General features: G+C 41.9%; 1 protein-coding gene across 1 annotated transcript; it reads left to right on the top strand.

Moving 5' to 3' along the window:
* Window positions 1-27,734: 27,734 nt before the first annotated feature.
* On the top strand, window positions 27,735-79,950 carry RNF144B (ring finger protein 144B). The gene is made up of 8 exons (XM_058832213.1): window positions 27,735-28,197; window positions 44,193-44,381; window positions 57,218-57,322; window positions 65,084-65,144; window positions 69,750-69,954; window positions 71,089-71,233; window positions 72,970-73,059; window positions 73,274-79,950. The coding sequence occupies exons 2-8, from the start codon at window positions 44,217-44,219 to the stop codon at window positions 73,412-73,414; spliced, it is 912 nt and encodes a 303-aa protein (XP_058688196.1). The 5' UTR covers window positions 27,735-28,197; window positions 44,193-44,216; the 3' UTR covers window positions 73,415-79,950.
* The last annotated feature ends 64,229 nt before the right edge of the window (window positions 79,951-144,179 follow it).

Here is a 144,179-nt window from a genome sequence, read left to right as displayed (position 1 = left end):
TTTCAGTTGAGGGTATGTTTCTTTCTGTCCTCACAGTTCTAATGACTTGCCTTTGAATCAAAAAAGTTGGTCTTTTGTCATCAAGGGAAAATTTAGTAGGAATTATAACTACTTTGTCGTTACCAAAACAAACCACTGTTTCAATTATTTTGAATGCTTCTGGGGTTTTTTTTGTGTGTGTTAATAAAGTCAGCCTTAATCATCAGATTTTGTAGTATCCACAGAGATTAGCTGACTTGGGTCTTAAAACCAAATGTAAAGTAATATGAATAATAGTTCACTGAATAATTTTATTTATTGAATAAAACATTAGATTTTGTTACATAGTATACATGGACATATTTTTATTGGCAAAACAAAATAAATTACAATTCTAGTATCTCCTAAAATCTGAAACTTATACTTGCTTGTTTTTAACTTTTGAATACATTGATTTTTTTTTTGTTACAGATGACTCAGATTCCCATCAGCTTACTAAGTGTGTTAATTTACAGGAGCTGTAAAAGGCAGGCATTAAAGTCACAGAGTGTGCAGTGTGCCCTTCAGTGCTGATTACATGCTCATTACCTGTGACTCCCCTTGTGTGTTTGGTTTATACTCTGGTTCTTTATTCTCAGAAGACACATGCATGTGCTACTTTTTCCTGAGTTGCTACCTGGGAATTAAGGGAGCTGTGATAGTCCTGTTGCCATCAGCTGAGGAGATCCCGCTAGTGAATGAAAGGGCGCAGGGATGACTTAAATCACAGACAGAAGCTGGACTGGCACAATGTGTAGAGGGAATGAGGGCATGCATATGGTGATATCCTTGGGGTGTCAGGAGGGAATTTAGAGCCCCTGAGAACTTCCCTCATCCCAAATATCTGTGTGTGTGGATTTACTGAGCTCCTGCCTCTCTATATCCATCTTCTGGATGAAACACTCATTTGACATTTGCCTGTTCATTATCTGTTCTCTTCCCTTGTCCCTCTGACAGAAGAGGTTGGGATATAAAGCTGTTAGTTCAAGCTCAACTCAGACAACCTGATGACATTAACAACAAGGAAAAGGGGGATGTGTTCTGAGAAAACACTGAGTTTTTTGTTCACTAATATTATTTTAGGTTTAGGACCACTGCTTGTACTTGAGTAGTGCAAGCAGCACCAACTCAGCAAGTTTGTTGATGACACCAAGCTGTGTGGTGAGGTCGGCAGGCTGGAGGGAAGGGATGCCATCCAGAGGGACCTGGACAGGCCTGAGAGGTGGGACTGTGCAAACCTCATGAAGTTCAACAAGGCCAAGTGCAAGGTCCTGCACCTGGGTTGGGGCAAACCCAAACGTGGGTACAGGTGGGGAGACGAGTGGACTGAGAACAACCCTGTGGAGAAAGCCCAGGGCGAATTGGTGGGTGAAAGACTGAATGATAGCCTGTTGTGTTCTGGGCTGCATCAAAGGAAGAGTGATGCATGTTGAGGCAGGGGATTCTGCCCCTCTGCTCCACTCTTGTGAGACCCCACCTGGAGTGCTGTGTCCAGCTTTGGGGGCCCCCAAGCATAAGAAAGATCTGGATCTGTTGGAGCAAGTCCAGTGGAAGGCCTGATAGTCTGATGAAGACCATCAGAGGTCTGGAGCACCTTCCTTATGAGGCCAGGCTGAGAGAGTTGGGGTAGTTCAGCCTGAAAAAGGCTCTGGATAAACCTAAGAGCAGTCTCCCAGTAACTAAAGAGAGCTCAACTGTGCCATGTGAACCACAGATATTAAAGTACACAGTGAAGCTTTGTGAAGCTGGACAACTTCCCAGAGCAGTTGGTTTTTTCCCTCCCTACTTCTTCATTAAACTTTAAACAAATAATTAAATGTATAGAAAGACTTTTACAAAGAACACTTTTAAAAGTTCACAAATCCTGTTGCCTTCCCAATTATCTTTATTTCAGAAGAGGAAACTTGCTGGTTCTAATGTATGGAGCTGAGTTCTATTACATTCTTTTCTTTTTTATTATGTCAGTGTTGGTAAATTTGAGCTTTGAAGTCATGACCATAAAGGTTTGAGTGTATTTTTGTAGGAAGGACAATTACAGACACAATAATTGATTAATCACTAATTAAAATCAGGTTTCATAATGTTTTTTAAATAGTGGAGATTTATGTTGCAAATTTGCTTATCATGTGATACGTTACCATGAAGAACAATGCTGTAAATGCAGGGAATCAAAACTGCACTTGTCTAAAGTCTGTGAATAGCTGCCGGCAGCCCCAGAACACATGCTTGGAACATCACTGCTGGACCAGGAGAGCAGCCACTGCTGAGAGGTGAGCACTCCAGCTGCCTCTGGAAGGTCCAGGAGTTTGTCTGCTTTTCTGATTGTTTACTATTATGATCTGCTCTGAAGTGCTGAATTTTAATGTCACACCATTCTTAACTCTGTATAGTTCAACTAGTTTCCAATGTGAGGCCTATGAGCTTTCATAGATAGAAGTGAACATTGAGTAGAGGCCTACAAACTGATTTTGCCAGGCAGGATGGCAAAAACCTTTTTGCAAGGTGGCTGTAGCATGTACTGCCATTGTGCAGCAGCTCCCTGCTTTGTTCTGGGTTCAACAGAATTTGAAATAGCTTCAGTTTCAACTAGGAGCTCAGTTCATACTTGACTTTACATGAAACAGTTGTAAAATTTTTAATGTCTGACTTTTATTTCACTTGAAATGGGTTGAAAGCATCTTGGGAAAATAGATAAATCTCCTCATCTTTCACATGTAATGTTAAAAGGCATTTGAAGAGATCAATGTAAAGTCTTATGAGATCCATAAACCTTTTTGATTGCAGAAGGAAAATGCGTTCACTTCTGAAATCTCTCTGAGAAGTGGAAAAGAAAAATAGGTCATTAATCAAACATGGAACAGAAAGTGTGAAGTTACAGCTTGCAAATTATTTTTGTTCAATGTACTTTTAAAAGATGAAGACAGAAGCACTTGTAACCTTTGTAGCTACAGAATTACAGTTCTCTTTAAAGCATTTGCAGAAGATGTATATTTGTGCTATGGTTTTCAGTTTTCAGATGAAGAAAATATGCTTGCTTACTTGAGTTGACCTTTGCAGAGCCATCTCTCAATAGGGATCTGTAGCGCATGTTTTTTTCCTTACCCTGATTTTTTTTCAAGGAGAAGAAAAAATGTTGAATAAATTTGGTATACTGTGTCTTTCTCAGGGGATAGATTAGTTGATAGTTTTGGATATGTCAGGGTGAAAATGAAACCTTGTGTTTGTGACAGTTGACCTGAGAGCAGCTGTCAAACCTGTTTTTGAGTCGTGGAAGTATTTGAAAATGTTCCTGTCAAATAATAGCATGTGAAGTTCTTTCCTGACCTTGGAAAACATTGCTTGTTTTAACAAAATAGTCTTGTGGCATCTCCAGTTTCTGTGAATTAGGACCAGTAGGGTTCTTCAAAATTAATCTGTATTATCGTTAATATAATAAAACAATCCAATCCCCCATGTCAGAGCATCATAATTAATTTGTTCTAGTGTCAGTCTGCTTTCTTTCATGCTGTATTTCATTTTCTAATGGAGGTTACAGGAAGAGGGAAATCATAACAGGACACTGAGAACTGAACTCTAATTTACATGGGAAAATATAATAATAGTAAAGTAGCAGTAAATTTCCTTTGGGAAAACAAGGTTTTCTTTGGGACGGTTGTTCTTGGTGAAGTTGTATGTGCTTTGACCTTGTCGTTAATGACCTCAGTAGAATAATTCCATTAACTTAAATTCACTACAGGATTTAATGTATTTTCCTTTTTCTTATATCCCCTAGATAATTTTACTGATTTCAAAGGAAACATAATTTTCATTTACTTTTAGATAGCTAGCTTGTGGTAGTTCTGGGATATTATGAACATTTCTAAAGCTTTTGCATAAATGTTCTGTAACTGAGATAGGTGAATTGACATTTTCATTCCATGTTTAAAATAATTTACACTTCTTGTTCTTACAGTGACTGCAACACAGAAGTATCCTTTCAAGTCCCTGAAGAAATCCCTGAAGAAAGAATCCTGTAAGTAAACATATGGGAGTTAAGACTGTGTTACATACTCTATATTCTTCCTAATGGAAGAGTAAACAAGAAGTCACTATGTGGCTTTTCATATGTCCAGCTTGCCTAACAGAGCTCAGACAAAGGCTGATGTTATGCTTCCTAATCCTGTTGATTTAGCAGTGATTTTGGTTGCACATAATATTATAGTAAAGCAAATCTAAAGGTGGACTTTGAAATGACATCTTGAGGTTGAATATCAGTTTCATCAGAGGGCATGTCTCTGCTATCAAACTTCATTCTCAAAACTTTTGCACAGTCTTTCTAAAAATGAAGAAGTTACAGAAATTGATATATTTTTGTATGACTATTTTATATATTAGCTTTTATCTTACTGCAGCATTACATTTCTGGCCCTTTTTCAGTTGCAATCGTGCAGTGGATATGGAAAAACCTACTATAAATCATGAAAGAAACAGGAATAAAGTAGCATAATACTTTGATATTTATTGTATTATCTCCCTAAAGAAAATGCTTCAGTGTAGATGAAGAATTGTCTCTCTTGCTGACAATGAGGATCCTTTAGGTTGAGAAACTTTTTAAAATTCACTTGCAAGAGCTGTATCGAGGCTGGTTAAAGTGCTGTAGAAGTACCGGTGTAACCACTCCGTCCATACAAGTTACACTTTTATAGCTTAAAGAAGACAGTGGTTTTATCTTTGCCATCTCATTATCCTCTAGACACATATATTCCCTACTGCTGGCATAGGTAGTAGGGGTACCTGGACAATTTTGGGTGCATACTGGCATCTAGGAGAATTGTGAGAGCTGAAGTAACCTCATAATCTCCTGTGCAAGTTTCGTGTCTCTAACAGTGGCAGTATTATGTCCAATGCTTTGCTGTTGCCAATACCAAAGGCTCTGTCTGTGCCTTTGTAAATACAAGATAGATAGGTCTTCAGCTAAACTAGAGGGGAGGTTTGGTGCTTTGGGGGGCTTTGCAGGGTTTTTTGTTTGTTTTGTTGTTTTTGCAGGTTTTTTTTCTTTTCTTTTTTTTTTTTTTTTTTTTGAAAGCTTCTTTGCGGAATCTGGGTAGGGAATTTTTTATGATACTGGTTGCACAGTGAAAGAATAATTCTTTGGCATGTGTCTGTAAATATACAAGTAATTTTTTAAATTTGAAGTACAGAGAATGTACTTTTCTTTCACATCTGGATTGTGACTTCGGTTGACAAAACAGTGTTTCTAAGGTGTAAGTGAGAGTAACTTGTTGGTATTAGGATAAGCAAAGGAAATTAGCTACAATTTTATGCTAACTTCATTCTAATATTATGGCTGCTTGGATAAGAATCAGTTTCCCCTTAAAAATGGGAATAGCATTCATTCTGGGATAGCTGGCAAGCACCCTTCAATGGTAAATCCATTGTGGGATTATTACTGGTGGGAGTTGGAAGATTCAATAACACGTACTATACTACTAAACTAAACTTTTTTAGGAACAGGAGCTCAGGATATTGGACATTACAGAGTGGATCAAATTAGTCTACCAGTAGACTTCCTCTGGACAAAATGTAAAAGTATTCTGTCCAATTTTATGGGTTGCCACATCTGTTTTGCAGCTCTTTTCAGCGGAGGAATGGGTTAAAATCCTTTCTCAGATGGTGGGTAGGGAACTTGAAGTCATATTCTCTATATATTTTTTCTACAGCCTGTGGTAGCACTAAGGAATGTCTTGGTGTGGTTCACAGCTTATCTCCACAGGCAGTTTTGTTGACCCAGATGAGGGAGTGGGGCATGTGAATGAGTAAGAAATCTTGAGCTAATAACATCTTTTTTCCACAACGTGATCTGAAGGTTTTTGTTTAAAGTGAATTAATTGTCCAAAGTGGATTGGGGTGGTCTTTCATGAACTTACCTGAATAGAAACTCTATGGAAAAAAATACCTCTCTGGAGATAACTGCAGCATGACTCATTAGTCACTGACTTTCATCAGTGGTGACTGAGAGAGCTGAATAATTTTGAAAACTGAAGGCTCTTCTTCTATATATAAATAAACTTGTATCAATGGATATTATTAGTGGATGACTGAAAAGTTGTTTAAACCCACGAGTACTTTAAAGTTATACAGAAAGCAACGTAATAATATTTTCCAGATAGCAGTCTTAACTATGGAATTTAAGGTACTTTCTTCATGTAGATGTATCACCCAGTGCTTCAAATTAATTTTCTTTCCCATAGCTGGAGGTGTTTGGTAGACCTTATAGGCAGAGATTTGCAAGAAAGTTCTTTACTTATTTGAAATAATATATTATGGCTACTGTTAGTGAGCACTAGAGGGCTCTTTAGACTAAAGCAAAAGAATACAATGTCATGTTTATCATCAAGGATATGTCTGAGGCATTTTGGAATCTTGAATTAAATAATCAAAACCACTGTTTTCATTAGAATAGTGTAAGGCTTCCCTTTTCAAGCAAAAATAAATCAATGTCTTTGAAAGGAGAGGCATATAGCCTGTTGTTATGTAGCAAGTGTTTGAATATTTGAGAAGCGTGGTCTTTATATGTAGGCATCCCACTGGTTTAAATTTTTATAAATTTTTTTGATTAGCAGTCAAGATTTTTTTCATGTTCTCTTTCCAAGTGGTTTATTTTAAGATATGTGCATGGCATATATTTATTTCAGCTTGTCTGTCCATCTTTAAATGTCTTTCCCTAGGTGGTGGTTAGTTTAGCCCCTGTATTATGAAGCCCAAGTCTGCCTTGCAATCTAATAAATGTGATTGTTGTACACAGAGGCAAATTTAAAATGTAGCTATGCTTCTTTGGAAGTGTTTTTTATTCACTTTGAACTTGCTTTTCTTAAAAGGGCCAAACATTATACGTTTCATTAACATAAAAAATGATTCTTAGCTGGTCTGAATTTCTAGTGCAGCCTGAAAAGGCTTTGCCATTTTACACTGGCTGATATGTGGACTGAGTGTGTTTATTCCAGTGTTAATTGATGCCATTTGCGGGGAGAGGAGGAACTGTAAAACCTATTCTATGCAGATGGGAAAAAAAACCATAAAAGAGGACCACTCTATAAGCTTGAGGGGAACAGTGGTCTTGTCTTGGTTTACACAGCCTTTGTAGTCGGATATATTTTTTCATACGTCCTCTTGATTTTTCCTTATATAGGGTTCTTGTGCATAATTTGTTCGAGTGTTTTTCAAGGACACCGTAGTGTTGCAGAAGGTAGTTGATATTAGAGAAAGGGAGAGACATTAAAAATTGAAGTAGTTATTATGGTACCCAATTTACATCACTCTAGGTAGCATAATTTTTTATTGTCACAGGGAACCCTGAAATTATGAACCAAAATTAATACAACTGTGCTTTCAAATGTAGAGCTTTTACATAGACGCAAGTGTACACTTGTTTCAATATGACTTTGTAGAGAACAATGAGTAGGCTGCTTATTTAGAAAAATGAAGGGCATTTTTTCCCAATAGCAAGTCAATCATCAAAGCAGCAAATGAGATTTTAAATAAAGGCTGAGAGATAGTTTATTTGTGGAAGAAATGTATTAGAAACCAGGGGAGATTTTTTTTGTCTTAAATAATGTTGGTAGCAGCAGTGTAATTTTACTTGAGATACTGTCCTTCAAACGTTCCCCATTTTCTTGGATTTTCCTGGCCCTGATATACTGTTTCCAGTCACAGGTATATGCAACTTCTTTTTAGCCCTTGGTAGTGTTGTTTTGTACAAAACATTCTGCCTCCAAGTGGAATTTTTGGAAGTAAAGAAATGTAATGATGTAGTGGGCCCAAGAGCAGGGGATTTGAACTGTTTAAAGATCAGAGTGATCTATTTCCATCTGGAGTTTCTTTCAGGTTCCTGAGACTCAAAGTATCGATTGTTCAAAAAGGGGCTATGAATTTACAAGAAGGAATCCTTCCTAGTCAGGAACTAGGAAGGGAACTCTGTTAATTGACCAGAGCAGCTTGCAGAGAGAACAAGGAAAGAACATTGTGGTCCATTTTACAATCTTCTCTCCTCCAAGTCCCATCAAGCTTACTTTATTGTTCTTGTATGCTAGAAGGTCTCGGGGGAAGTGGGAGAAAGAGAATATATCTAAGAGTGATGGAGGTGGAATGGGGGCACTTTGCCTGCCAGGGAAAGAAGATACATTGTTGAAAAGCAATAGGCTGAGGGATCTGCGGAACTGAGGTCAGGCTGTGCGGAGGAGTGGGGAAGGCTAGGGGCACAGGAGGCAAAGAAAACCTGCTGCAGGCACAAATTGCCCCTGACTGCTCCTAAACCCTCTACCCCTCCCAGAACCATCTAACTCCTTGCTGGTACCCACTCCCTAGGGATATTTGGGAATCCCTCCAGACCTTTCACATCCTACCCATTCTCCACTGCAGTCCAACAACTTCCCCACCTGTCATAACCCCACTCCTATTACCTCTGCTCTATCTGTACCCCTGCTCTGCTGCTGTTTCCAAATATTGGTGGCACAGGAAAGAGGACAGAAGTACTTAGTTTCTTCTCATCCTTGAGGCAGTAGAATTTAGTTTTATCCATCTTGCTGAGGTGCCTTGAAGTGACTCTATGGAGGATGGCATAGCTCTCTTCCCCCAAACACTGCTAATATTAGACCTAACAATTATCAGAATCAAAGTAATTTCAGTTGTCTTTGAGGATGAATGCACTGTCTGTGTTGTTCAGATTGCCACACACAAAGTGAATTTGAGGTATGGACATTAGACTTCATTAAAATGTCTTCTGAACACTCTATGGCCAAAGACATGTCCGGCTGCTGTATTTCTATTTTTCATCACTGATGAAGCAAGATGCGTGTGGTGACTTAGATTAGAAGATGACAGGCTTGGATCTGTCTCAGCTGCTGCTTCTAACTATCATAGAACCAAAATAGCGTAAGCTACAGCACAGTTCGCAGAGTTTGCAAAACACACTTGCCTAGGGAAATTGCCAGCCAGGTATCAAATACTTTGGCAATGAGAAGGTTCCTTTGATAGAATCAGCAGTTTATTCCATGAATGCAGTCTACAATTTAAGGAGACCCTGTGTTGGCACTAAGCTGAACAGACTGAATGTTCAGTGAGAAGAACATAATGCATTTAAAAATTATTTCAATCTTCTCTGTCATGGTTAGTCTATTTGACTAGGCTTTGTTTGAATAAAAAATAGAATGTAAAATAATGTGATTCTGGGAAGCCCAAGCTCATTTCCTAGCTCTATGAAGTTTTTGCTAATGTGACTTAATATACATGTATATGTAATTCCTACTTGAAATAATGTATTGTAATATTTTTAGCTTTTTCAATTCTAGGTTCTAGGGCAGGACTCAGATAATTGCCAAGAATTGCAGCATAACAGGAGGAAACTAAATTGTGAAAAATAGAGTCAGGAAAGATTAATGTATTTCACATTATTAGAAGATAAAGGCTTACGTTTAAAAGAATCAAGTAATTCTAAAATGCTAACTTGTCCAAGGACAGGATTCTTTGAAAGAGAATAATTTTGTTCTCTATTACATAAATTCTGAAGCAAAAATTTGCTGTAGACAACATTTGACTATATTGCTGGTAAAAACATTATGAAAAATTAATGAAATGTATAATTTTGACATTTTGTAAATAACTAGTTATGCCAAGCCTAATCATCAACAAAAAATCAAGAATTAAAAGCACATTTAGAACTCTGTCTTCCCGATGAAAGAAATTCTGTTGGGAATTTTAACAAATGTGGGGATTGGGAATTTTAACAAGTGTGGGCAATCTTCTTTCATATATAATATTATTTGCCTCAATGGCTCTTTTAGTTTATAACAAGTTATATTAATATCATTCTTCAAAGCCATAGCTCTTTCTAGAGGAAAATGTAATGTGTTCCTGGACTGTAGAGAGGGAGTGAAAGCAAAGGAAGGAAAGAAAGTGAAATCTTAATGTTAGGCCCTGACTTCTGCCGATAGAAAATGGTGGTAATAGAGCCAAACCAATTCCCATTACTTTATATACCAGAAGGGGTGGAAATGCTGAAGAGGTCTGTGGCTTTGATGAAGTTTATAAAACCCACAGATATTTAGTAAGCCATAAAAGCAATATAATTAATGTTAATAGCTTTTCATATAAATGCAGCTTATTCATAATCTCAGAAGGTGGGTGTTGGCGACTATAATCACAGTTAAATACTTTCCTGTGATAGGTATGCAGATATATTTTTCTCTACCCATTATCTAAAATTGGTGTCTCCCAGTTTTCAGCTGAGAAGTTCAGCTGGAAGTGGGAAATTTTATGTGGGTGGTGGTAAAAAATAACCCTTATTTCCAGTGCAGAGCATACGGAAACACTCAGTGTATCCATGACTGTGTCCCTATCTTTCTACTCTTGCTTTTTATTTAGTTTTCATGGGACAGCCTGTCCAAAGATTCACAAAGACAGGCTGGATCCTGTGGGCTTGCCCCAACTATCCATGTTTGTTTTGCCAAGACTTCATATTTTTTCAGATTGTACATTTCCTCCACAGAGCAAATTTTGCTTTAGGCTCCATGACACAGTTTAAAAATACAAACACAAAAACTCTCTGACTGCTATTGAGATCTCTCTTATAACACAGCAGCCAAAACCTTGTTAAATCTCTTGCTGATACAGCTCTGATATCTCACAGCTAGGGGCAACTGAAAACCTTGCCACAAGTCCATCTTTTTTGAGGAATTGCATGGTGCATCCTCTCCTGTCATGCCAAGGCCTTTCTGTAGGTGGAAGATAGGGCTGCAGACTTCAGTCTTAGGCAGCAGCACTATCTTTTTAGATAGTTTCTCATCGGCTTAAATAAAATGAAACTTAATAACTTAATAAACTTAAAACATAAAACTTAATAACATAAAACTTAATAACACACTTACTGGCTATTTTCTCTCTTTTGAGTTAACTGTGCGAATAAACTCCCAGAAGCAGAAGCTGTGAATTGAAAATTATTATCTTAGGACATTTTTTGAAGGGTGAATTTTCTGGTAAGTCTGTGTTGAGGGTTAGGTGTCCTTCCTTTTGTTCCTTCTCACAGAATTTTCCCCGTTAGTTGCAGGGAAACCTGACTGCTGGTACTTACTGGTGCTTGAGAAGACAAAGAGTTTGGCTGGGCCCAGTGGGAAGAGGGGCAGATAAAAAGGAGGGTGGGGGCAGCTGGGGGCTGGCTTTCTTCTTTGGCTTCAGAGCGGCACTTTGTCTTCTTCTTCATCTTCTTCTTCTTCATCTTCTTCTTCATCTTCTTCATCTTTGTCTTCTTCATCATCGTCTTCTTCATAGTCATCACCTTCTTCTCTGTCATCATCATCATCATTGTCTTTGTCGTCTTTGTCGTCATCTTCTTCATCTTTGTCATCTTTGTCTGCTTCTTCTGCTTCCTCCTTCGTTGGTGGCCTCACACCCCTTGTCCTGCCGGTACGTGTGGCAGTGCCAGCCACCACCGCAGAGCTGCTGATACACCTCATCCATCAGCCCAGGATCTCAGCTCATCCCTACTGCTCCAGCTGGGTGTTCCTCAGAGCCCTGCAGGAGCACCAGGACTGCCCACCCAAGGGGGTTTGTGAAAACAAAGCCTCTCCTCCACCCCTTCCTGTCTCAGCCGAGAAAGCTGTCCCGGGGCCCCTGGTTCTGTGTTCTTGCTAATGCTGTAGTTATTGTTGTTCATGTGCCTCATTATACTAGTTACATGTATACTATAGTTATACTATATACTAGTAAAGAACTGTTATTCCTATCTCCATATCTTTGCCTGAGAACCCCTTGATTTCAAAATTATAGTAATTTGGAGGGATGGAGTTTATATTTTTCATTCCAAGGGAGGCTCTTGCCTTCCCTAGCAGACACCTGTCTTTCAAACTGAGACAGTCTGTCATGCTGATGTGTTTCCTGAAAAGAAGCACCAAGAAGCATCTCAGCAGCCTTTTCAAGAGACCAGATTTTCTGCTTTCAAAAAAAACACAGGGTGTGCAACCACCCTATGTATCCCTTTGTCTGTCCCTCTTCCCTCTAATGGTGTTGGACTCTCTGCCCAACTTGTAGTGGTTCCTGCTGAGTTGGAGGAGACAGAGCTCAGGTCTAGTTAGTTATGTTCAGCTGCTGCTGGTCACCCATCAGTGCAGATGTACTAGGCTGGCAGGAGCTGAGAAGGAGGAAGGTGGTGACTCCAGGAAGGGTAAGGGCATGGAGAGGAAGCAGTGGAGAAATGCTGTGGGAGGACACTCGGGCAGAGCTGTGTGGGATGGAGCAGTTCAGGTGTTGTGCAAGATTGCTGTGAGGGAGCGTAGGGAATATAGCTGTGTTGCACAGGCTCAGGCACTGCATTACACTGTGGGTATTAAATGTAGGACATGATTCTGTAGGCTTCATTAGTCCTGCTGTTCCCAGGGTGACTTACAGAACAGTAGGCATGCTCTGACATATGGCTGTATACCAGCAAAACTTTCCGTGAATGGCTGGAAGACTGAGTGCTTTCTTTTGTTCCAAAGACAAATTTTCATTTCTACAGAAAATGGAATTATTGAGGGCCTGCTGTGGATAGAAAGCCTGTAATTTATCGGGGAGCTGCACTGGTAGGCATATCTAATCTGCCTAATCCATTGCCATTAGCATTGAGCAGACAAAATGTTGAAAGCATACCTAAGCCTGCTGGTGATATAAAAGAGCCTACAGCTAAATAGATTTTTTTGTTTCTTGAGATTTATAGCTCACGTATGTTTGCTATACAAAAAACAAAATCCAACTGAATAATATTACTGTAACTTAGTTAAAGCTTTCTATTGAGAGTATAAATCATGAGGAGAAAGCTAGATTCCCTTTTATGTGCCTGTAGAATATTGATATAAAAATAGATCTTTTTGTGTTCAGATTTCTTCACAATAGTTTAAAAGAATGCAGAGGCAGTAGCTCTACTGAAATGGATCTTTAAAATTGAGACTACATCAAAAGGGAAATTCAAGCATCTCTGATGAGCCACAGTTTCGGAGGGGATGGAATCATCTTTGTATGCAACTCTTCTGCTGATTCCCACGGAATTATTTCAAAAGGATACTTTTTTCCAACATTCACAAATGTGATTGTTTAACAACATTATCCCACACATTGTAATGCAGAGCAAAATAAAAGGAAGGCAGAAAGAGGAGTGAATGAAGCCTAGTGAGCAAGCTGCAGTCAGTGTGGCAAAACAAGCAAACAAAAAAGGTAAAGTATAATTTGGTACACTGTTTGGTGCTCTGGATCTCAAAGGCATTTATCCTGCAAGTGAGCCACTGGGAACGCCAATAACTTCCTCCTCCAGTGGCATCTATCTGATTTCAGCTAACAAAGATCCTCATGAACTTGTTTGGTGTAGTCTGAGGAGATAATGTGTTAAACCCTATGATAGGTGGTCCTAATTGCACTTCTTTTCAGGCATTATTCACCTTTTACACAGTAGTGTGTTTTTCTTCAGTCTACTAATGCCAGACACTATCCAGCTATCACAGCCCTTAATTAGCATTCTCTCTTTAACGTTTTCTTTGGTTTTTTTTACTGCAGTAGCTTTGACTAAGTGGTCTTCTATTTTTATGACTATTCCCCTTTAAAGCTAGGGTAAATAATAGCTATGATCTGCATTTTGAAGTGTTCATTATTTATTTTGTTCTTGAAGAACCACTGAATATCTGGTCAGACCTGGTTTTCAGATGACCCCATAGCATTTAGCATTTGCTCAGCAGCTCAGAAGGAGAGGGTACAGAAGCAGAGGGCTTTTATCAACATTTTTTCCCTCTTGGAAACCTTACTGGAAATTCACACACAGTGCTAGTATGCATTAGTGATTTTACCTTTTGCAGAAGTTGAAAAGGTCATTAAATAAAATCAGGCTTGTTTTGTGCATGATACTAAGACAAATAATACAATTGTATGATCAAAATTCTTGACTAAAGGTTGTCCAACACTCCAGATGTTGGTAACATGCTGTGTGAACCTTTTGACTTTCAGGCCAGACCCCTCTGTCAGCTGTTTCTTGTTTTGCTGTAGTTTTACCCAAAATGGAACAGTTGTCCCGAGAGGAAGTCTACAAATGTAGCACAGCCCAGAAGAGGCAGAATAGCTGTCAAAGGGCCAATACTGTTTTCTGGGTGTCAGTATGGGGGGAAGGGACTGAAAAATATATCTATATAAAAAAGAGGAGAACTTGTTCAGTTGGGTCAGGCTGGCAAAAAAGATTAATTGTTCTCACTTAGAAGTGGAGGTAGAAATAAAGGAGCTCTGGAAACCCCTGATGTTTCTCAAAGGTAAAACTTTTTCCCAGTGTCTAAAATCATGGCAAGGCAGTGCTCAAGAGATGTCTGAGCTTCAGGGGAGCAGAGTACTGTTCTGCACACACTGGGTTTCAATTACTCTGCCAGACAGTATTGAGTAGTATTGAATCTGCCACTTGACTGGAGGCAGGCGTGATAAAGACAGCATTCATGATAATTAAAATGGCTCAAACGGACTAAGGACTGGGATAGTTGATCCCTTGCTGACTTTGTCAGCAGGGCTTAGGACTTTGTATCCGAGAAAAGGCAAAGCTTTGTGTGACACTGCAAGGGGACTGAGTCAGGGGGTCACTAACCTGTCTGCCTGACTACTGCCAACCCCAGTGACAGACAGACAAACAGAAGTTTTCTAGAGCCTGGTCTCTGCATTTTTCTATGTCAGTTTTTTAGGAAGCTGACCCACACAGAACTGTTCTTCCAGAGTGGTCTGTGGAGCGTTCCTTGATTTCATGGCATTTGAACACTGCTTTGTTTCTATCTCCTAACTAAGAGCTAATCCCTCCTAGAATAGTTTCCTTGTGTCATTTTTCAGGACAATCAGTTACTGAGGCTCCAATTACAAATGCCAGGGAAAGTTTCTCTCAGTTGTGCGTGTCAGCAAAATGTCTTCTTATATTAAGGTGACTCCTATTGTGGAGGAAGGCTACATGGCAAAACACAAACTCTGCCAGAAACACCTCCGCATTTGAGGTGTTGGCAATATTTGTGTCATGAGGAAGTAATTGGAGCACCCTAGTGATTACTAAAACAGGTTCTTCACAGGCCTGTCTGAAACAGTGAGGATTTTTGAGGGGGAGGGGGCACGTGGAGAGGGGGTTGATGGATGAACTAGGAGAAGCTGAAAAGGGGGGAAATCTCCAGGAATTATTCACCCCATGCCATGCAGAGACTGTCAGCTTTGTGATAAAATGTTTGAGATCAACTGATGCAGGAGTGCTTTGTGGGGCTCTTGAGTCTGGAAAAGTGTTCTGGCCAATGGATAAAACCGGCTTGAAAAAGTTTGTTGTTGTTTTGGGGATTTTGTTGGGTTTTTCTGAAGTGACACAGTGACCGATTCTGGAAACAGTGAAAGGAAATGTGTGGTTTTGTTGTGAGTGTTTTGCAGGCATTAGGTGTTACCATCAAACATCTTGTGGTGCTGGCTGTGGCTGTTCAGCTGTTTGTTCAGTCCCTACACTGGTCTGTAGCTCATGCTGAGAACCCTCTCTCCCACAGCCTTTCAGCAGGGAGGATTGTGGCTTCTCCTCTCTAATTTTCTGGTCCTCCACAACTCACTGCTACACCCGTGTCTTCTGACATGGATGTCATCCTTGCTTGTGTTGCTCTGAATCTTTATGTGGGCCCATCTATAAAAAAAAAAACTACCTTGCCTTATTATTCATAAGGGAAACATTTTTCAGCTTCTTTGCTTCCTCTATGACTTGTACCAGTGGCTGGCCAACAGTGATGACTAGTTAATGCTGGTCAAGAATTGCATCTATTTATTTTCTTGATGATGTGGAAAGAAGGCTGAAGAAGAAATGTCAAATGTTCTGACTGATTTCTTTGTGTACAAAGGTGTCTTGTATCTTCTTCCTGTCACATTCTTCCTGCCTTGCTTTTTGTGTTTCACAACTCTTCCTCTGTTTCCTTCTGACTGCAACTCTGACTGTGAACTCTTTCTGACTGTGTGTTTGGGTTATGCCTTGCAGGGGGGCCACAGTCTGAAGTGGAATACAGAAAATCTGTAACATAAAAAGTATTGATACCAGGCTACTCCATAATCTCACAAAGTACAGCCTCTTAACTTATTACTTTTAAAAGTGGAAATGTTAGCAGTTAGGAATTGTCAAATAGGTGTTACCTGAAGGAGTTGCCTTCTGATAATCCTATGCACACATTAATGACAAACATTAAAATGTAATGTCATGCACATTACATTGGCAGCAACACAGAAACCCAGATGTAAATACCAGAAGAAAAATTGTTTGTTCAACACATTTCACAAGAAGGCCTTTAAGGCAAAAGCAAGATCAAGCACACTGGAGCATGTTATTTCTATAGATACAAAAAATAATGAGCTAGTGCCATATTCACTGTGGGATATTTGGAATTTTGCTTCCTGATGGAGTAACTAGGAGTAATTAATTGTTCTAAAGAAAAGGCAGAGAGATTTTAGACTTTTAGAGTAGATTCAGACAGGTTTCAGACAGGTAGCACAGGAAGTTTTAGAAACTGTCTGCCAAACACTTTTGTGTGGCTGAGATAACAAAATAGAAAGGGAACGAGTCAAAGAGAAGATGGTGGGAAGGTAGGAGGAAGAATACAGGAAGAGATTCAGAAATGAGAAGTATCAGTGGCTCCTTGGGCCTCTGCAGGCATTATGTATTTATTTTGTATTAGCATCTAGTATTCAGGTAGGTAGAATGTATGTGGCATTTATCTCTTCTACCATAGTTATGGCAGGATTGATAGAAACACATGTACATGCTTTGTGTTGTTTGAATGATCATTTGTGTTACCTTCCAAACAAATATACTTCATCAGATCAGTGATGTTCACTAGAAGACTTCTTACAGGAACTAACTTTTCATCTTTTAATTCACTCCAGATTTCCCTTTGAAAATTTGTGTTTCACTGCTTTGCCCTTGAATGCAAGACACTTTACAATCTGTAACAAAGCATACAGGACAGCTGAGGCATGTGTTGTATACTTTGTATACAAGTAAGTAAGGTGGTGGAGTTTTTTGTGGTGTACAGATGATAAAATTTCTATGCTTTTCCAAGGGTATTTGTGGCAAAGCCCAGAAAAAAAAAAAAAAAAATCTAAACCTTTTATCTGTGCTGCAGGCTTTTTTTTTTTTTTTTGTTCTTGAAGAGCTTGGAACCCTATTGCAAAACTTCTGAAGTTGACTTCCAGTGGTAGAAACCAGAATGTCAAAGGAAAGTGTTTCCTCTTTACTTCCTACTGTGTCCAATAAAACTGAAAGGCTGTACATAGTCACATGTTTAAGGAGTACCCAGTTAAGTGCCCTGACTTTTGCTATGATTTTGTGAAATGATCAGTCTAATCCTTTAAGGTTTGAGCTGCTTTAAGTCCCCTACTAAACTGAATTTCTTAGGGAAATAAAGCTCATGTGGATTACACTATTTGTCTGATACACTTGAAAACTTTCTGAGCCATCGATGTAAAAAGGTAGGCAGGACTCCCCTGTTGTACATTTTCTGGTACATTCAGTCAAAATACTGGCATCACATCTAAGGCTCCCTAATCAGTGTGTGTGTGTGGCAGTGCAGTTTATGACTGCTCCAGGAGCACTTTGAAGCCATACCAGGGAACTAGGGTTATTGTTTTAGTAGTGTTAAGGCACACAGATCCTTAGAAAACAGGCTTCAAAAGTTTTGCTGCTCAACCATTTCTTCACAGACAAGTTTGGAGCATAAAATCTGCCAAATTAATAAACCTCCATTCCTGAGGAAAGTCATGGTTTACAATGCCTTCTGAATGAGGAAAATAATTTATTCATTGACTGTTTTTCAGCAACATGCTGGAAATTTTGTACAAGTGTTCATTATTTTAAATTGGTACGTTTTTTGGAATCTTTTTACAATAGAAAAATAAAGTTCTTTGGCAATGGATGGTATAGAGAGGAGAGATCTTGATTGTCAGTTTAGGGATGCTTTAATGTGAGAGAATCTTAAACCTCCATACAGTGCCAATAACAGACTTTTTGTGGTCTAGACAGAGTGATGGATGTGCCTCGTGGCCCATAATAGTATTGAAACTTGAAACATCTTGGTATGTGGAGTTGCACATTTGGGTTATCACTAAGAGATAAAAAATTTAGTGCACTTGTTGCCATTTGAAGGAGGCTGAAGCAACTTGTCTGTTTCCTGGAAAGACAATCAAAGAATGAAAGCACATTATTGGAATTTTTCCTTCACCGTAACTATCTCCATTCCCATCATACTCTTCTGTGTTTAGTGGAAATTAACTGCAGCAGAACATCCAGAGAATATCTGATTTCCTGTAAAACATTTACTTTATTTATTCTTCCTACGTGTTTTTCAGTTTTCCTCTCTTCTTCCTAATCCTGTTGACAACAAAAGAAATTAAACAAAAGATCAACTGTTGGCTTTATGTAAAATATTGCATCAAAATAATGATTCATTGGAAAAAGATTGCACACAGTAAACACACCCACAAATACACATTCAGGTCACAAACCCAAAAATGTTATCATTATCATAAGGACAAAGGAAGTTGTTATTTTAGTTTTTGAAAAGTCTTGATTCATGTTTCCTGTCATTTTGCTTGGGGAAAGAGAAACACTTATCTCTAAATAAACAGTTTAACAGAACTGCCAGAAATTCTTCAAATCCTTAAACCAGTATTATTAGGAATAAATCCATAGTTGAAATAAGCTCCATCCTCCTGCTTCTGTCCAAATTTGGTTTCCACATACAAGTTTGAGTGCTACATCTCACATCATGATCTGATTTTTAACCCAAAGGCAAGAAGCCATTATTGTAAACCCTGTTTGTGTAGCATAGTGTGATGATCACTGTATTTCAAGAGGATCTCAGGTGGAGTTTCTTGGTTCTCACCAAGTGCTGTATAATTACTCTGAGGTTTGCTCAGTAGGAAGCAGCCTATCTGTTCTAGTTTTGTCAGCCCAGAGAGGTGCTTCGTACTGCTTTCCTAGCTGAAGCCTCTGGCAGCTTGCTCCCTGGGACACCCAGAGACTGGTGAGATGTTTGTGATCACCAATGGGGATGCTACCTGTCTGGATTCTGACACTGAGTTTGTTTTTTGCAGGGCTGTTGGGAAGTGCTGTTTGTCATCTTTTTGTTTATGTTGTTCAAAAAGCCATGAAGATCTACAAAGCTAAAAGGTCTTTGTGTTTTTTCATGCAGTGTTAGAAATATTCTGTAGGTGTATATGATTCTTCTTCCCTTTCACTTGCTCTTTTTTCTGTATAGCAAATGTACTCTATTCCTGAACTAAAACCAGAAAGACTGGAGAGTGTTATGCTTAGTCTCTTCATGCTGTTAATTTCATATTCAGGAGAGTCAAATGGTTTCCCTGCCTGTGGCCTCTGTCAGAACCATGGAACATTTTGGGTTGAAGGGACCTGTCTAATGCAACTCCCCTGCAATGAGCAGGGATGCCTTCAACTGGATGAGATCTCTCAGAGCCACATCAAACCTGACCTAGAGCATTTGCAGGAACAGGGCATCCACTGCCTTGCTAGGCAATGTATTCCAGGGTGAACCCTCAGTTCCTAATATCTAATCTAAACTGATGCTCAGTTTAAAGCCGTTCCCCCTTGACCTGTCACTACTCGCCTTTGTAAAATGTTCCTCCCTAGCTCTTGTGTGGGTCCCTGGAAAGTTCTATAAGGCCTCCCTGGACCTTTCTTCAGGCTGAAAAACTCCAGTTCTCTCAGTCTGCCTTCGCAGGAAGTGTGCTCCAGCCCTCTGATCATCTTTGTGGTCTTCTACTGAACTCACTCCAGCAGGTCCATGGCCTTCTTGTGTGTGTGCCCCAAGAGGGGCAAGCATCACTCCAGGTGGAGTCTCATGAGAGCAGAGAGGGGGGGAATCCCCTTCCTCACACTGCTGGCCATGGCTCCTGTTACACAGCCCTGTGTACAATTGGCTTTCTGGGCTGCAAGTGTACATTGCTGGTCATGTCCAGCCTCTCATCCACCAGACCTTCCTTGAACTTGGTGTTAAGTTCCTCCTTAAACTTCATGTTCTCTAAAGCTTCCTTAGCAGATTTCAAGATCCTTGAAGTTTCTTCCCATCTGCCTTCTGCAGGTGGGGTCTGACCTAGCTTTGCTCATTTGGTAAGTGAGAGAGGTGTCAGGACTTCTTTCTTGCAAGTAGGCCAGTTGTTTCTCCTTTTGTCTAAAGTCTCCTTCTCTTCTTCCACAATGGAGCATTTCAATTCCCTGAGATCTGGGATATTGTTGTTGCAAGACATGAAAATTGCAAGCATGTAGAGAGTTATCCTAGGGAAAACCTAGTTTAGAAAAATTTACTCACAGTCAGAGGTCACTGAACAGATTTCTTCACCTTGTAAGATAGAACTCATGGAAACTAAAAATTCAGAGTTCACATTTCAAATCTTTGTTTATATTGTATAATGCAAAGTAATTCTCTGTGGGAATAGATTTATTGATGCATTTTGCCCTGACTGTGTTTTGTCATATCCCAGGAAATATATATACATGTACAAAATCAAAACTTTGAGAAAATACTTGACCTGTTTAGATTTCTTCCTAGTGAGTATAGGGTAGTTAAATGGAGCCAGGGGCTTTTCAAAGATGAAGTCAAGCTTAACAAAAAGATGAGTTCACACTTGTCATTTCTTTAATGACCGCAGATAGTACTGAAGCAGAAAACACTATTTGCTTGGATTTTAGCAGTGTTTGGAAAACCAAAGGTTTTGTTATGCCTCTTGCCCTTCTGCCCCTTGTCTTTACAAGATATCAGTATTGTAAAACTCAGGTTTCTTTTTCTAGAGATTCTCTCTGCCCAACTGGGTATCATTAATTTTATAAGAGTTTTAAACAAATTACTAAGTTAAAGCACCTATTTTTAATGAAGTTACCTGCCAGTTGACTGTAACCAATACAAAATAAAAAAAACATTACGTAAACCCCTCCCAAATTATTTCAGTGTAACTGAATAAATCCTTGGATCACTTGCAGCAGGCAAGCAATGTGCTTGGCCTTGAGTTCCCACTATCCTAATTTTGGGATTGTTGAATTTAACAACTGCTTGCTAGGTGGTGCATGTTAAAGGTGTCCTTTCAAGGAGATTGCTGTAATTGCTGTCTGCTCTGCTCTGAACGGAGGAGGGAAAAAAGTTTCATCACTATTCTAACAAGAAACTGGAATGTGAAGCAATCTTGGATTTTGTTACTGCAGCTGTGATATGATAAGAATGCCACCAGCAAACAGTTGCATGTGTTTTAACATGTTGCTGTTTCTCATCTCTGAAGTGGTACTATGTCCTTTTTGGATGCTGCCATTATAAAGGTGGCCAGCCTAAAGCAGCAGGGGAGAAGATAGGCTCACTCAAACAGCCCTGCTGTGGTGTGCTGAGAGGCTGAAATCCTTAGAAACTATTAGTTGTGTTATCTGACCATATGATTAAATTCCATAGAGACAAAAGTGGATCTGGACAAACTTTTTCATATCTGGTCTCATCAGAAACGAGTGAGATGTAAATTCTGGTAGGGAAAGGAGACTGCAAAAGGGGAGGGGAATAACATGGAAACCCTTCCTGGAAGTTCAGTAAGGAGAGAGATGCTGGGACACAGGGACAAGTTCTTGGTGTTCCTTACGGGTATGTTTCAGCTCCATTATTTCCTGCATAGCCAGTCCATTGGAGTAACCCCTCTGCAACCCCTCTTGGAAACTATTTCTCACCCTAAATTAACCAAAGGCTAAGTGTGTCATACTTAAATACTAAAGAAAATTTTGAATCAGAGGGATATATTAGCTCCACACCTTGGTCCTTCCTGCCAGATGTCTGTGAAAGTCCTATTGTTGGCTTTTATAGCCATAAAATTAAGTGCCTCAGCTCTGTCTCATCTCTGACCTGCCCATCCTTGACTTCAGAAGTTAGTTAAAATAACAAGGTCTGGGCTGAAACATATTATTAGGTGCCCCCTGCCACCCTCCCCTTCAAATTCTACCTGCCTTTTAAACCTGTAGATAGTCTCATAAAGCTAAGGCAAAGCCATCACCTAGGAGACTGTCTTGGGTTGGAAGGAATAAAGCTGTCTCTTAATATTTCCAAAAAAGCAGAGAGCTTGAGGCAGGACAGAAAGCACAGTAGAATCAGAGACATGAAAACAGTGCACATTTCTATCTCATGACAAGGACAGGCTGATGACCTACTCTGTTACAGAGGAAGCTTCCTGTGCTGATTGCCAGGATGGTTTTCCCTCTCTCAATTTTTAAAGGGATGGCGATTCTGATGTCTGAAATAACTGAAATTCCAGGCACATTACCAAAACACTTTGTTTAAAGTCAATGGAATGTGTCGTTTTGGGCACACAATCAAAAGGAAGAAAAATATCTGTGCATGATTGAAAGTCTGTGCCATGCTCTGAGGTTAGCTGTAAGCCCAGCTAATTGAAAATAAATTAATCTGAGCCTTAAGTTATCCCCATCCAATCTTGTTATATATATACATGTTCTCTTGTTAAAAATGTGTGCTAACTTTAAGAGAAGACAGGAGAAGAGGACAACTTCAGTGTCTCCTCTTTCATGTGTATTTAGTATGGTTCCTTCAATGCTGCTTTATAAATGACTCTTTTCACAGCTAGAGAGTTTCACCTGTTATCTGATGCCTGTAAGGAATGAGCGACTCCACTTCTGTACGTGTAACACATGAACATGAGAGCAAAGCAAACTGTTTGTTTCATTACATTTTTTGTCATCAGTTCATGAGGTGGTGCTGGTTTAGGGGGAGCTCCGTGTGCTGTCCAGCTGGGGAACTGGACCTGCTTGTGCAGTGTGGCCTCTGAGCCTGAGAGGTGTCCCGTGACCCTGGCTACAGTGATCAGTGACAGTGTCTCCAGAAGCAGTGCTGTCACCTCATTGATGATCACTGTGCAGCTGGGGAGGAACAGAACTGCCTTGCAAGACGATGGCTGACATGCCTCGTGTCACAGGAGAAGGTCAAGAGGGGAGTGTGACAGAAGCCTGCCTGCCTCTTCCCAGCGTCTGGAGTGCAAGGAGGTGGCTGAGGACATGCCCTGGGCTGAGGGTGCTGCTCTGGCTGCCCTGGGCTGGACATCTGCTGTTCAGTGGCAGCTCATCAGTGTCTTATTTATGGCAGGCTCATTGAAACTTAGCTTGTTTCCTTCTTGCAGGCTGGCTCTTCATACACTTAGTGAGCAGGAAGGAATTAGCCTAAGCAAAAATTTCTATAGAGCTGTTGCAGAGCTGTTTGGTTGCCAGTGGTAAAATGCCACTCCTGATGGTATTGCCAGTAGAGCTCTGCCAGCAGCAGGTTTTGCTATGGGGGCAAGTACACTTTTTCTCCATGCTTACAGGTCCCAAGAAGACAAGTTTGCACTGAAATTCCGGTAATACCCTGTCAAAGCTATTGGCCTGGATCTTTAAGCTGAGATTTGTAAGTACCTGAAACCCACCAACTGGGGTAGCAGGCTGACTTCTCATGGCTTTCTGCTGAGGCTCTATTTTATTTTTTTCCTCTAGCATGGTTCTGTATGGATCAAATACCAAAAGATAGGTTAAAGTATAAACACAGGAAAAAATACAGGTGGAGAAGAAATATAGAACTTATGGAAGCCATATGATTTTGTTTGGAGATGGTCCACTATGCCAACAAAGTTTAATGAATATTGCATTTTGCTTTGTTTGTAGGAGCAGGATGTGTAAGTCACCTACCACTTTTCTTTTTGTCCAAGAAAAATCCACATATTTCGAGATCATAATCATAAATGTTCAGTAGACACTGTGCCATTCCACTCCCTTTTTTACTGTAACATAAAAAGCTCTTTACACTGAACCTACTATTCTTTTTAAATAATTTAACTTGATTTATTTCACTCCAATAGAAATCTCCTTATAATAAAGTTTTATGTTTTAGCTAAAGGAATTAATGAAGATTTCAAGCCTGGTTTTTCAGTGAGTGACTTGCATACCAAGTCAGAATTGTAGAACAATAGGGTTATTTAAACAGGACAATATGTGGTCCTGATTTTCTTATAGCTATACTGATTAAATCTTATCTGCATGCAAAATGTTACACAGCTCTGTATTTTTCTGCACTGATGTCTGATTTCTAACACTGTGTGATTGTATAAATACATATATGGAACAGAGATTCCTTTTAAAAAATTTGGTTTATGACGGTACCAGAAATTCTTTTGATGGTGTAATCCCCCTTTAAAATAGTTCTCATTGAAGATAACTATTAATACTCCATGACATCAGGGGTGTCACACTTGCAACTTCAGATAATATATGTATACTCCCTGTACAAAACCCCTTCCTGTTTTATTTTCAGCATTGGTTATGTTACTCATTAGTATCTATTTTTGTTGTGAAACTGTCTCTCTTACATTGACAAATACTTTCATTTTCCATAGGGAAATGGATTATTTGCATGTTCACTAAGTAAAATGTTTAAAGACTAATTTTATTTTAGCTATGCTCTGATTTTAAAAAGCTTGTTATAAAACCTGTTTTTATATTACACCTATGAATAGATATTGCTTTTCAGGGTATTTGCTTTTCGTTAGTTGAAAACTGCACAACAGGGTAGTGAAAGTTTATTTTTTCCCCTCAGAAGTTAGTCCTATTTCTTTATGTCTAATTACAATGAAACTGTTAGTTATACACTAACTCAGTGTTTTCACTTGCTCTTAATGGTATTTTGTTTGCGGGATGTGAGCAATCTTTTCACTGGTCACGCTATTACTTACTTCTTTACCCATCTATGTCAAAAATTAATTAGTAATTTCAGTTAATGCAGAGTGGCTTAGTAATTTCTGAAGTATTTCAAGTCACTGTAAGGATGACACAGCCATGTTAGTAATTAACTATGCCAGCCTTTATTCTTATTCTGGCTAGTAACCCAACTAAAATTTTCCAGTGATACTGCATTTTGACATCTCAAAGGTTCAGCTATTCCCCCAGCCTGGAGGTATAAAAGTATCAGTTAAGAGTGTCCAAAAAATTAATTAGACCCTCTCAGTTTAGTGCTTTATATCACTGCTATCCAAGAAGCAAAAGGAGAGAACTTAGCTTGTGCCTTGTCTGGAATTGTGTGACAATGTGAACTCTTTTTTTTTTTTTTTTTTTTTTTTCTTTTTTTTTTTTTTTTTTTGTTGGCTCATAAAGGAAACCAATCAATCTGGGTTTAGAGATTCAGGGACTTGAGCTGGGTAGCAATTTTAGCATGACTCATAACACTCCACAAAATTAGCTTGCCGAGATGTGCTTCTGTGAAACTGTGAAGTACCTGGGCTCGAGGTGTAGCTGGAAGAGAAATCATTTTGACGGAAGAGCTCATAAAAGTCCACCTCACGTCTTTTAGTGATGACAATTGCAAGAATCATCAGTATTGATCATCTCAAGTCCTTATAGCCTGAGCTCCTGCACAGTGTCACATCACCTTCAGCTACCCTTTGCTGTGGACATCCTGGATAAGCAAAAAACTACGGGCAAATACTGAAGAGAAGATGGAAGCAGGGGTATAGCCAGCTGTCCAAAGAGCATCAGTAAGTGATTGGCATGTAAATCCAGGCCCCACAGTTTAGGATTTGATACCCAAGCAGTAGAGCGCTTAGAACAAGCATATATTAACATTTCCAGTTAATTAAATGTCTTGAGAAACGTGCATAATTTTTCTCACCAATTATGTGATGTCTAAGGGAAAATAATTTTGTTGTAAGCAGTTTTGCACATTCATGCACTCACATTATAACTTGCATGGAGACAATAGGAAATGGGATACAAATATGATGGGATGGTTTTTTGCTGAAGTTTCCAGATTTTTTGTGCATTTTAATGTACTAAATCTAGTTTTCATAGTTTAAAAGAACACCCCCCCTAGTTACAAGCTGGCCTTATAATTTATCTGAAGGAAAGATGACTATTCTTTGTTGTAGTTCTGTCTCTTCACTGTTGGAGGCTGCTTCAGTGAAGCTTCTTTTTGTTTTGTTGTGCCAGCAAGGAGCAAGTACCAAACAAGATGCTACTTTTGCTAGTCTGTTATTAGCAGCTGCCCTGCTCTGCTCTGCTTCTGAACTTACCACCCTACCATTTTCCCTACACCTGCATGAATGACTTGATTTCCTTCATCCTCCCTCTCTCACCACTCTCCTCCTTGAGATAATTGCCTTTTGCTGTTCAAGTGCTGTGGTGCTAAGCACGGGGGCTGAGAACAGGAGGAGTTTTCTTGCTGAGCTTCATCTGTGGCAAATCAAGTACTTGTGTGATGAAGGAAGAGTAGCAAAAGGGGCAGCTGCAGGAAGAAAATAGAGGAGCTGGAAGCAGAGGGAAGGTAGTGAAGAGAGTAGTGGTAGAGGCTCAAGCTATTTCATACTAGAACAGAACATGGAGGATAAAAATCTAAGCACAGAAGGAGAATCATTTTCTACTCATAAAGTTTTCCAAAGAATTCCATGTTTTCAGTACTGCTCTAGAGCCTAAAAACATAACTCTGAGCCCTCAGTGTTTCTTGAGTCTTGTCTAGGATTGGCCACTGCTGAGAATATAATACATCTGCTTCTGCTGGGAAATGCTCTGCTAGCTCAAGTGGCAGTATATGTGACATGGCTCTAGTTTACCTAATCTTGTTGTAACCCCGATGATGAACACCATAGGGCTCAACAAGACTCCACGTTGGAACAGCTATTTTTTTTTTTTTTTTTGTTATTATTCCCTCCCTCCCTCCCTAAATATATATAAATATATTAAAAAATTGTATATATAAAATTATATATCTATTATATAACTATATCTAAGATTATATCAAGCACCCAGTGTTAAATAGATAAATTCTAAGTTTGTCCTTATTCTGAGAGGAAAAGAGTATATGATGGTAATTCCAGCAAAGCTGTAATATAAAGAAATAATTCAGCAAGGAGGCTGAATTAAAGTTGCACAAGCTTCTTTTTTTTTTTTTTTTTTTTTTTTTCTTAAATTTATCTGATGCAGTATAATTGTCTGAAAAGAACTAAAAGCTCAGCTGTGAGCTTTTATACACCCCGGAAGAAATGCCTATATATAATTTTTCACAGGAAAGTACTGAAGGCAAAATGCCAGCAACGATTGCATGAAGTACAAAGTAAATTTATTTTGTCATAAGAAAATTGTAGATTAACATTTATACTTCTGTTTTTCTGCACCCTCTGCACTCTGATATATCTATATTTCTTATCTGTGGGTGTGGTGCATTTCCTACAGCAGGAAAAGTTCTTGAGGGTTTGGTGTCATGTGGCACAATTAGATATTCTCCTGCTACTTGGCTGCTGTGAATCACACCCTTTGGTCTGGAATACGGAACTGCAGGATTCCCAACCCCTCCTGCACGCAGGGAAAGCTTAAAGAGTGAAATTTTAGTACTGGCAGAATAAGATGGGCACCATCATCATTACACACTCAGATCTGAAATTACACGGGCACTTTACTTTTGAGTTTAGATTTTTTGCTCCCTTCCCCTCCAACGTGAATACATCACTTTGTTTTTTTCTTTTTAGATGACATTTTTTCACAAGCAGAAGCCAGCAAGGTTTCAGACATCAGCTGCTATGCAAACTGCTCTCCCCAAACAGGTTAACTTGGGAGGGCTTTGATGAGTGTCACATCTAATGCCTTGCTGCTTTCAGTTTTACCTTGGCAGGGCGCGGATGGGAGTCGTGGCTAAAAGCTGCACAGAGACCCAAATCGGAACGTAAGGGTGTGCATGGGCTGGAAGCTGACAGGGTTTAAGTAATCACCTGCAGTTGAATTGAGTCTCGGATGGGAAGTAGGAAGTGCTGTTCTCAAGCTTCCTGTACAAATAAATGCAGCTTTCCCACAGCTACTGCATACGAGCTGTGACGTGCGATTAAGGTGCAATGGCAGCGTGCACTTAATAGCAGGGAGGGGATGATTTCTCGGAGCGGCCGAGGGGCTGGGAGACGAGTCCTGCTGCTGCCCTTAGAAGTGTTGAGCTGTCAGATAGCCAGGGAAGAGGAAGGGCGTGTGGGAGCAATCTGCTGCGCTCCTCACGGCGAGCTCCGGGGCTCTGTGACATCGTGGTTCTTGGGAATGCCGGAGTCCGAGGGCAGCCGCTGAAAAGTCACACCGCTGGCGGCGAGTGCTGCTCGCCTTTCAAGGTATGTTGGAATACAGCTTTCTGGCTGGTTTTTCTCCTTAAGAGCAAAGGATACTCTAAAAGAACAGAAAGCCAGCATTTGCTTCTAATGGAAGAAAGTGGAAAAGCCTTTTTTAAATTTTTATTTATTTATTTATTTTTTTTAGGAGGTAAGGACTGGAATGATTAAATAGCTAAAATAAATGTTATTTGTGCTTTGGCTAAAATAAAACTATCTGGTACTTAGAGCTGAGGCAGTGAGGCAGAAGGAAACCTTGGTGTCCTGACTGTTAAAGGCTGAAAATAAATAGACATCAAGTACTTCCCAAAAAGGGTGAAATGACTCTTGTCAGTGTAACTTTTGGAGAAATAGCTGTGTGAAGTGTTTAAAAATGCTGCAGTATTAGGATATATCTGTGTGGAAGGCAATTGCTAAAATGGCATACAGTCAGTATGTTTTAGTTTAAATAGAAGAACTTCTTTCACACAGAAAAAATACCGGATTAAGCTGGAGAAAGCCTGAGTTTAAAATGCTGATACTTCCTCCTGATTTAAAGGCATTTCTTCTGCTACAGTCTCATGCAGCTGGTCTCGGGAAAGAAAAAATATGTTCATCTGTATTGCAAGTGTTAACTTCTAATCCGTGTTAATGTACACTTCTAATCTGCTCAGGGTTTAGGGTTATGTGGTTTATGTAAGCACATACAAAATATATCATACTTCTCTAGTTTGCATTTAAAATTTTTTTGGCACTAAGAATAGACAACTGCATTTACTGGAGTGTTTGCACTGCTTTCTCATCATAAGGCTTTCTCAGTGCAAAGCAGCTTTAGTAATGAAGATGTTTCAGTCTAGTTTATTTTAAAGATCTGTATTTTCTGTAATACAAAAGCACTCTGCTCCCTAACTGCATACAGCAATATCAAATGTCTTCCTTCAGAGAGCACTGTAAGTTGTAAAATATTTAGAATTACTATAGTAAAGGAAGCATTGCAGGGTGACTTTGAATCCTCTTGGTCAATAGACAGTGAATGCTTTAAGGAAGTAAATTTTAGCAGAGATACAGGCTGTGACTGAAATGCCCCCATGCAGCTTTCCAACTGCCTGTGAGCAGGCAGGGCAATCTGATACATTTGGCTGCCCTCAGCCTGAAGGGCAAGTGGACTCAGTTAAGGGCAGGCACTGGGTTTGGAGGGTTCCAATATTAATGGAAACAGAGGTTTCAAAATCCTGTCCTTAAATATTTTTCAAAACAAATATATTGTCCTGACTCTTGTCCTGTATAGGATTTATCTATGCCTGAATGTGAGTGGGTGTTTGGGTTGTTGCTTTAACATGAAAGTGACTGAAATCAATGAATGTAAGCTATTTTGGAGAAAGTACTGCACATTGGAAAGAGCATGGCTGCAGTTATGCTGCTGAAAGTAATGCTTCAGATTATGGATGGAGAAGTGTGTGTTTGCAGAGTGTCTAAAGCTGTAGTGAGCTGGAGGCTTTTTTTCAAAATAAACCAGAGCTACTCTAGAGCCAAGCCAATATGATGAGAATTAGACTCCTTTTCTCCCATGCATCTTACTGTCTGATGGGGGTATTTCACACAAAGTCCTGTCTGCTCACACAAGGACCCAGAAACCTCCCTAGGTTTCACGTGGAACTAGCATTTAGCAACCTGGTATAGTTTCTGTTCCCTATGTTTAAGTGTACCTCTCTTGTGATCATGGGCGTCTTTCCCACAGATGTGACATTTTGGTTCTGTGGTAGTATGCTTTGGGGAAAAAGTTAGTGTAAATAGCAAACAATATGGAGTTTTTTCTCTCTAGTTAGGTTCTTGGATTGCTCTCTATTCTCTAAATGCTTCATAAGCTTTGTAGAAATAAATAGTCTGGAAGTGGTTTTCTGGCCTTTCCCTTTTTGGTGGAGGAAAGCATGTACTTTGTCCGTATTATTATTGTGAGTTTAAAATGCAACTGTGAGAAGCAGCAAGCCACTTCATAGGGAAACAAGCAGTGCTAATGCTTAACCTGGTTCTCAGCTCATTAGTATGCCTCTGATAATATCTGTGGTGTGAGCCTGAGCCCTGTGCCTGCAGTTTGCCCTGTTCAGACCTTTCAGTGGTGAGATCCAGTGGAGTGTGTTGCTTTGATGTTCCTCAAAAGAACTCCTAAAGACATGATGTCCCTCTTCTGCAGTGGAGATTTTTCTTGAATGTGCCTGAAACTTCACAGTGCCTTTAGGTTGTACATATCAGATGCATAAATATCTCCTGGGCTAGTAGTACTGTGATATCTGAGACCATAATTACAGCTCTGGGCCCATGGATATCTCAGGCACAAGTGAACAAAATACTGTGGCAGGCTGCCAGTGTCACTGTGAACTGAGCCCATCAGACCTCCTTGCATATCCTAAAACAGACATTGCCTACAGCTTTGTGAGCCTGAAAGTGATTCTGGAGCTGTGCTTTTCCTCTGGTACTTGCCCAGAGCTGGGTACAGTTCCCTCCTCTTCCTCTGGTTTCTCCATGCCAAAGCAGAGCCCAGCATAATGCACTTCACAACTGGTCTTACATTCATTCCATTTGAAAACTAATCTTCTTCTGGTTTGCAAAGGGGAACATTAAACAAAACAAGAAAGAACAGATCCAAAGGGAAAGACAGCAATGATACTAAGCTCAGCCTCTAGCATTCTGTATTTCTGCTGAAGCATAGCTGAGCTCCAGTGCTAGACTATGAGCCTTCTCACTTGACAGAAGCACAGGTCTGAGGGCCATCGTACACTGCAAATTTACCTAGTCTTGGACAAACATTGACAGAGATGCTTGTGCCAAATAACTTTGTGCTGATCAGAGAGAAAATAGTGTTCAGTAATCACTCTGTGTCTTTTCTAAATGGCTCCTGCATGGAGTTTCTTCCTGTGTATTTCCTGAGCTTGTTGTAGACACAGCCATCATGGGTACTTGTTATACATGCCTTTTGTCGAAAGGAGAGACAAAAGAGCATAGAATCCTGGAATGGCTTGGGTTGGAAGGGACCTTGAAGACCATCTAGTTCCAACCTACCTGCTGTGGTAGACTAGACTTCCACTAGACTAGGTTGTTCACAGTCCTATCCAACCTGGCCTTCCAAGGATGAGACATCCACAGCTTTTCTAGGCAGTCTGTTCCAATGTCTCACTACCCCTCTGAGGAAAGAATTTATTCCTAGCACCTGATGTAAGTCTCCCCTCTTCTAGTTTAAAACCATTCTGCTTATTCTATGACTATCTGCCTGTGTAAAAATTACTTTTCCTTTTTTTATGGACCCCTTTTAGGTACTGGAATGCCACACTGATGTGTTCCTGGAGCCTTCCTCTTTCCAGGCAGAACAATCCCAGCTCTCTCAGCCTGTCTTTGGAGGAGAGTTGTTCCAGCCCTCTGATTATCTTTGTGGCTCTTCTCTAGATGTTCTCTAGCAGGGCCATGTGCTTCCTGTGCTCAGGACCCCAGGGCTGGATTCAGAATTCCAGGTGGGGTCTCAGCAGACTAGAGGGGCAGATTCCCCTCCCTTGATCTCCTGCCCACTTTGCTTTAGATGCAGCCCAGGATGTGATTGGCATTTTGGCCTGCAAGTGCTGATGCTGTCCACTCATGTCCAAGTTTTCATCCTCGAGAACCCCGAAGTCCTTTTTGGCAGAGCAGCTCTCAGGGAGTTCTTCTCATATTCAGTACCCATGTCTGGGATTGCCCTGAGCCAGATGCAGCACTTCGCACTTAGATTTGTTGAACCATTTAGTTCTTATGCACCCACTTCTCTAGTTTTTCCAGATGCTGGTTTGGAGACAGAATACAGAATCACTTTTTATTAGAAGGAAAAATTACCATTTTACTGTCATGCTCATGCTTCTGCCCTTTAATTGAGACTGTCAGTATTTGTGTCTGTTGCCTGCTTTTCTGCCTCTTGCTTTGTTGTAAAGATGAGCAGAGGGTGGAAAGTATAAGACATGAGTCATTGCTCAAGGAGTGGACGTTGTCTGGGTATCTGACAGAGGCTTTGATGATATTCATGTTTGGTTGCACAAACTGTTGAATTTTCAGATAGACAGGAATGAAACTTGCAGATCTGAAAACATGTGTTCTATATATTTACAAAAAAAGGAAAAAATCATTGGAACAGAAGAGTTATATCTGTTTTCAGGGACTGGAACTGGTTCCTTTGAGGCTACCTCTGCTTACACTCTCATGTACTGTATGTTGCTGTGGTGTAGGGGAGATTTCTTTGCACATGTGTATATATAGCTGCAAATAATTCAAAGTTAAACGCTCTAAATCCCTATGTACATAGAAGGAAAAACACATTTCATGATGACTAGCATCCAGGCTAATCCTTTGCATGCAAAGAAAATTCCAGAATTAAGTAGAAGCAGTGACATGCAGGCTGGCACTGGTTATGTCTGAGCAGTAGATGGGAGAGTTCGTGTGAATTTTTGAAGCATTCTGATGGAGGTGGGGAGATGATGAAGGAAAACAAGCCAGTCTTTTCCCCCTTTCAAAAAAAAACCAAAAAAAAGGAAAAAAAAAAAGAAAGATGGTTACAAAGCTGTAATCATTGGGGAAATGGAGCTGATCCTGTGGGCTGTTTACCATTGCACTCACTGGAACATTTCTCACAGCAGTGGGCAGTCTGCCAGCCACTGGTACTGGAACTCTTCCCCATGGGGTTTACCCGTTTTAGGGCTAAGATAACATCCACGGGGCCAGCAATAACTTGCTTGCTGAAATTTTGCACAATGGAGAAGATGCAACCTTGCACCCTCTTGACCTCTCCACAGTTGTGCTGATGGTTTCAGTGGTGGGGATTCTTCATCATAAGTTTCCACAGAAAATCTGTGGGAAAGGCAATTGTGCCCTTTGCCGGGAGTGAAGCAGAGGCCACATAATGTACTTAATTTAGACAATACTACTATGAGGACGTATTTGTTGGATTGCTCAATGTTTTTGTTGCAAATACCCAAGCAGCGTGCATGGCTTGGGCAATTTCAACCCCCTTGTTAACTTTGCTTATCACATTTTGGGAGGATGTACCAACAAATTTAAGGAAGCATACACGTGTGAAGAGTAGAGAAAAAGTCAAGAATTCTTATCTCTTTCCAAATTCCGCAACAGTGAGGACAAAATGCCTATTTTGCCTATGGGCATTAGTTGTCATGGTCATAATTAAAAGACCAGCTAGCAGAAAATTTCTAGAAAGGTTTCTGTAAGACTGTCATCCTATAATAGAAAAAAAGTCTATGAGTTTTCAGTTCTATGTACTCATTTTTCTAAGAGTTTGGGAGGTGGGGCAGCTTCTTTCAAAGATTAGCTCCCACTTGCTTATCTTTGCACACATAATGCACAGATCTATTGAAAAACACTCCTTTGGAAGTGCTGAGGCACTTGAGGCTGGAATCTCATATGTTTACAGGTTGCTGTTCCCCCTTGTAATTATTACTGTAATGAATGTTGAAATTCAGAATTGAAGTGAGGGGGTGATGAATGCAAACCTCTGTGTTTGATGGACGCTTCTGGTTTATTACATGTACTAACATCTGGATTTCTAAGTAGTTGCATCGAGGCCCTGAGAAACTAACTGTGTTCCCTGTGCTTGGCACAGTACAGGCAAAAATCTTTTTGTGAATGCTTGGAGCCTGAAGCACAGAGACAGAAGAGGGATGTGGAAAACAGGGTATTTTTGCTATTCCAGCGTAGTTTGCAACTTCTGTTCAGTAGCATATATGTGAGGCGTATCAGAGGTTAGAGGTGCCCCAAATTCAAAGCCTGGGCACGTGGGGCTTCTTCACACTGGAGCAGTAGGCAATATGGAAGGAATTGCCTGCAGCAGAATTCCTCCCAGGATCTCTCTCCCAGCATGCTGGGCTCTTACCTTTTCCCATGTGTGGGCTGGGAAAGAGGGAGATGAAATGTGAATACTGAGAGTACAAGCAGAGAGATGCTCAGTCAGGGGATTGTTACTGCGTTTACTTCTCCTTTTTGCCTCTGCAGATCTGTCCAGAGCTGGAACTTGTCCTTTCCTCATCTCCAGTTGCCTTTGGAAGGACTCATCAAGGAACTGGCAGAGGAGAAGTTTAGGGATACACTTGGACTAGTTTAATTACCAGTCATGAAAAGCAGTAGTAATAATTACTTCTGTAAATGTGTTTTGTTTCAAAACAGCCTCATGTCCAGGTCCAAACCTCTGCTATTGTTTCTTGCCAAATTTCAGCATAGTCAGTAGCTGCTGATGTTGTTTTCTTAATGGCAAAGGCTTATGTCAGAGATAGTGACTTCCCCAGGGTCTGATCCTCAGATTTGACTCCCAGTCTTTGATCCACTGGCTGTCCTTGTAGCTAAGACTTGAACACTGGGTAAGCTTTCTAAGTCATTGAGATACATTTGGATCAAGGGCAGTTTTCAATGTTTTAATTGTTTTATTTTGGTTACCTCAAATAACATATTTTCCATATAATAATGAGCAGTGTAGTTGACTGTAGGATTAGATAGGGGCAGGTCAAAATATTACATGTATTAGCTTTGTTTGCTGAGCAGTCACACAAAAATTGTTATAGAAGGAAAATCAACTTATTCTGTTATTTCTCTTGATGTAAATCTAAAATTGTTAAAAGTGCTTTTCAGTGCTTTCAGTGAAAAAATGGAATGACAGAGATGTTAAAGGTATCATCTTATTGCAAGGACTGAGAAAAAAATTCTCAGATCAACCCTTCTAAAAATAAACACATGGTAATTATTTTTTTTTTCAATAGATGGCTTTCAGTACATTTTGCAGAATTCAGCGGAGGATCAGTTTCGTTGTTCCTGTCAGTTGAGTTGTTCCTCAGCTTCTGGCAGACTCTGCCTGCTTCTCTTGATGCCTGGAAGTTTCTTGCTGGCCCTTTGGAGGCCTGGCTTTGTGTCACATCTCTATGTGCCTTGACCTGCTTGCCTTGCAGTCAAGACACCGCTTGCTCCAGACAGCTTTGGCAGTCTCCAGCCAGGGGACCCCGAGAGCCCAATTAGTTTCTTGTTAGAAGAGGAGAGCAAACTACAATCACATGAAGTTGGTCCCTCTGTTTTCCACTGCTTTTCCACTGTTTTTCACTGCTTTCACTTTAACAATGCATGTTTATAAATATCTCCTAAAAATCCTTGATGTTAAAAAAGGCCAATGTTGCAAATGTCTTCTGAACACACCCTATCTAAACTGTAAACATTCCAGCTAAGGGATTTAGCATATCCCAATGTTTTGTTATTCGATTAACAAAAATAAACATTTTTTTCTGTGTCAAAGGCAAATTGTTACATCTGAACTTCCAAGTCCTGTTTCCGAAGAGACAGCTAGCCAACTTATCAAGCCATTTGACCTCCCAAAAGCTCAATTCCCTTTACTCAGTAAATGCCACAGTTACCAAAAGCCTTCATGTGGTCTGAAAGAAAGATCTGTCATTTGTCATTTTGAAGAATGTGTTTTTATTTAATAGTGTTGTATTACCTCTTGTCAACAGGATGTTAAAAGTAAAGTGCACCAAACTAGTTTGGGTGGAAATTCCTTGTAGCTTAGCATTAACATATGTTGCATAGTGTCATTAAGAACAGAGGATGTTATTTAGAAAAGCTTTAGATTTTAATCTCAGACCTGGTAACCAGTAGTTGGAATTCCACTTGGTATAATTTTGTTGTTTGAATATGTTTTGGAAATATCTGGAATGTTTGATGCCATAACACTCTAGTTCTCTTGTCTGACTGTGCTTTGTTTCACTGCATTTTGTGCTGATCAACTTTGCTGAGCGCTGTGACCAGGATGAACATAAAACCTTAGGAGAATCCTGCAGCTGACCTCCTGCAGGACCAGATGTGTCACCATAAGCCTGTGCCTGGGGCCAGCACCATCCACTGCTCAGGCACAGTAAGCCTGATACCTCTGGGTGACCCCAAGATGACCCACAGGCCTGCCCAGGGCTCACATCCAGTAGATCTGGTGCAGGAAGCTGTGGCTTTCCAGCTTGCCAGTGTTGATAGAGCTGTGTTCTGAACTTTGATATGTCCTAGTTTCAAGCACAGGAATGAGTGAAAGTGGGGGCTTCTGTGATATGGTCTGACCTCATCCCATGTGGAATGGATTGCTCACATCCTCAGGGATTCAATGAGTATTGCCATTGTGTGGCTCCTGACAGTATTGGAAAGAGTGGAATACTGTTTTTATTATGCGTTTCAGTTTAGTAACAGCTGAGTTATTTCTCTTTTAGTTGACATGTTTTTGTCTTTAAGTGATCCAAAAGTGCTTTTCCTAGCTCCCTTCAGCTGTGAGTAGCAGCATTTATTTCACCATTAGGTTGTAGATTTCCTGATCTTGGACTCCTGCTTTTTAAGAGTGGAAGGGGGAAAGCCCCACTTTTTTTCCCTCTTGCCTGTTCTCAAGCAGTATTGCAAGGAAATCTATAAAGGATTCCCACAATTGCAGGGTCACATCTGTTTCAGAAAAACAAAATATATTCTTCTATATTCAGTTAATATCCATGATCTTCTTGCAAAAAACCTCACCTTCCTGAGGACAGATTGACATAGGGTCACAAGAAGTTGTTGTGAAGAACTAGTGTTCTAAATTTTCAAAGTTCTCCATACCTCACAGTATTACAGTACAGCAGAGAAGTTATCTGACAGCTGCACTCTCAAAGTCTTGTGGAGACTGATATATATGTGTCCCAGTGGTGTTTTGGTTTCTTAGAATGGTTTGGAATGATTGGGTGCATGTGATATTTGGGAAGCTGTTCAATGTGTGTTTTAAATATCCTAAAGTGCTGGTATAAAAATTGCTGGCAAAAGTCTGGATCGTATTCTGAATTACTAGAATCAGTCCCTTAACATTTGTTTTTTCGTGTGTGCAAGAGGCTTTCCACTCACTGCATTCCTTTAAAAAAGTATTTGATGTATTTTTTGGTTGCTAGCATGCTATGAAAATACTTCATATAGCTACTGCTTCTTGAACAGCAGCTCAAGGTTTTGTTGGTTTTTCTTTTTTTCCCAGGCATTCCAATGAAAACAAGTGGGAGAAATTGCCTTTGGTGTGTTCTCATGTACCAGCACATTTACTTAGGCTGCTTGTCCTTTAAACAAGTTTTCTGACAATAAAAATTTTACAATGTAGAAAGCTGTCATGAAATATTATACATCTGACTTTCCTTAAGCCTTGCTCAAAGAGAGCAGATACTGAAATGCTTTGATTCTCTCTAATGCTTCAGCTTGGTAGCATATTATGGTAATCCAGAAATGGGTTATCCTCATACATGCATGTAATCAACTGCTTGCTGTTTTAAGGCTCAGATGTAATACAGTAATTCTGAATATATTAAAAATGAATTTAAAATGAGACCTTCTATTTGTGGATCTGGTTGCTTTTTTTGAGACCATGATTTCAGAAAATCTGAGTACTTGTTTAACTTTTTAATAACCTCATTGCAATAAAGCAGAACATTCAGGCTTTGATACACAGGAGCACTTAAACATATGATTAAATGTCATTCTTGAAGATGAAGGCTTTTTTAAATTGTGGCTTTAATCATATGTTTTACAGCCTAACTGGATCACTGCCTGATAAGTAATGCTGTGTGGACTGAATAGGTAGCTCTGTGTAGGCAGTGCATATCGTACAGAGAAATTAATGCATCATGGGTTAGTGGCCTGTCTATCTCTAAGACCACAGAAGCTCTAGTGCACTTGACTCAGACTAATTCTCTGAGCATAAATGCTGAGTTTAAAAAAATCTGTCTTAATAATTAATTTTGAATGACATTGTCTTGAGAGAGTTGGGACAGCTAAGGATTTGTAACCAAAACTGGTAATGATGGCATTTCACTGCAGTTGATGGAAATGTGGGTTTCTGACAACTGTCTTCACAAGTCCTAATTTCACAGCTCAGTTTATATCTTGTAATTTGACCCCTTTATCTTAATACCACTCTGTTATATTTTTAAAATCTTTCTGTAATTGCTCTTTTTCCCCAAGGGCCTGATTTTTAGCATTGGTTTTGGGCACTCATGTTTTTCAGATAGTTTTCTTTTTCTATTTTTTTTTTTTTTAATTTATTTTTTAAGGAGGGAATCTTAGTTACAGGAAACAACAGAATCCTGAGTGAACCATGTCAAACCATGTATTGTATGGCATTGAGGTAATTTCATAATGGGTGGAGTACTTGGAAAATCTCTAGGGCATGAGAAAGGATTACTTGCAGTGCTTGCAAATGTTTCTCCAAGAGAGTTTAATAAATACCTGGTACTCTAAAAAGGAATGTAGCACACATGCTCTGATTGTGTTTTGATGCAAATTTTTTATTTTATTTTTTAAAGAGGAACATGCTGTGCTAGGCGTTAGACCCACATGTATCCTTACACCTCTTTTCAATCTCACCATGTTTGTGCAAATCCACAAGCCTGGGTGCTGGTTTTTGGGTGTACTGGGGCAGAGAGGCCTCTCAGGTTTCACCCTGCCCACAGGATGGACATGCCAGCCCACAGGGGAAAACACATTAAGGACCCTTTTTGTTCCATTAATGTTTCCTGGAGCAATGTGTCTTATACTTGTGCATTTCTTGGCTTCCTTTAAACTCTAATTGCAGGTAAAAGCATACAGCTTGACTAACTTCAGCAGAATTGTTTGTAAACACAGGACTTGAAGTAGCTTCTCCAAGAGCTCTGTTTTTGCCATTGGATGCAGCATGTGAAAAATGAAAGCATAACCTGTGGTGCTGAACATACTCCATTCATTCTCCTCCAGCTTCAGTGCGGGAGGCTCTAATGATTCTATGTGATGTTTCTAAGTGGTGAAAGTTGCATTCAGATGCATTTTTTTTTTTTTTTTAGTTAAATTCAGTGAGGTGGTTGCAGGCACAGGGGCAATGTCCTGATGTTGCAGCTCTGGAGACTGCCTGGCTTGTTTTCTCTATTGCATATACAGAGTAACTTCTGTTCTTCTGTAGTAGTCATGGTTTGAGGCAGCTGGGCAGACTCAAGTGAGCCTTTGTGTGACTGTAGCAAGGATGTTACCTTAAAATTCCTGCTTACAGGGAAAGTCTCAGCAGTAGGTTGTATGGATTTTTGATACCTCTGTGGAGTTGGGGTAGGTTGACCTTGGCTGTCTCCCAGACACCCACCCGGCTGCTCTCTCACCTCCATCACAGGGATTTAGTAGTTTTCAGTTTGGGACACTTAATGCCAGGATTGGCAGTGGGTAGCTGTCTAGAGGCAGGCATTGCAGATATGTGCTTTTAGGAAGTTAATTTCAAGGTTAGACGTCAGACACTGGTGTCAGGAGGCAGCGTTTTTTCTTCTGTTTCTCGTATCTCACTCAAAATCTCCAGCTTTCGTGTTAGTGTTTCTGCTTGTACTTACCCCTCTCAGTCCTTTCCGCTTTGAGCACACTCTAATGTTTTCTTGCTTATGGGCCGTGTTGAGATGTTCTGGTGCTACAAGAAAGCACAAAGCTTTGTCACCTCCCAGAGACAAAGCGAAAGTGTCCGCAGGCAGATGAGTGGAACGGAAACATTGACAGGTGCGAGCGCTTGGCAAGCTGTGGTCCTGGTGACTGTGCAGCTTACACCCCCACAGGGCTGACCCTCTGCAACTCGCTCACATTTGTTCAGACTTTCTGATCCTGCCTTATCCTGTGGCATCAGCACTGTCAGCGTCACAGCCAGGGAAGTATGAGTTCTTATGAGGTGAGCAGTGTACAATTTGAGGAAAGATGTCCAATTTCCTGGAAATCCTGTGCAGTATGAAAGGAGTATGATCTGTGTGTGTGTGCGTGTATGTGGCTGATAGAAGTAGACAAAAAAAGTGGATCTTCAAAGTTCCTGAGTGTTTGCACATGCTGGGGCCAGTTTGACCCTTCCTTGCCATGATTCATGCTGGTGCAGGATTCAGACCAGTATATTTCTCTGGGTTACAATGCCCACAAGAAGTGTTTATCTGTATTCCACAATGTCTGTGGAGCTCTTGCTGCTGTTCAGTGGGGCTTTTTTTTGCAGAGTTGAGGTGCCACAATACAGTTTCAGTGACACATTTCTTGCTTTGTTTGGGATGCTTTCCTAAACAGGCCATTTGTGCTTTTAAGCATGAAAGGGAAGGTTTAAATGCTTAACAATGTGTTGTATTTATATGAGTGTCCATTGTTTTTCAGAAACTTTCTATTTACTTTAATTTCTGATCACTTTTGTTCATATAACCAAATATGGAATGCACTTTTTCTTCCTAACTCATTCTTCAGTGACTCCCTCTTTCCCTGCACAACACATACACCCAAGATGCTTTATTTTCAATCTAACCTATTGGCAACTCACTTGTAATTACAATAGGAATTTTAATCCTCTGTAAAGAGGACTGATGGATGTGTAATTAAGTAATGACAGTCTGTGGGATAAGCGTAGCAAAGTGAAAGCCATAAAAATTCAGAGCAGCTGAGGTGGAACTTGATGGTATGCTGCAGCACCTGGAAAAGTCAGTTCTGCCACGCTGATAAAGTTGAGGAGATAGTTGGAGAGCTTGAGCGAGGACAATGCATTTTGAAGTGTTGGGGAAGAACAGGAGGAGTAGGAGCTGGGAACTGGAGGAAGATGTGTCTTTCTCTGTTGTTACTACCATCTGATCTGGTGATGAGAATGAACCTCCCCTGCAGACCTGATTTCAGAGCCCAGCTGCTGTTGAATGGGCCTACCCTTCTCCATAACCCTGAGCTCTTCCCCTACCATGTGTCCCTTGGCAGCAGTAGCAGAAGTCCTGATTTGTTAGGGCAGATGCAAGGACCAGTGGGCTGGGTTGCTCTGGGAGAAGGAGCAGGCCATGTGTCTGCTCTCCCTTTGACAGGCAGGTGTCCAGCGCTAACAGGATGGCTTTGCCTGTGCCAGCCTGACTCAGAGGGATGCTTGTGGACAAGCTGGCCTCTAAAGGACCATGGCAGAAGTGCTCTTCCTGGTAGCCACAGTGTTTCCTTCAAGGGCTGAGCAGGCAGGACATGGAGCTGCCTCCAAGTTCTCTGTTCGCTTTGTTTGATGAACTCCAATGGGGTTAATGAGGCAGTGTGGGCTGTCTGGGGGTGGATCCTCTGATGTGCCAGGCTCATTTCCACAGGGTGCGCTGCCTGTTTTAGGGAGAACTTCAGCTGTGCTCTGTCATCCTGGTGTGAGGGAAGGGCAAACGTGTGGAGGGACAGGGAGCAAAACTGAATTTAACCTACAGCCTTCAGGAACAAGGGTTATCATCAGTGACAGTGGGATACCATAATGAGTCCCTACAGCCATCACCGTGGCATTAGGTTGCTACTAGCACAGAGCAGTGTATCAGGAGCCTGCTCTTCACTGTCACACTGAGTGCTGGATTTAGGCCATCTAAAATTAGCCTCTAGCCCTAAACAGTCATACACCTGAATCTTCCTACAGATGCCTCAGTTCTGCCTGCATTCAGGGTCATAACCCTTTTGGTTATAAGGAGAACACTGACTTTTGAAACAGCTTTATCCATTTTATATCCATTCCCACATCCTGCAATACTCCTGCATGTTCTTTTGTGCATCCATCCTTTCAGCATTGCTACCTTTTTCTGTGTAAATGAAGAAATTTCAGACCAGTGCAGAGTGAGGGTCCATAGCTCATCTGTACAGACGCAGCTGTCATTGAAAAGCAACATGAGTAAACGTGTAACAATTCTCCTAAATACTGAGATAACGTCTAGCACGTAGGTTTAAATAACAGGTAATTCTTGATCTGCCACAGCGTTTCCAGTGACTCAGTGTTCCCCCCACCCTGCTGCAGTAATTACAGAAGATTGTTGCAGTTCCTGACTCAGAGGGAGGCTTCCTTCTAAGGCTTCTGGCCATGCTGGAGCCCCAGCTCTGCAGCTGTATGGAGCAAATTGTAAGGGGCATCATGGTAGCAGGCCCCCGGACTGGAACAAGAAAAATGTGTGAATAGCGTATGTTATGAACTAATGATAGCAAGCCATATAAAGAGAGTTTGCTTTGGATTTGTGGTCAGGAATTTGGGTGCCAGAATCTTGGCTATGATGCTCATATCTGTTAAAACTGTGTTTACAAGAAAGACATTCCAAGGTACAAATCTGATGGCTTCTCTGACAGGCTAGGCTAGGAAACTGCCAAGTGTAAAAACTAAAAAGGGATAAGTGTTCTCTGACCCAGATTTGTTGTGGTTTTGTGGCTTTTGAAGAGAAGGTGTCTTCCTGCAGACTGTGGGAGCACAGGCTCCCAAGAGGCTTTGGGGACAGGCCTCAGCATTGAGATGGGAGCCGCAGAGAAAGGTTCCATGAGCTCCATGAGCCCCCTCATTCTCTCCCTAGGGAGGTTTTCTGCAGGCACTGCAAGTCAGTACGTCACATATGCATTGACGGTCTGCAGCTGCGTTGGCCACTCTGGCAACCACAGAATGGCAGCAGGGATGTGCTGCCAAATGTGGCCTGACAGCCCTGCCCAGAGGGTGCTCAGGACTGCAGGGGAGGCCAGCAGAAGACCAAATGGCTCGAGTCTCTGGTTTGCCTCATGAGATGTCAAATCTGACAGGCACATCGATAGGTCTAGATTGGTTTCGTGTTCGTGCAGCCTTCACTTGTGATGCAGCTCCAGATTTAGTAGAGCGGCATTCTTGGTGCAAGCAGCTGTGCACAGCTGGCCATCAGGTCTCTGCTTGTAAAATATGGGTGAAGGTTGTCTTGCTATCAGCAAAGCGTATTCAGGAGGTCTATGGAAGCTGGGCCAAGTTTCTTAGAGGCAGGGATAGATTTTCCTGTGCTTTAAATACTGTAGTGGACCCCACTGTCTGTGCTGAGGTGAGTAAGATCTGCAAATAGGCTTTACATTGTTTCACTTTAAGCACAAGGGTATTCTCTTTAATTCCTTTTTCAGTGTTACTGTGTAAGAATGAGGGTCTTGAGATTTTTTATTATAACGGTGCAGAGTTTTTAAATGCTAAGGCCAGAAAGCATTACATGCAAACATGACATTTCCATTTGCTGCTCATCAAAGAAGAGAAATGTTATCCCCGAGCACTGCTGTGATGTGTAGTGAAAACCTGGCTCTGGTGAGCACCTCTCTGTTGAAATGCTGGTGCACTTGGTTCACAAGCATCAGTTGAATGTCTCAGAGGCCTATGAAATAAATAGAAGAGCCAGAAAGCAGGGTGCACAAAAGCTACTTTTTGGCATCATTAAGGCAATGCCAAAAAGAAGACTGCACATGAAATGCTCTTACTCATTTGGTTTTAAGCTCCAACCCTGTGTGATGTAGCACATGCAAGCTGAAGCCCTTTCCTGGGTTTGGATGCCTTCACCACCCCTCTTGGAGTAGAGTGCCAGCTCATTATATCTCAGTGACAACTCATGGAGAAGGTGGAGTTCATGGGACCCACCACCTACATTACAGACTAAGTATTTGAAGTACTTGCCTAGAAAGTGGGAATGTGTTCGTGTCTTGCACTGCCTAGGGGAGCTTCCAAGCCACCATCTGGAGTAGAAAGTGGAAGTGGAGACACTCATTGGAACTGTGTGGGTGCAATGAAGATTGAAGGATCCCATTTGGGCGGGAAGAGTATGAGTCTGAAACTCATTTCAAAAGGCAGAGTGATATATATACACATATATATGTGAATATACATATATATGGGTGTATATATATGTACATATACATACTTACATGCATACCTAAATATATATATATAGCTCCAACTCTCTGAGTTTTGTGTTTGTTTGGTTTTTTTTATTTTGATGTTAAGCAGCCTGACTGAGATACTTCGTACCAGCAAGGTGAATGTTCACAGAGAACCCAGCCAGTTCAGGTCTTTTGAGGAGGTGTGCTCTCTTTGTAAATCTTGAATGGCCTGAAGTAGAGACTGGCCCCAATATGTTGAGTAGTACACTGTGTGTGCAGGTACTTTTATGGATCTGAGATGTAAATTCGCAGAGCAATGGAAACGAGTGCATGGCTTACATGATGTTTCAGCTGCCAATTTCTCTTTTCAGGCTGAGTGCACCATTAATGACTGAATGGGCTCTTCTGGGAAGGCTTGTCCTCACACCATGACAGCTGACGAGTCAGAAGCTGGAGAGTTAGCTCTGGAGCCTCTCCTCACTTGCAAGCTATGTCTCTGTGAATATTCCCTGGATAAGATGACCACTCTTCAGGAATGCAGCTGCATCTTTTGTACAGCGGTAAGATCTGTCAGTGCCTTTACATTACAGAAGCAGGGTAATGGGAGATGGACAGACCTGTGAGATGGGATTGCTTGTCTTGTATAAGACGCATGTGCTACCCATGCTGACACAGGATGCTTTTCTAAAGAGCATTTGGTGTTAGCCTGTCTTGCCTTATTTAAAAGATTTCTTTTGTCATTTTGCTTTTGATAATTTGTAACTAACATATTTTCCTATCACAAGTACTAGTAAAACCCAGTAATAAAAAGGAAGAGGATGCAGTTTTAGAGTGTTGGAGAACATACACAGTCTGCATGCAATCAATCTCAGTATTTACTTTTTCCTGAAGCATACTTGAAACATCATAGGATAGCTGTGAGCTTTTGTTTCCCTGCTATCCTTTTCTGAGTTCTCAGAGACCTTTAAAGTCTTTTATGTAACTTTTAAGGGCAATCAGAAAACCTAAACAAAAATGGCCTGTTGAACCTTTGCCTCTGTGCTGCAGAGATGTTGCCCAGGTCATGCATTGCCTATAGTAGTCAGTAAGGACTTTTTGGTCTGCAAATTCAGATCAAATAAAGCTGGTGGAAATGATAGAGGGAGAGGTTGAATGAGCTGATAAAAGCCCTACAGACAGTGGTACTCTTCTGGTCTCTTTGTCAGCATGGGAAAAACGGACCTAGTTTCTCTGGTGAAAGTGACTTTGATGTACCTCACTAATGGTAACTAAAGTACCTGACCTGAAAACGGGTCAGAAGGAGGATGTTGGTGTGGTGTTTTTTTGTTGTTTCTTTTTAGTTTGTTTGCTTGTTTTGATTTTTATTTTGGGGGGGCGGGGGGGGAGGTTAACTCTAGAATAAAGGTACTTGGTTTTATTTTTTAAAAACAAATTGTGGATAAGCATCAAGAAAGTATGTTTAAGTTTTAAAACCCCTGATTGTTTGAATTCATGAAGAAATTTGGTATTTGTGAAGCCAGCTAGGGTGAGAATATCTTTACTTATACTGAATTCAGGGTTGTTTAAACAGGATGAGAATCTAGCTGTGTGTTTCAAGAAACTAGGATAAGATTGATTAATATGCACTTCAGCCTGAATTTAATGAAGTTTGTTTTCCATACCAACTTGCACAAAGCATTTCTGTATTTTAGTTTGCAATAAAAGTTTTGAGACCGCATACCTAAAAGGAAAAGACAATGCTTTAAATATGAAAAAAGAAAAGTGCAGAAGTTGATACTTTTACAGTGGTCCCACTCCTATCCAAGAACTCAGTGTCTGATTTAGTATCATTAATGGTACATGAACCTCAGTGTTAGCTGGGTAGAGTAACCCTTAGGGAAGAGTGGGCTGCTGAGGACTGTGCCAGGCAGAACTGGACTCTGCACTCCAACGGGATGCTGGCCAAAGGGAGAACTCAGGGATGGCTGGGGATGTTGCTGTGCTCACATGTCCCCTGTTGGTGCCACAGCTGCCACCACATCCATACACTCCTTCCCTGGCCAGCATCAGGAAGAGCAATCTGTTGTGAACTTGGTGCTCCAGTGCTGTGGCAGTGACGTGCAGGGTGCAGTCACAATTATTTGGCATCTGCACAAACTTCGCTGACTTTGAACCAAGAGCCAGCCACGAGTGAGCCCGAATGCAGCTGGGAGAAGCCTTTAGACACGCTCTATTTATTTCAGTGGGCATAATATGTCTCAATTGAGTTTATGCTCCAAGTCCAGCCTTTGTCTGACTGTTGTCTGTGTCCCGACGTCCTCCCGATGGATGTGTCTGGGCTGATGCATGCCCAGGCATGTAGATCTTGCATCCAGTAACAAAAGAGGGCTCTGGAAACTTTTAACCTGGCTACATGGCTTTCTGTCTTGAAGCCAGAGCAGTTTCTGAGAGGCCATATGAGTTGCACTTTTGGGCAGCCTCCAAAAAAGCAGTGTCAGGAGCAGCTTGACACGGAGTGTCAGGACTTGCATGGGGGATTGCTTGGGGCACAGCCTACAGCAGCTCTACTGGTGTGCCATGCCCTAAATTTCCTCTCACCCATGCCAGGGTGAGATACCTTCACACTACACTTAAGTAAGATTTTTAGGGTAAGAATATCCACTGTGAGCTATGGGGTTGAGCACCAATCAGTTTTGCAGTATTTCAGCTACCAGTGTTCTCAGCTTGTATAGCTTATTCTTTTGTCACTAAAGGTAATTTTATAGAACCAGGAGTAGTATTAAATGTGAAATAGAAAAGAGCTTGACATGGACATAATAGGTTCTGCTCCAATAAGCTGAAACCATTGCTTTTGTTAATTTTTTGTTCTGTTACATGCAAGGTCTTTTTTTTTTTTTTTTTTTTTTTCTTCCTAACTGTAATGGTGATGCTGCAACGATGATTATTTTTCACAGCATTTGTGGCTGTGGAATATAATTGGAAATTGTTACTATTTAGATATCTGTGGGGGTGAGGTTATATTTCCTTTCCATTTGTAGCCTGTAAAACCAAGGCATTCAAACTACTTAGAATTGTGTACAGCTTTTTTTTCAGCTTAGAAACTCTTGCAATGAACAAAATACCCCATAAAAGCTGTGTTCTAGCCAAAGTAAGTAAACTGTGCTTTAGAATGTGTATGTTTGTGTTTTGGTGGAATGTTGCTAGTAGGGTAGGAGTTTTTCAAATAACTGTAAACATTTTTACTCTCTCTGTTCTCAGCAGAAAAAGCAGATGCCTTGCAGAACATATTTACCATCTTACTTGGTAGCTCAATCAGGTCTGAAGAGGCATCAGTCTTGACTTGGCAGAAGATTCCACCGCAGTGTGAAATAAAGCACACATTTACACATCCCAAGAATTTGGAAATGGCTCTAGTGTGCCTAATGACTTGGTTTAATAGTGTTTGGGTTTATATTAGTTTTGAATGAAAGATTGATCTCTGAAGAAGGTTGGGAAGGGATGTGAGATATATTTTATCTGTAGAATTTTTAGAGGACTAAACTCTATATTATTCAGTTCATTTTCTGTATCTATAAAACCTTTGCCCAGTGCCATGCTGTGGTGCACACTTTTACATATGGATATTCAGCAATATACGTACTGCTTAAGCTGCATGATTTTATGGTCCCCTTGTCACCTTTACTTATCCCTTTCCCAAAAGGGGAGGGGATATCATCTGTTCCTGGTACTGTTCATCTTGTTCCTTGTCTTCCCACTCATCCTTGTATATTTGGGGGGATGTCCTACTTATCAGCAGTCCCTTAGATTTACCTTTTGTTGCAATTCTTTCTTCCTTGGATGTGCAACTCCTCAGGTTTTTGCCCCCATGGTGGTCATGGTGCTCACATATGTATTTGAAATAATTGTACACCGTGTCGGTTGACACTACTGTAGTGTTAAAAAAATACAGTATTTTAGTGCACTTTAGTGCATCTGGGTCCAAAGCAAATGAATATTAATTACTTCCTGATTCATTCACTTACAGAATAATACTTTGAATGTTATACTTATTTCTAATAAAGTTTCATAAATGTTTGCTCTTTTCCTTCCTTCCTTGCCCAGAGAGCTCTCGCAGTGCTTCACTCAGGAAAGACTCAGGAGTGCTCTGGTGGGGCGGTGCCAGGAATGGACAGGCCACTCTCCCCGCTTTGCCTTTGCATAACGCACTGTGTGTTGCCCAGGCTTTGGTACTCATTAGACTGTCTGGAAAGTGTGCATCTAGGAGACTCCTGCCTATTCAAAACATGGCTGAAACTGGGAAAGCGGCAGGAAGAGACAGTGAGTGGTGTGATCGTGTACATCTCGCATACCCGTGGCTAGAATTGACCTGGTGTCTGGCACTGCATACCTTTGGAAGTGCTAGGGAGGGGTGCAGGACCAACAGTAATGCTGGAAATACCAAGAGCCCTACAAAAGACTTGGTGTGAGTCTGTAGCCTGTAAGCAGTCATGGAGGTGAGGTTTTAGCAGGTGGGATAAGATTGCCCTGGTGGCAGTGGTGACAGGGGGGAACTAGTGCAGTGCTGTTGCAGAAACATGGTCTTAGGGGTCAGTAGAAAACCCAGTGTTGGCTTCTCCCTGCGCACCAGTTTTCTCCCTGCACACTGGTTTTGTCTTTCCTCTTTTCTTCACCTCCACTTAAGCATTTCAGGGCCCCAAAGAGAGCCAGGTGAGCAATAAATGGGATTGCTGCTATTAATGTTAGGCAGCAGCTTATGTCCATCTATCTTGTGTGTTCTTTACTGGCGCAGGGTTTGAGATGTCAAAGACAATGTGTAACAAACTGAAAACAGAGGATGCTTTCAAGTATGTTATTCTTGTAAACTTGTTGGCACAGGTTTATGCAGAACTAGCATGATTCACCCTTTTTTTTTTTCCCGAGCAAATTCTTTGTTGAGTCTTGTACATCTGAGAAGTTTGTGAGGCAGCTGGGTTACAAAATGTGCAAAACAAACACCATGATGATCTACCTGTTTGTTATTTTGGTGCACACAATGCAGTCCAAATGGGATTAAACTTCATGCAGCCTTAAAAGGAGAAGTCAGCATGCAAGCCCAGTTAGCTTTTGTGCTGTCTTGTGCTTCTACAAGTAGGAGGTGTTCCAAAGGCAATTGGAGAACAAGATTTTCTGCTGTGGCTATGTGTGACAAGGCTAGGTCTAGACATGGGCTCAAAAGGCTCCTTTGCTGCTGTGCACAGCATGGTACTGCGGGAAGCCACCTGCCTGGGCTTTGGGGGCTTCAGCCTTGGAAGGAGGCTGCTGCCAGCTGCTTTTACTAGAGGAGAAGAAGAAACTCTTACAGAAACAGGAGTTTCTCTGTTGGTACTTCGTCTATAGGACACTCTAAGGCACCTCTGCTTTCCTTAATCTTTCCAGGGTCGGCTGTTCATTGTCCTGCCTCCTTTGGGTGGCTGAATAGTGACATTTCACCCTTAGCACTGTGAAGTTTCAGATTGTGGAGGGGAGCACTGCAAAACTGGAAAAATTAATGTGGGGGGGTCTTCACAAAAAAACATGAGCAGAAAAGTCTGAGAGCAGAGGAGACTGAGTAGATCAAGGACAAGGAGGAGGCAGATGGCGAAAAGAATGGGATACCTGCTAAGTGAAACAACTATGTATGAATAATCCACTGAAATAATACTTAGTAAAATTTATGAGTGAGGGAATATTTGGATTTGCCATCATCTAGCCAACACTGGGCTTTAGTATAATTTCTGTTTCTTTGTGCTCATTTTCAAGAAGGGGTTTGTTCTCCCCTTTTTCTCCTCGTCCTATGAGACACCTTCTCACAACTGCACCAGAACACTCACTACCTTCTCCTCCTCCTAAATATATCTTGTGCTGCAATGCCCCACTTACTTTATGTAAAGCTCACCTCAGATTGTTTTCCATTTGAAAGTGTTGACATTTGGGATTCTTTTTTTTCCCAGCTTGGCATTTGAAATGTCTCAGAATAATTTTTTTTTCAAGTTTTAAAAACGAGAATTCCTACACCTGCTAATCTTGGCATGTGATTCACTTTAGATGGATACTACTTCAGGATAGGGACTGCATGTTTCTAAAGTCAGTAGAGGTGGCAGCCTCTGGATGGTGGCCAAGGAAAGACGGGAGGAAGAGGGAATTGATGTTTTAATGACAGCATTGCATCGATGCAGTTGGTGTTCATTTAACCAGTGAAGAAATTGATGTGAAGTAAGTTGCTAGTGCTTCAGTGTGCTACAGTAACTGAGCCAGACTGTGACATAAGCCTCATGCTCATGTCTGTTTCGTAGCTGGTGGTAAGGCCAGGTTTGGCCTGACATGGATTTTTGTCAAGCAAAATTATATTTGCAGCTGGTTGCATTTTGTGAAGGGTGAGTTTCTCTGGTCCTGTTCTGTTTGGTGGTACCACTTCATGGCAACAATTACCAGGAACCTTTCCTGCTTTTTGTGAAATGCTGCCAGGATGTGTTTGGCCATGAGTAAATTGGTTTCAGACTGTGTTTCTGAGCAGAATTTAGCATCACTGGTAGATACATTGAGACAAAGCTGGTGACAGTATATTTCTCAGGTACATTTGAAGGATCCCATAAAAAAAAGGGCTTGTGGACCAAGAGGAGGCAATTATGTTCTTGTGCACTGTCATGTTTGCTTGGTGTTTTCACTTGGTTGTGACAAAATTAAATTCTTGTTAGTGATTTTATTCCTTCCCTCATACTGAGCCATGAACTGACTGTATGTTCTTTGAAGCTACAGGGGCATTTCCCCACTTTTTTGGCTCTTATGTGGCCTGATCTTCTATCCATTTGGTCTTCTATCCATTAATTTATCACTGTATCTGGTCCTTAGCAGTTAAAATAGAGATTGGACAATATGCATATTTCATTGGAATTTTGTTTCTCACTTTAAACCGTGCCTGTCATAAATTTATCTGTAGCAAATTAAGATACGACTATTTTCATCATGTAGTTTCTAAAAACTTTAATTGGAAAAGGCTCACTTTTTTTTTTCCAAGTGAAGTGCAAATGCCTCCAAGCTAATTGCCAATACACTTGTTTCATCTAGTTTTAAGACCTTTGGAGAGATACTTGAGGAGTTTGAGTACCACACATTGAAAGTGACCGATCCATTTTGGTGATTGAACATGCAGAAGTGCAGATGTCGCAGCAATGATGAACATATTATTAAACATTATATATATCTGCCATAAGCACTATGAGTACTGTCTAGGGGGGTATATTTCTCTTAGCACACATTTGATTAGATACTGGGTAGATTGGGTGGTTAAATTTAGCTCTGATGTGAACTGTCTTACCAAAATTAGTAATGCTAGATTGTGTACGCACTGAAGAGCAGGTAACATTTCTATAGTATAAGAAATAAATGAATGTTATGTCTTACTGAGTAAAAAAAGTACATAACCATGTCTGCCCAGAACTAAAATAAAAACTGAATGCCTACCTGTTCATCTGTTCTGAATCATGAGACAATCTGGAATGTCAACTGAAAAGTTAAGTATTCTCTCCATATACAGTATTTCTGCAACCTGCCCTCAAAGCTGGAATTTGTAAAAAAGCCTTGGCTAAACAAAACCCAAACCCCAAACAAACACAGTTTTGAGGACAAATCTGAAAGAGAGATTTAACATTGTAAATCATTCCTGTGGATTTTAAGAGGGAGAGCTGTGCTTTTCTTATTATTTTTGAAATGGAAATTATCTTCAAGTTACATGTTAGGAGGAAAGACCTTTTTGTTTGGCAAGATGCCTTCAATCATTTTGTGCATTTTCACATTTAATGTAGATCCTGTAGTACTGTCTGGGAAATACTGTAGTTCTGTTCTTTACCTTTCCATAATTGAATTAAAGACAAATACCCTTACTTATCCTCTACCAACCACTACACAGTGGCTGGCAGCAGTATCGGTGGCATTTGACAGGAAAATAAGCCAGTGGTTTTTTTCTTCTTCCTTGCCCTCCCTCCATGTTTCTTAATAAAGATTTAATTTTCTTAAATTTATTGATTTTTTAAAATTTTCATAATAGAAGTTCAGTTTTGTTGTATCACATGTGGGGTTTCTTTTCTGCTTTTGTATCCAAACTCTTGAGGCTGCATTTTGGGAGCTGAAGAGCTGCAAGCAGGTTGGAGAGGAGCAAGGCAATGGAACATGTCTGGGTACTTGAAAATCAGTATGTAGGAATGATTGAGATCCATCTTTTGTCTTTGATACATAAATTATCTGAAAGCGGATTTGAATAGAAACTTCGGATTTCACAGTGAAAGGGATATAGTGCCTTTGTCACATCATTACCTAGCAACATAACACTGAAGTTACACTTTGTACTCATTTTTATGTTAAAATGCAGAACTGTTATGATCCCTTTGCAGAGTAAATACATAACCAAACAAACATAATTTTCTTGGGCAGTATATTAAAAATACCCACTTTGGAGAAAAAAAAGAAACTGAAGTTAGAGCAGCATGCAGAAGTGTTGAAATGAAAAATCCATTAATATCCTGAACAGAATTTTCTTTCTCAGGCTTGAAGCTGACCATAGAAACACTTCTGTTTATTACTGAAGAAGGAATATTTTATATTACTAGTTTGTGCATTTTTTAAATAGGCTTTTCAGTGTATTTTTAAAGATTATTCCATCACGTCTCAATGTACTCTTTCAACAAACCCTTAGCTCCAGGAGTGAAATATGTACTTGGGGCATTTGTAAGAATTTGGCTAAATCATAATCTTGCCTACCAATTCTGCAAGATTAAAAGAAAGAAAAAAAACCCAAACATATATGTTGCAGGATAATTTGATCCAGGTACTTTATAGGCCTTAACTTACTAGATACTCACGAGTAGCATTTTATGAGGTAGATAACTGGGTATTGATCTTGTTTTATTAAACAGAGGAAGGTGATGGCCTGAATGACAAAACCAGCGTAAGAGGAAAAAAATCTTGCCCCAAAACACTTAGACAGCAAATTAGTGGAAGAAAATGTCATTATACATTATGAATCTCAGGCAGAGAAAAAAATAATTGCAGTCCTCTTTTGACCAAAGTTTTCAGTTGTCCAGCAGGAGCAACACATGATTTGCAAAGCTAGATCAGCAAAAAAGCATTCTGTTAAGTGTACTGAGTTTTACTAGTGGAATTACATTATCATATTTGAATTGATCTCTCTTGCTTGAATGTCTCAGGATTTTATTATGTTTCCCAGAACACAGATATGTACATGATCTAGTTCCTCAGTGGGGAAAATCTGAATAAACTGAGTGTAACTGATTAGAGCACACTTGCATGGGAATTAAAAGTACTTGTATTGGTGTCTGCTTTTTATTTGTGGGGTGAACATAATGGAATCAAACCTCCAGTGCGTGATTTGTAGTCAGCAGGATTCTAACCTGTTCAGCAAGACCTTGGTAGATTTTTAGTTTGTTGTTTCAACCATTCTGCCTTGGTTATGTGACACATTCATGGAAACTTTGCTGGCTCTGGCCATGGAAAGTAAGAGGATGGCATTAATGTCACTGTCAGCCACAGATCTTGTGTTGTGGCTACTCCAGCCACTGATGGATCTCTGTGCTCAAAAGTCACCACATTGCAGGAAATTGGTGGGAGAGTGTTGCGATCTCCTAATTTCTTGGATGTCAAGATTAAGACCCTTTCAGGCAACGCTTTGTATCACAGAAGGCAGAGCATCTTGATTTTTCCTTACCTTTGAGGAGCAATTAAGTAGCATATGTAGTGTATGCAGTATTCCTGAGATACTACTGATTTTTGTAGACAAAATGCACAAAAAATCTTGCTATTTTATGTCTGTAATAACGTATTCTCTAAAGTGTGGGAGGACACACTGCTGAGAAGGTCAGTCGTGATTCATTTTACAGACATGGAAACATCTTTTCATCACGTTTTTGGCTTGCATCTTTTCAGATACTCTTAGTTGCCACTTCTCAAGTAAGCAGTTAAATTAGTAGCTGAGCTGTAAATAGTGGTAAAACCCCTCTGAAAAGAGTTTTGCTGCAAAGTTAGGGCATATTTTAAAATTTTAGTGATTTTCCAATGTTTCTTTGGTGCTAAGAGGTAACAGGAAATTCACATCTTCATTCATGTATTTACTTCAGTAAAAAGCTTAATCCTTCAGTGATAAATACTAAATGCTTCCAAGTTTCCCAGCAACTTTAAGCCCTTCTTGTATTGCACCCAAAGCACCTTCTCTAAGCACAGAAAGTCAAAACAAAAGATTGCATATCTATAGAAATGATTTAACAGAGAGATTTTCTGGGAAGTACTTGAAGAGCCAGGGCACTGCACGGCCCAATTACAAAATCTTTTCAAGTTGAAAAACACAGCAACCTCTAAAAGAACCACAGAAGACTTGGTTGCCCACCTCTGCTCACCTACAGCCAAGCAGAGGATTAGAAGAGAAGAATCCAGATCCATTAGCAATCCTCAGAAACCTCTGTTCTTCTGGCTTGGTACTTTGATGCTGCGTATGGAAACAGATTGCAAAATCTATACTGTGGATCGAAGCTCCTTAAGAGCTTCATGCCATCCTTGTACGGAAGTGTAATTGTCAGCGCTCCGAGCTCCTGTCCTGAGAGTCTAAATTAAGATCAAGCCTCTGGGCTGCTGCTGGGCCTGCAGTAGCTTCTCAGGCTTCGTCCTCCCTCTGTACCCACCTGACCTGAGCTGCCCCCAGAATACAAATCCACTGTACCATGCTGTCAAAACAAATTACTAAATATCAGGCGGCGCCACAGAGGAGACAGAACCCAGGATCTTAGCAAAAGTAAAAGGTTGTTCTCTCATGCTTGCTGAGGAATTTAAGGCTACCTAAATGCTTTGGTGGGAGGGAAGCATTTGCCCTTCACCAAATGCTGCTCTGAGACTTGATCCAGAAAGTAATCAGGTCTCCCATGAGGAGATGGAGTGAGATGTAAGGAGGTTCTGCCCACATATCTAAGAAGTGCACTCTACACACTGCAGCATGTGCAGGCCTTGGGGAAGGGACTCTGAGGGCAGAATTTTCTGTTTACATTATTTGTGGAGGAGGCTGGGTACAGGTGCAAACCAGGGAGGAAATCTGTGCAGGGAGTAAGCGCTTGCTGCCCCATTTTCTCCTGTGATACGTGCTGGAGCATGTGGGCAATGCTCAGTGCTTAGTGAATTTGGGGCTGCAGGACAAGGTCACCCACAGCCTCCTTCTGCATCAGTAATGGCCCTGGGAGCCACCCTGGGCTCTGGGCATGCTTTTCTTGGGCTTTCCCTATGTCACCTGCTACCACTGCCCAGACCATGGCGGCAGATGTGGGCAGCTCCAGTGTCACCAGAGTCCACTCCCAGGCACCACTGTGGCTCCGTATCTGCTTCTGTTTACTGCTCACTGCTCTGTGAGGGAGTTGCTGTGCTGGAGGTGATTTGATCCGGTGGGTAAACCGACTTTGTAAAAGCACTGTGCCTGGATGCTTTTGGGAGAAGTGGGTGAGAAGATGGGACAGGGCAGTGAGACTGCTGTTGGAATAATAAAAGAATAACTCCTGGTTAAATCTGGGTTGATAATCCCTAGGGAGCTAATACTGCCTTCACTGACTGACATGATTTCTTTCTTGCTTTTTACCTGTGAGTATCTCCCTCGCCTCCCACATACTACTCGCACCATCAGTTCCTTACAACCTGCTCTGCTGCTTTCTTATAGGGGTGCATGCTGGATCTGAATACATTAGTGCTTAATGAGATACATGTTTAAAGCTTACCAGTTAGGTTATATCCCAACGTTCTTCTAAGAGAATGCACTTCAAATATTTACAAATCAAAAGTAAGTTAATTTAAAATGCCACTAAGTTAAGATGATTCTACTTGGTTGGGCTAATATCTCTGTATAGCTCATCAGAATTAAGCAAAACGTGGATGTGGACATTTCAATAGAGAGACAGAATAATAAAGAAATATAATTTCCATTTGTAAAGGTCCTAATTATCCTGACAGTTAAGAGGGAATCAGTTTTCCAATAAAAAATACAAATGAGGAAATTTCTTTAATCAGAGCACGATATACAAGGCCTTCTCAGAATAGCCCAGACTAACACAGACTTGGATATTACATGCCTATAAATAAATAAAACAATGTTTTTTGAAGAGTCATAAGGCCTCCATACTCGGAAGGACTATGATTTCCCCATCACTCATTTATTAGCTTTTGAACTCCGTGCCTCTTCCAAAAGTTTGCAGAGAGACAGAGGTCTCGAAGCCATATGTCACTTTGACATTTCTTAAAAATTGATGGGGCAATAATGGAAGAAGTCAGCAGTACTGGGTTTGTTGCGTGGGCATGAAATGTAAAACTGTAGGGAAAAAACTACATTAGTCCTACTTTTCATAACATATGTTTATTTTCACTTACAGTAAACTATGCAAGCTGATACCAAAATCTGTCAGAAGTCCAGGCTTTGTTGTTTTGTTAATGGTGACTTGCAATTTATTGTATGCTTTGCCATTATGTTGAAGAGACTTTGCTGTTTTGTTTTATGTAGAAGTGACCTTACTTATCTATGCAATTTGGAGGAACAATTCTAGCAGTGTTCTTTGGCATGAGTTTTGCACTGTGATTTTACTGAAAACTCTATAATATGTGTTATAAAGCGAAGTTGAATATATTTGAAACTGGCATGCCAGATAAAGGGTGGGGAGAATAGAGGGCTTTATGAGCTTGAAGGGGAAGCCTGCTGTTCTTGTAATGGAACAATTTGGAAACATTCATGAAGTGGACTCTCTGCTGGAAATAGACTTTGGATAGAGTAAAGGCTGATGATAAATTGTGATAAATTATGGAAATTATTCGATCTATGGAGGAGGTTGAGGGGGAGGAAGAACTGGTAGCTCCACATCTTCTAGGGCAGATTATAACCTCCCAACCAGGTGCTAAACCCCTTTCCCCTTTTGTGCAGCTGAGAACAGTAGTGTCTTTTTTGTAGATGAGTTCTTCTACAATGGAGACTGCTGGCTGAGAGTCTCAATTAAGAACAGAAGAGGAAAAAAGAAAGGTGGAAAGCCTGTTTAATTAGGATAAAAGACACCCACCCCTGCCAAATCCTCCAATCCCAGTTTAGCAGAGCATAGGGGTTGTTACAGCTGAGAGGTCTGACTTGCTGACTTAGGTAAACGCAGTGCTCGGCAGATGAAGTCATGCATAATTAATTGTTCTTTGTTGCATTCTTTCCAATGTAATGACTTGTAGCATTCACGCTTATAATAATTGATGTTTGCTGTGTGCTGCAGCTTCAGGACAGCCAATTAAGGTGGTGAAGGTGGGAACTGCACAGCATCTCTGACATCTGGTTGTTTCCAACATGTGGGCTATAACTTTTTTTTTTTTTCTTTTCTTTACTTGTTTCTAGTGTCTAAAACAGTACATGGAGCTGGCAATTCAAGAAGGTTGTGGTTCCCCTATCACATGTCCAGACATGGTATGCTTGAACCATGGGACCCTACAAGAAGCAGAGGTATCTATACTTCTCATACTTATTTCTTTCTCTCTCTCCTTTTTTTTTTTTTTTTTTACCATATATCCCCTGAATTACTTTATCTGTATAATAATAAAGATAATTGTACACTTTTTCCTCCCTTTAATTACCTTTAATGAACTTTTGGCAAGAGGCTTGACTGACAAGAGGAGATAGAAACAAACAGATGTTTTTAAAGAGTTTTGCTCCTTTTCCCCTCCCTCTGTGCCTTGGGGGAGAAGTTCCCTTGGCATCTGGACATCCTCTGAATTACCCATGCAGGTGACTTAACCAGAATACCCTGTATCCCAGAATTGCTGAGCCTCCATTAGACTGTCAGTTCGGTCAGATTTGATTCATCTGCCAACACTGAAATTCTTGTATCTTTCTTAATAGCAAGAACTCAGACTGATGGTGTGCAAGGTCAGAATTTCCTTGTGTATGTTGATCTTGGGCTGCAACAACCAGTTGGCAGTCCAATATAATCATGCAGGGCTGTATAGTTGTATGGAAAGAAAGGTACCTGCACAACACTTGGTAGATCTTAAGAGATGTGGAATGTGTCTCTTGAGATATGCCCAAGGGATGCTTGCTTGCCTGCTTTTTGAGGCAGGAATGTCCCTGCTGGGCCTGACAATACAAGTAGGACAAAAAAAAACCAAAAAACAAAGCAACCAGGAAAAATAAGATGGCTACGGGATTTTGATTGGTTTTGTGCATTCTCTCAGCATTTGTTTGCAGGAATAAAATGAAGGAGAATTAGATCTCCATCCCTGAACTGAAGAAGAGAAGTTTGTCTTCTGGATTCTCTTGAGCCCTGTGCATACAGATGTCATAACTGTGGCAGAAGTATATAATCCTACTCAAATGCCATCAGTGACAGTGTGATTCCCGATACCAAAAGAGACTTCTTCTCCAGAAAAAATTCTCTATCTGCTCTCCAGCGTACATTTGAAATATTGTGCTTAGTTGAATCAGGGCATGGGACATTCAGCTGTGGTTATTATGGTGTACAGGCATATGGTGGAGCCTTTTTTTGGCTGAATCCAGCTATTGTGAAAAGTAGCCAGCTGTTTCCTTTCCTCCTCTTTCTGAAAAGATACAGAGGGTGTAGCAATGTTCTCCAACCCTTTGCACCAGATTGGAGGCATCTAGCCTTTACTAAAAATGTATTTTTAAGGGATAATTACCAAATGACAGGAAGAATTCTGCTCTGTTCAACCAGGGTTATAATGCTATAGGAATTAAGAAATAGTAAAGGACACTCCAGGAGCATGTATTAATGGACCACTGGCCTAATCCTTGGGTGTTTTTTGGGCTGACAGCAGAATGACTAAACAGCCCAAATGTGCATTAGTGTCCTGTGGATGACTGAATGTTCTGATACTCCCTTTTGGCGATGTGCTTGAAACACAAACCTTCTGCTTGAATAGCAAACAAATCCCCAACCTGGTTAAAAGCACTGCTTATGTATTTTACCAAATACCTATTTCTTTAAGGTAAAAAAAAAAAACCACCCAGAAAAAACAGTAATGACAGAAAGAATAGAATGACTCCATTCACAGACTAAAAGAACAGTATGTAAACTACAGATTTATATATATGAACACTCTGTATTTCTTTCTTTTTTCCTCTATAAATAAAGGCTGTCCTTTGTGAAAATGTGGCCTTTTAAAGCTATTTCTTAAAAAAGCAAAACCTTATCAGATGATACAGAATGTGCTTAACTAGGGCTATTGTTTGGCATGGAAATACTGTTTAGAGTTACAATTTATTCCTTAAACTCTCAAACTCCTGGCGTAAAAATATGAGGCTTCTCACCTCTGAGGGGTCTGGATGTTTTGTCTCTGGCTTCTGACAGGACAAGGTTCCTCACCAGGACTGTGGTATGAAGAATGACATGTTGCCTGTACTGTGAGGAAAAACAAAAATAAAAGGTCCTTTTTTTCTCCTCTAAGATAATGTCAGTGTTTTGAAAAGGTGTATTTTTCATGTCATGTTCATTTCAGACTATGCTGTGACTGCTGCTCATCAGGTACTGTTGAAGTTTGGAGAAAAAATAGCAGTTCAAACTGGATTTATCATGGACACGGTGCTAAATTGGTTCCTATACTTTGGGCTAAATGCATCTTGTTATATTAGCTAAAACAGGTTTTTGTTTGCTTTTTAAAATGCCTTTTACCATAGCCTGCAAAAGGGAGATAAAGATGAATTTAGGCATAATTTAAAGTGAAGGAAAACCTCTTAATTGACTTTCAGTGCATTTTGGATTGAGCTTTCTTCAATAAGGAAACTGAACAATTAATAACAAAGCTTATAAGCATTTATAATGTAGTATAGCTATGAACACAGTATAGCTATGAAAGTTCCTCTTCTCCCTCTCAAGGTCCTTATTCAAGGTGTGTAACATTCTTTCAGTGCTTTCCAGTGGCCTGTTTGTCTTCATTTCGACAAATCAGAATTAATTTGTCTATTTACTGTTCATTTTCTCAGTAAAATTCTGAAGAGTTTGTCTAGTTTGGTCCTAAATTACTAGAGCATTTTCAGAGCTCTTGCCTTGCTTCTGATTCATGTTCTTCTGTTGCCTTTGGGGGATGGAGGGAGGCAAAAACTCTGGTTAACAATTTCAACACAGAATAGAATTTCTTCTTGTATGTCTCATGAAGAAATGAGCAAATGTGAATAGTAGGGAATGTGTTTCTCTAAAACAGTTGAATATTTCATCGGTGCTTGGGGAGTAAACTGCTTATTCATAGACCATAGGAAATGTTGGGAATTAAGGCTTTCCTTTCTGAGGTCCCTCTGGACCTTAGAAAAAAATGTTCCAGGTTTTTTGTTGTTAAAATGCATAAAGTGAAAAGTCATTTGAACTAGAATATTGTACTTTTCAGTACTTTAAAAATGTTTTCTGAAACCCTCTGGCTTGGGTTTCTTTTTCCTTCAACAAAATCTAATTGAAACTGGTATATTCCCCAGCAGTTTTGTTTTTTTTTTTCTTTTTTTTTTGTTTTGACAAAGAATGCAATCAAACAGAAGGAGCTGTTCCACTGAAGTGCTTGAAATCAAGTGCAATCCTGGGTCATATCTTGACCTGTTACATCTAGGTAGCAGCTGCTTGTAGCATAGCTGTCTTTCAGCAGAAATAAACGAAGGGTGGTGGTGGTAAGGCAATGGTTTTGGCTACAGACTCTTTCAAATAGCTGGTTACACAAAACAAGGAAAGTTTAAAAGCTGTCTTGTTAAACAAAATGTTTGCCCTTTCAAGCTCCAATGGTACAATAAACAAAGATTATTTGGATTTCTTCTTGGAAGCAGAAGGTAGAAAGAACATCTTATGGTAATGCAGTTCTCTTTAAACACGCAGACTTCTTCTGTCTAGAATATTCCTGTCTCTCTTGGGAACTTGCTGCCCTGATTTAATTGGACCAGTTAAAATCCCTAATCTAAATAAAGGGTAATTTATCATGGTTTGAAATGGTTTTCCTTGGTGTGAATCCAGTCACCAGTGTAAGCTGTGAATCAGGGTAAATCTCCACTGCATACAGGGATTTCTACTGCAATACTCACTTGGATAATATCTAGGGCATTGTGCTTTGCTGTTTCTGATTCCCGTGTTGTTCCAAGGTTTGTAACATTGATACAGTGATCCATCTCTACATAATCTGATTTGGATTAAAACTGTGCAGCAGTCAGTAAAGGAGGTACTGATTTGGGCTCTCAAGTTTGTCAAGAATTACCTTTGCATGCAGTGCAGAATCTGCTTGTTGTCCCTCTGTCTGTGTAAATTTGTGATCCACACCAGTGCTAACCTGACAGAGGGTTGTCAGCACTTTGTAAAGCAATGCTGAAATAGGACAGTAACCCAGATCTCAGAATTCTTAATTGCATTATATTCCATACATAGCCAAACACAAAATCCCACTGGGACTCAGTTCAAAATATCAGTTTTATTTTTAATTTCAAAATTGGTTTATGGTTTGCTACAGAAGAGATTGAAATGGTAAAATGAGAAGCAATGTGAGAAAATTTTTCAGACTGACCTATCTTTTTCAGGGTCAAAATGAAAAATTTTGTTCTTCTTATTTACTTGTTTTAAGATAAAACCTAGGGGAACAAGTGAGACAGCCTTGGTTTTGTTTTTATTTGTTGCTAAATAAGAGAAGAGCTCCTTAATGAAGAACATGAATAATTTAGTATTTCATTATGACTCTAGTGAGCATGGTAGCTTGACGAAGAAAGTTGTGGGTGTAATTTCTAACAATAAAGAGACTGAGCTCTCATACCCCTTTCAAAAGCAAACCAGAGCCCCTGTTGAAACTGTTTTACACTCCTTGTAAAACAAGACAGTTCCTCTGTAGTGGGGCTTTGGCAGAGGTGGGCAGTGCCACCCTTTGCAAACTTCTGCTGCCAGGACAGGATTTCCCCTTGCTGCCTGTCTGCTAAAGTGAGAAGGAGAGAAGCTTTTGTCCTGCTGAACGTCCCTCCCTTGGCATTATCAAGGTTTGATTCATACGGGTGTGAAAGGAAGTAAGATCTATTCAATTTGCTTGATTGCCTCTTTGCATCTCTCTTGAAAGCCCGAGAATAGGTGGAGTAGTGATTTTCCCTTTCCACTGTGGTAGCCAGTGTTTAAAAACAGGGGAGTTTTTCTTCCTTGCATCCTGGTTACTGCACTGCCTGGAAAAGTTTGCCCTGGTGTACACTTAACCAAATTATTTTGAACCCTTTCAATTTCCTTTCTTTGCTCTTTGGTATCACGTGGTAGCAGGGACCCTGGTTATTGTGATACATTTGATGACACGATCTTTTTGGATGCTTGACGGGGGTCCAGCTGGGACCCTTTGTTTGTAGTAAGCCTTCAAAATTTTGCTTTTGTCCATAGATATTTTTACTTCAGATGAATGCTGCTGTTCTTAGCAATAGGTCTTGTGTGTTCTTGTGCTGTATAGCAAGAGTATTTTAACTGCAGATATTGTTTATAGGGTATGGAAAATCTGAATACTTGTTTCAACTCCTAACAACCTCGTAAGTCTCAAATCGAGACATTTTCAGGAGAGGAGAGTTCTTGCCTGGGTTGTTTTTTTTTTTGTTTTTTTTTTAAATTAAAACCCCCAGTACTTTTTTTAAAGAAAAAAAGTTCCTCAAACCTGTCCTCTAGCATTTCTTCCTACATTGAATAATTTCATAGCATAGAATAAGCAAAGCCTGCTTGCCTGCTTTCTGATATGCTCATGGTCTTTCTCTTTTGGCTCTTTGCCATCTGCTGGGTTGCTGGTTGGCTGCCTCACGAAATTTCCATGCCCTGACCAGCCCAGAGACATGAGTGCTTGTGCAGGAGAGGAGGTGTTTGGGATAGATGGACGCCCAGGTGGGGCTTGAGAAGTTGTCTGGAAATAAGCATTTAGACTGATGCCAAGTAGGAGGGGATAAACACCTAATCCCCTTATTGCACTTAGGACTGTCCTTCTTTCTTAGGTATAAATGAGATTAAAAGTTCACTGAGGAAAGGATTTGCTGGTTTTTTATGGGGACCTGATATTCCCGTTTGGTTTTTTTTTCAATTAAGTTTGCGTATACAGCTTTCATGTGGCATTGAACTCAGGCAGCGGGAATTTGTGCATTGTTTTCCTCATGCCTAAAGATACTAAATCTGTGAGGGGCTTTGGCTCAGCACCTCTCAGGCTGACCCATGTGTGGGTGCCATCAGGACCTGGTCTTTCCAAGCCTGTGGGAGTCAGTGGCACAGGTGATGGGCTGCGTGTGTTCAACGCCCAGAGCTGCACGCAGGGAGGGGAAAGCTGAGCCATGAAGAGGATACATAGGAAAAAGTGGAGCTGAGTGAAGCCAGTGGGGAAGGGAAAGCTGGCATAGTAAACTCAAGTTTTCCCCAGGAGAATGGGAAGCTTTCAGCACTGCCTCTGCTTCCTATTGAAATCTGCGTTAAGATGCATAACTCCAGTCCCACTGTAATCAAAAAGGCTGATTTTTAATACATGGGAAATTCTGGGCTCAATAGAACTGCTCTTGAAAAAACTGTTTGTTAAATGTAAAAGCAAGTACAGAAGGACCCCGGCCAACTAAACAATTCACTCAAGTGGCTCTTACAGCATTGAGACTCACGGTTTTAATTTAGTTGTAATGAAGGAAAACTTAAAGTAGTTGCCAGTGCTTACCCAGCTAGAGAAATACAGATGACTCTTTTCATTTTCCAAACTATTTATATGCTAAGCTGCCCTGGGGAGGAGTGGGCAAAACTGAAATTATGTGTCATTGCTGAAATTGCTAAACTTCACTCTTTATACTCATTTGATTTAGTTTTTTTGTGTTTTCCAAGAGTGTTTCAGATGACTTTTGACGAACAGGTGAAAAGTTTCCCAGAAAAATCTCTGTGTCTTACAGTCATATTAATTTTAAATATTAATTAATTACAGCCATATGAATCTTAAAATTATTAAATCTTGACATAATTTGGATTCCTTTTTGTACTACTCTGGCTTAGGTTAAAGAAATGATCCAGGCATCTGCTACAAAATACAGTTGTGTGCAATCAAGTCCAATTGATTTGAGATATTAATGAAGCTATTTTGTATTTTATACTACAAAGTTATTTTATTTTTTCCAACTGTGAAAGAAAATGTATTCACAGCATGATACTGAATATATATTGGATTTCTTCTCATGAGTGTTATTACCTCACAACCAAGGAGGACAGCAAGGGCCACTTCACAGAGGGCAAATTTTGCCCTTTACAATAATCTGAACAGACTGTGGTTGGATACTGGATGTGAGGTTTGAAAGTGTGTCACTTTGAAGCTGTCAGTTCTACACTGTCTCACAGTGCTTCAAATGATCAGGTCTCAGGTCTTATATTAGTCTAGTTTTGTTTTCAGTAAAGGAGAAAAATATTTCCAGTGCTGGTACAATATTACAAATGGATCAGATTAAGAGAATGATCCCACATTCTGAATCTGACCAACACGTGACTCCTGAGGTGCCTGTGAAGTTTCTTTTAAACCCCTCCATACCCGGTATGCAGGTTTGCTTATTAGTTTTAAATAGGGCCCTTGGTCTTCTTATGTAGACTGTTAATTGGAGATTAGAGCATTTAGCCTTTTAGGCTGCTAGTTTAATTACGGTAATGTGTAGAATGTATCAGCAAAGCCTGTTTGTCTATGCCAACTAAATTTGTTAACTTCAGTCTGGCTCCCAATAGGCTGCTCTGTGTCTAAGGCAAATTTCAGCAGCAATGGCATTAGCTGTCTTGGCCCAAACTTGAAATGAAATGAATAAAAAATGGAAACCAGACTGCTTTCAGTTCTGGAGAGCTAAGTGACCCCTGCCATTAACACTGGGAGACATAAATGAAGAACCATTCATTTGAGCTGTATTCTTGTGCATGAACAGCGTGCTGCAGTCTCCAGGGCTGGCAACATGTCACTCTTTGTTACACTAAACCAACATGAAATAAAACTGGCAAGCCTGAAGTAAATATGGAATCCACAGAGAAGGTTTTCTTGTGCATGGTAAGAAAGACATGGGCTGAACTTCTGGGCTGTGTGGATGAATTAGGGAAGGTTAAGAGTGACTTTTTAAGTTTTGGAGAAGAAGTCAGGGTATGGGGGAGCATGGTGCTGAAAGCAAGCGGGAACAAAGAGGTGAATTTAAGAGCCAGCTCAGGAAAACGGGTGTGTAGAACATAGTGCTTATTAACTTTTTAAAATTTCTATTTCTAATGCTTATTTTGTGTATTTCTCATTTCAGATTGCCTGTTTGGTTCCTGTTGACCAGTTTGAGTTATACAAGAGGTTGAAGTTTGAACGAGGTATGAACTTTTTTGTTTCTATTGCCTTCTTTCTTGTCAGTGGAGGCAGCACTGTTACATAAGGCCGAGACAGGGCCTGTTGAGTGAGTTAAGGGAGAGACAGAGAAGATGTCTTTTCTTTCAAATAGTTTAAGAGCAGTCACTAGGTCTGACTGCGCTCCACAGACAAATTTGAAGTTCTCTGTTTTGCAGAATCAAAAAAATTAGCAGACTTTTATTCAAGCTTGTGGGCAGCACTCTCAGACTGCGTGCCTGGGGCTCCATTGCTCTTCCGATGGCACGTTCATCTTGGATCCTTGAGGTGGTTGTACTGGTAGAACTTGTCAAGGTGCTAGAGACTGGTGCAGGCCAGGGCACACCATCCTTTTACACATCCATAGGGATCTTCAGAGCTTCTGGGGGACACATATTCTGAAATGCAATGTGGATTTTTGCAAGCATCCCTGCAAATATTTCTTTGTTTATGTAGAAACCTCATGTGTGTTCATCTAGTAGAGTTTTCTTCCCAGGGAATAGTAGGTCCCCTCATTCCTGAGGAAGGCCTACTTTGTAAAGAAGTTTGAAACTGAAGGTCTCACTTAGGCCAAGCTTTCCTACGCCCAGAGATCACCCTTCTGCATCAAGAGGTGGTTCCTTGCCAAGGCTGAAGAAGAAACTTGCTAGTCAGAAAGATGAGATCCCATTTCCTGGTTTGAAAGACTGTCACCAGCTTGAGGGTTTCATGTGAAAGGTGCAGTGTTTTTCAAAGAACTCGGTGTTTGGTAGCATGCAGAGTGGTGTGTCTGAGACACTGTCCTACTCTGCTTGTTCTCAAACTTTCCTTGAAAGGCTGTATTTATATTCTTGCTCTGCATGCCTGCTTAGATGCAGTCGATTGTGTAAGACAATGCAAAGGTCTATAAAAATTAGGCAAAGCAATGAACTTGAAAAGTTGGTTAGATATAAGAATATATATTATAGGTTTTTACAGAATCTCATCTGACATGAGTCTTTTTGAATGCCCACACAGTACAAAAACTGTAAAATATTCAAATATGCCCCAGAGTTTATGGGTAAGTGCAGATTTGTAGCTGTGATTTTATGACACTCAGGTAAAAAAAAAAGGAAAAAAAAATCCAAACCTTGCTTTCATTTTTAAAATTTCTTTCTCCTGTTTTACCACCTTCTTATTTATTCTTAATTACTTGTGAAGTCCCTCTAGTTCATAAGCTAATCAGGGGTTTGTCTACAGTCCCAGACAATGGAGATCAGAGCTTGTTAAGTCACTGTATTAAAGGGTTAAGAAAATGAGGCTTTCTTCCCTTGCATTAATCTGTTTTATGTAAAACCTTTTTTAACGGAAGACTCTGAAAGTATTGCTTTCCTGATATCTTCTCCTCTATAACTAGCCAAAGCTGAACTCATGATCTTTTGTCCGACTCACTGTTACATATATTTTTTTTTAAATAGTTCCTCCCACACAGAGAAGCCTGAAACTTGTCTATTTTTAAATCCTCCTTTCCTTTTCTCTCTTGCCTGTGTCTGACAAATCCTCTTCCACCTCTGCTATCTCTCTTCATTATGATTCTAATATCTGTTCTTGCTCCTTTACGATAAAACTGGTGTCCAAGCAGCAGACTTAGACATAGCCCTTTTGCCTTGCCTTTTGGCCCCAGCAATAAATCCAGCTTACTGATGTCTGGGAACAACAATTCCTGCTAGCTAAAGCTCTGACCTGGACACCCACCACTAATCCCAGCCCTAGCCAAGACCTTTGCCTATCCACGATGATTTAGTGCTGTTCCCCAAGGCTGACCTTTCTGCGCTCACCAGTGGGACTTGGCTTATTAGTTTCTGGTGGCCTGGAGCTCCATTCTCAGACCTGAGCCTTACCTGGCAAAGCCTGCCTGCCCTGGTCTGACACTTTTTCTGAAACTAGCAATAAGCCTCACTGATGGCATCTGCTGAGGATGAATTCTGACCCAGAATCTGCCCAGAGACTCCTTCCTGATCTTCAAGTGATTGGTAGAGCCTTTCCAGATATTTTCCATTGTGAAATGAATTTTGAGGAAAATTTGGAACACCCCAAGAAGGATTTATACATCCAACAGCTATTTCCCCCATCCCCCATCTGTGCTAGCTATGTTAATAGAATATATATTTTTTTAATGGGCCAGTAATATTGTGTGAAAACATAGTGAGAAGTAGGTGGTATAGAATGGTGTATCTATAGACAATTGTTAAATTTAATAACTGATGCACTGACAATATGCTGTTCTCTTGTAGGGTTTGTGCTCTTAGGATGCAAATGTATTTTTAAAAACAAGATTTTTTTGCATATCTTTAATTTCTCTGCATCCAGTCAGGGCCAAACCACAGAGTTTCTGTGAAGCATATTTATTAGAACAAGCAGGAATTACTTTATGTCTATTTAGGATGGGGTTGATGTAGTCAACTGAAGTAAAGAAATAGAGGAATGGTAAGTGCTTAGGGCCCATGCATTATGTTTGTTTCTGTGACAATTACTCAGTAGGCTGAGCGGTAGATGAAGAGAATCTCCATTTTATGCCTGACTCAAAAGTAGTCCATTTTAAATGGAGATTTCTGTGAAATACAATCATAGTCTTGTCTTTTCAGTGAGTACCTCTTCTGAGCCAGCAATTATTTTCTTCAGGGTGCTGCATTCCCCCTGTCTGCCGCCCACATCTCACCTGCTTGCTTGCATGTTTTATGAAAACTGGCCAGGTCCCTGCCCAAAACTGGCACAGTCTGGGAGGGCTTTTCTTCTGACTGTGGAAGGAGTTGTGGCTGAACTGGCTGCAGGGAAAAGCTCGGGAGAGAAATGGCTTTAACCAAGAGATGGAGCAACTTGCCAGAGTAGGACGATAGCCTCTTTCCTTGTTTTGGCTGTGCCTTTTTAGTTTTTTCTGCTTTTGCTTGTACTGCATGGTAAACCAAACAGTATGAGACAGCCTGGATTGCAAAACAACGTCTGTAGGTTCTTTGTAAAGTGGAGGAAGTGGGAGAGGAAGGAGTTTCATCTCATGTGTTACATCTTGCTACAACAAATTTCGTAAAAAACAGGTTTACAGCCCAACTCCCTTCCTTACAATGATGTCAAAACCAGACATTTTGTCTTTCACATAAAAACAGGATAGGGGAATTTAGGTTTCCAAAGCTGAATTTTCAACAGAAAACATGCAGAACCTATTGTGTGAAGGATTAAATTCAATAGCAACTACTAGGCCATAGTCTTACCCAATTCAGAGTTTCTTTTAAGAGACACTAAAGGAACCTAGAGAATATTTCTCAATCAGGACATTACCTTTTAAAAGTATGAAAATAGGAAAAGTTACATGATTGGCCGTGGTTCTCTTCATACAAATGAAGCTGAGAACTAATTTGGTTTTGCTTTCATTCAGTAGAAAGCAAAATGTTTGTTTGTTTTAGGAGGCCAAGCATGTTCAAGACAGAGAAAAGAATGCAACTAGATTCATGAAGTAGCTGAAGGTACAGGTGTTTTGCTATCACTGCCTAAATTATAGGTGACAGCCTTTGCTTGAATATAGAAATTCTCTACCTCTGTTGGAGCACTCTGACACAGACTCAGAGATTACCTGAAGAGCACTGTGTACCTGTGTGTCCTGCAGCCATCAGAGAAGAGGAACATCCATATGTACTTTCCGCAGCATTTGCCAGAGAACATATATATATGAGGTTCTTGTGCAGCTTTTTGTTTCAAGTGGGACAATTAATTTTGTCTGCTGCAGGTACCTTGTAATGGCTTTTCCCATCTCACAGTCAGGATTTCCACTGACTTTGGAGACATCCCCTCCATCTGTTTATTTTCAGTGGTGGTACCAGAGAGCTCCCAGGGAAGGAGGAGGGACAAGGTAGCTCCTGCAGGCATGACAGCCCTTTTCTGGAGAGGCTCTGGAGGGTGTGAGTGTTCAGCTGCATCTCATGGAACTGAGTAGCAAATGAGCAACGGTGAATGTGTCCCTGGTGGGTTTTTGTTGCAAATTCCTTGAATAAAGATTGGGAAGTGAGAGAGAGGATCAACATTTATCATTCTCTGCCGTGTGGTGATGATTGTAACTCAGTGTCTACACCCTGAATCTTGACTCCTGTAATAATCTGATACCAGACAAATAGTAATGTTATGATACAGTGAATATTAACTGCAGTTTAAAGATAGAGGAGAGTAAAACAGGCATGGAAAGTGACTTGACATTAATTTAATTACAATCCTTCTGCTGTTTATATGGAAGTTACTGCATGGCTTGCACATGTGAAAGACATGGAGTGGCCTAGTGTTACAAAAGACACATGTTTCTCAGCAAGCAGCAATTAGGTTCATATTTTGCACCTCCCTGTAAAAAGGCAAGGAACACATTCTGTGCAGTGTATTTCTGTTGTTGCAATACTTTCATTGCAACTGCTTAGCAGAGCACAAATGCAGACCTGCCTAAAGAAGAAAAGGCCCAAATGCCCATGGGTGTGGGTGCGGAGCGCTTGGCACCCACACCCTTGTGCAGAATTTGGTGTTGTATACCTAGACACATGTCACTGGATCAAGAAAGGGACTGTATAAAGAGTTTTATTTCTCTGTCTGTTGCTTTTCAGAAGTCCACTTGGACCCTCAGAGAACATGGTGCCCCACAGCCGACTGCCAAACAGTGTGCCACGTTGCACTGAGCGAGTCGGGAGCACCGGTGCCAGTGGAGTGCCCCGCCTGCCACCTGACCTTCTGCTCCTCTTGCAAGGAGCCGTGGCACGGGCAGCACCTCTGCCAGGAAAACCAAACTACTCCAGTACCAACTGAGCAGGGGTAAGATGGGAATCCATGATGGCCACATGGTCTTTCGTTTCTTTTCCTCACAGGGCTTCGCATCAGGCTCATGGAGCAACTTTCTTCCAGGTCCACAGCTTCAGCTTGGAAACTGTCCATCTCTCCTGGTGTTTCCTAAATACAATTCCAGTCTAAATATTACTTTAAATGATAAATTTCAGTTTTTAATGCTTAATATTATTTGTGTACTTGCCAAGCTTGGGTTGCAACTGACTCTTCTGAAAGGTGAAGACCTCCAGAACTTTAAATCTGCCTAAAGGTTTTGTTCACATGCTAGAATTATGACCTATGCCCATACAAAAAAATCCAATATACCAATATTGCAGGATACTGATTTTGCCTATACTGTGATTAAGAAATCACTCCTGCGCTAATATATATGGAATCTCTGCACAGAAAAACTTTAACTCATACGGAGTGTAAATTTCACTTGGTGTAAGAAGCCTGATTTATGCTCCTTTTCCTTAAGTGCAAACAGCCTACAGATCAGGTTTTAAAAGTCATTAATCTACAGAAGAGAGATTTTTGTGTTTAAATTACATCATGTCTTTGGCTATCCATCTTTGTTTTCAGAATCAGGTTATGCTGAGTCATGTATTCAAAGTTTTCTATCATTTTTTTAGGAAATGAAAGACTTTAAACCTAGAGCATTCTTCTTTCTAGAGACTCCATTGAATAGGAGTTGCCAAAAAGCTCTTGTTATGATTTTTCTTCTCTAGGTGTGATCTCTGTCTGTGGTGAAGTTTAAGCCTATTTTATTCAGACAAGTGCTATGAGTTGCATAATCCAGTCCTGTTAAATGAATTGTGCAAGGTCTTTGTAACAAAGTCCTAAGTTTTAATGCTACAGGTGATTAACTGTGGGTGTAGTGAGTGTTGGTTTTATATAGCATAAAGGAACAAGGGAGGAGATTTTCACTTTTATGTGATATTAATAGTCTTACACCTAGTAGTGAGTATGCTTCAATGTATTGTTCTGAAGCTTCACACACTGAGTACGTTAGGACAACAATATTAGATGCTCTGAAAAATAAGCACAATACATATCAGGCAGTGGACCTGAATGCCAACAATTATGTTCACACCTCACTTTAATGTTTCCTTACTTTTCTAGATTCCTTATTGGAGCAGAGACAGAGGCGCCAATTAAGCAGTGCCCAGTTTGTCGAATTTATATTGAGCGAAACGAGGGCTGTGCTCAGATGATGTGCAAAAACTGCAAACACACGTTCTGCTGGTATTGTCTACAGAACTTGGATGTAAGTGCTGCAGAAAAACCACCAAGATAAAGAATAATGAGGTTAGGGTTAGTCTGAGGCCCCATGCAAGATCTTTGTTAGTTCATTGCTGTCCTAGCTTATTTCTTGGCTCAATTCAGCTTCTGACTCAGTTTCTTTCTCTTCTTTCACCCAGTGCTTTTATTTATATCAGTATAATTTTTATTTCTTACATAAAGGGTTATAGCCACGTCTGTGGGTCCCATGTTAGTTCTTTGAGGGAAATGGGACTAGCACATCACTTTCTGGAGGTTTGTTGCAGCAATACCTTGCTCGGTTTCCCTCTTCCAGTAGGTAAAGACAGTTTGGTTGAGAGTGAGGAAAATAAACGTTCTTCCTGTTTCAACAGCAAAGGACACAGCCTATCTAAAACATGTTATCGTCCTGGGTGAAGAGTGTTGTTCCATGGTATGGTGGCTTAAGGGCTCCCTGCTAGGAAGGACTAGGTCTCCTTTACTAGTCCATCTCTAGTGCTATTTTTGCTGAAGAGAATGATTGGGTATTAGGCTTGGGGATAAAAATACTGGATCATGAACATGGATTGTGAAGTGCAGGTTGCTAATTATTTCTCAAAGGTTGCAAACCAGTCTCAACTCGTGTGGACTTCAAGTATCCTAGCAGCATGAAGAGTCCTGAAGTAATGCACTTGTATATATGGCAGCTTGCCCTTTTGGCACAGTCATCAGTAACAACTGTGGGAGTGTGAAAAGGACTTTAGCAGCACTTGAAATAAAATGTTATGTGCTGCGTGGCTTTTCCTGTCTTCTTTTTTGTACTCCACAGCCAGCAAACAATGAGACTTCCTCAGTCTTCATCCTTTACTCAGCATGCTAAACAGGTTTCCCTCAGTGTTATGTCCCCTTTCTCTGTGGGTGAATTTGCTTTTTCAACATGAGTCTTAGGGCTTGCCTCAGAGTACATGCAGTACACAGTGATTGCTTAACACTGTGCTGAACCAGGAGAGTGTCGCATTCTTGCAGACTCCGCAGACATGCCCTTATCGAGTTTTTGTCAGTTCAAAGGGAGAAAGAGAGAAAGAAACTATAGTTCTGCGATTCAAATGTATTTTTTTCTGAATGTGTGGGGGTTACAGAAGCTCCAGGCATAGATGAAGGTAATACCTGCAAAGCCAGAGAGCAGACCTGAAAAGTGAAAGGGGAAGCAGCATCAGGTTACAGCACAGTGGTTTAGGGAGGGTACTGCAGGGCATGAGTCACCTGGAGAAAGGAATGGATAGTTTAGTAAGTATTAATGGTAAAAGAGAAGTGAAACAGGATTTTTGTACTTTTTATATTTTCCTGTTAAATCTAAGGAGAAAATTACTGTGAAGTAGGTACATCAGGAGAACAGAAGGTGGAATACTTCAGGAAGATGATCCCTCACATTGCTAGGTTTCAGAAATGCCTGTTGTTTTCAGTCCCCTTTATCATCACCAAATTATAGACCGGGTACTTGTGCAATAGGTGAAACTCATGTGCTTATGCTTTTTAAAAGTGGAGGATGAAAGATGCTGTATGATAGCTCAGGTGCCAAACATACACCAATTTCTGAAACTGCGAGAAGTTACTCTAGGTAATTATTTAGAAGACAGGTGAACTTGTCTGCTGGCAGCTGGCAATTTCGAAGCAGTGCCAGGAAGGTTGTGTTTCCACTCTTGTCATGAACCTCTCCCTTCAGTTCTGTAACCTGCTCTTACAATTTCTCCTTTTGTTTTTCAGAATGATATTTTCTTACGACATTACGACAGAGGCCCTTGCAGAAATAAGCTGGGCCACTCACGGGCTTCAGTGATGTGGAACAGAACACAGGTGTGTTCCTAGCCAGCTGGGCAGAGCTCTCATGCATGCATGAAGCAAAGAGATTTTACCCTTCAGAGAAGAACTGAGATGATTATTTTCATATTTTCTTTTTCTTTTTTTTTCTTTTTTTTTTTTTTTTTGTGACCCATGTTATGTTTATGCACATGCGTGTTTTATTTTCCATGCTATCTAAATATGTACTTTTCACCACCCTGTCTTTCAGGTTGTGGGGATCCTCGTTGGACTAGGTATCATAGCATTGGTGACCTCGCCATTGCTGCTTGTGGCATCTCCATGCATCATCTGTTGCATTTGCAAATCTTGCCGGAGCAAAAAGAAAAAACACAGCCTGCCGACAACCTAAAACTCTGTGTCTTTTTGAGTCTTCATCTGTACAACATATATATGTGAGAAAGCACAATGGTTGTGTTTGAGTGCCATTCCTACCAAATAATGCTCCCTTTTTTTTGCCAGTTCTTGGGATAAGTGCCTATTCTTTACAGGCTATTCTATCAGTAACAAATACTAGCGGGGGAAAAGTCTAGATTATTGTGCAGTACATATAGTGTAGGTTTTTGCTTCCTGAAGAGGAAAGCAGGACACCATTCAGTACTTCATACCACTGATATGATCCACCGTTCAAGACCGATAGAACATTCCCATTTTCCATCAGCTGCACATGACTTGATCCTGCTGCATTACTCTGTCTTTGCAGATCTAGTCATTACTATTACTGTTGTGCTTGCTGTTGGTTCTTGGTGACACTCAGATTTCTCAGAAAGTTTTGGGTCTTTTGTAAAAGAGGGAGAGGGAAAAGCCTGATTAGGTCCTTCTGCCTGCTAGCTTGTGTCCAGTTAAATGTAACAAACCATTAAGAAAAATATGTTTGGTAGTTCCCTATCAATTGGCTGCCATAGCATGTCTTTCAGCATTGAAATCCATTTGATTTTTACCATTGATCTCAGCTACAGAAGTAAAAAACAAACAAAACTGTTTCTAAGATACGGCTTTATTTTGAGAGACCAGACTACCATGAGAAAGCTGCTATTTTCTTCACATCAAACATGACGTATCTACCAAGAAATATTAGGAGTATGCATATTTCCCTAGCACTGGGCATGCCTTTTGTCAGTACCATGGGTGCAGCAAACTCACAGTGAAGGTAATGTGTTAAGAAAGACTGTGATACAGTTCCCATTTTGTGTCCAGCGTTGGGATCCTGGCTGTGTGTGTACAGAGTGGAGGCATGGGCACAGATGTACCACGTACATATGGGCAGTCAGTATATTTTTTCTACAGTTTACATGGGGTGGCAGCACTGTTAAAAAGCTATTGAAACCAGGCTAAGCCAAGCCCTCCTTCAGAACCTTATGGACATGCTGGAGTGAATGCTTGAGAAATGCTGTGTAAATGTGAGCTCCCTCCATTGGTGGGTATTTCTTTCGTCCTGCTCAAGGTTAACAAACTCTGTTACTGGTATTTTTTAGTAACTGAAAATCTAGAAAGCTGTCATTTAATAAGTGCTTCATTTTAATTTGGTGCCTCACCACCAAACCAAGTCATACCCTGGTATCAGTTACACCTGTAGGAGTTCACTGAAAGCTCACTGAAGAGCTGGAATTACTCCAGGCTCAGTCAGGAGTAGCTGAGATCAGACTCTACTCCCTGGAGTTTATTTCCTTAATGGATAATTCTCCTCACAATCGGGGCCTGTGGCGCTTTTGTTCTGGACTCCCGTCTGTGCTTTCTGTGCATGTGGGAACAGATACAAGTTTGCACTATACAATTGGTTGTAATTCCAAACCCCTTTCCATGAGGGCTGCGAGGTTTGCAGGAGATGCTCGGCCCGAGCGTGGTGTCGGGCTTGCGCTCGGCCCGGCCGCCCCTCTCCATGCACACAGCGCGGGTCACCCGGAGGGTGCTGCGAGGGTGTCTGTGTGTGGTGTTTGGCTGAGCCTCAGGAACTTTGCCTTCTTGGCAGCTGTAAATGTGACCTTTTTTTTCTGTTTAACTTAGCTCTCTGGTTACTGTAACAAAAGTGGCAGGTGTTCTTTTGAGAAAGTGTAGTATGTTGAGCAGACTAGCAAGGACAGAGGCCTTAACAGATACTGTCTGTTTTACTTTTTAATTGATTTCTTTTATAAATACTGTCTGACTTTGCTACCAGTCGTAGCTGGAGGGCAGGCAGTGCTCGCCAGTGTGAAAGGCTACATTTATTCTTCATCCTCAGCTTTGAAGGGAAGCAGAACGGTAGACAGTACATTCTAAATACAGAGTGCAATGCAGGCAACTGCCATTTATAATAAATAAAGAATGTTTTCTGTATGTGTTTTCATGAAGAGCACTAATGGTAGTGCTTTGGGGTACTTGTGACAGATTAAAGTGTCCAGCCCTTGGCTTTGCACTATTTTTCTACCTACGTTTTTATGGCACTACTGTCATTTTCATTTTATTTATGAACTTGAAGTTGCAAGTCTTACTTTAACAAAGCCTCAAGGACAAAGATGTAGGAGCTGTACAGTCTCTTTAACCATAACCAGCATTGCAATGTACCAGTATCCTTTGCATGTTAAAATTTGAGCATTTTTCATGTGTTGTGATCTTACCCATGACCGATGCATCCTTTGCTAGTCTGGTTTCTTTCCTTGTCCTCTCCCTCTTTCTGTTGGCCTGTTTTATCTAAAATGCCTATTGGAATGAAGGTGTCAGACCCTTTTTTCATTAATACTGTTGTGTTAATGAAACTGTCAGATTCTTCCCTCTGTTAAAGAAACGCAGCCAAAGGCACCTCTCTTGCACCACTTTAGATGTCTGGTGGGTGTTCCAAAACTGGTATAAATTAATCATGAAGGAGTTAACACAGCCTGGCAGTCTCAGCGCCAGTCCAGGCATGTAAGAAATCTAGACATGGATTGGTAGCCCAGGCTTTTGCTGAAGGTCTTTACACAAAAACTGGATAAGGGGAGCATGAGCTACAGGCACCACTTCCTTTGGCTGTGTAGGTGCAAAAAATGGACCAAGAAAGAACCTCGAGACATCTTCAGAGCTTAAAATTAAAAGCTTTACAGCAATGATTTTCTTTAAAAGGCTGTGTCCATATCCTGGCTTTCATTGCATGGGAATACTTGAGCATGTGCATTAATGTGCACTAGTGTGCATTGAGTAGATCCTGGCCTGGGTGAGACGAGCAATACCTGCGCTGAGGTGCTGGGAGCAGGAAAGCCCTGTTGCTTTGTTTTCCAGAAGGCAGCTATTTTGCACTAGCTGGCTATGCTCACAGAGTTTCCAGAGAAACATTTTAGCAGGAATCTTTTTACAGTGTTGGCTTTTGCTTTTGTGTTTGTTTGGGGTTTTTTTTTGGTTTTTTTTTGTTTGTTTGTTTGTTTGGGTTTTTTTACTATATAAGAAACATTAAAGTCACTTTATAAAAGATTTATTGAAGGCATGGCAAATAATACTAGTAATAATTAGGGAGAGCAGAAAAAAAACCCCTCAGGATTCTGACTACATCTGACTCTTCTTAATCGAGGTAAATCCACCCTCCTGAGCTCCGTCTGTGTGATGTAGTTGGTGCATATTACTACCAGGCTTCACTGCTCTTCTCATCTCTTCACCATACCAGGTGGCTGCTATGGGGGCAGCAGACAGGGGAGAGCACAGGGCTGTGGAAGTGCAGGTACCACACAGGAGCACATTGCCAGTTTGTTCTTGGGTCTTTAACCACTGAGAGACACCTTGGGGGTGGGGTTTAGGCCTTTAATGTTACATTGAGAACATTCACAGACATACCTGGTGGGGAACGGAAGTGAAAAATACTCCTCTGAACGAGGAGCATTCAGGCCTTATGAAAATTGGGCTCTAGGTCTTTAAAGGTCAGTTCCTAAACTTAAGAGACCAGTGCTAGAAGCCTGGATTTGTACTGCTTCTGGCCACAAATCTCTGTGGCCACATATCCTGTCATTTCCCATCAGTCTCTGGGTCTGTGTCAAATACAGCTGAAGATTCCATTCAGCATTCCATGTCCTCGTGTTAAAATGAGGATGATGATATCTGCTCCCAGATTGATCTCTTAATAAAAAGAAGATATTTGTCATGCTGCAGCGTAAGTGCATCTCTGCAGTATTTATTCCAGAACTATAGTGGGTGTTCAGTGTTGCCCTTTGGTAAGTGATGGTTTATTTTTGGTGTATGGAGTTACTTACCCCAAAGAAGGGCATGAAGGGTAACGATAATGAATGTTTCTCAGTGCTTTAATGATGCTAAATGCTGCATCTTGTTGTCTGTCCAGTTACACCGCATGAAGTCCAAAGATAAGTTTAAAATGTACACAAATTTTACTTGAATGAACTAGGAGAAACTGGATATTGCCTCCATATTTGCATGAAGAAATAATTACAAGCGGACAGATACAACTGCGTTTCCACAATGGGACAATAAAAACAACTTTTGGCTGCTCCATTTTTTGGTACCACAATGGGCGGTTGTGCTGTAATGACTGTCACTTTAAAAATTTGAAATCTGTTTTGCACTGTAATCTCCTTCTCCCAGTCATTCTTTCTTAAACTAATTCCTTTTATGATCTTATTTTTCATCCTGTATTTCAGGCCAAAGATTTTTAGAACAAAGCTAGTAGATATCTTTGTATGAAGATAAAAATCTTGCAGCCATTTTCTCCCAGGTTTTAAAAAGAAATTTGATGCTGAGGTACCTGACCAAAGATGAAAATTCCAGACCTGGCTTGTTGAGAAAAACTTTATGAGTCTTAAGAAGTTCTCTTGTAAGAACTAAGTAAGGGCTGCTTTGTTGGAGTTCATAGATAAGGGAGCCCTTCAGCTTTTGAGCTTCACAGAAGAGATGCTTCTATTGTTAAGCAGATTTCTTTGGAAATGTGCTGGGAAATAAAAAATCTACATCCTGTATATATATTTTTATTATATAAATAAAAAATACTTCTCTTGTATAGATTCAGAATGTAGGTATTCAAACTCTCTAGAGACTTTTTAGGGTATACTTACCCAGGAAGATAATCTTATAAATATGCTGAGGCAGTTGAACAGAGTGTGCTAGTTATAAAACAGTTGTCAGACATCTCTCACCCATGAGTGTGTAGGATGAGATCGTAATTTACATGGCTAGAAATAAAGATGCGAAAAATTACCTTTCCTAGAACAGCAAGAGTTGGTTCTTCTGCAGTCCTCTGGAAGGTTAACTTACTGCTAAGACTCTGGAGAACTTCAGTCTCGTTTTCATTTGTCCTTTAGTTAGTAAAATAGTGAACTGAGAACTGAATGGTGTTGCTGAACAGGAAGCCCAAAGGTCTGTCTTGTGTCATGACATGCAACCTCATAACCAATATGGTTTTATAATTTATTATTATAATTTATGCAATGCAATATAATTTATTATTGATAATTATAAAATATTAAGGATGAAATATCATTGCCTTTATCATATGATAGATTTATTTTAATTCATTCATCCTGGAAGGCTTTTCTCTTCTGCTTCCCATAGAAAAGGTCATGGTGCACCTGGCAAAGTAAATTTCTGTGATCTGGTGCAGTCCGCAGTAAATGTTTCCTACTATTTTGTAGTTACATCAGAGTTTTTTTTATGATCGCTCAAGTTAGTTGTTTGAATTGAGCAAATCTCTGTTGTTAGGAAAGGTAATTTCCTAGCAACCAGTTTTATTGACCATCACAATCTGAGCTATAAAAGATGATAGTCGTTGACTATCATTAGCTGGTCCAGCAGCTCCTTAGAGGTAACGACCTCATTCTTCTTCTTCCCAAGAAACTTTCTCTTTTCTTGGATGAAAATTAAGGATGTTGTTAATTTGCTTGTGCCTTCTGGATGTCCAGACAGAAGCTGCAGCTTCTGGTGGCCATGTGCCGAGGAGATCCCAGACAGTGGGAATGAATGTGCAATGCTGCAGCACGTATGCAGTGAGTTGCTTAAATTTCAAGAAGGTGCCTGAGCTGCATGGCTTCCTGAGGCCCATGCAGTGGATGTGGTGCACAAGGGACTTGTCCATGTGAGGCTTCAAGTGCCACCAGCTCTATGGCACGTGTTGTGCTGGACCATCCCACCATGTTCAAGCATATCGCGGATGTTCATCAGGGGCTCTATCTCAAGCTTGCCCTTTCCATAGCTACCCACCCACTTCCAAAACTCCCCAGAACACAGAGCAAATCAGTTCATTTTCCAAGTCTTTTGCTGCTGGCCTGGTCCAGTTTCACAAAAGCTTCAGTTCATGTGAGCTATTTGGAGCTCAGCTGGTCTGATCAATCAGTTTTCCCTAATGAGCAAAGCTTGGGAATGAAGAGAAGCAGAACTGTTCCATACGCTGGTATTGGCATCACAGGCACCAAGGGTCACCATGTGAGAGCTCTTTTAATTGCCTCAGCATTGCTTATTTCTGTAAAAAGCCTGTGTTTTACATGTGTGTAGATGGAAGTGTCCAGGCCTGACACTGGGTATGTTTGTGCACGTGGTGTGAGCCAGCAGAGGCCACGGACCCCTGTCCTGCCCCTCGCAGATTTTACATTCTGTTTATCTATTTTTTTTGTTTTTTTTCTTTTTCTCCAGGTAATACACTTTCTTCACCACTTTTCTTCTGGTGAAGGGCAAAAGGGTTTGATCTTTGTAAGATTTGTTAAAATATTTTTGTGTTTATAAGAAGAAAGCTGACATGTATAAAGAAATAAGTGCTTTTGTAAATTTTTTTTTCTTTGTGGTATGATTCAGCATTTTAAATGTTTTACAGATGCAGTTTTTTGCACTCTCTGCATATATTCATAAAAATTATATTTATTTTCTGTCTTTAAGGTTTACTTTGGGTTTTTTTTTTCTTCTGATGTTATAAAATTCAGTATGTGCAACATTAAAAAACTGGTGTAAAGACATTGTCTCATTTTGTTGTAATCTTCAACTGCCTTTTAAAATAGAGAAAATTTATGGAGAGAATTTGAACATATGCTTATTAGATATGCTTAATGGAATCTTGAGGATAAAAGAAGGTAAAAGAGCTGGGATCAAGAGTCTTGACTCTTTATTTATTTTCTCAAGAATAATTGACATTAAAATTCTTTTAAAGAGTGTGTGGCAGGCTCTGGATTAGCCCTGGGAGCTGCTGCAGTGGCATGCAGACAGCGGTGGTGTTTGCTCTCCATAGGTGGGATGCAGGGTTACTAAAGATCTGCTCCCCTGCAAAGTCTGGTGGAGACTGGCTTGGGAGCTACCAGGAGCACCTGGAGGAGCTGGAGCTACCCCAGGCAGTGGATGTGGGATGTGTGTCAGGCTGCACAGAACACACTCTGTTACCTCAGAGCCCCCTTTCTCTTCACTTTCTCCCTCAGCCCTGCCTGTCCTTGCAGCAGAACAGGGCCTCCTGCTCCAAGTTTCTGAAGGACCTGACAGAATGCTACATCCTGTCGTGCAGCTTCAGACATCCATGCTCCTTAGTTTCCTCACACACCCACATCCTGCAGTGCTTATGAGAGACAATCACAGCTGTGGTTTTGAGCATCACACATGAAGGCGATGTTTACTGTTAAATATTTCTAACTTAGCTACAATTACTCAGCATCTGAAGGTAGGATTTTCCAACTGGCTGACACATAATTGAAAACCTTGCGTGTTTCTGTGGAGCTGTTCACCTCAATACATTATCTGAAGGGTCTTGATAGTTTTGCCTCTGAGAATATGTTTTCAGGATGAAGGTTGAGGGGAATACCACAATTTTCACTTACAGCTCAAATTTTGGTCATGAATGTACATTCTTTTTCCCCACTAGTTTGCTTAGAGTAAATTCAGCACTGATATTATTCCACTTAAACACAGAAAAAATGGTTTTAAAATATTTTTTTTATGTGTGTGTGTATGTGTGTGTTCAAGGCTCTGGTCTTGTGCAACAAAGCAGGAGCAACTTACCAGTCCACACCTTAACAAAGGGGACGACTTGCAGCAGTCTGAAGGTTTCCAGCACAGCACTTTTCCTTCAGGGGATCTTGCTGATTCCTGAGGAGCCAGCTTTCTGATGGGAATGTGTCCATTCTGTCAGACTTGTGATGGACACCAGCTGCTGGCAGACAGTGTGCCTGGTACCCTGCCAGCCTACCAGCTGCCAGTGGTGGGCAAACTGCCCAGCTTCCCACCTGGCAGACAAGTGAACTGCCAGCTCCTCACCTGGCAACTTTGAAGGAAAACACCAACAAATCTTTTCCAACAAAAAGATAAACATTTCTGAATTTCCAATATTTAAAATTCCAAATCAGGCTAGTCTAAGCAACCCAAACATCTGCTGGCCAGTTCTGGAAAATAAAAAGTCAATGGTTCAAATTTGATTTGATCCCAGCTTCAAGGTGCAATTTCCCCTCTCAGCTCCTGCACTTATCACGAAGGTTAGTTTTCTTCATAAGCCTTTTATTTCAGAGTTATTTGTAACCAAATCCTTCAATTTTAAACTCTCCATGTTTTTTGAGATTACATAAGATGTCATTTACCTTCTTAACCTCTCTGTGTGCACATCCATCCACTCACCCACACCCACTCCTACACTACCCACAGTCTGATCCATCCTTACAGTTTGACGAACACAACCTGCATCACCCTCTTAAAACACCCTTCCTGGTCTCCCATTTTTACTCTAGGCTGATCCTGTGGATGGTGCTGCCCACCCCATCATCATTCTGTCACATTTCCCTGTAAAACCCATGACTCCTCCTGGGAATCCTTCCTCCTCTGTAAGCAGCGATGGCCTGCCTCTCAGAAGGATTTCCCTTGCAAGAACCTTTCCCAGTGTCCTTTGATCCTCGTGCCTGCTTGGCAGCTATTTTCTCTTTCAATTTCTACAACTGCTCCGGTCTGAAAACTTCTTAGTTTTTGGAAGCCAGAAAAATTAGAACAAAAAGGCTCTTTCTACAGAGCTTTCCATTGCATCATTAAAAAGCACCAAAAAAATCCAAAACCCAAATCAACCCACAACAAAAATAAAACCAAACCAATGTCCCGTACTACCCACAAAATCATACTTCTCAGAGGAACTGCTTTCCACTTGGTACCATGGGTTACTTCTTGCATGGGACATCTCATGCTGAGCTTCTCAGCGCAGAGAACACCTTGTTAACACCTCTCTAGTGAGCCATGTCTGCAGCCACTGCCATGCTGAGTCTCACAGGTGTCCAGTGGGCAAACTCAAGGCTTCAAATCTGTACTGTGATACTCAATATAAAAAAAACCAAAAACAAACAAACTTAATCCTTTCTTGTCATTCCATTGCCCAGTCTGAGCTCTAGCTGTGCTAGCAAGCAGTGCACCTAGCAATAGGTGCACTTTAAAATTCAGCAGGGATGCTGGAATAACCATGTCAGAGCTTATGAGTGTCTTGAATCCACACCTGCCTGAAGATGTGCTCATGTTTTATCCAAAAAGGAAAAATTGCAGGACCTCTGATTTGTCAAAACGGGGTTATAATAAGTGCCTGCAGAAGAGTGAAGCCTCTGAGTGAGAGCACCCCATGTCTTTTTCCTGAGTAGAGTAATGTAGCAGAAAAATCCTTCTTGGTGCTGAGCCTTTCTTAGCATAATCTATTATCAAGGACAGCTGATAATAGAGCCTGTGCAGGCTGGGATGGGGGGTGTTACAGCTCAAAGTATCTAAGGTCTCACCTTCTTGAGATCCATGCCAGTGTCAAGAGGTCAGACTTTGAGAAACCTGGAGGACTGGCCAATTAGTAGGTAATTGTGTTTTCCTGGGTCTTGGCCAAAAAAATTTGTAGCCCAGGTAGGTGCCAGTGCTTGTGGTAGTGTGTGGTTCCCAGTTGTGAGAGGAAGGAGACTCCTGCTTCCAGCAGATCCTGCTCATCCTGGGCACCACAGCTAGTGGGGAAGCTGCTCTTGGAGCTGTTGGATTGACCCATGTGAGTGTATCTGAACATTCTGTTGCTTGGCTGAGTTGCCCTGAGGAGTTGTGGGTGCTCTATCCCTGGAAGTGTTCAAGACCGGGCTGGATAAGACCTGCAACCTGGTTTACTGGAAATTGTCCCTGTCTGTGGCAAGGTGTTGGAACTAGATGATTTTAAGGACCCTTACCACCCTAACCCTTTTGTGGGATGGGGGTCCTAGGAAGAGGACTCTAGGGAGTGCCCTATGAAAGTGCCCAGAAGCAGCACTCTGGATACTAGAGGAGCTAGTTCAGGACCTTGAGCCTTGCTCAGCTGAATGCCTCTTGAGAAAGCTTTGAGTCTTTTTTTGAACTATACCTGCTCCCATTTGGAGGTTTTTCCTCCTGATCTCCCTGGGATTCTCAGTCAGAGCAGATAGTGAGATATGCAATGGGAAAGATCAAGGGATTGATATCTAATTCCCTGGGATACTGAAGCTTGACTAAGCTCTGTTGTTCTGCCCTCAGCACTGCCAGGCGAGGGGAATTAATCTGTTTTCTGCTACGCTGTGTTCGGTTTTGCTGACCTATGGTTTACCCGCTTAGCTGTTGCCTGTAAGGGACAGTGTTCCTGATGATCTTTCCACTGGAGAAGCCTTGTGGCATGTCTGCTGCCAAAGTTGGCTGATGTGAGCAGTGTTGCAGCGCCAGTGGCACCAAGTGAGGTAGTGTCATTTTAAAAACATTATCAGAGTGGAAAGGAAACTTCTAGCTTTGCTCAGGCTATGACTATAAACAACTAAAATGTGACACGCCCTGGGGCCTCCAGCCTGTGTCATCACAAGGTTCAGTAGAGAGCAGTTTGTGGCTCCTCAGGGGCAGTGGTTTCAAAGCGGTAACAGGGATGTTCTGGGCTGTAGCCAGACCTGAGTCTCTCTTGGCTGGGTGAGGAAGTGCAGCAGGGCCTGATATATGTGTGGTGGCTCAGAAACCAGAAGAATGCTTGTGGTAGTGGTGAATTGGCTGGATTTTACACTAATTTCTACCACCTCTGAGCTATGTTGTCTTCACATCACCCCAATATGTGGTCTAGGGCTCTTGCCACAGGAGAACTCTGGTAGACAGAGTGGAGGCTTGGGGTGGCTTTGAGAAAACTTTCCTCTCTTCCACCAAATGTATAACATTTGATATGGTGATATGTGTGTTTAATCAAAGGCTTCAGTCTGTATTGCAGGTAGATTTTGGAGGAAAAGACACTTCACTAGTTAGCCAAAGGTGTCCTGGTTAAAGTTCAGCAGGTAAATATGACCCTCTTACTAATTCTATTTCTGAAGATGAGTGATTTCCAACAATGTCCCATCCCTCATACAGACTGTGATGCTTGTGGGTTTTCTTTCTGCCTGTTCCCTCCAGACAAGTGGTGCAGCTGTTCATGCTGTTATGTGATTATTTGAATTGGCACCCGGTACAGCCACTCCAGAGGATCTCTCTGCCTGAGTGCTGTGAGAGGTGGTAAATGTGTCTCCTTCACAGGGCTGTGCTGCTGCACAGAGCTTGGCTTGGACCTGTTCATCACTTGTAGGGAGCTTGGACAGGGTCCTACCATGGTGAGATGAAGGGAGAGTTTTGTCATGAATTTGGTCCTTTCACCTCTCTTCTCCACGTAAGAGTCAACTTCCTTCAGCAATGCCCTAATCCCATCTTAGATGAGCCAGTAAAGCCATCTGTGTGCTTAAGGTGACACCCATTTATAGAGGAAACACAAGGGGAATGGACATGGTTGTAGAAGCTTTTTGTCCAATGTCCCAAATCCCATCTTGGGACCTGAACAGGGCATATGAAAGATGTTTCACAAGAGCCTGGAAGAGTCTGGGTACCCTGGGGGAAACATGACTGTGCTGCCCCAGTGTCTTTCCTGCCTTCCAGGGCTCTTGCTCACATTTGCTTCCTGGCAGCTCCTGGTGTGGCAAGACCCTTCCTCTGAGCCCCTCCAAATCCCTCTGGAAATGAATATTGCAGAGAAAAAACAAATCTGACTGCAGAGAGAAAAAAAACCCTTTCAAAGTAGGGAAAGGAAAACGTCTGTGTAGGAGAACAAATCATGGGAGTAATGTGTAAGACTACATTATTTTTGTTAATTTTTATAAGATGACTTGGTTCAGCTGCCAGAGTTCAGGCATATGGGATCAATAAAAAGAATTCAAAGAAAAGAGCATGTATGTAAACAACGGGGGGTAACTCAGCAAAAATCGAGCATGTACTTCTTTGTTAATTAAAAGCAAGCCCCTAATTCTAAGCTTCTGGTAAACTTCATAATCCCTCTAAGGATTTTGGTCACTCTTCCCAGCTGTGGTTTGGGTTTTGATGGTGCCAGACCTGGGTTTGTGGTTGTGCTTAGTGTTACATGTGCATGTGTGTCCCACTGCTGCCAATATGGTCTGTGCCAAGTTTGTGCCTGTGTATAAACTTTTGTGGGATGACAGCTCTGTGGGAGAGGAGCCCTGAATGGCAGTGGGCACGGAGACTGTTGGGATTGCATGCCTGCCTCCCTCCAGCAGCCTCATCTGTTGCTGACATCACCCAAGGGAATGCTGGGTGGTGTCCCCTTCCTTTCATAACCACCTTGTGTCTCCTGATCCTGCATCCATGTATTTTGGGTGTTACTGAGGCATGGTGAGACACAGCCCTCTAGTTAAAATCAAGGGGAGATTTGATTTTAACTAGGCTGCTGGCTTTTCTAAGTGAGCAGTAAACTCCATCACTCCTGAGTGACTCCAGCAGACCCTGGAGCCTGTGCAGGCTGGGATGGGGGGTGTTACAGCTCTAAGTATCTGCAAGGGCTTCTCTGGCACAGGCTGTGATGGTGGCCTAGAGGGAAGTGTGTGCCCCCACCACACACACCCTGGTGGGGAGATATGTCTGCAGTTTGCCTCTTTTCCCCCAGGCTGATCTATGTGGGAACAGCAAAGTACTCAGTAATCCTGCTTCCACTCCTCTGGGAAGGTGAGTCCCTCTCAGATTCAGGGTTTGGTGTCAGTCCATGTCTGCAGCCGTCATTAAGCTGAGGTCGCACTGGAAGGATGAGCACCAGTGACAACCAGGATTGCTCATGACCTCGTGGAGTGGAGGTGTTATTATAAGCCCCATTACTCATATGTTATCATTATACTATCATATAATTTTATATAATTGCCATTATCTAACTATATATTTATATGCACACAGTGATCTTGGGACACCTGAAGTGGCCAGTTTCTTCCCGAATGTGGTTATGCTCCAGTGCATGTGAGACTAAAATACCTGGCAGTCTGAGGCCTGGAGAAGTCCAGGGGTGATAGGGCACTCGAGCTATGTAGGACACTGCTGGGGGAGGATGGAGGCATTTTCTGGGGGATGATGAAGTTATTTTGCTCTTTGCAAATCATGTGTCACCATCATTCTTGTCCCCCCTAGCCCTGGCTCATTCTTTGAAATGACAGTGATTTTGGCTGAAGATGTGCCCTCTGCCTCTTGTTACGGGATTTTGCACATCCAAAGCTTCCTGTAAAGCTGGCACTGATGTGGGCCTGCTGGGATTGCTGCTGGGCTGCAGCATTCCCGTGGCTTGGCAGGACAGAGGAAGAAGAGACTGCTTTATACTCTGTGGACTGCATCAAACAAAGTATAATAACTTCCTCCTGAAGATTTGTTTTAAAAAATGGATGCTAATGTACTAAAAGCAAAGATGCCATTTATTTTTAAATAGGGTTTATCTAGAAACCATTTAGTACAGGATTGTTTCATGCCGTATCATTTGTGTTTCACTTACATCTTTGGGAAAGCAGTGGGAGAAAGATGTGCAACTCCAAGGTGGGAAAGAGAGAGGAAAAAGAAAAACCAAATATTGCCTTGGATGTAGGATTCTGCCACTTACCCTTTTGGTACCCACAGTAAATCCATGGGCTCCATTCGGTGCATCTCTGTGCTAAGCTGGTAATATTGAGAGTCAAATGCCCTGGGGTGAAACACAGCTCATGACTCTCTTTGCATCCCTGAGGAGCACAGGACAGGTGCTGTGTGAGAGAGGAGCTGCAGCAGCACAGGAACAGCAGCTGCTCACCAGTGACTTTGTGCAGAGGAGAAAGTGAGCGTGGGAAAGCAGGAGAGCAAGAGGGAAACAGTGATGAGTGTCAGAGAGATTTGTCTTGCACTTTTAAAGTTTTTCTTGTCCATCACAACCACCACTGGAATGTTAGTGCAGGTTGTGCTACATCACCTCTGTTCCCGGGAAGCAACAGAGCTGCCAGAAAAGCTGTGGAGAGGCATCAGTTCCTGGCTGTGCTCCTTGCTCTGAATCTCCTGCCTGTGTTGTGGTGTGGAAACAACTTGTAAGTGAAGGATCACAGGGGTGAACAGGCAAAACAGGGGCCAGGAAACAAAAAGCAGGTTACAATAATTGTTCGACTCAAAGGCGAAAAAACAATGTGGGATCCTTGCCAGTTGATTTCATGAAGTGATTTAGCTCTTTTTGCTTTAATGTTGCCCAGTCTCTGCTGGGAAATAGTTGATGTGGGCACACTGTCAGACTTTACATTCCTGGAGGAATCAGAAGTGATTCTGGGTGTTGGAGGTGGGTTGGAAGTTGGGTTTCTCAAAGTGGTAGCTCAGGGACTGGCACATGGATGGACACCACAGCATGAACTGCTCCATGGAGACCTGTGTGTGTTGCTGAGCTGTCGTTGGTGTTGGCTCCACAGGGCACAAGAGAGGTACAGCTACCCACAGAGGGAGGGTGTGTGGGCGTACTGCCCTGCTGGCATGAAATATCATATGAGGTCATGCCTTTTGCCTAGTGGATCCAGCACTGCGGTGGGACAGAGCCCTGAGCTGACATCTTAAACATCAGTGCCTAATCTTCTTCAGCATCTTCAGGGGAATTTTTCAAGCCTATATTGGGGTTTCAGGTGGGCACATCTTCCTTCACTTGACCCTGCAGATGGGGTTCTGCTGCATAACTCTTGTAGGAACCTGACTTGAACATCCTTGAGCAATAATGGGAGGTTGTGTTTATGTCCTTGTCCCTCCCTGTTCTCCTCCCCCACTTCCCCCAAAGATTTTCCTTGCACGGCCTCAAGGATGGATGAAACTGAGACATTGGGCAGAGCCACATTCCTGCTCCAGAAAGTAGGATACCCTTTTTCTCAGAGGTGTGGATCCACCCATGGTCAGGTGCTCTGCCACAGCTGGGCCGAGTCTGAGGGCTCTCAACAGTGAAAACAAGGGTCTTGGAGGGGTTGCAGAGGAAATTGAATCATGCCTGTGTGTGGGTCTGCTGGCTGGATAGTGGGGCACCTCATGGCTTCTGATTGAGCCAACTCCTCAAATCTGGGAAGAGCAGGGCAGGAAGGGATGGGGCCATGCAAGCTGCTGGATGGTGTCCATCTCTTTTCTCTGACCTCTAGCAAGGCTGGGAATAGAAATGGAGTAAATTGGTGAGGTCTGGCCCTACACGGATCCACACACAGCAATTTCCCCTTTGCAGCAGTGGGAAGGTTAAATACTGATTTGCATCACAGCTGAATGCAAGCTCTGCTCCCCTGTCTGGCTGTGCTGCAGTGTTTGAGTCTCTGGAAATAAGAGGAAATTCAGCCAGAGGAAGTAGGTTATGTTCTCCAAATGCCATAACATCTGACACATCCAAACATGGTTTGTGTTGCTGGGGTGATGCAACTTCCCATTAACTGGGATAAGGGTTTTACCATGGATTGCTGTGCATTTCAACTGTGATGTGTGAGGCTCTGTGGGAGCAAAATAGAAAAGCTTTTCATAGAAGTTAAAGGATGTCTCTGAAATATTTCAGACACTTCTCTGTATGGAAAATTTCACTATGACTTGCAGGAACAGAGCCTTTACAAGTCTGGAAACAACCTGGCTTTCTTCTGTGTACCGAAGGGCTTTCTAGGGACTTTTCTTTGCTTCTCTTCCCCTTTCTGCAGGTGTGAGCCAAGGCAAGGAGTAGGGTTAAGGGAAATCACTGATGTTCTTGCGCCTCTGCCAGGCAGCTTCCCACCCCATGGGACAAAGCAGAGGATTAATCCACAGGTTTCAGCTGAGTACCACTTTGGAGCCAAAGCTGCATGAGTGCTCTCTGGAGCTGCAAAAGCAGCCATCGTGGCAAGGGCCAGGGAGTGACCTTCCCAGCAGGTGGGAAATACAGCTGACAGTGACAGCCAATACTTTACCTTTCAGAAATTAATAACTTTTATCTCTGAGTGGGCACCAGAAAACAATTATACTTTTCCTGCTAAAGTCTTTATTTTCTTCTTGGCATGGGCTCTGAAGGGTCTGGAAATGCCAAAGATTCCCTTCTGCTGCCTATGAGGTTTCCCTGGGACTGCTGTTGGGTTGGATAGAAAGCTGGTGAGGCTGAAGGTTGGCTGCTGCTAGCAAATATCAGTGGGGTAGTGCTGCAGCAAGTTGGATTAAATGCTGGGGAAAAAAAAGAGAGGGTGAAATTGCAGCCTCTGAGTGACATGGGGCTCTTTGAACAGAATCACTGCCAGAGTGAGGGGTACAGCAGCAGACTAACTGGGTCTGAGTGAGACATCAAAGGTCAGAGAGTGTTTTGAAGGAGCAGCTTTAGCAGAGAGGAGGAAAGCAGCCTTAACAGGGCAAGAGAAACAAACAAAGTCTGTACAAAAGAACTTTCTGTTTTCACTTTGCTGTGCTTTACCCCAGGTCGTAAGAAACCCAGTGCAATGAAGGAAGGAACCTGGGCAGTGTTAACAAAGAATGGAGGAGGATGTCAGTTTATCCGGCCAAGTTTGTGCAGCTTTAAGGTACAAAGCAGAGGTCTGACTGCTGACTTTTCAGGTTGCTGTCAGCTGCATGTGGCAGCTCTCACACACTCACCCCCTGCCATGGGACTATAGCTGGGGGATGCTGCACCTCCCAACTCACACCCCAGCCCTGCCCAGGTGTGTCCTGGCTGCAGAAGGTTGCTAGGGCAGGTCCTGGCTCCTGCACCAGGCACCTGTAGCAGAGCAGGCTGCAGAGGAGAGAGGAGATATGGGGTTCCTTGAGTTGTGGGCTGCTCTGGAATAAGTGTCAGGGGTTGGGTGCTGGGGAGAGGAGAGAGCAGAAAAGGGGGCTTATGTGCACATGATGCTAAATGCACCTTATGTCAAAGGGGAATTCTAACTGGAGCTTTGGCTGTCTGTCAGATCTCATCCTTCCTCTGGAAAGAGGTGCTCATGGTCTCCCCTTCTGCCAGCAAGGGGTTGAAAGGTGGCTTTTATGGATACCAGACTGGGGAATTTGTCTTTCTCTTTACCTTATGTGGCTGTTTCAGGAGGGGTTCACGGCTGCTGCTGGCAGGTTTGGGCCCCCCCCCAGGAAGAGTCATGCAGCTTGAAGAAAGTAAATACTGGGGATATGTATTTTATATTGTGTGGCATGAACATAAGCACTGTGCTGCGGTAGACAAAGGAGACACCCCAATACCATCCTGTCATCTTTGCCTAAAGAATGAGCTTAAAAATGGAGCATGACAGATGATGTACCCCAGTACAAACTCCTCAGCTTCCCTTGAGCAGCACTGGAAGGCCCTTAAAATAATCTCTCAAGGTGGCCACTGGTTGTCATTGCTTTCAGAGGCTTATGAGGAGTGCACAGATTGAGAGGCTGCACAGCTGGGTGCCTCTGTGTGGGAAATACAGCTGGAGAAAGCAAAGCTGTGAGCAGCCTCCTTGCTCCCAGTTCTTGTGCCACAGAAGAGTTTGAGCCTGTTGTTATTATTTTTAAAGATCTTTATTCTGTGTTGCTCTTTCTACTCCTGGACAGAGGGCACCAATGTGTTGACAAAGGCAGGATATGAGTGATCCTTCTGCCCCCTGAGAGGAACTGTCATGGGATATGGTGTGGGGAAATGCACAATGCATGGTCAGGTGAGTGACCAAAGTTGTCCATGGCCTCTAAGTGACTACTGAAGAGAGAATGAAGCAAATCCAATGGGGTTATTCCAGTTATTTTCTCTTCTCTGGCCTTCCACCCCATCAGGCAGGTGAGGAGGGCATCTCTGTAGGTATGTCAGGACAGAGGGATGAGCTGGGGCACCCAGAGACAATTCTGTCATGCAGATCAGTATAGTTATATAAAAAGTTGGCTCTAGTAGGAAGAAAAGCCAAAGAGAGGTTGGTGAAAGTGTAAACAGAGACCTTAGACCTGAAGGAGAAGTGAGTGTGTGTGTTGGAACACACCAAAAAGCAGCTCCAAATTATCATTGGGAGGAAACAGCTCCATCAGAGGGGAAGAGACAGAGATAGTGGGTGGGTATGGAAGGCCAAGGTCAGGTGGCTGGTAACTGAGGAAGGTTTTCAGAATGCACAGCACTCTGCTGACACCAAGTGCATATGACCCCTGCTGTTGTAAGTACAGCTTGAGAAATCATCTACTAAAGAAACCAGGGGCCAGTGGAGGAAAGATGCTCTTGGGGAGTCATTTCCTGCTGGAGGTCCTGGTTTGGAATGGACTGGAGATGCAGCTGGCTGAGGGCTTTTCCAACAGATCCCTGTCTGCCACCTGGATGTATAACATTCACTGTCGGGAAAGCAAGAAGTGATATGATGCAGGCGTGATAAAAAGGGCATAAAGAGAATTTGGAAATGGGAACATCCCTCCAGCTTCTTGAAAAGGTAACACTCACCTGCACTGTGAAACTTGTGAGGTTTTGGGCTCTAGCTATGTGATCTTACTGTGTTTTAAGGATGCTGTTGGATTTATAAAGCTTCTGGACTGCGATGGGCAGCAAATTGTATCCCGAGGGACTGATATTATGTCCCGGGTAAAAGGGACATAATAATAAACACTCCCGGGCAAAGTGAGTTCCCAGCACCCAGAGGCTGCCCCTGCCTGCAGGCGAAGTAAAGCTGGGGGCACTCAGGTGGGCAGATGCCCATCGGGTTGCCAAGTGCAGTTTCTTGCTGCCATCTAGTGACCTTCATGGGTACCTAAAAATGTAAAAAAATGCTCGGTTCTAGTGCCGTGCTGCGAGCGGAGTCACTGAACTGGCAAAGACAAAGGGCAGGGAAACAATTCTGAACCACCTGGTGCTGTCTGGATTCTGTATCTCCTACAAAACAACCGTGGGAAACTCTGGCACGCCAAGACATGTTTTGATAGGTTTTTAGTCATGAACCATGTTTGTTGTTGAATAAGGGAATAAGGTTTTTTCCTAGATTTGAGACACGATTAAAGCTGTGTTTTTTCCTCCGTAGCACTGTGACTCCACATTGGAGCAGGCTGGCTTTGCTTGGCTGTGCTCATTCCTTGTGACAGTGCCCTGGTGATGCCCCTGAGAAGGCAAGGAACCCCTGAGATGAACTCTGCTGGTGAATCTGGAGTGATCACAATAAAAAAGGGGAAAATTATTTATTTATTTTTGTACTTTCAAATGCTTCAGACTCCTCTAATAATGATGGACCACGACCCAGAATATTTTTTCCCATAGAGAAGTGTAAGGCAGACCTAGAAAAGCAGACAAATAGGCCATTAATGGTTTATTTGGACCACATAAATCTTGACCCTCCCATTTGATAAAATTAATAGGGTTGCAATTAATCTTAACTTCTAACTGGGCTGTCTTGAGGTTACAGGTGAAAATCTGTGCATTTTCTACAGAAATTAAAGAAGTTTCAACAAATTCTGATTAGGCCAAGATTTCACTATAAAACTTGTGAGTCCTTTTACTTCTTCAAAATAAAAACATGATGATAATATTTTTACCTTGGAAATTTTTAGAAAGCTTCCTGGAGCTTCTTTGTGTGCTCCTGCTGTGGCCTCTTCAACCCAGTATAATATGTTATGGGTACTCAAACCTTTCTCCTGTGTCTCTAAATACCCTTGACAAGAACCACCTTTGCATCCTGTTATCACCTAGCAGGCTTCTTCCCTCTGCCTCCAAACAGCATCTTGCAGGATCTGTGATGGGAACAGCACACTACACAATGACTTTTCCTTATATCCCTTTTTGCTGTGCCTTCCTCCCAGGCAGAAGCTTTGCAGGGAGCTCCACTAAGAGGTCTTCAGCTGCTAAAGGCAGGATGCCTAGAAATACTGCAGGTGTCTCATTACCATTCCTTCAGTCCTTTTTGTTCCCTGGCATCTCAGGGCGCCGTGGTGCCAACAGTGATAAATCATTGCGGCTGCTGGTGTCTTTGGGGGCAGCCGTAGTAATTACTTGGAGTGACCCCTGCTTTCAGCCATCAGAAAAAAAACCTTGCCCTCATCCCAGAAGAGCTTAAATCCTTGATAAGATGCAAACTGTTGGCACCAAGGGCAGTGCATGTAGCCAAACAGGAATATAACACTCAAACTACTGCTCTCCAACCTGTGTATTTTTAAAACAAGGTTAACGATCTCTTGTTAAAAAGGGAACAAATGTCTAATGGCCTTAAAAAACATGGTGACTGTTTATCCATCTGTAATGTTTTAAAGACTGCTACAAGGGAATTAGAGATGACAGTCCCCTTCATTGGAATCAGGAGGTTTGTTTGGACACAGGAAGGTGATGTGTGTGTGACCCCAGAGGAGCTGACAGTGCACTCAGGTGGAGATGTGAGCAGTGAATTGGGGCTGCTGTTGGGTCAGACAGCCTCATAAGGGGATGGTGGTGAAGTACTTCCCCACTCTGAAGGTGAATCTACCTTTGCCATGATAGGTTTGCTATACTTTTTGATCACTGGGGAAGCGCAAAATTGGACAGGTAAAGTCAAAAAACTCCTGGAGGAGTGCAGATGAGACTAAGGTGGTGAAAGGCACACAAAAAGCAGAGCAGTGACTTTCACAAGGTGAGACACATGCCACTTCCACACCTGCCACATGCCCACGGGCCAAATTTTCCCCTCCTAAGCAAGTACCGTGGCACTGTGTAACTAATAAGGTCCATCTGGGTTTGATGAGCCCCTGTTTTGCCCCAGTTTGTCCCCAGTAGGAAGCAGGAGAGATGTACCTGTAAGCTTTTGGACTTGTGGCTGAGGAGGCTGGGGGCAGCAGAGTTGCTGCTGGGCACAGCCAGTTCCTGATGGCCACTGCATCCCTCCTTTGCTGCTCCCAACAGGAGGCCAGCTTGGTGAAACATCTGGGCTTTAATTCTGGAGCAGGGTAGAACTTTGGGTGCTACAGGATAGATGTGTCCTCTGCAGGAGTGGAGATGTCATTGGTCACACTTGACAACCAAGTCACTACTCAGGAAGGATTTTGCATTTTGTCTTGTCCCACGGAGACCATCTGGAGGAATTTAGCCCACAAATACCAAACTCGGGGCATTTAGTACCCAACAGGTCTAATAATGGCAAGCTATGAGTGGAAAAGACTCTTATGGAGCATTATCCAACACACATGGTGCATGTCCAGACTAGAAACCAGACCCAATTTTTAACTAGGAGTGTTATTCTTGAAATAACACTCTGGTTTTCCTGGGCTGTATGGTGAAATTTCCATAATTTTAAGTGCTAAATCAAGATGACCATCCCAAAGTCATGGTATAACAAAGCCATGAGTAATTTGGCTCAGGGCATAGCAAGAGCAGCAATATATATCCCAAACTTATTAGATGATAGTTCATAAGACTTGTATGTTGGTGATGGAAAATCGTAATGTTTGCAATATCTTCCTTGCAAAGGATCCAGGTGCCTTACATTTCCAGAGCTGTTCCATGTTACTTTTTACCTTTTGCTAGAAAAAGGAGAGGGGAGCAGAATCTAGCAGAGGTCACACTTAAGTTCTTGTCCTCTATCCTCTCTTTCCCCTGCTATATCTGAGGATGCAGAAATGACCAGCTGGATTCAATGAACCAAAGCAGAAGCTGACTCCAGTGAAGTAACGTTTGAGGCAGAGGAAGAAGAGAATTATTATATTATATACAAAGTCCCAGTCACAGCCTTTCCTCATTCTAGGAACCATGTACATGGCAAGCATTCAGATCAACTTCACAGCCAGCTGTATCAGAGGACCAAAACTGGGACCTCAAAATGCTTTGTAAAATTAATGAAAAACAGCTGAGAAAGTGCTTTGCTTTACTTGCATGGCAGGTGGAAAAATGTTTGTGTCTTTTGGAGTTTGGATAAACACGTGTAAGCACACAGGTAAACTATAATCCTCTGATATGGCTTGAATTAAATAGATGGATTAAAAAAAAAAAAAAATTGGCCTGGCTTTGTCTTGAAAGGATGCCAGAAGACATAAGTTGGACAAGAAACCTAAGTGAGATTGCTGAAGTTTATGTATCAAACCTAAAGCCCCCAGGCTGAGTGTTGGATGCTAAGGCAGGAAAAATCACAGGCTTAAAGTTTCAGCCATCATCTCTTATCACTCATTTGGGCTGGAACTCCTCAAGCAGAGAGTTTGATTTAAAAGTATGTAATTTTTTGTTGTGCTCAGCCACAGGGGTTTAACTGAGGGCGGCCTTCTCCAGAGGAGGAGATATGCAAGGGCCTCTAGTGGTGGATACGTGCAGAAATAAAACAGATGTGATCACCTTGGTTTTTAGCATTGCAATCTATTCATTCCCAGCTGGAGCATTCCTGGGGTGAGAAGAGCAGCTAGAGTATCACTGCATCCACATAGATTCCCTTTTCTGTTTGATTTGGCAGCAAGAGACTTTCATCTCTTCACTGGGTCATGATGCCTTGCAGATGTTTCAAAAAAATCAGTGCTTCAATCTGGACAAAAATGTTTAATGAAAACCTCTTCACTGAGACTTTCTGCATCCGAAGGCATGTTTGCTTTCATACAGATGAGAATGATTTTGGCCTTTGCTTCCAGTGCCCTTGAGGTGGAAAGTGATGGTGGTTTGCCATCATGTTTGTCCACTAGTCCTTCTGGTAGGTAACGAGGGACAAATTCCTGACACAGTAATCCTAATCAGTCCTACTCATCTCATCAGTGTTATCTCAGGTCCCTGTCTGTCCTAAGGGAGCTGCACTCCTGGGCTCTGTCAGACAGTGTCTGAGCTCAGTAATTAGAAAGGAGATGACCTTGCACAGGGAAATTTTTGGACAAGCCTAGATTTTAACCTCGCGTGGATTAAAAATGTTTCGGTATTTAGCGTTTCTTTAGGTAACCCATAGAGTCAAAGATCACACATTTCTTGAGCCTCCTTCAAGCTGTGTATGCTTACAGAAGCAGCTGGGACACTGCTGTAAGTGGCCAGAGTGCCAATCACCGTGGTCCTGGCTCTTCAGCAGCTGTGGTGGTGGCTTGGTACAACAGCTGGGTGGGTGGAAGTGCCAGGTCTGGGTCTAGAGCAAAAATTCTTCTTTCAGCCTTGGTGCTGTTCAGCTGTGCCTTTGTGGGACCTGGAAAATGCAGAGGTAGCCCTGAGTGTTGTGGGTTTGATCTGCAACAGGGACTTGGCCCAAATTCACCAGAAGCTTGTTGTATTGGTTTATTTAGGTTTATCTGTGCCCTACTTAGAATGGCCTTCTTAAAGTTTGATTTGATGTCTGCAGGATCTATCCAAGCAGACAAGTTGGATATCCAAGTTGGCTGATAACATGTCTGTATTCCAAGACTCCCCATTTTGCTGAGTTAGTAACAGCCCTCTCAAACATAATTCCATTGAAGCCTTTACTTTTTCATATGATAGATAAATATTGAGTGTATTATTATTAAATATATATTCACAGTGAATTAAGTTCACTTATATTAATTTGTTAGTAAGATGCTTTTTAAATGCTACCTTCAAGTAGATCTTGGCACACTTGGGCACTTTTTTGGTTTAAATTTATTTCAAATATAAGTTTTACTTTTAACTGATGCTCAGTTGAGTGAGAGTGCTGAGAAGTTCCAGCTGCTCTGTATCTGTTGCAGTGGGCATTGTCACAGTTTTGGTCTCTGGCTGGAATGAAACCTCCTCCATGAAACCAGACTTCCCTTGTTCTCTGTATTCTGACCCAGCATTCTTGGCTGCTGTGATGCTCAATGGACATTTAGGCTGAATTTGACTGTAGTCATCTATTGAGGACAAAAAGAGTCTCACCATAGCCTTCACTGATGTTGATTTCTGGAGCTCAAGATGCCTACAGCAGAGACACCTGTGTTTAGTCAGACTAATCCCATTCCTGTTGTTTTACCTGATTTTCCCCCCTCCCTAATGTGGTACTGCAGGACATCTGTTTCTTGTCTTCAGTATGTGAAACAGATTTCCTTGGATAAAACACTTTATTCTTAAACCCATCCCACCTCTCTCAGTTCTCTCTCCTTGGAATAAATTGGCATTGTTGAAAGTAATTTTTCTCATAAACTAGTCCCTTCGAGATCTGATTGTTTCTGTGGCTCTCTAAGTATTTTACTATTAGTCCTTATCTTCCTCACAGTGTGATGCCCAAAACTGGAGACCATACTCCAGCTGAAGCCTCACTCATCATCCTGAGCAGAAGAAACAAATTGCTATGTATAGGAGCAGCAAATTTTCTTCCTATTTCCTCTGCAGCTTTTCTAATATTTTCAGACCAGTTTCTGTTTTCCAGAAAACTATCAGTGCTCTGTCATGCGTTCATTGCTCAAAACTCTGAAGTTTCAGTATATCTGGCTTTTGAGTGCATTAAATCACTGTCCATCCCTCTGTCCTGTCTGTTTCTGGGTGTGCAGGCTAACACATACTCCAGGAAAATGCTGAAGTGTGTAAAGCCTGTATATGCTGGAGGAACAGGCTGAAGTAGCTGCTGCTTCTCTCCCAGACAGATCATACCTGGGCTTTCTGTCATCTCATCCCTTAGAAAATCTTCTTAATCTGAAGTCTGGAGCAGCCTGGGACCAGGTCCATCTCAGAAATATTTGTCCATCTGCACTGTTATAATCACTAGTGGAGATTCTATAACAGGAGAGAGCAGCTAGTAAGGGGACATTTTCTGGTTTTTTTGAGATCTTTTGAGTGGTTTCTTTTTTTAAAAAAAATTTTTTCCCCCTTTCCCTTTATTTTACTTCTATGTAACCTCAGTCAGTGATTCCTCAGGAATAATTTATTTCTCTATCTTTTCAAATGCTTCAAAGTTAACTTTTGTTTGGTGTGGGTTAGAACAATTTTCATAGGACACTCACAGAATTTTTCACTGACTGATATAATTTATTTATCTGTAGAATATGTGTTTCCTGATTTTTTTTAACTGAATACTGGTAGAGTTAGGAACTTTTAAAGGAATCCAGGTTTATCTGGTTTCATTGTAACCAGTTTCTTCCACTGGATGGGGTGTAAGAGAAACATCTTGGTGAGACACCTTGGTACATAACAACCAGAGCATCACTTTCATCTTCTCTGTTGATCCAAGCTTAGAATTTATAACATTGAAAATATTAGAGCAGTGTCCATTTTAAAATTTTACTCTGAAAGGGATGAATGGATGGAGGTAAACCAGAGTTAGAAAGAAATTTGAGTGAAAGCAACCATAAAACAACAGAATCACTGTTCCAGGGAAAGAAAGGAGTGAAAGGAGCAGAAAGAGAGCAGTGAACTTCAAAAAGCAGACGTCAACAAGCCTGGGAAACAGGTAAATGTGTGTCTTCTGGGAAGATAATCCTAAAGATAAATGGACTGTCAGTGACTGAAACTGCTGTTAACAAAAGCAGAATGGTAAGCTATCCTGATGTGAAAGAAAGAGGAAACCGAGCAGGAGAGCAGCGTCCAACCGCACCAGGAGCCAAGACCTAGAAATCAAAGGGACTTATGTGACTGGTAGAAATGGGGACTCATAACTGACAGTGACTGCAACAGAGCAGGATAAAACTGCTGGGGTGTAAGCGGAAAAAATCACCTGTGAAGCCAATTAGGAAAAAAAAAATCTAAACTGCTGCTTTTCTATAAATAGGCAGAGGAAAAGACACATATTTAATTTAATGAAAAGAAGTACAAATACCAGATGAGCTGGGAAATCCAACATTTCCTTCACTCTATTTGCACGACCCTGTTGATGGCAGGCAGAGTGGTGTGGCATGGCTGCACAGCGAGGTCGGGAAAGCACAGGCTGCATGTTGGCTGTAAAAACAAGAAAACTCTTATGTACAAAATGACTCCACATTTATGGTCTGTTTTATGGCTCTTATCGCTAGGCATTTTCAAGGAGTGAGAGCACATTTCCTCTATCTCCTGCAGGAAGGAGCTCATTATTCCTTATTAATTAGGTCTTCAGTCACTAATCTGTTATGTACCTTTCCAGCAACTGTTTACAGAGAAGTGTTGTAGGATCTAATTGATGGAGGATAATTAGCTCCTCCCTAATTAGAGTGAAGTGTGCTTCTTTTCACTCTGTGGATGATCGCTTATGAATGAAAGGCCACAAATGGAAAGCTCAAGATGTGCAATGTGTCAGGAACTAATTTGCTTAAACTATTTCTGAAAGCTTATTCAATTAATACCCAAATAGTACGCTTATACATGAGTGTGTGCAACTGACTTCAGTTGTACACAGGCGTGTGGTTGCCACAGAGTTGTGCATTAATGTCATGCTCAGTTACCATACGCTGTGCAGGCACCACGAGCAGCAGGTCTGAAAGCATCAGCACGGAGGAAACAGCATGTAGAAATAAAGAAAAACCTTCTGGAAGTTTTATCTGCAGCTTCATCGTCTCACATAATTTTCTCAGCTCTGAAAAAAAATGAGTTGCAACCTAGTGGTTGATAATTTTTATTTTTTTTTTTTTTATGGCTAGTCTGTGAAACTTGCAGAGAAGGCTCTTATTGTCAGTGAACAGACATTCGGTGTCCTTTGGAAACCAGATGCTTATATCCCATTTGGCACCAAAATGGCTAGCTATTTTCCAAAAAGCTTCTCTAAAAAGACTCTAGATTATTCTTTCTGTAATAGAGCTATGGGTTATTGTCTTAAATGATCTCTGTTACAACACATTTGCTTCTTCTCAAAACGTGACTGCTTTTGCTTGTGACAGCCTGTGGTCTCCTGGCTACAAAAAGAAAACTGGAGATTGGCTGATGACCACTGTGAAGTACAAGTGCTTGGCATATGTGCTGATGTATCAGAAAACCTGTAAGAGAAGATGTGAAATTTATATAATAAAAATGTGTATATTTTATAATTATATAATAATCAAATTGTAATTTATATGTTTAAGATGTGGATTCACAGCACAGCCTGAATGCATACATAGGTTTATAGGGAGATATGTTTCTTTCTGGATTAAAACAACGTTTGGTGTTTGACATAAGCCCACTGCTTGAGAGCCCACTGAAGTTAATAGAAAGTCTGTCCTTGAGTTTCCATGTACTTTAGCTGAGGTGACACAGCTGGAAATACCAAGGGAGAGCAAGTAGGCCTCCTTTCCCAGTGGTGAAAAAATATTGAAATGTGTCCCTTAAGGGTTTGAAACCCTGGAGAACAACAACACAAATCCCATAAACTTTTTCTCCCCAAGAAGTTTAAATCAGTTTAATGATTTGGGAAGTTATGTTCTGCTGCATTGCTGCCAATCTAACATATTGAGTGAGACAGAAGCTGAGGAGTCAGAGGGGACACGGATGAGGTTAGGATTACCTGCAAATTTCTCATGTTCCCTGAGACTGGAGAATTGCTTCAGTTCCCTGGAAGCCTAATACTGTTAATCAGCGAAGAAAGATTTCACTGTTTCATTACTTGCTGCAGCTGAAACTCAAGGAAATTACTTGTGTCTCATTATCAGATAAAGTTAAGATTCCAGTATAAAAGAAAATTCTTTTTCACACTCAGGTCGAGAGTAATTTATTTTTTGTCGCTCAGATTTTAAAAATAGAGAGCCAGCAGAGGAGAATATGAGAGAACCACACAAAATCTGGATACCGCAGATCTGCTTTGATACAATAACAGTTTCCAGCCTCTCTTTTATCTTCATAACCATTCCTAGGTATGGTGGGAAAAGATTAGAATGGCAAACTGAGCAGTGCATCTGTCCATTGTGAGGCGCTTGCTCCACTCTACTACTCTATGGAGGCTGGAGCTGTTGATGGCAACAAGAGGCTGCTGCCATCATTGGAACCTGTTGCTGGCCAGTTTACCTTGCAGATTAAATAATGCTCAGGGGACAGAGTGTATGAACCTTGCAAATCCACATAAGGAAGCAAAGTCAGACTCTGCATCAGGTCTGATCCTCAATTTGCCCTAGTGGGGAGTGGCCCGACAGGCCTCCCTTGGGGCAGGGTATCTCTCTTTGGAATCATTGGCACCATGCTTGGGCTGGGACCCTGGGCCCCTCTGTTCTTTGTGCTGCCTGCTGCCACATTGAAAGGGATGCCTGGGAGAGCACCCCTGGCATCCAGCCGGTTCTCGGGCACCCTCCTACCCTGCTGGGGGGAGGCTGATAACAGATTTGTGCTCCCAGCAGAGGTCATGTGAGTCTGTGAGTGGCTTTTGAGTGGGATTGGTGGTGTGTCTGTGTGTTTTACTGCTGCAGAAACCAGGTCTGTGACACCGTAAATCCTAAGAAAACTCCCTGCTGTTAGACCTCTGGGAATTTTCTCCTGGGAAATCTTGCTGTAATGAAAGCCGAGCTGAAGGGCTTGGTTACGTCCTAGGCAATGGCCAGTTTCCAGAGGGGTTTGATGCCAAAGTTCAGATGTTTTTCTTTTCCTTGAAAAACACAGCCCTGACTAGCTTAAGCTAGTTACAAGATGTGAACTTACAGAAACAGGATATGCCAGCAGGGATGACAGCATGAATGTCCCCTTCTCTCTCGTGTGATTAGAAAGAGATGCAGCTGCCAGCTCAGGTGCCTGAACCCAGAGCAGGACTGAAACAAAGGAGAAGCCCAGATGAGTTCTTGTTTTCCTTCTAAATAACTTGGTAAGTACTTGGCAAAACCTCTGTTAGTCTCAGTGGTGAAATGTAAAACCTTCCTGTCCCCTTGAGTCCCCAGTCACATCTGAACAAGGACATGTGACCTTCTGAACAGAGCTGACAGGCTAATTGGGAGCTGCCGTGACCTTCACCCTGCTGCTCTTTGCCATTGCCCATCTTTTTCCCCCCTGAGCTGGGAGTGTGGAGAGCCTTGCTTTACAGCCCAGAGGAAGACTGGAGTGTCAGTGTAGATTAAGAGGGGCAGAGCAGTCTTCCTTGGCAGAAGTCTTGAGGGCCAGTGTAGCTCCAAGCCCAAAATCACCCAGTCTTTAAGCTAAAGAAAACTTTTTGCATGTGCATTATATTTGCTAGAGGACTTTTTTGCTTTCCCTTGTTCTGTGACCAAAATTGACGTGCTTTTTCTACATCAGCTAAATATGACATAATGACCAAAGCTGAAAGTTAGTTATTCCATAGTGGAGAAAAGGCTGATAGAGAACTCAGTTGTCTATGAAGTCAGATGGTACCTCCCACGTACAAGGTTGTGTTACCCTGAACTCATTAGCAGTCAAACACTAGAAGTCTGCCTCTTTCTTCAAAACCCCCATTTCCCATCACTTGTCCCCTAGCTCAAAGACCCTGTCCTCTAACCCTCCTATGAGCAGTGCACAGTGGCACACTCATGAAGGTCCTTTCTCCTTCTCCACCTGGATCAGCTTCTCTCCAACTCCCTCTGTCATCCTGGCTCTCTGAAACAAAGCCCAGCCATATCATTTTTAACTGAGAGACCTTTGGTTTCTAAGGCACCTTATTTGCCTTGTTTTAGGAGAGTAGGATGCTCAGCTTTCCATTTCAGTCATCTGTCTGTAGGGAGCTAGAATTAGCATTTTGCACAAAACTGAAAGGATTGTATCAGCTATGATAGTGATGAGTCAACTCTCAGTTGTTATCTTAGTTGTTAGTTGAACAAGGTGAACAGCTCTGGTTACAGAAATTGTGTATGCATGTTTGGATACATGGTTCATTTTCAGTCTTCTTTTTTCGAGTGGGAAGGAGGTCTGTAATGCCAGCACACAGCTATGACTCATAGAGAACATAACTCTTGCAGTTGTGTACCCTCTGGCTTTTCAGGTGCAGCATCACTGCCCTATCCTAAGCTGAGCTCCCCCTTCTTTCTAATAGGGAGTAGAACAAGACTTAAAAAGACTGGAGTAAATTTCAATATCCGTGACTTTTCTCCAGCACTGTTGTGAGGAAAGGGATTGCATCCTCTGCTCTGCTCCACAGAGCTTCCCACTCTCCTGAGCCTGAGGACTGCTGACAGCATGCAGGGAAGCAGGATGAGCAGGCAGGGAAAGCAGAATGAGCCAGTGCTGAGGACACCTATGAATGCTCCAGGAGACTTGCATCTTTGACTCATTGTGGCCCTTTAAATGTGGCCTGGTGCACAAGTGAACAGCAACCCAAGGAAATGAGCCACAAAAGAGCTTTGGAGAGAGTAGGATATCCCTTTCTCTAGTACTGGCATATAATAAGTTCCTCTCTGAAGCTTTCCTTTATGTATTTCTTTCCTGTACCTGAGGTGCAAATGAAAGGCAAACAATATGGGTCAGGTGTGATGGTCTTGGGTAATGAACAGCTGGGAATAATTACCTGCTACCAGGAGGAAGGATGATGGATGGAGGCGAGGAGCAGCTGTGTGGCATCTTCAGCTGGCTGCTGTGACAGGAGGGGAATCAGAAATGCCCAGAGAAATTGCTTGGAGGGGCTGTGGGGCAGAGGCAGAACATTAGTGCTAAAAACAGGCTATGGCACCCTGCTGGGGAAATACTTTCAGGGACATTTTTTATTGTGAGACCCTTATGCTTCCTTCCGGAAAATTTAATATTAACCTTGGCTTCCATCAAGACATGTATTTCCCTAATGGGCTGTGGGAGGCTGCTGTTCCATTCTTTTTAGCCTGGAACTGTGAGCTGAGGTGTTTCACTGCCTTTCCATGTAATACGAAGCAGGAGCAGAAAATGTCGAGGAGGAAAGGGCAGCAGACTGAGGTCAGCCTGAGAGTTCACATGGGAACAACTGTCCTTCTAAAGCTCTGGGATGCTGTGCCTGAGGAGGGAGGAATGAGTGGAGCCAGAGAGCCCCAGCTTTGTGGGATAGCAGAGCCAAAATCACATGTCATGGGCTGAGTTATATGGCTGGGACAGCTCCTCTAGACACCAGCTTCTCCCCATGGCTATTTCCTACAGCTGGGGCTGGGAGATTGCTGTCACCAAAATGCATGAGAATCTCCAACATAGCCAGGAGGCCAGTGAAGAGCCCAGGAAACTGTTCCCCTTAAATAGTTAAACGGCTGCCTCTCGACAAGCACAATGTCACATTGAATTTGAAACAGGGAACTTTTTATATTTTCCCCCCTGATTGTGCTGGCACCTGGCAGATGCCTGTTTACCACAGGCATCCATACACACAGCAATCAAAGGAAATCAGAGGCACGGATTAGCAACAGCTGCAAGTCATTAGTGGCAGCCATGGGAAAGCACAGCGCTGCACCCCGCTTCGAAATAACCAACGTGAGTATTCCAGAGCACAGGGGTTACCGCGGGGCACTCTGCGGGCACCAGGGACAGCAAACAATTGCCTCACTTGTCTCTGGAGATGGCTTCTTCCCTCTCCCCAAGGCAGCAGTGTGTTATCGATGAATCAATCACACTTTATTGGCCCATGGAACATTAACTCTTTGGGAGGCTGACTTTCACCGACTGGGAGTTGTCAGAACTGGAGGATGGGGTCTCCACCTGTGCAAAATTTCTAGTTATTCTTTGTTTTCTTTGGGCTGACTGCTGGCATCTTTGGCAGTGTCTCAACACAAGTAAGGGCTTGGGATCTCCTAGAGTTAATGCTCATTTTGCAGGAAGTTTTATTAGAGTGAATGTAAAGCAAAAGCTGACCAAAAACCTTATTTGTGTATCTGATTTCTTTATTCAATTCATTTTGGACCAGAATAGAGTCCAAATTTTATTTAAAAACTTAATGTTGATTGAAATTTCCATTGCAGATTTAGGCAGCTTGGGTTTCTATTTTGATCAGTCCCCGGAAAAAGCTGATTTTACTTCAAAGCATCTCTGACTCTTGGAGGAGCAGGAAGCTGGTGCCCTATTAATAGAGAGCAGAAACCAGTATCGCTGAGGCGTGGCTGATTCCCCAGCAGCCCTGACATATTTGGCTGTATCTGCCCTCCTTTCTCTCTGGCTCAGCACAGCTCTCACAGGTGCAGTACCCAAGCTGTGTGTGTGGTCTTTGTGGTCCGCAAGAAGGGCCTGCCTGCCTTGCTCCTGCCAGATGGGAGCCCCATCCCTGCCTGGTGCTTGACCATTGCCACGAGGAGGTGGAAACATGTGAAGGAGTTGACAGCAAGGAGATGTACAAATGATGATATCCAGTACTTCAAAATACCCCTTGAGCTTCTGCTTGTACTGGAGGAGGGGAATAGGAGGAAAAGGAATGGAATCAAGGAAAGTAGTCACAGAGACTAGAAAAATGGAAAGCTGGGGTTACAGAAAAGGACCTTTCTGGAAAGGCCATGGTCAGCCTGACCCTTGTAGCCCCTGGGTCTCTTTCCAGCCCCCAAAACTTCAGTTACTTTCAGCTTCCCACCTGCATCTCCCAACACAGACCTTGTTTCTTATCTTCAGTCCCAAACCTCACTAATTACCAAGGTTTGGTCAGACCCAACTTTCTCCAAATCCCTTCTTCGTATGTTCTCTCTGCTCTTACTGTAAAAGTTGTATTTGGTTTCCCCACGAATAACATCATTTATGTGGAGGCAAAAATGAGATTTAGCCTTGTCTTCCAAGGCCTCTTAAGATAGCTCTGCTAACAGTAAGGGACATGGAAACAACATTAAACGTAACAAAGGGAAGAATAATTTTAAAGTAAAAGAAAAGTGAATGGTCTCAAAAGACAAAGCATTGCAAATACATCTTCTACTGCAAAGGTGAAACCAAGGAGAAAAGAAGGGGAAGGTATGTTAGTTCAAACACCCTCTCAGTCCTGCAGCTGTTTCCATTTGAAAATTATTTTAGGATCCCAAAAGTCTGCAGAGAGCAAGACAGGTATTTTTAATGGTTCATTGCTATTAGCTGCAGAAAGTGGGGTGGCTTTCTGTGCAGTGCCTGAGGGAAATACACCAGCTTTGGGAAAAGTCCTAGGTAAGTGCTTGTTTTTAAAGGATTTACTGATTTTTCTCTTAAGTTTGTGAAATGTTGAAAGAATGCTTTCCTCCTTCATACTTTTGCTAAAGTGGTGAGTAAAGGAAGATACACGTTTCTGAAGAACTCTTTCTAGTTTTTTTTTTTTTTTCAGTAGGAGACACTGTTTTCTGCATGTTTTTCTGTCCTATCCTCAACTTAAGAGCAGGTGTTTTACTTGCTGAGTTACAAGTCCTGCTGGATTTTGTTTTGGTACTTTCAAGAAAGACTGTGGTTCCTTCTTGTGCTTCAGCTCAATGTAGTTTCACTGGCTGGTGTTCAAAGTACAGTGTGCTGTGCTCACTTGTGATGCTCAGGTGTTCTGGGCTCTTCTTTAATTTTGAAATTCATTCTGCAGTTCCTTCTGTTCCAGCTAGATGTGCTAATCCAGACATCTGCTTGTTAATGTTCTGCGAATGGTGGATGATAACTTGTACCTACATTGTGAAAGGGACTTTTTTGTCAAAACTGGAAAATATTAATATAAATATTATGCCTTCATAGAAATTAACTTCCTATCTTCTCGATATACCTTTTTTATTTTTTTTTTCTACCTATAACTGTCAAGTTTGTGTTGAAAGGACCATAGTCCATCTCTGAACTCTGTGTAGAATCAAGGTGAGGTGCAAAGAAAATCAGAGGGAAGGTCAGCAAAATGATGAAGGTGTTTGAAAATCTGTTTATGAAGTGAATCTAAAGAGATTCATGCATTTCAGTGAATCAGAAACAGACTGAGGGATAATGTGATCATTTCATACAAGTACCTATATTTGGAAGACATAGACACATTTTCCAGAACTATTTTTCTGTGAAAGAACTGCTGTCTAGTCCCTGCCAGTTCCCTGAATTTAATCTTGGTAAGAGAGATAGTGTTGCAGGTATTTGAGTAGTGCAAATTAGAGGAGCAGCTTAGCAGAGGAGAGCTTCACTTGAGGCTTTAAAAGGAAAAAAAAAAATTTTTTTGTTTGGTCTATTTTTTTTAGCAATAAGATTATGTGAACTCAGCAACTACTTCTTGGTACAAGGATCCCTTCATTCATCGCTGTCTTTCAGGATACTCAGGAAAGAGGGGTTTCTTTTCATGGGGTAGAGTGCTGTGATCCCTGTTGGGCTACAGCCTGCAGAATGGATGTTGAACTTTATTCTTGCTTGCTAGTAAGGGGTTTTCTGAGCTTGGGGAATTTGTTCTCCTGGTTTTTTTAGCTCTTATTTTTCTCTGAAATATCATGGTCAGCAGAGGTCTGGATAGGGGATCTAAACCCCTGTGGATGGGGCTGGTTACATAATCTGAAGTCATAATCATGTGTGAGGTCAAATGATTAAGACCTTAAGGCTTTGTTTGATTTCCTTTGGAATATAGGGCACAAATTGCCTTTTCCAGATGCCTCAACAATTGAATTTCCAGCCATCACAGAGCTGTGGGGGTCTAATAGTGTCACCAGCTCTTCTAACTCTTTCTGATACACAGGCAGTTGTGTAGGCTCTTGAGTAAACCTTTCAAAAGTTTAAAACCTGGGCTTGTGGGCAACGTACAACACCATGCCAAAGGTAGGAAAAAGTTGTTTATCAGACAGTGTCACATAGGAAATATGAATCCTATGATCAAGACCTTAATTTCCATGTGTTAGATTATTCACAAACACAAAGAGGGGAAATTAGGGACACATCATAGGAAGAAATTCTTTCCTATGAGGGTGGTTAGTTACTGGAACAGGTTGCCCAGGAAGGTTATGAATGCCCCATCCCTGGCAATGTCCAATGCCATTTTAGATAAAGCCTTGTACAGCCTTGCCTAGTGGGAGGTGTCCCTGTCCACGACAGGCAAGCTGGGACTAGATGATCCTTAAGGTCCCCTTCCAATCCTTAATGATCTATGATTCCATGTGTAAGTAACAGAGTTTGGTACTAACTTCCACAATGAGGGGCATCACATACTGCTGGCAGTTTGCTTGTACTTGGAAAAACAGAGATCTCCTATAGGTTATGTATGTATCATAGCTGCAGAGCCTACAGAGAGATGGGGTGGTGGACATTGAAAGATGAAGCTTAGTCTCCTTTCTGTAATTAATGACTTCTGTGCTAGATCAAAGTCAGTGTTTTCAGCTTTTTGAGTGTGCACAAGCAAGTAGGTGAAATGTATGTTTGGGGAGCCTTAGAAGGAAACAGATCTGGATTTGTACTGAGCGTTTTTGTCAGTTCATCATTAAAAACTAAAAGCAAAAGTTTATTGTTGTAATTCTGATTCTTCACCCCAGCAGCCAGGGAAAAGGATATACAATGTTTTGGTCATTTTATTTCAAAACTGCCTGAAGTTCCTGATTAGAGCTTGTTAGCTGGCTTCAACTAGTTTTCTTGTGTGAGGTCTGTTGCAGACAGGTCACTGACTTGTATCTCAAAAAGTTCTTGACAGGGAGCAGTGGTCTTCCCTCAGCCCTCTCTAGCGTGGGGAATTACAGCTGTGCTTGGTCAGTCTCCTTGCTCCAGGGACTGTAGAGAAAACTTGTGTTTCTGAGTTTAGCTGCTGTGAATAATGTCAAAGCTGGATGGCTGGAATTGCTCTAGGAGGATGCTATGAATACCTGTCTTTATGCAGCACTGGCATCTCTGTTCAGGAGGGCCTTGAATGGAGCATCTATACTGACTTAACTGCTTTACACATCTGTTGGAGGCTGTATGTGTGTACCCTTTCAGGTCAAGAAAAATGATTTTTTTAGAAACTTTGCTGTTAAAATGACTTGCTGCTCAGGATTAAAAACCGTAACGATTCCATTTTCCACTCCTGACAAGGATCTCTACATCTCCACGAGCACAAATACTCAGGAAGACTATCTCATTCTTTCCAGAGAGCTGTAGTGTCTTTGACAAATCGCAGGGTTTTTTCCTTTAAATAAAGCCCTGGGGTGCTTTGCAAGATGCTCTCGGTTCTGATTCACCATCTGAGTGTATTTGTACGTGCAGGGGGAATGAGGCAGTGTTGCACGTAGCCCTAGAGGCCTCATTAAATTGTGATGTGTGGTGTCACATTTCAAACTCACAGTTCTTGCTGTCCCTAGCTTAAAACTTGATGCAAATGATGAGTAACAATGGTCCAGAAGCTGTCTTGACAAAAAAAAAAAAAAAAGTGCAAAACAATGTATAAAATGATCTGAAATATCCACTTGTTTTATGTCCTTGGGTTCTCAATTGCTCAACTCCAAGACCATTGTACTTGAGTTGTTGGAGGTGTGACATGCCCTTTACTCCCCTCCAAAACACAGAACATTAGAACCAAGTAAACACTTTGGAAAATGCTCTTCATGACTAATGTGCGACTGGCTGGGATATGTTTGGTCATGTCTTTACACTCTTATTTGTGTTTCCTCAGGAAATCTATCTATGCTGTTTTGATGAAGGTCAGCATCTGTTTGTACTCATTTAACTAAAAGAAATGTATCGAGAAGGTCAGCAACTCTCTTAGACCTGAGAGAATAATTAGCAATAAATTATTCTACTACACAATTGTATTTTTTTCCCTATTTGTTAATTATCTTCAGCCAACTTATAAAATGTGTCAGCACTAAAAGAATTATTCACAAATAGTTGCTTGACAAATAGTTTGAAAGGGTGCTGGCAGGTGCTATGGAGGTGGCATGTTCTCTGCCTGGAGGAAGGCCATCAGGGTCGCACCGTGGTGGAGAGTGGGCAGGACACATGGTATTGGGCTAACCTTGGTGTGTAGAAGAGGTTGCTCTTGGCCACACACAGTTTCTGTTCCTTTTAGCTCCAAGGTGCTCTCCTGATACCCCCAAAAATCCCCAGGTAGGCAGCAGCAGACTAGTCGTGAGGTTTTAGGGAATGCAAGCTGCCATTTTTTTGCTCAGAAGAAAAATCTTTAGTTGGGGTGTGTTAATATCAAGCTCTCAAGACCACCAAACTGAAACAAATTATCCCTGGGACAGGAAGAAGTTGGTGTTATTTCAGAGAGGTGACAGTACCATGAAATAGCTTCAAATGGTGACTCAGGTTGTGACTTCTTTTTTTTCCCCATTTATTTCTGTTTTTGGCAAATTTGTTCTTTATGTACTTCTGCCTCTTTTGTGCTGAGCCTAAAAATATGCATGAAAAAAGATGGAAGAACAACATGCTGATGATGTTTTGGTGGATATCTGTCTTGTAGAAGTCTGAGCTGAGATGTTGGATTTGCACCACAAAACATTAAATTATCTCCTTTGCGTGTCAGCAATTATTCCCATGAATGAGAACTATTGGAAGAATCTGTCCACATCAAATACAGATCCAACTCTCTTCTTGTGTAAAGCACTAATATAATCCAGGAATATTGATCATTTCTGATCTGCGCAGTCAATATACTACTTTTAAATTATGAGAAGCAAGCTCTTCTTACAGTTATTTAATAGATTTAGGTGATGCAATTTCTGCCTTGACAATATCTCAGAGGGGAAAATAAGTCTATAATGAAACACTACTTCAATCAGAATTTGTTATTGTGCAATGGGACTTATGGGCAACATCTTAGTGGAGTCTGCCTGACTGTGTTAAAGCTCGGGATTTTGTGTGTACTGGATACAGAAACTTGTTGACTTTTGCTGTCCTTGTGTGTGTCCTTTCCCTAGGAGTATCTAAAAGTGTTGACCCAAAGGCCACTTTCTATAGCGGTAAAAGATAAGCGTGTCCCTATCTAGATTAATCTTTAAACTTCAGGGGCATAACTCAAGGAGGACAAAGATGTAATGTTAATGAAATGAGCTCAAGTACTGGCAATCAAGTTAATTCCTCAGGATATGTTTGATTGAGTATTACGCTGGCTAGTAAATAACCCTCCACCTGCACTGATTTCTTTTGAAATTTGTTTGCATAGTTCATGCTTAAGTGGATTTAAGATATCTTCAGAATAATCTTGACATGAAGAGGCTGCCAGAGGACAAGAACAGTCTTTCCTCATTGGTTTACTCATTCCACAGCTTGGAGAATCACAGCTAATTGGTACTGTTTCCATTTAATTACACATAATTTTTCTGTTTTGCTACCCAGTGAGCCAGGAGAGGAAAACAATACTCTGTCTACATGCAAATCTTCCAATCAACAATTTAAAACCTTTATGCTCCCAAATTTGTTCTCTTTATTTTAAAATGAAAATGTATGTGCTTGGGCAGGTTCTTACAAGTTTTCATTGACTGGGGTTACTGTAACTGACATTCAGATCTGTAATTTAGTGCAAGAAGCTTCCCTGTCTCTTTCCCTGCACGTTGGGGCTCAGGGTCGACATTTAGGCCTGATGTCAGTGTTCCCAGTTCCCATCCTTTTGGGATGAGGTGCCCCACAAAGAATAGATGTTCTGGTCTGTTACTGCTGAAGATGAATAGATCACGCGGACACAGGTCGAGGTGTGGTGAAAGAAGAGCAGAGTTTATTTTTCCTCTCAGGATTTATAGGCTTCTTACCATGGCCAGGGGTTGGAGGGTCAGGATAACACTTTCTCACTGCACTGGCCGTGATAGATGTCCATCACAAGACGTGTAACAGAAAGAATGTACACATATCTATGTTTATAGTTACTGTCCTGGGAAAGTCCTTAGAAAACTATGTTAGCAAGCTCAGAAGCTGAGTTTTCAAGGCGACACTGGTCCATGGGCTTCTTGTGCTTAGAACTGAACTCCCTTCCCTGTTGTCATGTCCCACATTCAACCCCATGCAGGAATGGGTGTACCTGTGTTTTGGAGAATGCTCTGGTGCAGCTACCTGGAATGTTGCGTTGATTGCACTTGTTTGATGAAAGGTGCTGAGGCAAAGAGTAAATATAGAGGGACAGGGTGGGGAAGTTAGAGGCTTCAGAGGAGAGTTTTTAGAATTGATACTCCAAGATAGAAGCCAACAGGAGTTTCCTGTGGACTTAGATGGAGCTCTTGGGTGAATAAGAATTTGCATGGGTGAGGGGAATGTTGCTGAAGCCAGGCAGAAAAGATGTGTGTGTGTCCAGTCCCTCTTGGCAGTAGAGTCTGCAGAGGCCTATGCAAAGCTTTTGGAAAGAAAATAGGAAATGCTGTAGGGAGGAGGAAAGGGGGAAGGCTAGAAAGTATTTTTAGTAGAGAACTGCCCATGTTTCCATGAATGATGGCAAAGCCTTCCTGCTCTAGTTTGGAAAAGTAAATATTGGCTGTGGGAACAGTGCTCCAGATGCACTGAATCTGCTTTCCTAATGTTGGTGGGCTCAATCCTGTGGACCTGAGGCTTATGTTTGGTTAATCTGGATGCTTTAGCATATAGGAAGGCTAACTTTTGCCTTGCCATGCCTTTTTCTTTAGCCAGACACCAGGTATGCTCCCTGAGCAAAACCAGGCAATCTGTGTCCCAAGCAAGCCTTACTGACTTGTACTGAAACTTCATGGTGAAGATCTGAAAGCTGATCCTACAATGTGAAAAAAATACGGAGGGTTTTAAAGAAACCATTGTCTAACGTCAGCTGTGCTTTTTCTTTTTCATGAGAAAATTTTTCAGCACAAGAGGAGTGTTGAGTCCAGTTGTTTGCATGAAGGATGGGGTCTCCTGGCACTTTATGTCAGAGAGGTGGGAAATCACCAGGTGCTGTGGGGCAGCTGCTCTCAGTGTGGTTGTACTGTGTGGGATCTCCTCAACTCCCATGGCCAGGACACCCTTTTGCCCTGGAGACTGTGGCATCTCTCATATCTTTTTTTTCCCTTCCGCTTCTGTTTTAAATTCTTGCAAACCCATCTGTTTGTACCAGGGCTGGTGACTAATGCAATAACTCTTATTAGGTCAAAATAGCTGAAATCATACGGCAATTACACATGCACGCTCACATGCACACAGAAGGGTTGTTCCCCCTGCACCCCCCTTTTCCCATCTCTGGAACAAAACATTCCCTCACTGTTCCGAGGGCTGGAGCAGCTGCCCAGCTGGCAGGAGCAGAGATGTTAATGCTGTCAGTGAAAGGATGAGTCACTTTGCAAAAGTTATTTAGGAGGGTCACCCTTCTTGTCCCCTTTCCCCTCCAGCCACTGATCCTTTTGGGTTCATCAGATGCTGGAGGTCTGCACTGGCTGCTGCCCGCAGAGAGCACAATGAAGGCTTGTCAGGGCAAGAAGGCTCCTGATGAGAGTTATAAAAATGAGTAGTCCCGTGTTTGACTGATCTGTTAGTCTCCTGAAAAAAGCTTCTGCCTGTCTTGGAAGCATGTGATACCAGCTCCGAGGCTGCCTTTTTCTTTATTTCTGTGTGTGGTGGGTTCTAATTTTTTATTTTTTTAAAATTTTTTAAAAAGTTAATCAGAAGGGAATTCCCAGTGTGTGAGAGGAAATGAGAAAGAAAAGATGTAAGGAGAACTGAAAACTGCAATATAACTTTCTTTTGGTTCTTATTTTTTTGGAAATAGGTCGCTAAAAATCTGCCTTCTTCCTAGGAAAAAACAATTCCTTTAAATTTTTTGGAGGATGCAGAGCTCTTCTAAGACCTGTCTCTAGGTGAGACCCCTTTTCATTACCTCAATCTTATCCTCTATCCATAAAATTGTGACTGATGTTTGCTGCCTCTCCAAACTCCTGTGGGACCACGGTGCCCCAGGAGCCAAATCTAGTGCACAAGCACTACTTTCTCCCTCAGTGAGAGCTTAGAAATGTGTTCCCAAGTCAGCACCAGGTTGGTCATAGGGCAAACTTGGCTTGTTTACTTTCTCAGCTGGGAAAAGCTGCGACTTTTGTAAAGATAGCATTTGAAAGAAAGCTGGAGGCCAACTGTGGTGAAGGCTGGTATTGGTGTGGTTATTGCAGTTTTACTTATTAGATATGTTCTCAAAAAGATAAAATAAAGGTCTGTTTATCCTGACCATTTTCTATGTTTTCAATTCTCCCTCTAGACCTGAAATTGCTGAGTGGCTGCCATGGCTGTGCCCATGCACTCTCAGTGGGCATGCAGTGATGGAGAGCAAACTCTGCAGTTCCCCTTCCACAGAGCATGGCCCTTAGGCAAGAGTTGTGCCCAACAGGTGTGGTGTCCCCTGCATGGCCTAAACCCTCTTAGGTGAGGATGCCACCCTGCAGAGTTCTGGTTACCAATGCTAAAACTGAGCTGTTGCTGGGGTCATGCTGATGAGGTAGGACTGGAAGTTGTTCTGGCCTCTTCTGTGATTTTTAAATGTGTAAAGTGACCATGTGCATGAGATGCATGGATCATCTTCTGTGTCCTCCTCCTTGAATCTGTGAGAGGCTGCTGAGAGCTTGCTATCACTTCTTAAAGTCAGTAGCTTCTCCGTCTTCTAATGTATGTCAGCAGGTCTGCTAGAATTCTCATTGATTGCTAGGACGGTTCAGCTTTCTTGATTCCTTGATCCTCATTTCCAGTCATTGGTTTGGAAATTATACGAATATTTCCTGTTGTTGCTTTGGAAATTATAGGAATATTTTTTAAATTTAGTAGAGGGAGAAAGAAGAAAAAAAGACAAAATTTTTTTGAGAAGAGTCAGGCATCCCTGCTGACAATAGTTCTGGCTGGATAGAGGAATAAAATTCTAAATCAAATCTTTTGTTGCTTTTAACACTTAAAATGTTTTGACACTTCTCATCATTCCTTTAGAAATGTTTCTCATCACTTCTTAAGTGATCTGCTCATGACAGACAGGCATGCAGTCCCTTTCAGGCTGTGCCACAAATGGAGAAACGCTGGCTCACAGTGCTGATGTGGCAGAGACTTCCACTGATAGCCAGTTGCATGTTCCCTTCTGAGCACCCTATACCCTTGCTGGAACAGCTAAATCGATCTGGTTAATCCCACAATTAGATTATTATATTTTTTTTTCTTCTGGATGATCTGATGCTGCTATAAGAAAAAAGTTATTCCTTATTTCTGTAAGCCAGAAAAGTGTGCATGTGTGCCCATGTGTACGCGTTTTCCCTCTTTTCCTCCCTCTGTGCAGCTTTCCCCTGGGGTACAGAGGTGACTGTTTAATTTGGTAGATAAATTGAAATTCTGGTGTTTGAAAATGGCAGTCAACCTAGTTAAGCAAACTTGCAAACGTAAGTGGGAAAGAAGGGTCTCCTGATGAAATTAAATTAATATCTTTATAAGATAATATGTTCCCTTCCTTGCTACCTCCCTGGAAAGATACCCGTAAGCTGACCATGAAATAACAAGTGACTAAGTGTGCTGACAGAAGAAATACAAGCCCAGAATACTCATCAGTGGCAAACCAGCCTCGTGTCATTGTGTGGATGCCTAATTGGCCCCATGTAAAATACCAAATTAAACCCGAGTATTCAGATTAGAGGACTAAAATAGCTTCTATCAGAAGTTTATTCTGTTCTCTGATATTTTTGTCCTATTTTCAACCTTTATAGAGGTGACACATCCCTGCTCAGTGTTACTGGCTGCGTATTGTCAGTCTGGAGTACTGGCGCTCCATCTGTGAGCTCCGGGTAGCAGCAGGTACTGTAAATCATAGAGATTCATGACAAGGCTGTGAAGTTTTCTGAAGGACAAATCCCAGTATCTGTGTAGAAAATTACTGTATCTAGTAACCAGGAGTGATCTTTGGTTTGTTAAACGCTGCTGAGGTGTGTTTGGTGATGCTTTAACCATCGTGAATCAAATGCACAGAAGCCAAAAGTGTATGCATGTATGTTCTGCAACTCCCATTTTCCTCATGTGTTCACTTTCACACTCATACATAGGTTGCCTGCAGAAGAACTGAGCTGATATGGAGTGTTGGTCTGTTCCAAGGTTTCCTTATAGATTTGGGAATGGAGAAGGTAGAGCAGCCCAAAAGCTACAGAGTGTACTGGCTTGGATGGGAAGGACAAAGCATATTTGGTCCAGTACCTAAATAGCCACAGTCAGGAAGTCTTCCAGTCTGTGATGACACAGGCTGCTTTGTGGTGATATCAGTCCTTGGAGACTGAGCTTGGCTACTTTGGAAGCAGGTGTAATTTGGATTCAGATGTGCACATTTTGACCAGGTTTTTGGATCTGTTCTTCCCAATATTGTAGTCTTAGGATGTCCTATGGGATGCCAGTAGATGAGTGGTCACAGATGGTGGAGACTGACGGTAGGAGCTTTTGGGATTTAGTAGGAAGCTAATGGTGACCAACAGGGTGAAAATGGTTAAGCAAAGGGACCTGCCCAAGAGGATAAGGCAGCAGCAGGCCGAAGTGAGTGGTTCTCACTGTAGGATGTGGTGGAAGAGTGCTTAAGGCAGATAAGTTCTTGTAAATCAAATGCAGCAAAGCCCAGTCAATGCAAACTCTACAGGGCTGATGGTCAGAGTGTCTTTACATGATGTATGTGGGACTGACAGTGCTGGTTGAGGTGGGAAGAAGGGGTGTGACTGGGAAGGGGGAAGCCTTGGAGGCTCTCTGTACAGCCTCTGCTTGTGCAACCCTGCTCCATCTCCTTGACTTCAGATGGTGTGTAGAAACACCCTTGGACTAATATGGATGTACTCAACAGCCATCTGCAGGGAACTGTGCCTGGAGAAACTGCCCTGGCACATCCCTCAGTACATCCCTGGGACATCTGTGAGTGCCTAGCTTCATCCTCTGTATTTCCAGCTCTTCACATGAATTCTTGAGGGAGACGAGAAATGAAGCTATTCCTAGAAATTCCACTGCAGTTACATGTCTTTTTTCCTTAACTGGCGGACTCGTCCTTGCTTCTTTTTGGTGCCAATGTTAACACGTCTTTTGGCTGTTAAGGGTAGTTTTTAGACTTGTTTAGAAGAATCTCCTCCCTTTTCCCGGTGTGCCACTTGCTGTGCTCTGGGGAAGGGTGCAGGCCCACAGCTGTTGGGTATTTCTCTTCGTAGGCTTCTGAGTCAATACATTTCTGTCCCAGTAAGAACCTGGGATCAGCCCAGAGCAACACTATGGTACAGAGAACAGCAAATGCATTGCAAATGGTTTCTGTGCAGTGCCTGTGCTGTATGGGGCACTCGAAGTAATGAACCATCATTTTAGATGTAGGGTACTTGTTTGCAGCCTGGTATAAAGACTGTGCATTAAGCCAGGAGTGAAGGGCATTTATGTGTGTTCTTATGCATCAAATCTTGCTTGGGCTGCCTTGCCGTTCTATGCAAGACTTTCATACAAAATATGGTTCTGTCCTTGGTGTGCCTGCCTTTGTGCTCTTGAAAACAGGAGAGAGATGTGTCTCCTTTAGGGCTGGCCCTGCTCCAGATTTCCTGGAGCCCCTGATGTGCCCCACAGAGCACCCTTGCTACCAGTGAGCGGTGCTGTTAATGCTTCTGGCACCAAAATACAGGTGGTGACTTCTGCTTCTTCCTTCCCCCTCGACCATGAAGGGGGAAGGAAGGGGGAAGGTAAAAAAAAAAATAAAAAAAAATTATATATATATATAGGTAAAAACCCAAAAAGTACATGTGTGGAAGGAGAAAATTTCCCAGATCAGTTTGGGATCAACCTGCTTCCCGCCCTGCTGCCTGGGGGACTGTTTTCAGTGATGATGCCTTTGGCACCATGTCTGACAGCAGCCATTCTCTTCAGTTTGCTGCTTCTAAAAAACACTTTGGGCAAACTGTGTTTCTGAGCCCAGTTCACAAGAGTGTCCTCACTTAGGACAGAATTTAATTGCGTGCTGGAGTCAAACTGAGATTGAGGGGGTTTGAGTGAAGCTTAAAGAGAGGGAATATACAGTCAAGACCTGGATCTCATTTGCAGGTTGTAACTGCCCTGTTGCATCAAGCAAGACCTGCAGCTGAGGCAGGCCTGGTCCCTCTCTAATGTTAGCAGCTGGATACAAAGAGTGAAAGTGGGACTGGCTACCCCTGTTAGGGCAGGAGTTTGGACTTTGTTGACTCTGCACCCTGAGTACATCAGTGATGTGCAGGCAGGAGTGATTATCTCCATCCAGCTGTACAGGTCTGTCTCTGGAGCCTATCTTAGCTGAGGTGTTATCTCTGGACACACAGATATGATCCTGGAGGGTCTCCAGAGAGAGACCAGAGGTGTGGCTTTTGAGGGGGGAAGATGTAGAGTGGGATGGGAGCCCTGCACAGGACCTGTGTTTGGGTTGCTGCAGGAATGGGCAATACAAAGTAACCCCTTTTCCTTTTCCTTGTTCCCACAGAGATTTCATAGAGGCTTGGTGCTGTTGACTTCCTTTTCCTACTGCAGCGGGAACTTGAGGCTCCTGTGGACTCTGTGTGTGTGTGCGTGTGTGTGCGTGTGTGTGTGTGTGTGTGTGTGTGTGTGTGTGTGTGTGTGCGTGTGTGTGTGTGTGTCAGAAGCCAAAGGAAGGGTGTGAGAAATAGTTTCTCCTGTATGTCCCTGCCTGGGGAGCACTTCCACAAGGCCTATTTGGCTGTTCTCATCCCAGACCATGAGAGATAAACTGCTTTCCTCTGATCTGAGTAGCTCCAGGTGGTTTAGGATTGACACTAAGGGCAAAGGGTGAGACTCTGTCTTTGCCCATTGCATAGGTGGGCTTTAGTTGGCGTGGCTCATTGCCAAGGACAGGGAGCTTTGAAAGCGTGTTTTCTGGCATCTGGTATCAGAAATGTATTGTGGTCAAAACAAGTAATTTTCTCTTCAGAGGAGTAAGCCCAAGAAGTCTGTCTAGCAAACTTGTCCACTTCTGTGAAGTTTTGTTCTTAATTTCAACAAGTAAGCTGAAGAAAAGTAAGTGTGGACCTCACAGAACTCTGGTTGGAGAAAGCATGCAATTCCACCGATGAAGCAGTGTTTCCTAAAATAACAGCTTCGGGAACCTCTGCAATCTGTTTCCCTGTCTCATTCCATTTTACAAGAACTGAGGAGTCTTTCAGCATTGTGAGGGAAGGCTGCGAAATAGCAACCAGAACAAGAGTGCCTCAGTCTCTCACACTCTATCTGGGGACCTATTGGGCTATTATTAGCAGGGGATGCCAAATACATTCTGTAAATATTTGAGAAGCCCTGTGAAGACACATGCTCTTTTATGAGCCCCTCCATCGTTAAACCCAGGCAAAATGCAACAGAAGAGCCGGAGCAGTTCACACTTATCACCCTGTTTTGTTCTTGTCTGTGGAAGGAAACGCACTTGGATGCCTCTTGGGTCAAGGCTGAAAGTTCTGTCCCCAGTTCTTGGCAGAGAGGGTGTATTTGCAAGTGGAGAATGGACAGCAGGGCTCCTGAGCCCCTGGGCTGGCACATGGGGGTCTCCTGGCACACAACTCGTGTGCTTGGGTCTGGGAGGTGGTCTGAAAGGTCACCGGGCTCCTCTAGCGTACTGCGAGGTATTATCTTCTGGGGGGGATTTCCTTACACCTTGTCCTCCTTCGGAGTGGGGGTGACCCGCAATCTCTGTTTCCATCGCTAGAGGGAGGAAAACTACACGGAATTATCGCTCTCTCCGGTCTCTGCTCCGTTCCTCCACTCCAGGCAGGAGAGCAGATGCTCTTAGGACCTAATAGGTGAGGAACATGTAGAATTGTAGCAGATGGGCTGTTTTCCTTCGACAGACTTTAATGAAAAAAAGAAACCTAATCTTTAACAAAAGCAGATAGCAATTTTTTATTTATTTATTTTTTTGTATTCTTGAAGCACTGCACCACAGGAGCCTCTTCTTTTTTATTGAAAACAGCAAATTGAAATTAGTTTAAGACAAAGATGATAACAATTTCAACCTAGGAATGGGAACATGGTTGTAAAGACAACCTGATCCCATGGAAAGTACTGGAGAACAACTTCCCTTTGCTTCCAGAACCTACTTAATGAAACCTGGTAGCTCTTTACCAATCTGCCCTAGACTTGTGATTATGAAAATTACCTAAAATCAGCTTTGTCACCAGAATGGCACTGAGTAGCTACACTGTTTTTACCTCCATCTGTGATTAAGGGGACCATCCATTTTCTCTACAAGATGTGGTTTGGTTAAATTAGACATGTCAGAATGAGCTACTGTCCCTATAAGAGGAGAGTGAAACGTGCATCTCTGCTCTAGACTTTTTTACGATGGCCATGGTCATAACACCATGCTGTAAAGTGCTGCAGGCAAAGGTGTTGCCTTCTCTTGGAAGATATGCTTTTGAGGGAGTGCTCTTGAGGGATGGCAGAAGACTTTTTTTAATAATGTTTAAAATGAAAGAAAAAAGGTAAGTCAGTTCACTGCAGGATGGAAGTAATAGTTATAAAACCAGTAAGTAACATAATAATAAAAATAAGAAGCAAAACTGACCAAGAATGAATATGGCCATAGCCTGTCTGTTGCTCAAGCTTGAACAGATAAAAAACAGAGACACTAAGAAGTCAATAGAAAAGGCACATGTGTGGGTTTTTCCATATTTTTTTCTTTTAAAATTTACTTACGCGTTTAAGTGCAAGCTATTATGTGTTGTTGGTAGCAGTAGAAATCAAACAAAAAATAGTCAGCATTTTTTTCTTTCCTAATGAAAGGAGGCAGAAATGGTGCAGGACTCTAACTCCGGAGAAAATTAAAAGATGGAACTATAATGAGATTCTTAATGTGTGACTCAGAGGTGGTCACACTTGTAACTGTCTGGGTCATTATCAGGAGGGGAAAAGGACAGGGTAGAACTGTTCTGAACATGCACCCCCTCCTTCCTCCCGCCTTTTATCTTTTGATGCAAAAAGAAATGCGCACATCCGCGTTGTGCAAAATGTGGCTTCTGGCAGTGAAAACAGCATGAAAGGGCTGAAACAGCAGCAGATCCCTGTAGGACAGGACAGGGGGGTATTGGGCTGTGCTCCGGGCTCAGCCTTCCTTGGGGAAAGCCTCATCTGGCTGCAGTGTTGGATGGGGCTGGCAGTGGTGGAAAAGAGGCAAATTTCTTCATCCAAAGCCCGTCCGAGCATTGCCGGTGCTCGGGAGAAGAGGACGGGTTCCAGGAGGGGATGAGTGCCCGAGAGGAGGGTGTGCCAAAAAGATGTGGCTGGCAGTGGAGCAGCTGGCCTCTGCTGCTAACTCAGATTGGCTTGCCCTGGAGGATCCTAATTACAGCACAACTGCTGTCTCCATAATCGCTGCGGCAGGAGCAGCGCGGGCCATAAGGCACTGAAAGGGACCTGGATGTGGCAGAGGAAGATTATCAGAGTTACTGCGCTCTGTCCTGGCCATTGAGTTGCACAAAACCTACCAGATGTCAGGGAGGAAGAAATGGGTCATCCTCAGCATAGGCTATTGCAAATAATGTCATTGACTGCTTATATATGAACAGTGTGATTGCACAGTGGGTTATGCCTCACAGAGAGAATTTGTGGGGAAATCTTTGGAAATGCAACGAGTCTGCTTGGGCACTTGGGTCTGACTTGCAAAGCAGCAGTTACTTCTGTGGCTGGTGTTGGATGGGAATAACAAAAGATGCTCAGACAACTCTTGGTAGGATGTTCCCTGTGTACCAGGAACACTGGCCCTCACCCACCCTCACCATCCGCTGACAAATGATATCATCCTTGACAAAACTTGGGCCTGGCAATTATCAAGAAAAGCAGTGATGAGCAATAAGAAAACTATGCTTTAGGATGTGAATGTTATTATTTTTTGTTTCCTGGTATGTTTCCAAGGTCAGCTTCTTCAGATATATTTTGAAATCAAAATAGTAAGCTCAGACAACAAGCATTCAGGGGGAATGCATCAAAGCAGATGTGATTTTTGTAGTATGGACAGTGTGCTGGCAACTGGAAGTTACTGCTCATGCCTGTTGCATTTAGGATCTAGGGTAGGAGTTGCTCCCATCACTTCATTTACAAGACAGAAGCATCAAAGATTTTACAATGCTCTTTTTGGAAGCACTCCCTCAGAAAAGGACTGTGAAACGTTAAACCGCATCTTTGACTTTCAGGCAAAGTGTTCCCTGAGTGGAAAATCTGGTGCTTAGTCCCTAGATGGAAATAAGGGAAGCGGGGTGCAGGTAAAGTGTTATTCCCTGCATCCTCCCACTTGCTTCCCAGCAGAGGAGAGCCCCCGCCTGCTTCCCCACAGGCTGTGCCCGAAGCACACATTTTTCCCTTGCGCCAGACTTTAATCACATGCAATCGCCTTATGGATAGCCGGGGCAGTAATGGTGATCTTAAACATTGCTGGATGCCTCACATTTGCTTTATCTAAGTCTGTTCACACTGTTGCAGCTTTTCTTGCTGGTGACGAAGTGGCGGAGAAGGACAGAGTGAGAGAGCGAGATAGTGTGGAAGTGGGAGGCCGTGCCAAGGTGACGAGCTATTTTGCATTGGCATCTGATGGTGCTAATCAGGAGCCATGTACTTTAGAAGGTGTCTTTTGATAACATGCTTTCATAATTTAACCCTCCTTATTTTTTTGGATATATAATTTGTGTAGGGTTTACAACCTGAATCTGCTTAGGTGCCTCTGGTTTCTGACACAGCAGCAGCCTTTGAATCAGCGAGCGTCTGCTCTTGCTGCTTAATCTCTGAGGCAGCCAATTTGGGGACAGAAGGAGTCTTTACTTTATCTGCTCCAAACACACTTGTACTTTATTCCTTTGTATTGAGAAAACAGGGGAAAAAAAAGAAGCGGAAAAAAAAAGGAAAGAAGTACTGTGTGTGTGAGCACGTGTGTGTGTGTTTATATAGTATGGGAGACAGAGACTAAACTGAGCAAGTGTGGGAGGGTGAGAACCTTTATTGTGCAACAAACTGATGGCACCAAATATGCTGCATTTGTTGTGAGTTAAAAGGTTTATACAAAGATTTTCTTAGTAGTGTCTAAGATCTTAATAGGGTAATTAATCTTTCTAAGTGTTACTGCCAGATTATGGGATCAGCTATTACCCCTGGCTACAGAGTACTCCTTTGTGTGTTGCTATGAACAGGACTAAGTGATGAGACTACTCCGTTTGCCAAACAAAGATATGGTTGCTGCTAGCTTGTTTATGTTTGAAATGTGTTTTCTGGTGCAGTAAGAGAAGGCTGCACCATTTCTTTGGGAATATTGGTGCCCTTTAAAATGAGTCTTATTAGGAGAAGAAGGACATGAAGTGCTGTAGAATTTCCAGAGCTTTATAGAAAAGTGCATATGTACTTTAAAAGACATAATGGTGAGTTGTTTGGTTTGACAATTTTTTTTTTCCCCAAGCAGGAAAATAAATAGATAGCTAATGTAATTGTAAGAAAGCAGCTGTACGAATAGATAAAAAGTGGTCTCTACTTAAAAACTTCTGCATGGAATGTAGAAGCCAAACACTTTATTTGAGGAATTAAAATCCAAGTTGTGTTGCAGCAGGATAGGGTAGGACATAGAGGACACAGAAGAATTTTCTCAAGAAATAAGCTTTTCTCCATCCTGTTTATTCATAAGAGTTAGTCAAAACTAAAGGTTGTTTTATTTACTAGATAAGGGAACTTTCTTTCCAGTGACATTGCAGCCAGAGGGGCAGGGAGAAGAGGAAAAAGCAGCATATTACCCCATGGTTGTCAATGTTGAAACAACTGGGTCATTCTGGAGAAATGTCTGCTTGGCCAAATTTTGACATCTCCTGTGCTGCTGAATGAGCAACTTCTGATCAAGATCAGTATAAACTACTCTGTCCACATCATTTAGCCTGGTCTAGTGAAGGCTGTCACATTCTTTAGTGACAATTAAGGAAAACTCCAACTCCAGGCTTTAATACATAATATAGCTGGCTTGAACCTAGGATTACTTTTAAGCCATCTCAGAGGCATCACCTGTAAGTGACTGTTCATCTGTGGACAGGTGTGCCACCATTGTGTAGTAACAATGGGGACACTGTCACAAGTTGGGATGAAATGCTTTGGGCTGGGTCAAGTTGCTGACTCTTCTAGGCACTGGGTGGGAGAACACACTCACAGGGTATGTGTGAGGAAACCTTTGCTTTGTGGCTGGAGAGGTGGTCAGTTTGGAGAAAGGCAAGGAAAAGGGTGGTGATGGAGGCTGGAGTAGGAGGAGGAGGGGAAGTTGCCACCTTCTGCCCTGCTGGAACAGTGATGTTGATGGCATGCTGCAAGCCTGGGGTGAACAGGGGCCTTCCCTTTATGAGAGCAGATATACAGGGTCAGCTGGCACTGCCCACTCATCTCTGTGGCCCCCATGGGGTTGTGTGCTCTCTTTGTCTGCTCTACAATGGTTTACAACTGAGCAATGATGAAAAGGAGAAGCTGCAGAACCTTGTTCACCCTCTTCTCAGTCTCAGCGGGAAGTTTACATTTATACAAGGCTTGGAGAATCTTGAAAATGTGCCAAGCCACCAGAATAAAGTCATAATGCTGCAGCTTGGCATAGTGTTGAAGAAGACTCCCCCAGGGCACACTGTGTGCTAGTAGGAAGTAGGATTGAAGCAGGTGGTCAACCAGGCCTTCTAGATGTTTATTATAGATGGTGACATACCCCAGCCTGGCTTTTCCCTAGACTGAGATGGTGAAATGCTGGCACTGCTGTCCTGGTAGTGCTTGTACAGTGCTGAGCTGCTCCTGGTGGGCCCATTTGGCTTCCTTTGTGGCTGCTCTTGCTGGCTGGCCACTTGTTAGGACCCAGGGAGGAGTGTGATTTTGGGGATGCCTACCTGCTCCAGGAGGTCTGGGGAAAGGAGCTGCTTAGCTCATGGTGGTGGGGAAATCACCAATTCCTCCCACTGGGCTGTGTCAGTGGGGCTGTTCACAAGGACAGAAAAGGAGGGGGATACTTATCCCACATCCCTAGGAGTGGTCATGGTTGAAAGCCCACCACGACTTTCCAGCCTGCTTCAGAGTTATCATCCTTGCTTTAAGTGATTGGAGTATGCTTCCTAGGAATTAAATGTTTGCCTGAAAACTACATTGAGATTCTGGCTCCATCCTGGTGTTCCAGCACATGCAGAGCCTCTCCCCCCACACCTAGCACTGGGATTTCTCACTCTGTAATGCTGCAGAGATGTGCTCTTTTTGTAAGTAGATGTCTTCATTGGTCAAATTACATTTACAGCTTTCTGCATTCAGTATTTGGGATGTAATTTGCTTTACAAATCTCAGTTTGATTCTAGAGGTGATATGCAATGTGAGATGCTAAAAACTCTGAAAGAAAGTCTTTGAAGATAATTACAGCTACCTTACCACAAAGAAGCTCTGAGAGTTATAAGGAAAAAACCCAAACAAAATCTATTAATGCAGAGTTAAGATCACCCAGTTTTAGCCGAGACCTTTCCAAATGGAAAATCCAGGAAGCACAGAATCAACGTACATGCCAATAAAACATTGACTCTGGCCCCCTGGAGCTGGTGCTGCTTGCTGGGAATTATCTGCAGCCACTCCTGCTGCAGTCACTGTATTAGCTGGAGCAGTATTGAACGGTGGGAGGATTAGCTGGAGTTTGGCAGAGCTTGGAGAATAAAAGGAAAAAGAATCAGGGTGGGGGAGAAGAGAAGCTGAATGCACATACCTGTGTGTGTGTATGCATGTGGGGGAACTTCAGAATTTCACTTCAACACCAAGATGCAGTAAGGAGATGTACCTAGAAATGAGGTTTTTATGGTAGAAGGGCATAAGATTAAATTGACTTATTATGTTTAGTGCTGGTGTGAGGTGCTGCTGTAGGCTGTGTGTCTGGGTGTGGGTTAGATGTGTATAGCTTCCCTCTGGCACAGTGCAGTGCAGTTCGCACTGGCACAAGGAAGGGGTTGGATGCTGTCTCACTGTGGTCATCTGTGGCTGTCCTCCTTTCCTTGCATCTACAAAGTGTGTTCTTGGGGAACTGAGGTCAAGAAACCGTTGTGCAACTGAATTTTGTTATTTTCAAAGGACTGCTTATCCAGACTATTACATACTACTGGGCAGCCCAGGCTTTCTGATAGCAAAGATATTTGTCAGTGAATTTTCTTAGGTTTATTCAATAGTAATAGAAATGGGTATTTTTAATCTTTTTTTTTTGTTTTTTTTGGTTGTTGTTGAAAATAATGGTGACTTAAGCAGTTGAAATTAACATATAGGTTTTTACTTGATATATATATCACTAAAAAAGGAAATAGGGTGTCTTATGTTCAAGTGGTTGCATTCTTTTTTCTTTTTAATGTAACAAAATCAATTTTTTTACTGTGTAATGGAAATTATAGTAGTGTTTTGAAATGTCTGTGGGCTAGCAGAAGAGGAAAGGAATTAAAAATTGAGGTCTGTCTCTCCAAGTCTTCAGTACTTTTTCCTGTGGGGGCTGCAACAGGAGGCTGATACATCTCCATCCTGCCTCCCTGCACTTCAGGCAAGGTGTAGTCTGAGTCGGCAGAGATTTCAGACCTCTTTGAAGACTGAACCTTTTAACAGGAAAGATTTCCTGGCCTGTGTGTGAGCCAAGCTGGCCCTCTGATATGTCAGATGCACCTGAACATCTTCTCTTATCCCTGGTTTTTGGCAAACCTGCAATAGGAGGAAAACGTTGCAATGAAGTGATAACATTATTTCAAGAAGGAGCTAAAAAAAGCTCCTGGGAGAGAAGGGATTTATTAACAAGTCATGGGACTGTGGTATGCCTCAGGCAACATTTCCAAACTGTTGCTCTCCCGAATCAGTCGCTATAATTATACTACTTCCCAAACAGAAAAGGACAACATAGGAAATTCATCTAATGTAGTATCATAGGTCTGAGCCTAGAAGCAGAACAAAATGGGTTATTGTAACATAATAGTAAAATAGGTGTGACTGCAGAATAGCGGGTCAAAGCAAACCTTCAGATGAGTAATTATTTCTTACTATCCTACTTGTTCTATTTCATCCTCAGGTATTTAATTACACAGTTTTCCTTTTCTCCTGTCCTAACATGCATCACCAGGCAATTTTTTTCCTTTGAGCCTTAGAAACAGTATGACTTGAGTGCTTTATTGGAGCTGCTCTCCTAAAAATAAAACTTTGAACAATCTGAGCAGTGGTAGGACCAGATTTTGTAATTACGGCTTGGTCTGGAGGGTATAAGATGGATGAGGGTGTCCTTGTGCTGGGTGCTGCACCTTTTGTGTTAAGGCAGGAACTTAAAAGCAGTAGAGCTCTCAAGAAAGCCACTATATTCTGTGCAACTTGCAGCCCTTGTTCAGAGTTAATTCCATCCTTAGAAATGGCTTAGGTGCAAGTTCAAATAGGATATTGCCTCAACACTGTCCCTATCTGGGAGTGAGATACTAACCTTTTCACTAGGATGTTCACTGGCTAAATGTAGTAAGTGGTGCCTCTGTGTTACTAGCCTGGAAAAATAGGACTCAAGTGTTTTCTTAAAAAACCCCCCAAAATCCCTGCCTGCTTAGGTGCTTACAATGTTCCTGTCATTTTAGTCTTCAAACGCCTACTACTCTAACTTCTCAGCTGATAGCACAGTGAAAAGTAAATCTCTCACAAGCATTTTCCTCCCTCTGAGTAATAGCTGATCTAATAATAGTTTGACTCCTACCAACACAATAGCTCTCTGAAATGTGTAGAGGGAGGAGGCTAAAGGTTTCACCTCCTCTGTGGTCATCCCAAACTCCTCGGAAGTAGTGCAAGAGTACTGAACTTGGGCCCTGCACTGCTTGTGTGTCACCCTAAAGATGTTTTAGAGGTTTAAATATTTCTCAGATTTGGCTATATAAAAGCCAAGCAACCAGCCCTCCCCAGCAATACATGTCCCTTTCACTTTTTGTTATTTATTTTCCCTCTTGTGTTAATATTTCCCTTGTTAGTGTTTCTGCATGAGATCTATTTATTCATTTATTTTGTGCTTTTACATCAGCCCTAAATAATCTTCCTATTACCACAGGAAGTTGGCAGCAGCCAGTCTGCAGCCTTTGGATAGTCAACTAATTAAGGGAAAAGCAGGTGTGGATGGATCTATTGAGTCCATAAATAAGTGCCAAAAATTTAAGTTATTGGTCTGTGAGTGTTAACAGGTGGAGGACAGTTTTTATACCTTCAATGGAGAGAAAAAGAAGGGTTAGAGGAAATTTTTTCTTCCCCCATGATTTAAAAGCTCTTCAGTAATAAAATGTCTGTTCTTGAAAAAAAAAAGAAAAGAAAAATAATAAAAAAAAGAAAAATAAAAAGTCCTTGTCTTGTACATGTTCAGTCTTGAAGAATAATAAAGGTAGTGCAGGGGTTCTTATTTTCATTGACCTGGACTGGGTGATGAAATAGATGGTCTGCAAAGAAATAATTCATATTCTCAGCCTGACACTCAGAAACATAACTCACAAATGACTACAGATGTTAGTGCCTATTGTTCCTTTGCAGTTCTGTTTATAAATAAAACTTTCTCTGCCTTCAGTCTAATGCTCAAAATGTTCTAATCTGCAAAAAGCCTCTTCCCTCAGTGCTAAAGAAAAATATGAACTATTGAGCAAAGTATTATGCAAGGGATTTTGTGTCTAAGAATATATTCTCTCCTCACACTGATTTATCCTACTCCCCAATTTCTGTACTGGCTTTCTTCCTTTGTGCTTGATTTAGTAATTTATTCAAACACTTCTAACCAGGGGGCGTTTTTCACCAGGGTGCAGTGGCAAGAGACCACAAAAGCATTTCACAACATGTACAAAATACATTAAACCACTTTCAGGGTAGTATAACGTGATAGGATAATGTTAGAATTAAAACATGTAAACCAACCACCTACTAACTCGACTGGTTTCATTAATTTTGATCTGACTGATATAAAAGTCTTCCTCATAGATATGTATTAATCTTTTATGGGTTGTGTATAAATTTAAATGCAAACAGTAAATGAATGCTTATACTAAAGCTTGCATGTGTCAATCTGGGAAAAGCAAGGTGAGAGAAAAACCCAGCAGTCAGAACATATGCATTGTTTATATTTTAAAAAACTCTGGGAGCATCTAATCAAGCTAACAGGTGTTGATCTGGAGAAGTAAGGAAGAGGACTTGTGGTCTGAGGCTTTTGGGAGGCACTGATGGTTTTGGGGACTTTAATTTCTGAATGTGTGTCTGGAAATCAGAATGGGACATTTGCCTTTCCCCTTTTTTTCTGCCTCTTAAGTGCTTAGAGATGGGGAGGGGAAGGGTTTTTGAGGTTAGATTGGTCACTGTGGATCATCTTTTAGTATCAAGTCTGCTTCTCAGGGCACTCAATCATGTGCACATGTGACCTCTGCCTGCTAAGCTATATGATGCTCTGGCTGGGAAAGTGGGATGTTTATAACTTGTTTTTTGCCCCTGGTTCCTCTTTGTATAGTTAATGAGATATTCACTAGAGCAGGGATGGGGACAGGGTAACCAGCCTTCCCAGCTAAGTGTACTAATTAGTCTCTCTTTTTCTGTCTTTTAATGAATTCATACATATTCATTGGGAAGCGGAACAGCTCCAATAGGAGAGAATCAAGGAAAAACTGAACACCCTGCAGCCCACCTGATGGTTATAACTTTCTCCTGATGGTTAGGGAGCATGGCTTAATTTCTTTGAATCAGGTGGAGGGAAGAAAAATGCTTTTTAGCCTCTAGGGTGAATACTCTGACCACTAGACAACTACAGGCAAGAGTCTGGTCTCCTTTTGCAGCATGTGTGTGTGTGCTCATCCTCACTTCTGATCTTCTTGCACTGCAAGTGCCTTAAATACAAACTTTTTTCAAACTGGATCTGAAGAAAAGATTTGGCTTGCACTTGTTTCTTAAGCAAAATAAATCTCAATTTTAAAAGCTAATCTAGAACAGTTAAATATTTCCCTTCCTTATACTGCCCCAGAAATATTTCCTTGGTTTGATAAAGCTACGAGGAATGAATTACTGATGTCATTTTACTGAAGTGCTTTTTAAAGCACTCAAACCCTACCCTGCTTTTGTATTTAATCCACGGGAACATTTATATCTTGCCACACACAAAAAAATTGTCACTAGAACAGAAATTAATAAAAAAACTTGAAGATAGGTGAGTAAGCATAGGCAGAGTGTACTGACAAAATCCATCCTGCTGATGTAAAGCTGGCTGTGAAATGGATGCTAAAAATAAACCTCAATTCTAAAAGTCAGTTCTGACAGACCTGGGTCCTGTTTCTCTCTGTAACATAATTTGCCACAATCTGTGGGCTGATGTTGCAGTAAATTAGGTTCGTGATACTTACTGTTAATGAGTCACTGAATAAATACATCTGTATAAATTAGCCCGCAATTTGCCTGTTGCAAAAATAAACAGTTTTGATTTCCTGTGTGAACAGCATGGCAAGCATTGTACACATGTAGTTTTGCTAAGCACTGAAGATGTTAAACTGTGGGAAGAGAAAGTGTTCACGAACAGGTACTTGAGTGGCATCTGGTGGGATACAGAGGTTCAACCCTACTCTGCGTCCCACTAACTTGGAATGGGGATGTGTAAGGCAGGGTGGGGCAGGAGGGGTCAGAACAAAGATCTGAGAATCAAGACCCCGGGGTCTTTAGAGCTGTCATCTTGTTTTAAACTGGGTGTTCTCTGTGTCAGCATGTAGGAGAACAGCAGCAATAAATTGTGTACCCAACAGCAGTTTCCAAGATGTGTTATGGTACCATCGTGGCTTGAGCCTCATTGCACTAGATCCTGTGTAAGACCAAAGTAGGAAATGTTCCACTCAAAGTATTTTGCAGTTCAAGTTTGAGAAGATGTAATAATACTTGGAAGGAAGACAACAAACCCAGAAATGAGGACTTGGGTTTATATAGGCCAGATATTCGCACAGTTACAGTAGATGCTCCTATGCTTCTCGTGTGTGTTTTTAATCTCCAAGTATGGTACTCCAAGTATTGTGCAAGTTACCCAGTCTGGAAAAACTTGGCTACCTGTTTTTTTTCTTTGACAACCTCCCCCCCGCCATGCAATAACTTCAGCTGATGATATGTGGAAACAGAACTTAGTTCAATTCTCAGTCCTTGTGAGCTGAGTAGTGTGTTTAGCTGTGGAGCTGTGCTGCAATACAGAGAATAATCATATCATGTCAGTCTCCCTGAAATGGCTGTCTGTATTAAGCCCTGGGTCATTTCCAAGGGCTCCAAGGAGCTGCCTGTCTGCTGGCACTAGACATGTGACCTTAGTGAAATGTCTCCTTCATATCTACAGGCTGTGATGTGTCACGCTGATACACATTTCTACCTTAACACTCAACAGCAGCTCCCTGATGTGATGATGTTTTTCTAATTCATAGATATCCAAGGAGATGGATGCCTGTGAAATGTTACGTCTCTTTGCCTAGCTGGTCTGATAAAATGGATATCCTCACAAAAGTTATTAAACAAGTGGCTTATGATAGCATGCAGGAATAGGAACTTCAGTGCTTATTCCACCGCTGTCCTGCTTCAGACATTTCTTCTGGAGATGACTGACCGTATGGTCAATTAGGCAGACCTAAAGAATACTTAGGAATTTGTAGGGTCATTTTGGTGGCTTCTTTGGGTTGGAGATGACTTCAAAAGCACCTAGTAAACCTTTGCTTGATACTATTCTGTATGGGTGGCATTTTCTTGGAAAAGAGTTATGAGCTTTTTATGCAGCCAACTTCTGTCTCTCCTGCCATCAAGCACGGTCCTTGCTTGTAGGCACATGATGCTGTGCTTCCTCGTCCTCTTTATGTCTCAGAATGCTACATGCAGGTGGTCAGGCTGGAATTTACTGTCTGGCTGCCAGCCCAGGGAACACGTGGACCCTGCTAGAGGATGTGCTTGTCAGGATCCACCAGCACCAGCCGGCAACAAAGCTCACTTCTTTGTGAGTGCCCCAAGTGCTGTGTGGGAGGAGAAAGCTGAGGAGTGTATGGAAAGCACAGGATGAATTAATGAGCCAGCTATGCAGTGGGAAACCCTAATCTGACCAGGAGGAAACAGAGAGAGCAGGGCTACTTAAGCTTAACCTTTTAACAATGCGAAGCTTCTCTGAAAGTCTATTGTATACTGAAACAGTAATTATGAGGTTGTTTATTTTACACATGTGAGCGTGTATATGCACACGTGCACACACACACACACGTGTGTATATACATACATACATATGTATATGTACACCTGTACATGATCTTTACATATCTCACTCAAGTCAATTTGATTCTGCAAATTAGTGAGCAAGCTTGTCCTTGATGGGAAATTTGTAAACTCATAGTGCTGGAGAGGTATTTGCCCTGCAAGGTTCCTTGCCTGGTCAAGAGGAAGGCAGAAACTTATCCTATGTGCTAAAGCAGCAAAGTTAGAATTTTTTCTTCTGGTAATTTCCCTGTGGGAGGGCTTTTCTCTTGACAGAGATGGTCTTTTTGGTAAGACTGAATAAATGCCCATGACAGGGAGATGTGAACTAGGAGAGGCCAATTTTTTCTGGTTTTGAGAAAAGTGTCTTTAAAGTTAAGCTCCTACCTCAGTGTTGAAAACAGACTCAAGGCTTTTAGTCAGAAAGGAGGGCTCCTGGCTTTGCCCCCAGCTGCCAGCAGCAGGACCTGGAGAGGCTGACCTGCTTGCTGCAGGGCAATCTGGGGGCCTGAGGCTGCACTGACTTCCCCCTTGATACACCCTAAACCTTGGCTCCATTTCACAGTTCTTCATGGAAATGACTCCCTGTTCTGGGAGGGACTCAGGCTCTTCTCAAATGATAATGCAATCCAGACATGAATTGGCAGAAATGTCATGAGACTTCTTATTCTTGTGTATTTCCAGTGTGAATGCTCTCAAAATATCCTGGGAAGGCAGCCTTGGCATTTTTTCTGATGAACTGACACTGACCTGACAGCTTATTGTGGTTTCTTCCCCCAAAGACAGCTACATGGAAAAGAAACTGAAGAATCCCTTTCCCATCCCTAGTTTGTTTTCCAGCAGTACTTATATTAAAAGCTATCAGTTTTCTACACTGTATTTTAATAATTGCTGCTCTATCAAAACACAGTTGAACTCCACCTTTAAGCATATGCCAACATTGACTTAGAACATATCAACCTCTGAATCATGTATAACATGCATTTTAGGAGGCTTAGTGCACAAGGGAGAAGAGGGCAAACAGGAGTTTAATATCCTCCTCTGAGCACAAATTCGGAGGGGTAACTTCCTCTCTCAATATATGGGCAGCTTAGGATGACTTATCTCCTTCAGTGTTGGCACCTAAATTTACTGCCTAGAGTTGGACAAAGTGAATAGCTGCTGGTTATTACGTTTGTGTCTTGAGATGACAGGATCCCTCTTTCTCTGCTTCCCTGTTTCCTCAGGTCACAGACAGGGACTCCTGATATATCCCGAATGATGGAGGGAGAAATAGTGTTTCACAGGCTTTTTCCAATTTTGTTTTTGTATGTGAAGGAGCTACTGATATGGTACAAGAACAGTCACTGGCAAAAAGACTCTGAGGATGGCCTGGGGTCAAGTACTGTTTCTGGAATCCTCTAACAACTGGGAAACACGAGTGCCGGATTTAGTGAGCACCAATGTTATACAGTGATGGGGAAAGACCTTAATACAGACTTTGGCTCCCACTGTGTATACTCTGCTCATTTTAGGGGAAGGGAGGTTAATTTTGAATTCTCTTCCTAATCTAGACAAACTTTCCTAGGAAAGAAATCCTCGATTGTCAAAACCAAATAGGTGACTCAGGAAAGAAAATTACATTTCTTAATATGTCTGTCCAATGTATTTGTGAATGGGTACAACAAGGTATGTGTGAGCAATTTTGCTGAAGTGTCACAGGAGAGCTGTAGTGGAATTAAGAACAAACACTGATCTTCAGCCCCATGGAACTGGCCTTCCTGTGGGCTCTCTGTTTTCAGTCCCCGAACCAGAATAGCAGCATTTCATACCATGTAAACGCATAATTTTTCATAAGATGGAAGATATGAGGCACTGGAGAGCTGGATCTGATGGGGTTTTTTCTAGCTGTTTTTTGCTGGGGAGCTGAGTTTGCTGCCTGTGTCCTCTGGCCTTTCCTGGTGTTTCACCAGGGCCAGGTACCTCTGTGGTTCCTGGATGTTGATCTTTAGCCACCAACCACTGAGATGCCAGAGCAGATGGGATTGCTGCTCAGAGTGGAGCTTGAAGCTTCCTTCGTGTTTCTGCCTCTCCCAAACACTTCTCAGTGTCAGGGATGCATCACCTATGGACAACTGAGCTGCTTCTTCCATGAATGAAAACCTGGGAGAGAAGCAGATGATCCTCATCCAGCTGATTTTGGGTTAGTGGCTGGGTTGAGCTAATAGTTTGTATGCGCCTGGTACAAAGTCAAAAGTGTCACCGGGCCAAGCGCATAATTTTTAAAGCAAACTCAACTTAGATGTGTTGTTAACACCTGGCAACCTGAATGTTTGTTCACAGAGAACTGAACTGCTGCACACTTGTTAGACAGAAAACACAGTCAGTACTAAAGCTGTAAGAGCACTGCACTGGTAAAACATCCTAGCATGACAGGCACATCACAAATCTGTACCACAGAAGAGTTTGAAATACAGTGTGTAGAAGTATTTACAGGCCATGGAGATTCAGAAATATTGCTGACATGGTTGGGGGAATCAATACATGAGGGTAATTATGAAATGCCACTGCCTTCTGAGGCAAAAAATATAGGTCCCTATCCTACCCTAAGAGTACTTATTGTGGATCTTTATAACGTTTTGCTGAAAGCAATGAAAAGTTCAAGGCATTTCTGTTCCTCATCTGAGTTATCTAACTGGAGCCAGTATTAGCCTATAGAAATGTGTCCCTTACTTCTAGCTCTTTTAAGGAAAAAATAAATCCTGGAAATCAGGATTAATGAAGTTATAAATGATAGGAGAAAGGAATATTTAAAATGCAGAAAATTTAAAAATTGCAAAAACAGATCCTCAAATTTTCATGTAGTTCCAAGTTTGATTTTGGGAATGTAGGGATCAAAATGAAGTATGTAATTTAGAATTTCTTTTTTATATTGGATTTCTATAGGTGTGATTTATATTTTCTTGTACTGAAGCAGTTGTACAGAGGAGAATGTCCCTGACAGTGTTTCAATATAGCCTCTGTTCATAGTTGCCAAGTGGATTTAAATTTTTTTTCTTTCTTATTAGTGGGGTGTGAATTACTATATGGCCTGTCAAATATGTTGGAAATTTAACTATTTAACTCTTGTGAAGGAGAAGGAAACTCATCCCTGGAGTAAAGCTATGAGCAGGATGGAGCTGGAGGCAGATTGGCCTCCTCTGCTTTAAATGCTGAAATTCATCTGAACTGCAGTCACATGGTCTGTGGTTACTGCCTGGTGAGGTGTAGTCTGCAGAGAACAGGATCCATGGAAGCCATCTCAGATGGCTGAGAACATAATGAGCAACAGAGCAGCTCCTGTGGTCCTTGATCCATCTGTGACAGCCCAGCAGAAGCTGCAATAAGGTCACCTACCAGTAGTGATTTGATGCTGCCCAGGCAAGATGACACTGCAAGCCTGATGTAAATGGTGCCTCAGCAGAGAATCCTGAAGGGAAGCCATCTTCAGAGAGTGGGAAAAACAAAGCTGTTGCATGGACAGCCTTAGAAAAGAGGGAGTAAGTAGCAGGCATGTGTTGCACTAGGTCTCTTTAGATGCTAGTTGGATGACAAGAAATTACAGCAGAACCTGAGGGTTTGGAAGTAGCCAAGGAGGAAGAGCCAAAAAATCTGGAGGCAGCAGAAACTGAGTTTCTGCTAGCACCAGAGACCAGTCGACCCAGCCCAAGCATATTGTTACTGTTTTATTAAAAGGGTTGATTTGGAGAATGTTGTGTTTGCAATTCAGCATCATGCCTTGGAGCCTTGATTTTAAGCCTTTATTTATATGCTTAATTGTTGCTATGGAAATTCAATATTTAAAGAGGTAATTATTGCTGATCTTGTTGCATGTGTCCATTTCTGATGTCCAGCTGTTAGCTCTTTAGCTCCAGTCTAGCAGATTAATTACTACTATTGATTACTTTGAGCTTCTCTCTTCACACCTGCAGTCTGTGTAATTAGCCAGTGGCCTCCTCTGAAAATTAGGAGCAGTTTCATTTTGGCACCTTGCCACTTCTCAGCCATGTGCCTTACACTGATGAACAAAAGCAAAGCTATTTTAAATAGAGATATCTAGACAATGAACTCTTTGTATTTTTTAACTATCTGTGGGTAACTCAAATTACTCTATGTTAGCAAATATTGCACCCCTTTGGAAGACCCCTGATAATAAAAAGAAAAAAATAATTCCAAAGTCCTGGTATTTGTTTTGTCTGCCCACTAGTCAGTAAATGCTGTCCTGGCTATTTGAAGTTTATTGTCCACAGTGCTTTTTTTCACTAAGTGGGACCCAATTCTCTGAGTGTAGTAATTTCTCCTTTCAACCTTTTTTCCTGGAGTTTTCCTTTCTCTGTTGTATGTGAGAGTTTTCCTGTTGTTCTTACTGGATGCTACCAGGACACATCAGAGGAACTTTAGGAGGGCAGGAGGTGTGTGTGTGTACCCAAAAGGCCCTCATCCATCCTCTCTCTTCCCAAGCACTGTGTCTGTTTTCCAGTGGCCACTCAAGGCTCTTCTTGGGAAGGCAAATCCGTGCCACATTCCCCTCTCTGCACATCACAAAGGCAAAGACTAAGTGTTCAAAGGCTCTATTTTAAGAAACAAAATTTAATTCTTCTGCCACCAGAGTCATGGCTTTCTCCTCTCAAAAAAAGAGAAGGCTTTTCTTTACATTTGCTTGGTAGCTAATCACAGGTCATGCCAACATTGTGTGGTTTTGACATAAGTAGTGTGCTGGGTGGAAATGAGAGCATGGGGAGAGCTCTGTCTTTGCTCTCTCTGGGTGAGCATCCAGTCAAGATTTATAGCAGACCAATGGCACTCCAAAAGCACAATACAGGTGGCCTGTGAAGCGAAGTGTGCTGAAATTCAGCGTTCAGGAACTGACTTTAGTATTAATGCTGCATGACTGGATGCTGTCCACATATTAGCAGTTTAACGTGCCATGATTCAGGGTTGTGAGTCTCCAGAGCCAAGGCAGCAGTGAAGGCCCTCTCTGCTTCACGGGTCAAACACCACCCTGAAAGTCGTAGTGAAGTTCAGGGGAAGAGAAGAGGCTCGTCCCCTTTCTGGTTGGGTAAAGTAGTTGCTGTACACTGTTTGCTACAGCGCTGGCCTCCAGACCAGAAGGTCCCCAGCTGGAATCTCATCACCGCCACTGTTTCTAGATTAAATTCTAAATTGTGTACTGTCATTTGGAGGCCTTCTGTGCAGGGTCTCACTGAGTCACCAGTTATTAGGAATGCCTCCTATTATCGCAGCCCTAAAAGCTATTTGAACAGAAGCCTAATGTGACTGTGATTTCCAAGGACCATTTGCTGTTATTGCAGCTCTGCTTTGCTGTGAGTGAGAAACAAACCAAAGTTGCTTTCAGATCACATGAAAGGGAGGGACAGGGAAGCAGTGGAGCTGGAGTGACATTCAAGCTGCCAACAAATGTAAATTCTCCAAAAATAAACAATGTTTTTATTAACTAAAGCAGGGCCATTTCTAATGCAAGAAAACAATCAGGTTGTTTTTCTTCAAGCAGGCATATTTTGAAATTCTTCTTTCTTTTCCAAGTAGCTGAAAAATTAGCTGCCAAAGAAGTGTGCAGAACCTGTTCACTGCCATACCCCATGGGCCAGAAGGACCTTCTCCTCTGTAGAGGAGGAAGACATAGCACAAAGGCAATTGCCTGCTCTCTGGGAGAGAAAAGCAGTAACTTGTGCGCACAGAATGGGAAACTACAAATGCAAATATTATTCAAAAGACACACAGATGCATGTCAGAAATCTATATAATATGGGAGAGTTTGGAGACTGAACAATACAGTTTATGGGCTGGGTTTCAGAGCAGTCCTGATTCTACTTTATTGCTGACTCTTTCTAAGACTTCTTAGTCCTAAATCACCTCCATAAAATGAAAGTGGAATTTTGCCCAAAAGAGGGATGATTAAGGTATTAGGGAAATAGGTCTTTCATAAAGAATTTTTTAGAAGTTCTGTTGTATCTACAGCTAAATGTGCTATGAGCAGCTTGTTCCTTTTTAGGAGGACTGATGTGAAATGGCATTGGTCCATTACAACTAGTGGTGCTGGGTTTGATGCTGGTTGAATATTTGGACAAATATCTGTATTAGTCCTGTATTATACAATTGTATACACAATTTAGCCCTGCCTTTTCCTTAGCCTGGTGCTGGGGTGTTTGGCAAGGATGAGGGGCTACATCAAAGAGTCTATTTTGAGCATGAGCTGCCAGACATCGTCTTCATATCAGATGGACTGCAGCCAGCCATGCTTACAGAAGGACAGACGTCTGGCGAGGGAGAAGACAACTGAAAGCTGGGGCCATTAGCAGAAGGCAGTGGTGCTGCCAGCTATATTCCCTGTCCCAGCAGGATATATCCCATTTAAGATGCTTCTGTGTTGCCTCTAGCAAACAGATCAGTAAATGCAGAAGGAAAGACAGAGGATAGTAGGATAATAGAGAGGTGGTCAAAAAGAAGAAAGAGCAAAAATGTTTTTGCATCAATTTTATGCATACATATGCTCAGAGAGCTAGCTTGCTGTGCTTGGAAATCTTTGAAACTTAGGACAAAAAGTTCAGTGATTTCAAAGTGGCAAAAATCTCCACTGCAGGAGCAGATATCACAGTTTCTGGACAGACTGAGATGCAAAAAGAATATTCCTACCATGACTGTCCCCTGGAATCTAAAAGCAGCAACTGATCCAGTTTTGTTGAAAACTGGCAGCTTGAAAAAACTCAGGCCTGAATGTCCAGTGGAGTCACCTGAGCACCAGCAGCCTTTGTTGCATGTTTTATATCACCTACAGGCATTGCTTTCGCCTAATGGAGACTGAGCCTAGGACAGCTTGCTCATACCCACTCACAGAATTTGATCTCATGGCTTGGGTGTGCAGGTGAGGTGGTTGGCTCCATATTTATGATGTGGCAGGCTCACCAGACTTACAGTCTGTGTCAGGGCCAGCTTGTTGAACCAAAGTGGTGGCAAGCTGGAAGATTTCTAGGGCAACTTCTTTGCCCCTGAAGAAAGGTAAGGCTGCTGGTAAATGAAGAAGTGTTCTATCTACAGGCTGTGACTAAAACTGTCATTAAGGGTCTGCTTAAACTAAAGTACTAAAAGTTTGGTTGAAGTGTCTCCTACACCCTGAAGGTGTTACATTAAGTTTGCTTAGCAAACCATTCATAGGCACCTACTGGCATTATCAAAAACTTCTGAGTGCCCAGTTCAGGAGGATCTGAACATTGGTGCTTTTAGAGATTGCTGCCTGTATCATTATGCTGTCTGAATCTTTAGGTGTGTAAGCAGTAATGTGTTGCTGTGCTTAAGAGAGTGTTAAAGATGTAACTTGAGCAGTCTATCACTTAAGACCCTGTATGAGAGGTCTCATCATTTAATTTGTCATTGCTGCAGCTGCTTTCCTCCTTTTACTAGATTGTGAGGTACAGACTCTGCCATCACACACTTTTGTGGCTCTCAGCACAGCTGGCTGAGACTGTAAGTCCTCCCAAGATGCAAACAGTAAAGAGGAATAAGAGCATGAGGTGGGGATGTAGTGACAGAAGTGAGATGCTCACAGCTGGCAAGTTGTGTGTCACTGGTTTGTAGATTTGAAATGCCATTTATATCCTGACTGCTTGTCTCAGTGCACTGGCTTTGTTCATGTGCCAGGTGTTGCGTTTGGCCTTTGGCATCAGCCTGTGCAACCATCACGAACTTCATGTGAAGCTGTGCTGAAGTGCTGCGCTGTGTTGCCTTTTCCTTCCCCAGAATTTGTTTGAATTGCAATGTGTGTGATCCTTCCACTTAATCACACCCAGTGGCTGCATTTTGTCTTTTGTCTGCTTGGGGTTTTCCTTTAGCCTGGTACAACTGGGAGCTGCTTTTGAGCCCTGATGGTTTGGGGTTTTATTTCACTAGTCCCATTAAAATCTTTTGTTCTTGCTGGAGAACACATCTGGGAGCACAGAGCGTTAGGATAAGCTTCAAGACCTGATCTGCATTTGAGGTGCTTGTTAAATCCTGCTTCTCTGTGACACCAGCTCAGGAAACCCTTCCAACTTGCTGCCTGTAAGAGCGGCATGATGGAGCCGGTAGCACACTCCGTGTCAGGCTGCTCCTGCAGCGCTCCATCTGCCTTGCTTAGCTGGAGCATTTATTGTCCAAAGCCCTCCTGACAGGAAACATTCTGTCTATAGTGGAGTATCCACAGAGATTTTCATGCTATCTGTTCCAAAAATGTTTCTCAAACCAATAGTACTGACTTCTGTGTCCTATTTGTCCCACATCTGTTTCCAGCCTTGGAATATTGCCTCTTAGGTGGAGGGGGCTGATGTAACCACACTGTGTCTTGGTATCCATTGTGGCATCCATGCTGTTCATGAGCTAAGGAAATAACAAGGATCCAGTGGAAGCTGGGACAATCTAGGTTTATAAATATGACTAGATGTCTTCAGGAGCCATTTGAAATCCTTAATATAAAATCCCTTTCTTGAGAGTACTTATTTTATTGCTCACATTTTTTTTCTCTGTGAGTGGCAATACATGTACATGCATATGCATGTGTTTGTGTGTGACATATATGAGCTATTTTTGTCCCTACATAGGGAAGACATGGGTTGGTGTGTGTTTTCATGAGTCTGTGTCCCATCCACAGCATCAGCTCTCACCCTAATGAGCTGAAGCTAAATTAGCAATATCCCAGGCAGATAAATCGACTTTAAACCTTGGTTTGATGATCCTACTAAGACATTCAATTAATTCTGTTTTGCTACAAGCTAATTTATGACTTTGTGTTTATTCCAAAAAATTGTTGAATGTACAAATCAGTAGCAGACAAGGTAATGAATTATTCTACCTTCCTTCGTGCTCTTGTCTTCACACTTCACTACTATAAGAATGGAAGAGGAAATATGAAAGAAATGTCTTTTGATGTATGAAATGTGGGTATTTTCTCATACTGAGCTGTATCTAACTGGTGTAAACACATAATCAAGCCCTCTAGGAGATGCTAATTAGTGCAGTAAATGTTAGTTTATTAATTGCCATTACGTTTCTCTTTGTTTCACCAGTGAATGTTCCTTTTCAGGAGAACAGATTTGATATGGTGTGTCTGTAGAATTTGTTTGTGTTCATGGTAAATGAAGACAAGTAGCCTAGCAAAGCTGTGATGAATTAACAACATTCCGTGTGATCAACGTTTCTGTAACAGAGTCCACCAAGTGCATGGGCTTCTGTGTGATCTGAGAAGAAAAACAACACAAAACAAAAAACCCCAGAGGACTTGATAACAATTTTCTGCTCCATCTCTCTACTTGGTGTGTTTTTTAATGAGCCCTCCAAAAGCACAGGTAGTAAAACTTTTTCCTTTTTGATGTGGCAGAATACACTGCCAAGACATACTGCAGGAGAGGCACTTCAAAGGCAAACAGCCAGTGAATACAATTACGTTAGGTGAGGCTGCTGGGTATAATTGAGTTCCTCCCATCCTTGGAAAGTGATAGGAGACAGTCCCTTAACAATTCCCTCTTCCTGCTCCTCCAACTTGTCATTATAAATCAATACTTACCCTGTGATGTTCACATTTGTAAACTATACCATTATCATGAGCTACATTGCCTGTGTCAGGTACCGGGAGCCAAATAAAGGATCAAGTGAGAGGTCCCCCTGTAGGTAGCTGCAGCATGGGGTATGCAGAGGGCAGAACCAGCAAAGCCTGGAAGACATCCCTTTGCCACTGTGAAGGCTGCCAAAAATCGCTGGAAACGCTCATGCCAGGAGGTGCTGATGCTTCCAGGAGGCAGAAAAGGGGATGGTTGCCCTGGTTGCAGAGAGGGGGCAGAGCAAAGGTGTGGGTGTGGCAAGCTTGTTCTACACTATCCACATCATCACTAGGGGCCTTGGTTTTCGGAGGAAAAACTGAGCATCCCAACGGAAGTGTCCCGTGTTTGCCTGCCCCTCTCCAGTGCTTTTGTTCCCCGTGATGGATACCTTTTTGTGGGTAGAACACCTTCTCCCTTAGTATACTTTTGGTATTAATATTGTTGTTATTATCAGGCATGTCTTATTCCATTGCTTTTTGCTTTCAGTAAAATGTTATCTCAACCCATAGTCTCTGCTTTTTTCCCTCCTTTACCAGAAGAGGTGGAGGGAAGGGGAGTGACTAATTTGGAGTTTAATTTCCTACTGGTGTTAAACTATCACAGCTGTGTGTGTTGAAGCAACTTGTTGTCCCAGAAGGACCACTGTGGAAAGCAGCATTGCTGGGTGTGCATCTAGGTCATAGCTTGACCAGGCTCTCAGGAACTACTTTTAGACATTTTATGGAGGGAAAAGCTTTTAATGTTTTTAATCACTTGGCTTGTGATGGCAAAACACAGGATGAGGTGTTTCCCTTCTGTGTGGAACATAAGCACTTGTGTTTTCATGGATTTTGGCTAATACAAACCAAAACCCAATGTATTTTCATACTCCTTTCCCTGCAGAATAGGTTCTACAAAGCCTTACACTATGAAACAAAGAATATTTTTTCACTCTGACAAGTGAAAAAGCTTTTTCATAATTTTCTTCAGTTATTTGCCTAGAAAAGTTTCAGTAGACCACTGAAAATCTGAGGCTAGAATTCTTGCTTCATCTTTGTCTTTAAGACCAAGGTTGCTTTGCAATGTCTTTGAATAGCTTGAGTCCCACCCTAATCCTGTTCAGGACATCTTCTCTTTTATATTATTGTACAAATAACAACAGTCCCATGTCAGAAACTTCTAGCTTGGACTTCTAAGGGTGTCTGTTCAAGAGGCAGAATCCTTCTTGCCCCTTTGCCTTAGGCACATATCTTGCCTCTGTGCTTCTGCAGATGTCAAAGGCAGGCATGGCTGACTGCTTGAACTCTGTATGGCAACAACGGGTGTTGCTTCTGCAGGTTTTAATTGCCATTAAGTCACTGGTTTATTTTTTGGTGATAAATAATCATAGCTAGCGTATAAATATGTAGTTCTTCTACACTGAATTCAGAGGTTCTGTCCAAATGTTTGCACAATGGGTGCTGAAAAAAATATTGGAGCACCTTTTATCTTACAGATTGAGAAAATTTTTAAAAACTGTAGATTTTGTGTTCAGTGTTATACTTCAGCACAGCTCGAGCATGATCTCATGTTTTAAGTAAAGGGGCTTTGGTTTTTTTTGGACTCTAGTAGCAGAAGTGTATGGAGGATGGACCCAGCTCAGAAATTTGCTACAAATCTGGAGATAGAAACTAGCTTATCCTCTGAGACACGCTCCATATATGCAGAATCTATCTGAATAAATGAGCCCCTTACTTAACTGGGAACGTACTGTATATTCCATCTGCAGACAGAATGATTGCTCCATTTCAAGCCTCCTGACTCCCATGGAGCCATCTGGTACACGCTAGTTTGTACGAATAGGTGAGGATTCCTGCTAACACAACAGTCTTCAACTAGGCAGAGTGCTGATATTTAGCACTCTGCTTCACATCTGCGTGCAAAGCTGTAACAAAAACCCCAACATTTTCTGTGTTTAATATTTAAATGAACCTTCCTTTTTCTTCTGGAAAACCAGTTGGGACAGGAACAATTAAAGCAATTACATCAGAAAATTAGTTGAGCTATTAATGCACCCAACTAAGCAGAGATTTCCTGTTATGTGGCATTGTGATTTTTTTTTTTTTACCCATTGATTACTTAGGGCTGAGTGGGGAGGAAGGTGGGAGAGGAGAAGGAATGTGTTGTATATTTTAATATCACTTTGAGATATTACCAGAAAATTAAGATAATGGGCATAATTCATGTCTGTAGGCAGCAGTGGGATGATCATTTGACTTAACAATAGATACGTAAAGGTTGTACCCTTTTTGGCTACCCTGTTGTGTCGGAGGTATCCATATAAGATTGGTGGCCTGGCACAACAGTGCAAAGAAGGTGCCTTTGTGGTAGATGAGTCACTCCAAAGGGTTTCAGTGAAAGTGGACAGAACAAGGTGGATGGGGGAGACATGGAAATGGGCTAAAATCCAAAGGCTGCCTGCATCACAGAATCACTGGGTTGGAAGAGATGTTCAAGATCAACGAGTCCAACACATGCCCTAACACCTCAACTAAACCATGGCACCAAGTGCCACATCCAATCTTTTTTTAAACACATCCAGCGATGGTGGCTCCACCACCTCCCTGGGCAGACCATTCCAGCATTTATCACTCTTTCAGTAAAAAACTTTTTCCTAATGGCCAACCTATATTTACCTTGGCACAGCTTGAGACTGTGTCCTCTTGTTCTATCAGTTGCTGCCTGGAGAAAGAGACCAACCCCCACTGCCTACAACCACAGGTCAGGAA

Source organism: Poecile atricapillus, chromosome 2, assembly GCF_030490865.1.
Source record: "Poecile atricapillus isolate bPoeAtr1 chromosome 2, bPoeAtr1.hap1, whole genome shotgun sequence".
Taxonomy (NCBI): Eukaryota; Metazoa; Chordata; class Aves; order Passeriformes; family Paridae; genus Poecile; species Poecile atricapillus.
The sequence above is the reverse complement of the archived record's forward strand: the minus strand, read 5'-3'. Positions and strand labels throughout refer to the sequence as shown.

Coding starts and splice junctions, on each gene's coding strand:
- RNF144B (XM_058832213.1), top strand. CDS start 44,217: ATGGGCTCTTCTGGGAAGGCTTGTCCTCACACCATGACAGCTGACGAG. Junction 57,323..65,083: donor GGACCCTACAAGAAGCAGAG/GTATCTATACTT, acceptor TTCTCATTTCAG/ATTGCCTGTTTGGTTCCTGT. Junction 71,234..72,969: donor ATTGTCTACAGAACTTGGAT/GTAAGTGCTGCA, acceptor TTTGTTTTTCAG/AATGATATTTTCTTACGACA.